The 135344-nt window shown below is 48.7% G+C and overlaps 2 protein-coding genes across 3 annotated transcripts in view; one reads left to right on the top strand and one right to left on the bottom strand.

Moving 5' to 3' along the window:
* LOC119113599 (guanylate cyclase soluble subunit beta-2-like) overlaps window positions 1-2614 on the top strand; it is a 3358-nt gene extending 744 nt beyond the window's left edge. Inside the window, exons 2-3 of the mRNA XM_037237889.1 lie at window positions 733-887; window positions 2581-2614. Coding sequence (XP_037093784.1) covers window positions 733-887; window positions 2581-2614 — 189 coding nt within the window. The remainder of the gene's footprint in view (window positions 1-732; window positions 888-2580) is intronic.
* Window positions 2615-15399: 12785 nt separating this feature from the next.
* LOC119114333 (soluble guanylate cyclase gcy-35) lies at window positions 15400-129381 on the bottom strand. 2 transcript variants are annotated; one of them, XM_037238529.1, is made up of 15 exons: window positions 128877-129381; window positions 93904-93976; window positions 80295-80368; window positions 79897-79997; window positions 79573-79711; window positions 78701-78831; window positions 55423-55537; window positions 46694-46867; window positions 43695-43897; window positions 42488-42659; window positions 40154-40317; window positions 34087-34214; window positions 20013-20159; window positions 18450-18604; window positions 15400-17856 (listed from the first exon to the last, which is right to left on the bottom strand). In XM_037238529.1, the coding sequence occupies exons 2-15, from the start codon at window positions 93904-93906 to the stop codon at window positions 17649-17651; spliced, it is 1914 nt and encodes a 637-aa protein (XP_037094424.1). In that variant the 5' UTR covers window positions 93907-93976; window positions 128877-129381; the 3' UTR covers window positions 15400-17648. The 2 variants fall into 2 exon arrangements, with proteins under 2 accessions (XP_037094424.1, XP_037094425.1); XM_037238530.1 differs by having other exon boundaries at window positions 17792-17852.
* Window positions 129382-135344: the final 5963 nt, after the last annotated feature.

Genomic DNA, 135344 nt, shown 5'->3' with positions numbered 1-135344 from the left:
TTCGCAGGACATTTTTGGGCTATTTGCTTGGACGAACGAACAGCCTTGCTAGCGGGCCGCTCGACTTATTTCCCTGGGCTCTCATCTCAGATGAGACGCCCCGAGAGCGTTGGGAGTCTGTGAGAGTCCTGACCTGTCATCACCACCTTTTTAAATTGCCGATGCGCGGTCTTGTCTCTCGACACCGATTTTCCACCCGTGATTTATCCGACTTTTCAACAGGACTGTCTGTGCCATGCTTTCGGTTCGCACCGCTGCATATTTTTCATGTGAGGCCTTCAATCACATTTTTGTCAGTACTGTGCGTTCAATATTCGTGCTGTTACGTGGATATTATTCCCAAGCAGCATGGTAGCCCATTCTGAAGCTATGTTTTTGTTCTAGGCTCTGTGAGCAATATGTGCGGATGCATGCGATCTAAGAAGGGCGGTCACTTTTCCGCGACAGATCCTGATATAAATCACAATTATGTTTCAACCTGAGTAATATCTGCATTCCTTGCAGAGCTTGAGGCCTAATACAAATTGGTACTGCCGGACTGCGTCTCACGTGATTGATCACGGCTTTTTCACCTGTGCCACGCGACTGATTCTCTTAGAACAGCTGCCACCGTTCGACGCTCCTGGAATCCGGCCTGCAATATGGGCGTCGCCGGGCGCCCCGCCGGCCGGCTGTGTTCGGCGGCGACCGGCGGCGCCTGCCGTGACCTGGCCGTCCGCTGCCCGCCGGCAGATCCGGGTGGGCGTGCACACGGGCCCGGCCGTGGCCGGCGTGGTGGGCCAGAAGATGCCCCGCTACTGCCTGTTCGGTGACACGGTGAACGTGGCCAGCCGGATGGAGTCGCACGGCGTGCCCGGTCGCATCCACATCAGCGCCAACTGTAAACGGTGCGTGGCCCCCGCTCGACTTGCGAGGCCCCCGCCGGCTGCACACAGCTGTTGCTGTGGGTGGTCCGCACGTGTCTTAGTTGTGCCGCAGACGTGGGTGATGGCGGTGCACCCGCCGTTTGCTGTTTTTGTCTCTGTTTTGAACTTTCATTAGTTGACGATATATGCATTGAATTAGACACCGCTTGGCTATGCGTATATTCCCCTCACCAGATGTGCTTTACTCTAGTCATACAAACGATTGTAACCGGAATAGAAACGAGAAACCAAATACAGTAAAAAAGTATATATGGACATAACACACACTGATGAAATTAGCACGACAAATTCATCTCGATCGCAAGTATTTGACCAGGCCGCGCTTAGAGGCCAAGATGTGAACATTGGCAGAATTTATTTTTGTATTTCTGTAGCTCTGCCTGGAGGACAAATACAAGGTTGTGAATAGATAACCCCAGTCTTAACTATAAAAGACACGAATTACTTTTGAAAGATATTCGGGACCATCATTCCACGACAGTCGCTCTCACGTGGGGCGTGTGGTGTTACTTGCAGTGGCCAGCTTTTTCGATTTTTCTCGGAAACTGCAAACCAGACTATTCCTATCCTTGCTACCGATATATCGGGTGCGCGGACTCAAACCTTCTGATCTGATTTGTTGCACTGATGGATTGGCCTTGTTCGTTTTTTAGCTTTTTTCGACCCACTTTATTCACCACTCATGAGATTTCTTATATCTCTCCGGGCAAGGGGATCCCCTGAGTAGGACACTTGGTAATACAATATTGTTACCGATCAGGAGCTGAAGGACCATTCCGTTCCACCGCGAGGTTTCTTCCAGCTGCCACTCTGGCGACACGGAGTGGCATCCCCTGGTCGATCCGCAAGCCCTTAGAGGGATGCATCATATCGTATTGGTCCCTTCCTGACGCGGGTAGCCTTCTGAACCGTGTAGTTTATCCTGGATTTCCACAGGGACCTTTATTGACGCGACAACATCCCTGGTCGCCGCGAGCGGTCAAATAATTGGCACTTAGACTCCAGTTCAGCTGAACAGGCCCATGCTGGAGTTGGGTGAGGGTCCGACGCTCGATACTGGGGACCCTGAGTGGAACAGGACCTTTCCATTGTCTCTATATGAGCCGCTATGATGAATTATAATGTTTCCTTTCACTGTCAGAGGGCCCCGACCAACGCAAGAGGTCCTCTGCCATTCGGGGTACCGGCACTGTCCATGTTGATCGAACGTTCCCCTGACCGATTCGCGGCCCCTTGTTGACAGGGAGCATCCTGTTGTGCAATGGGCCCGCGACCAACGCAGAAGTTCCGAATTGTTGCAGAGGTCTTGACCGATACAAACTGCGAGCCTGGCCTTGTTCCTGCTTGGCAATAGGCCCTAAGAGTTCAGAGCGGCACGGAGCCGGTGGTTCTGTGTTGGTGACCTCAGGGGTCCCGAATTGGTGCGAGCCCTCTTACCGACACTCGAGACCAGGCCCTGCGGGTGGGGGCACTAAATGTGACCGACAGCCAGCCTTTCGGGCCCTTCAGCCTTCCAATCGGGCCCTTGATCTTTGTCCCCAATGGGCTCTTCGTCCCCTCTTGATACTTCCTGAAGCGAGGCCTGCGACCGACTCGAGACCACAAGCCGACACATGACCCATTTTTAGGCACTGTGTGCCCCTGAACGACGCAGGGGCATCAACCATCGCTTCAGGGATCCTGACTAATGCAAGTCGTGGCCCCAGTTTTGGTCCTGCCTTTAAAATGGCCCCCAGAGTCCAGACTGACGGGGGGAAACAACTGCTCCGTTTTCGTGGTCTCTGGCCGACCGAGACGCCCGCATTGTCTGGGGTCCCTAAACGGTTGTAAGAGGATCTCCGGCGCACATTTATGTCACGACTCTAAGGGCCGCGGTTCTTTATGTAACCTGCAGCCGGTCCTTCGGGCCTTTATGCCCTCGAATCGAGCCCTTTATCGTTGGTTCCACTGGACCGCCCGGGCCCCTCCCCGGGCCTCGTCCAAACATTGCCTATGGTCGTTTTGGGGGCCCCTTGCGAACACAGGATCTTCTGTTCGTTACTGTGGGCCCCTGACAGATATGGGGGCCCCGACCGGTGTCAACTGCTGACCACGGCTTTAAAGCTCATTGGGAAGTGGGTCCTCAAGTCCAAACCGACGCGGAACTAACTGATCAGTGCTGGTGGCGCCTGAGCGACATATAGGCCGACATCGACTCAGGCAATCGGCGCAAATGGTCTTCTGACTGTCATTTGAGGGCCCGTCCCTGCAGGCTGGAGCCCCCAAGGAAGACTCGACCAGCATTTCGTGCCCTCAAGCCCTCCAGCCGGGCCGTCGGTTCCGGGTCGTCGGTTCCAGTGGACTCTCCAGGTTTTTCCTGTCTCTTCGAATGCTACCTTTGGCCGACTCGGGCCCCGTGCCAATACAGGGTCCCCTCCAGGGGGGATAGAAATGCATTCAGTGTTGCCGACCAAATTTATGCGGCCAACATTGTCGCCAACAGCTTAACACGATACTATATGAGTACACTATGACAATGGCGTCCATGCACACGTCCATGCCCAGCAGTGTTATCAGAAATCGGCGATCACCGAAAGCCTCTTTTGTCACCGCAACTTGCAATAGCGTGCACGCAGCCGAAGTGTTCATTTATACCATATCATTCAACTGATGCCAGGATATCTGTTGCAGCGACGAATGCGGGCACACCGGCATCTGCACCATAGGATAGTTCAATCACAAAAGCAGTCGTTCTTTACCCTCGGGGCTTACCCGTGTCTTCACATCGAAGTCCCATCCACGGCTGAATTCGCTACCCTCGATCGCGAAAAAAACGACGAAGGACTTCGACAGCCAGGGCGGCTGAGTACATGACATAATTCTAGCCGGCCGCAAGTAGCACTGAGGGATGACGTAAAACATGTATGCCTCTTCGAAGCCATGTCTTCTTATGGAAACCACGTGTGCGCTTCGAGTCCGACCCCATTATTATGCTCTCCATCACGCCCTAGGCATGCCCCAAGCCTAGCACGGCATGTGTTGCCTGGTGAGTGCCTTTCGGTGCGCCACAGCAATTGGTTGTGCGGGCTTAAAATCGCTTTCCAGGCTGCCTGGAAGGGAAGGAGCAATATATTGGGTTCCCGGTTGGGCTCAGATTGAGGTGCAGGTGACTTCGCAAGTGCTGGGCAGGACGTAGTGGGGGCGTGCTAAAAGGATGCATCGGAGTCGCGGAAAAGGGGACCCCAGATCTGTTTGAGGAATACAAATATCGGCTGTTTCAGATTCTTGTCATACTGAGCAAAACACCAAAAAATTCTGATTCCCCGGCGCGCATTTTAAACACCACACCAAAACGGTCAAACAGGGCCTGCGTCATTCCGAGGTTATCCTATGTGCTGGAGGGACCTTGGCGTGGCGGAAAGAGCCTAACTAGCTGCTCCAGTGCAAACAACGCCAGCTGAGGCTCACTTGTCTGTAACAGGCGCCTGTCGGCGGCCAAATGATTCCTTGTGTGTAGGCAGAGGGTGGGCTGTTCTCATTCAGCACGGGCATTTTTCTTCACGCTGCACGCAGCAAAAGCAGCCCTGCGTGCACCTCCACAAAACCCCAGATTTGCCTCTGACGGCGTCAATGACAATGGACGCAATACCCTCACTCCTAACCCACACCCCACAGGATCGCTAGCCATGATCTCAGTCGTTGCAAGGTAGTTCTGACGGCTATTTCAGTGGGGACCCTAGGCAGAAAGAAAGAAATGTCAGTGACTGGAAAATTGTATGGGGGCTAAATTGGTCCCTGAATGGCTAAACAGACCCCTTGCGTCCAAGGTCCCCGAACGGCAAGAGGGACAATAAGCTGGCTGGCAGCCTTGGGCACTTTTTGAACTTCTGAGTGTCAAGAGTGCCCCTGACCAGTCATAGAGTCCATCGAGCAGCGAGAAGGGCTCTTGGATGCTGAAAGGAGCCTCCCAGCGGCCAAAGGGCCCTGAGCAGTTAAGAAGACCCCAAGTGCCCAGAGGGCTTTGAAACTGACCAAATCACTCCGGCGACGGGGCCCTCAATAGACAGAGGAGTGCTTAGGTGACTTAAAGGACCCAGTGCAATCAGCTCAGGTCAGGCCGGGTTACTCCAGTCAGCCGTCATTAACACAGGTATTTATGTTGCTAATCCAAAAAATTGTCGCGCAATAGCCGCCACAAAGAGGGAAATCGGCTTGAAATTTGTCGATAGCTTTACTTTAGCCCACTAGTTCTTTCTGAACGCTCAAGTCACTAGTTCTTTCTGAATGAACGCCCCGAATGTAAACGCTCGGCCTCATGTTAGGATCCGATGCGACCCCTCAAGGTTTCTGAAGATATAAGTCCAGCATGTCGTGCAGTCGCGCCCAATTTATTGTGGCTACTGGAGCATTCATTGCACGTGTTTCGGCAACAAAAACGTGTTCCTAGCATTTCTGGCTCCTGATAAGCGACGGATTTTAGGAGCACTGCACGACGATCTACGGCCGGCGCGGGCAACCAAAGACTCCGCGGGCAGCGCGCGCAGACCTGGCACTGTTATATTGACAGAGTCCAACATTTTAAACGTACACTTAAGCAGATAAAACTACATACTTCTGCACCGCATTTAAACACAGAGTACAGTCTTTTAAGTTTCATATCGCTACGCGGTATGGTTGTGTGCGTACGGACATACAAAGTTGAACTGGTCTGGTTTTTAGGAACATTTTACCATTGACTTGATCTAGTGGGGTGAAGTAGCAACATAAAACTTGCGACAATCCGCAAGATCTTGTTGAGAACAATGCATTCTTGCTTTGTTTTACGTGACGCTCTACCTTCTTTGGTTTGGGAATGGCAGGGGCATCACCCCTCCTCTCACTCCACACTATGAAAAACGGAAAATCAAAAACGGGGTTAACACTTTTGGCTATCATTATTTTTATTCATTTTACACATGTTGGTGTAAAAACATGCGCATTTCAGATCATGGAAACAAATAAGGTGGTAAATCAGAATGGCACTTTTCATTACCAGCATGCGTGCAATGACACTAATTGAATTAGCATGCAAAAATACTTGTTTGCACAATAGGTACCAAACAAATCTAAGCAAACTTGTGGTACTTGTGCAACGTGCAAGAGTGTAAATTCAAATTATTTTTGTCCCCCATGATGCAGGGGTGTAAATGTAAGTTATTTGGGGGGCCATGCTCCACCCCAAAATTGATTTTGACCGTTCAATGCTGCTTTTCCTCCTAATGCTTCTATCTGATATTACGAAAAAATCAGGGGAAAAGCAACTAAAACGTAAATCCTGTCTTCTTAGGATTTATTCCGTTTATGACCACAATGCTGCTTAAATAAGAGTTTGCTTACTTTGGTTTACTAAGACAAAACACAAAATGAATATAAATTATCTGCAATCAAAATAGAGCAGACTCATTCTGTTGACCAACGCATTTAGGGAAGGGGAGGTTGTGAGGCCCGTGGCTTGGTACCCCCTCTCCTTACTATGCATGAAAACTGTCACCTATGACATGTGACCACAACCAGACAAAATATGTCGTTTTCTACCAGTGTGGGCTGCATATAAGTTATGATTTCCTCCCTCACAACCTGCACTTAATGCAAATAGTAATCATGTTCAGAGTTCCACCAGAAAAAGTCTCACTTCCTTGTTAGCAAACGCAATAGCGACATATATTACATTTGCATCCATGCACATGGTATGTGTGGGACCGAAGCCCTTCTCTCCTCCTAATACAAAGGAAGCGCACGCCAGGACCAGTCCGTAAAAGGCCGAGCCTCGGGCTGCGGCCCAGTCACCCCGAGGCGAACGCTCCTCGTCCAATCGACGAGTCGGAGAGAAGGTCAGCTAAGCCTATTACGCAGTCCGATGTCGTTCCAGCACAGCGACAAAGAGCGGCAGCCGCGCGGTCACGCGTTGACTGATGCGAGACGTGTGACCGCGGCTATAAGGCAACATAAAGGTCTCCAAGCGCCAATCCACGTGCATCTCTAACAACTAGGAGGCAGTTCTCCCGCCTATGTTTTCCAGGGACACGTGAGCAGAATGCACGCAGCAGTGATCCGAAAGTGGGCGCGCGTGGACCTGCACGAATTGCGAGCCTGTCTAAGGCAATGCAACCAGTGTCTTGTCATCAGCCTTTGGCGTCACATCTCCGAGATCCCCAACTATACGTGTGCACTGGTGTAAAGGTTGCAAAGATCGTATGGGATTGAATAACTGCAGAATGACTCACTTTCAGCTTTTTCTGGTACAATGGGGTGCTATCATTATCAGATACCCAAAAATGTTCGCAGAGACAATAAAATGTCAAGTTTGTACTGCAGTTATATAACAACAGGATCGGATCATCTTGTATTTGAAGAAAATTGTTGTTAAAGGGGAGATGGCGATGCAAATGTAACCCCTCCCTGCGACATCGTGTCCAAGCCTTATTTATCAGTAATTGGTCTCGGACGCCATGTACTATGCTCAACCTCTTCATCTACATTTCAGATCCCGCGTCATGCGGCAATAGACAGGCGTTGTGCGCCACCGAACGTCAACTATATAAAAGGGAAGCCGTCACTAAAATATAGGAACGCTACCGTACATGGTAGTACATCGCACTCCCCCCCCCCCCCCTTTCCTCATTGTCCCCGAGAACAAGGACAATAATGGTCAGGGTTGCTACTTCCCTAAAACCGAAAAGTTTTAGCTACTGCAAGTGCCACCAAATGGCGAGCGCCATGATAATCTGTCTTCTGGATAGATAAATAGCTGCAAAAACACGAAAAATAGAGAATTTACCTTCACTCTTCCAGTTCAACCACCAGATTCCAGCCCCACTTTGTGGTGCTTTAAGGCCAATCCGTATTTTCATCAGTCTAAAAATTGCACACGTGAATATGCGCTCAGACTTCTAAATGTAAGATATGATGTCATGAAGTGGTCAAGGATAATTTTTTTCAGAAGCATCGTCAATTTCGTCCAACCTGTTGGCCACAACTTAATGTTAGCTGCTAGGCCCACGCTGCGCGGCTACGGAAACTGCAACGCCTAGTATTGAGGATTGTGTTTCTAAGATTTTCGAGTCCGCATGCTCAAAATTAGGTCACATAACTGTATTTCTAGTCGATTTAAGTGTTTAATGACAATCATTTCAGAAGCATCATCATTTTCGTCCACCGGTGAACCACGGCACCGCGCTGACGCTCCGCGGACTTTGGAGACCGTGACGCCTGGTGTCGAGGTTTTTGTTGCTAAGATTTGCGATCGCGCACGTTAAAAAACACGTTATATACAATGTATCACTAATCGATTCTGACTGGATGGTGAACATTTTCAGACAAGCATGGCTTGGCCATGTTTATATACATTAGTGACCACTCGATCTGCAATCACATTTTCATCTTCAAATTTGGATCAAACATATCGATCTACAATCTACCTTCGCTATGTCCTCAATGTACGTAGTACCCAGATAAAACTTTTGACAAAGTATCTGAATTATATTGGCTTAGAAAGAGTCGACTAATCATTGTAAATTAAGAGCACCGGTGATTTCTTCCATGCAGTCGTTCAACGCTTGATTTCTGCAGGTTATTGACCTCAAAATGCAGAGTTGAGCATACGGCAGCTCTTGGTTTTGTTATGGTTACAAGGTAAGCTTAACAATGAAACGAAGAAAAGCCATGCTGCTTGTTAACAAGTAAGCCATATCCGGGGATCTTGGGGATGGCGGGGGGGGGGGGATCACAATAAGATGGGCTTTTGTCAACCTTGTGTTCCCCTTGGCAACGCTCTGGCTATGCCCCAGCCTACACACCAAAGCAGATCAAGTCGTATACGCTGCATGATGGGCTATGAAGTGTCCGTTGGGCCAACTCATATCTAAGGCAAACAGCTTCCCGGAGGCTATTTTTCTGCGATGGTGTGGCGCGAGGGAAGATAACTCTGAACAAGATAATGTTGCGGGTGTCCAACACCTTTTCATACACCATGTAGTGGTAGGATGATCCAAAAGTATGCCACAAAACAGCCATACGATCAGTTCGCAACCAGTCATGCGGGAGACACCCGGGCCCGGGCAGGGGCCACAGACGACGGACAGGAGCAGGGCCCAGATAAGAAACATATGGCAGATGGGCCTTATTATGTGGCTTGATTCTTAAAAGAGGACCCCAGTTTTATGGCTTTTGTCACATTGTTTCTAGCAGTTTCAAATACCCAATTCGTTTCCGCCTAAAATGCTGCGACAAGTCTTATCTCTTGCAAAGCATCCAGCGAAATGAGGGTGCATGAAAAAGTTGTCGCACTGTGAGCCATCGATCCATTTTCAATATTCTCACCAGCCTATATCCAGGCCGTATTTTGGCATCTACACTGTGGAGGCTGATGATTTCCCAGTGACCCAAAACGCCTACCCGCTCGTGAAATTTCGCCTCCCCAGGAAAGACAATGTTAAAATGGAAGAATCATCTAAGGAAACTGGATAGCCTTATTTGACAAATGACAGATGAGTCAAATAGGCAAGATTATACACGAGTGAAAAACAGTTCTAGATGCATATCTAGCACAGCAGCCATGGCATTTGAAAAAAGAGCGATAACAGCCTCCATCCCTGGTCCCCCCTCCCCCGGTCATCGGGCTCGCTTTCCAGAAAAAGTTCCTGAACTACACCCTGAGCCTGGCCCCCCACCTTTTCAAACGTTCCTACGCCTCAGCAGAAATGAGTCCCGGATAAGTTAACATAGTACTGCAACGTGAATGTCGCTTGCATAACCTCAGTACATCGGAAGTGACCGCCAACTTCACATATCTCGGTGGCATCGCAGCGATTGAAACATACTCTTGATGATTCGCCACATATTTATTTTTCCAGGGTTTTCTGCTGACTAGTTTGGCACACTGAGAGTCGGCTGTTAAATACGGCGAGTCGGCAGACCGGCCGGGCCATTGGAAATGCGCTGATTTGTCGCCGACCTGTCACCAAAGCGAGCGGCCAATTAAAAATCATAGGATATTTTTGTGGCCGGCCTGGAATGGAGCCTAAGAAAGATACTATGTGGCCATAGGGTACGGTAAAGAGTATTTACAAAAAGGCTTGTTGATGTTGTGGGGTAAAATATGTTATCACTCAAACCCATGGTAATACCTGTGGCCTCATAACCTGTAAGGTTATGGGACCATGGGTGTTACCTATAATCTGTAAGGTTATGGGATGTGCGCTGTAATGTTTTGTCGTGGTCGTGGCCAGAACTGTTGGTCAAACGCAGATCTTTTTGTCACCGACCTCATGCAGCAAGTCGGCGAGTTTTACCGCCCCTAGCCTCCTGATAGGCCCTATGCCCCCCCCCCCCCCCCCCACAGGCGCTGGGGTCCCGAACAACGTAAATGGCTGGCTCCTGTTTTGTCCCTGCTCCGGAATAGGCCATCAGGCCCATGCCGACACAGAGCCGACTGTGCGTAATTGATGGTGTCTGGCCGATATAAAGGCCCTTATCGGCTCAGGGGACACCCTGAGGGAGTTGGGGGCTGAGGGGGGGGGGGGCGAACACGTAACCCCCATGCCCCCCCCCCCCTCCCACCTCGCCTGCCTGCGCTTCTGATCCCATTGGATTTGCATTGGCTTAGAGGGCAGGCCATAGGCAGAGTGAAGGAAGCGATTGAGCAAATTTGACGGTGTGTTTGAAATGGATCGCTCAAACCGTTTGCAAACCTAACCAACCAGCACAGCGAAACGTTTTGGGGCTTGCCATACCATGAGCTTGCCGTGGGGTGTCAGTGTCGTATTGTGGTGCTCAGTGTGTCGCTTGAGCCTCACCGAGAGAAAAACAAGTTTGAAATCCGTCAGCATGTGAGAAGGAGGATGGTTGCTCTGTCCCGGCAGCATGCACAATGTGGCTATGAACGCTGAACGGTGTGGCTATGAACGGTTTTAAGGTGAATTTTGGAACTACAAACGGAATTAAATATCTGTACATGTGATCGAGCCGTGGTCTTACCTGAATGCTGCTTTTGGAATTGGCCACAGACGACGCACTTGGGTGCGATCAACTGTTGGCGTGTCATGAATTACTGATTATTTTGGACGCACTGAAATTATTCTAGAGGGCGGCGCTTTACGGCGTGAGCTGTTGCTGAGCAGCCTAGTTGGGCACTTCGTGTTGCATGGTTTATTAATGCAAGCCAACAGCTATTTGACTACAATACCTCGCGCACTCTCCTCTGGTTGTCGTGTTGCTGCGAATAAGGTAGATTTACACAAAATTAAGAGCATTCCATTGTTTAATTCAGCCTTTACAGTATGTCTGCTGCATTTACAGCCAACGACACGCATCAATCGTCAGACGTCATGGAAGCTTGGACTTTCGAACGGAAAGTACCATGGATGTTTTGTGTTATTGTCAAGCTCTGGCTGTGCAGGATAACATTGCATGGCTGCATTTCAACCGAGGATGACGCACATTTGGATCTGCTTGGATCTGTTTTAGATAGTATTCGAATATTTCATATTGGGATCTCATCAGGTGGTGTTGTCCCATGCCAACTGATCGGACTCATACTGACATGAGATTCAGTATGTCAAGGGGTTTTTGTCTTTTCGGTTTTTCAAAAGAAAAAATATCCGTAAACCTTTCAAACAAGGCATTGATATTGGCAGCAATGGCAAGGGCATTTGAGGCTTGTAACGATGTTAATTCAATGAAATAATTTGTATTATCCCTGACACCATACAGGTGCAGACACAGCTCTTTTAGGGGAGAAATGGCACCAACCATCGGGACGGAGCTGACGTACTGCAGTACGTACTGCAATTAATTGTGCATTCGAGACAAACCAAAACTTTATAAAAAATCATACTTCGATTGTCCGTAAGTCGTAGGTTTTTCGTTTTGTGACAAATTTCTTTCCTTTACCGGCGACAAGTAACATCACAGCGACGGAAAAATAAGGACACGTATTCCCTTTAGTATAGAAATGACGCGAGTGTGTGGACTTGCCCTCGTTATGAACCAGAAAGGTCTCGAGCTCCGTTGTCAAACACTCGAAGAACGCTGGGGGTACATCAGTATAGAAATCTTGCAAGAATACGGTCTAACCTCACCGCTTTCTGAGCAAGTAATAAGAAGCATTATCTCATTTGATTCGGCTTGGACAATACAATGCGAATTGTGTCACCTCATTTAGTAGCAATGGCATTAAATGCAGCTGCAATTGGGGCATTGCAAGATGAACCTTTGTGAGGGCTAGAAATGTACCAGTGAGGGGTTTATCATATTGAAGCAATGAAGGAGTATAAAACTTTGTTTATTATTGTGACTTGCAGGAAGTACCAAAAAATTTGCTGACTTGTGTCTGTTTTTTTGTCTGTTATCTTCGCTGGTGAAGAGCTCAGGCTGTACAGTTGAGACAATAAAATGCTTTAAAAGTCATACCTCAAGTGTCAAGCTTCAAAACATCGTAAGATCACGTTGTTGCGTCATCATTAAATGAGTACATATACCTCTTCTTTAAGGTTGACTGTGCAAGTAAAGCTGTTTTAAATTCGAACCATCTGTACTTGGCTTTAGCCCACTTCATGAAATTTTACTAAATCAAACATCGACCATCGGCAGTAGATAATGATCAATGCACGTAGCACATGCTTCCAGTATGGGAGGTGTTTCCTACAAGCTGTTTTGATTTTTTATGTTGGTTTTCTTGTTTCCTTTAAACCATGTTCACTGTCTTGAAATCGACACCTCTTTGGTTGTTTTTTTTTCATTGGGTAACCTTCATCATGTTGCAAATGTTGCGGATCGCTGTCAGGAGACCTCAGTGTGATACCACAATTTGCATTAACCTAAATTGTGTTTTAGTCAGTAACGTTGCAATATGCCTTGGAATCGAATCAAATGTACATGCATTTTTATAACAGTCCCCCTTTGCCTTAGGGTCTACTCAGTTTATGAGGTTCCCAAATTATGTAGTAATGGCTAAGACTGGCAGTAAGTGATAACCAGTTAGATTAAGTTGCTGTTACCTTGCAAGCCGGCTAAGGGCTTGGTCGCATGTGTTTAGCTTTTGTAAATTGTATTGTATTTTGTAAATAAAAATCAAGAAGGTGTTACTTGGTCCTGGAAACATGTTACACAACAGATTAAATACGTTACATTCATGTCAGATTTCAAATATGACTATGCTGCGAGCTTGCCATCATTCAGTCTAGCAAATCAGATGCTATTTGACAAAAACAGCGCATTAAGTTAATCTGATGACCATTCCTTGTTGTAGTCCCAATAGCCCTGACACCTTACACCTTAACCGGACATTGGCTACAGCTAGCATCAAACAGTTATCAACGAAATCGTATCCATAAGACTAAGGTCAGCAGTATAGAACTGATGCAGTGATTTCTGATGCGTCAATGCATTGATACTTATGATGTAGTTGTCCTCCATTTCTGCCATTTTTTCTTGCCCCTGCAGGCGAAGAATTCCGAATGCACGGCCCATGATAAAATGCAGCATACGTTATGCTAAAGAGGCTTAAAACATTAACATATGATCATTGTATTTCTGCCCAAATAGGTAAAAGCATCAATTAGATTGTAGGAAAATATCAGATGGGGTGTTACCGTTACCTTATTTGGATTTGTGCACAAACATTTCACGATAGTTCACATGACGCGCGAGTTTTCAGAAAACAAGTAGCTCTAGCTAAAAATTTGGTAATATGACGTGCATGACGACGCCTTATGAACATTTACACCGATTTTTTTTGCAAATGAACCCAATACAAATTCCCGAAGCCTTTGGCTATACGTGAGTGGCCACCAGCATTACCAGAAACGTTAAGTGCACATACATTCACCGATTTTCATACATATCTGAGACGCTTCCTTAGGCAACACAAATATGAAATGAGCAAATTTCGTTGACCTAAGGTCAGGTATGAAGGCCAGACCAAGTTAAAAATCAGGCTGTTGTATTACTTCGGGGCTAGCTGTAAGGGATAGTTTCCGGTGCTCATTTCGAATTCATTGGTAGCAGGAACCGCATTGTGTATCTTCCATGGACTTGTTGGAGGTCAGAAGAGGTCATTGACCTAAAATGACCAACGTCGAAGTTTTGTTTTAAGAAGCATACTGCTTAGCGTAATCTTTGTCGTGTATTCAAATGCGAAACTCAGAGCGGTCTTGTAAGATTTCGGCCACCATGAAGTTCAAGAGGTCAAACAAGGTAAATGGCCTTAAATGAGCATGTGCCCTTCGCTTAGAAACAGTTATCTAGATTCTGGGAGCACTTTGGAAACCAGCCTGGAATTTGACCTTGTTTGAATTTATTTGATCTAAAAGTCATGGCCTAGGAACCTCAAACTTCGATCCAAGTAACCTCACGTACAGGTCAACACACCCTGTAAATTTGGCATTTCTAGCTTTCTTAGTTCCTGAGATTGACCCTCCACCCGGGCGAAGGATATCCAGCCGGCCACCCGGGCGCGATTCTATGGTCTTTGTACATGTTTGGGGGGGGGGGGGGGGCGTTCTTCTGCGGCGGAGTGCGTGCGCTGCGCTGCTGCCGGGCAGACGCTGGATGTTTTGCGCCGCCGGCTGCTGTTGTCACGCCTCCGCACAAGAACGAATTTTTACTGAGGAGCTCATATGTCAACATACGAGCCAGATGATGTTAGCGCACGACTCGGCACGTTATGACCCCGGTATACTCGGCATCAGCATACACTCATGCGAACCACAGAGCTAGGATGAAGCAAGCGACCAGGACATTGGTGGGATGGTTCGTCCAATCAGGGACCATGAGCGGCTATTTCCCGCACCTGGTTGTGCGTCCTTAACCACGGTATCCCAACTCCGCCTTTTTAGCCGATGATAATGATAGATGATGATGATATTTAAACGGGACAAAAACGGAGCCAAATGTATTGATGATACCCCAAATTAGCAGACATCCCACTTAACCCGCGAATTACGTCGACAAGGGCCCACTGGACGTGCGAACGGAAGCCCCCGCCAGGTGCACTTCGGCACGCTCATGGCTGGCACGTGTAAGCTGCCCCGGACAAACGTGATGTTGCAAGGAGGGAGGACAGCCAGAACGTGGATAGAAAGGCGGATGACAGTGTGAAGACTGCCGGTGTACGCTGACACACGAGTCATTATCACTCCGGACGGGCAGATTTCTAGATTTCTGGCGCACAGACTATTGGAGGATTATCCGCAAGCCTGCGGACTACCAAAGCTCAGTGGGGCAACGGCCACACGCTTGCTGCTAACGAGTTTGAAAAGGCAACTTTCGAGGCCAGGTCTGCGTAGTTGAGCCTCCACGCAATAGATGGCAGCACTATTGACACAGTTACTGGCCGAGCGCTTGGAAGCTATTTCATCACAGCAAGCATGGTTGTCGTGCCGTACCGACTGCGGCCAGCACACCATCTTCAAAAGCACACATCTCGGCGTCAGTCAAACACAAGCCTCCCGCCAGTGTTGGTGTATTAGAGTGTACCACCCGGGGACTGCAGGAGCCGGGATTGCCAGCACGTGGAGGCGGCCGCAGCGTCGGGCAGAGCAGGCAAACAGCGGTGACGAGGTGGGGCCACGAGCTAACACCGGCACCGCAGCCTCCAGCCGCACGGCCGCGCGCTCACCTGGCGGGCCACGGGCCAGGGCCCGACTAAGCTGGAACAGCTGGGCGAACTGGAGCCCGCAAAACGTGGCCAGGGATGACTGCACATGTCACAATGCATTCCGTGTCAGATCCTGCACATTTAAGACTATAGATACAGATAACACGGACACGGGTGGCGCGGTGAGACGAACAGATGCCCAGGAAATGAAACGATGCGTGTCATTGATATTATATATGTCCCTAGCAGATGACACCTGGCATGTCAAGATGACTCGATGCGACCGCAATGCCGGCAATGGCTCCGCAAATCAGAGCTTTGCACCCACGGGAGGTATTGTGTGCTACGTGTGAGCGATTCGTTTTGATTATCAATCACCATGAAAGCGAATGACACCAGGAGTCACGGAACATCCGTCGAAACAATTAGCAAACAGAGGCGGTACTCAAACGACCGCTCGGGACCGCCTGAGACATCGAGATCACTGCATTTATCGCATCAAAGACGCGGCAGGAGGCTTCCCGTTCCGGGGAAGTGAAGTACTTCCATAGAGCACCTCACCTTTGAATTGTCGCACACGATTGTCCCAATTGTCCCTCCACGAACACATGTTCTTTTAAAAACAGCGGGCTGGTTTCTCAACCCCGGGGTCCAACTTGAGTTTTAGCAAATGCGTCGCCTTTTTTATTCCTGGCTTCGCCCACAGCGCGTGAGAACGTTTGTGTGCACACTCGCGATATCACTCTAGCGCAGCGAGGGCAGGACGGGCCAGCGCACTAAATATCGATGGTCGAGTGAGGCGTGTTTAAGTTCTCTGAACACGTAATTGCAAACTGAATAGTAACTATTGGAACCGGCTCAACTAAAAACAAACACCGTACAGCATGTGATGTTATGAGAAACTGCGGTAGCAAGAGCGTCCGTAACAAGACATTCCTCCTCAACATGATATTGGTATCATAAACGAAATCAAATCAGGAGCAGGAAAATGAATACCCTTGGGAGTACGGTCGCAAATAATGCAATAAGAGGAGCTCTTCGTTCAGCAGGCCAAAGAATGATGCCAGCCGCTGGGGAGCGAGACCGTTTCTAGCCGCAATACGCAGCCGGCCGGCCGAGAGCGGAGATGACCGGCCGCTATTTCCGAGACGAGCTGACGTCTGCAGTGCAGTTCATACCCAACGACGCCGTGCTGGTGCGAAAAACACGAAGTGCCGTGTCGCTCACCAACGGAGGCCACATTGACCGTGGGCCTTGTTGCCTGGCAGCGACCCTCTAGGAGTCCAGAGCCAGGCGGTAACATTGACATGCCCCAAAACACTCGTGATGAAATGCGAACAACAAATCGGTGATTCTCCGCATCACAGTCGCACATTACTCAAAGTCTGCGACCCCCTCGCAACCAGATCGTTAATTACATGAAATCAACTATGCACACAGTACCAGGTACGCATTTTCACGAATCCGACATCAATGCATGTCAAGATGTTATGACGCATCTAAAAATTTACGCCTTATGCAGATGCACTGTTTAAGTCTCTGAAGAGGGTGGCACAAGAAGAAAACAAAATACTAAATAAGGCAAAATGTCGCTGGCCACTACGCGTATGAGATTTCAGGGAGCTAAATACGTTTCCATGGAGTCGTCCTGCTAGTTGCCTTTGAAGGTTCTTCTATATTTCAAACAGTTCGTCTATATTTGTTTAACAGTTTGCCATTTTTAACCACTAAGAAAAAATCAAACCATTGAACATCGTCTTGTTTGGGTTAAAATGTCTGAATGTGGGCATAACAGGTTTAACTCCTTGTTATGGAGCTGCAGCGACCGCTGGGCCATGGTGGCGATAAGGGACCACGGCGTTACATCAATGTGAACCCGAGCTCAAACGGAGGAGCCAAAAATGATAACTACTCGGCTGCTGCGCCCGGCGAAGCACGCGATTTTGAAAATGCTCATCGAATTCTTTTTGGACATTCTATGGTGCCTCATTAAGCAAGCCATGTCAACACACTCAGTGACAAAAGAAAAAAGATATTGCTACCACCCGCTATGGACCACTGCACGCGGTGCCGTGCCGGGCTCTGTCATGTTCTCAGTGCCGCGACCTTCACTGCATGTGACACACCCCGCTCTCCCGCCGCCGCAGCGTTCCATTCTTCCGTTTGGAACCGCCGACCTGGATCTTCTGGTTCGGCGGCGGGCACGGGTCGAACGGCGTGCACACGAAGAACGTCTCCATCAGGCCCTTCCCCTTGATCTCCGTCGGGCCGCGTGGCTCCAGGATGAACTCGTTGCTCTTCTCCGCTTCTAGCTTCCTGAAGGAGCGAATGGTCAGGACGCGCTATTGGTTCCAGTAAACCTTCTCAGCGGACGTGAGCCGCATTTGGTGGGCGTTTGTACGGCATGAGCGCATACGGTCAGAACTATTAATGGCTTATCGCCGCCACGTCCAACTTTAATGAAGTCCAACTGACAGCAGCTAGCTTTACGGCTGTCTGGCCTGCCCGGCATGGCAAGGTGCCCTCCTGCCGCATGTCACCGGCCATACCAGGCTTCGAGGTGAGATGCAGCCTATCACGAATGGCCTCACAAACGTAATTTGACGCAGCGGCGAGGGACATGTATTTTGCTGCTCCGACATGCAGGGGTCTCGTTACTATTCCGGCTGCCATCGTCTGTATTACTAGAGCAAAGTACATCTGGTGAGGCGAATGTGCACACAACCAAGCGGTGTCTAGGTCGATACGCAAATTGTCAGCCAATGAAAATTCAAAACAAAGACAAAAAACAGCAAACGGCAGGTGCACCGCGATCACCCACGTCTACGGCAATAACTAAGACACGTGCGAACCACCCAAAGAAACAGCTGTGTGCAGCCAGCGGGAACAGTCGAACGGGGGCCACGCACCGTTTACAGTTGGCGCTGATGTGGATGCGACCGGGCACGCCGTGCGACTCCATCCGGCTGGCCACGTTCACCGTGTCACCGAACAGGCAGTAGCGGGGCATCTTCTGGCCCACCACGCCGGCCACGGCCGGGCCCGTGTGCACGCCCACCCGGATCTGCCGGCGGGCAGCGGACGGCCAGGTCACGGCAGGCGCCGCCGGTCGCCGCCGAACACAGCCGGCCGGCGGGGTGCCCGGCGACGCCCATATTGCAGGCCGGATTCCAGAAGCGTCGAGCGGTGGCAGCTGTTCTAAGAGAATCAGTCGCGTGGCACAGGTGAAAAGGCCGTGATCAATCACGTGAGACGCAGTCCGGCAGTCCCAATTTGTATTAGGCCTCAAACTCTGCAAGGAATGCAGATGTTACTCACGTTGAAATATATTTGTGCTTTATATCAGGATCTGTTGCGGTAAAGTGACTGCCATCCTTAAATTGCAGGCATTAGCACTTATTGCTCACAGAGCCTAGAACAAAAAACTAAGTTCAGAATGGGCTACCATGCTGCCTGGGAGCAATATCCACGTAACGGCACGAACATTGCACGCACAGCATTGACAAAAATGTGATTGAAGGCCTCAAATGAAAAATACGCAGCGGTACCAACCGAAAGCATGGCACAAACAGTCCTGTTGAAAAGTCGGATAAATCACGGGTGAATAATCGGTGTCGAGAGACAAGACCGCGCATCGGCAATTTAAAAAGGTGGTGATGACAAGTCAGGACTCTCACAGACTCCTAACGCTCCTGGGGTATCTCATCTGAGATGAGAGCCCAGGGAAATAAGTCGAGCGGCCCGCTAGCAAGGCTGTTTGTTCGTCCGAGCAAATAGCCAAAAAATGTTCTGTGAAGAGCGCCAAACATATTAAAAAGACTTTAACCGGCTTTGCTGCAGTGATGTGGTAGTCACCAAAGGCGCATCTCGAACGTTGTTTGGGTAGAAATGGAGGTGAGAGCGTCAACTTAAGGGGCCCATGTCCAAAAAGTATCTTTATTAAAGAAAATCCGGACCTTCTTTCCTTTTATTTCAAGGAGTGTTCAAATACATACTGCTGCTAGAACAAGCCGCTTATATTTTTTCAAGGTCCAGAAACGTGTTATGCTTCGCTTGACTGACCGTCTTGAGGAGGGCATGACCCACTTTCACGCTAGATCAGTCCCTGGTCATCACTAACCTGGGTCGACCCTCCTGCAGTATATCACTGACCTGGACCGGCTCTCCTGCAGTGTACCGCTGACCTGGACCGGCTCTCCAGTCAAGGGGTGAGCCACCTCGCGTGCCAGTCGGACCATGTCGATTGCCTGGCCTACCACGCGCGTGGCGTGGTCCGGCGCCCGTGTGGGGATCGGCGCAGTGTACCGCTGACCTGGACCGGCTCTCCTGCAGTGTACCGCTGAACTGGGCCAGCTCTCCTGCAGTGTACCGCTGACCTGGACCGGCTCTCCTGCAGTGTACTGCTGACCTGGACCGGCTCTCCTGCAGTGTACCGTTGACCTGGATCGGCTCTCCCGCAGTTTACCACTGACCTGGACCGGTTCTCCAGTCAAGGGGTGAGCCACCTCGCGTGCCAGTCGGACCATGTCGATTGCCTGGCCTACCACGCGCGTGGCGTGGTCCGGCGCCCGTGTGGGGATCCCGCCCACCACCATGTACGCGTCGCCGATCGTCTCCACCTGCGGACGCAGCGTCGCCGACTCAGGCGTGTAGCGGACTGATGTCCGGTACGGAAGGTCACGAGTTCAAACCCCGCCAGCGACTGATGCAGCGAGGTTTTTCCAAAGAAAACCTGTGAAAAGCCGTCCATCAGCCTTAGACCTTGCTGGGTTCAACTGCTGGTTTCGCACATCACTAGGTGGTAGTTAATTTAATACCTGCTGACATCTGCATGCTTCTAAGAACACAAGCGATCACAGTCTGACGATCCAGATGTGGAATTTATTGGTTTCGAAGAATGCTGAATATTGCTTATCTGCACTTACAACCAGGAACAGTGCCACCCCACCAGCCTTCAAGCGTCCTATGTGTCACGAGGAGGAAACAAATGACTGAGACAAAAGTGCAACATTACACGCTTATTTACTGTCCAGTGCAAACAAGTGAAGCTGGGAGCACTTCTTGTAGATTCCATTCAAGCGTCGGAAACAAATCCAGCTTTCGCAAGCCAGTGTTCACAATTCGTTTCCAAATTATATGTTAGGATCATGCTGTGACGATACTTGGGATTTGTGGCTGGGGACCAATTAAAAGTCTTCGCGTGTCAAGTCAAGTCAGAGCCTCAGAGCCAAGATCTTCCGGCCTGACGAACGCTTGCTCCGACGAACTTTTGTCCTTATGAACTTGTTTCCTGACAATCTTTTGGATGCGAACATTTTCCCTACTGAACTGTGTCAATGCAAACATTTCCATGCGCACCTTATACCACACGCACATTTTTTACGAACAATTACGCACATGTTTTAAGCATACCTATTTTTCCATACACAATTACGCCATAAAACCAGGTCGAGATGCTGCAGGGTTCAAACATACGTGAGCACTTAAACTAAAAAAATGACAAAACTGTCGTGAAAGATATTTGCACATATATTGCTGGTCAAAGCAGAGTTAACAACGTTTGGTAGCCATCAAAACAGACCGATCTGTGTCGGGGTGCGGCGGGCGTGAGGTATGACGAACAGAGTTCGGGTACGAACCAATCGAGGCTACGCACGCGAGGCAAAACAACTGACAAGATCTGAGGATAGTCACTCTTGGAAGATGCTTCTCAGAAAGAGGCTATCTATTGAGAAATAGAGAGAGAGAGAGAGAGTAGAGAGAGAAGAGAGAGAGAGAGAGGAGAGAGAGAGAGAGAGAGAGAGAGAGAGAGATAGAGAGAGAGAGAGAGAGAGAGAGAGAGAGAAGGAGAGAGAGAGAGAGAGAGAGAGAGAGAGAGAGAGAGAGAGAGAGAAAGAAAGAGAGAGAGAGAGAGAAGGGGAGGGAGAGAGAGAGAGAGAGAGAGAGAGAGAGAGGGAGAGAGAGAGAGAGAGAGAGAGAGAGAGAGAGAGAGAGAGAGAGAGAGAGAGAGAGAGAGAGAGAGAGAGAGAGAGATAGCCTCTGAGAAAGAGGCTATCTATCTACTCGCATATTGAAAGATATGCGAGTAACTAAGCAGATAAGAAACCCATGATGCACTTGATTGACCTACACTGTGTGGGGAGCGGTCAATATTGAAATCTACCCCGTTTGCATAAAAACGCAGCTATAACAACCCTTCCGTCAAATTTTGATACGTTGGTATCACTTTCGAAAGACCGATTGAGGAAGCCAAAAGCTCCATTTCACATATTTTGCTGGAGACATATGGAGCGAAGGTTAGCAGGCAAGGTTAGTAGGCATACCCTCCTAATTTCACAGATCATCCAGTTCTGTTGCATCGGTGAAATCGCGTGAGCTGCTAAGTGCATTTGCGAGGAACATTACTGACGTAAATAAGGCGCTAGTAATGACCTTATTCCTCAGAGGAAAACCAGAAGAATAAAGATATAGATGCGTTGATATTTCGGCAACATGTCTTTAATCGAGACGAAAAGCAAAAGTTCTTAAGTCCTTTCTGCTAATGGTTTTGATATATGCTTACTGCCAAAATATCCACGCAGCTATGTCTCCATTGTCCTGGTTTTTCTCCGAACAATACGGGCATTACTACTGTCTTATATATTGATGAAATATTTGATTAGGGCGATAGTATATCTTAGAAGCATCATGAACGTTTTATATTTTGTCGAACTTGTCGAATTTTCACGTAATCGGTGTACAGCGGGAAGCTGGATTCAATTTTGAGCAAAATACTGTTAATGCACGGTGAAAGGAGAGCCAACAGTTGTCCTACCGCGTCGACGACACCGCTCTGACGCATAGCGGATAGATACGAGACAAGCCATTGTAATGTAAGTTTTCTCAAATGGTTGGAATAGTTCAGCGCATGGACGAACAGTGCAAGGTTGATACTTTTGACAAAAACAGTTGTTTTTCAAAACAGCTGCGACAGTTGATTGGTCGGTTGCAATAGCATCTGTCTGGTGTTCGTCTGGTATAGCCTCCCATGCAGACTTAAACTTACATTCAGTAAGATGATGCTGCACTAACATCTGCTTGTGGAATGCAAACGGTTGTGGAATGAATATTGACATGGATGAGCGTACAGCACAGGATAGACGTGACGACACAGCCCATGATAGAGCGCACAACACAGAAAAGATGGGGCTACACAGCTCATGACGCAGCTCGCTTCAGTATAGTCCCTTAGGAGGGAAGCAGGGGAGTTAGCCATGCAATTTGTCGCTTTTCTCGGAAAGTGTTGTAATGTCTGTTCGTTCCCGTCTCCTTGGGAAGACACCGCGCCAGAACTCGTAGGGAGATTACACAGCTTGGTGAGGGGAACGGCTGACACGTCAGAGCACTTTGTCGACCGCACGGACAATGACACTGTCAGCTCTGAGCCGGTGTTGTTAAGGCCGACTTTTCTAAAGCGGCTCGCACGACTACCTTGGTGACGCGGTTTGCTCAGCATGTCGACTGGGAGAGCGGCGCATCTTGGAGGTTTCGCACGCAAGGATTCAACAAATTCGTAGCGATTGTATAACTGCACGCAGTAGCGAAAGCCACGTGCTCTTCACTTAGACGAACGTCTCGTGCCGTTACTCGACACGAGAGTCCGCTCGGAATAAAAGAAAAAACGATCGCGATGTGCCTACAGTACATCCTACAGTATGTTTTCCAACTGGAAGTGAGGTATTTCCAGGAGCCTGGAGGGACTCATAAAGATACTGATATTACCGGTTTACTGCCACGAAGTTTGCCATGCTCAAGCAGCCCACAAATACTGCCATAGATACAGCCGCGAGGTACCATGTTAATGCAAGCAGATTATGACCTAGTTCTCGTTCCTCGACCGCCAGAGTTCATGGGAACTCGTCGGCCGACGCCCGTCAACTCTCTTCCGAGTCTAGCGGTCTGGCGGGGGGGGGGGGGGGGGGCGACAGTACACGGACGTATGCAGGGGCAAACTGGAACATACCTTGCCGGAAAGGCAACGTGACAATGAACAGGATATTCGCCTTTTTAGCTTTGACTTCCGGGAGAATCGTGCCGGCTTTGTACTCTGGTTCTCTTCAGAATGTAAAGGTTCTGAGTTCCGTTTGATGGGCCCGCAGTTTTACGTGAATGGGTGGCACACCGGCAGATCCGCGTGAAGCTGCCTAGATAACAGCTAGACGAAATCCATGCTCATCAGTTTTAATAGGTCACCAACAACAAGAATATAATACAGCAACTTTTACAGCTTTTTTTGTTTTAACGTGCCCGAGGTAATTCCACTAACCCAGGTCAGGCCCGAGGTCTAAAACTATCAGCTCGAGGGCCTGCTGTGTGAGGTGGTGTATGGTGCTCATTTGGAGTTGATTTATAACAGGGGCCGCAGCAAACATTTTCCATGAACTTCTTAAGGCCAGAACAGGTCACTGACATAAGACAACGCAGGTCGACCTTTTTTGGGGGGTGGGGAACATACCAACCAGGAAATTTTCTTTTTAAGCCAAACCTTTTGAATGGATAAATTTCTGGCTCACGCTAAGCAGTACTTGGTTGCGTGAGCCCTGACCCCTTCTATCCGATTGCGAAATGACAGGTCAACCGCAAAATTAATTGTCGACGCATTCATGCCTGGCGTTGGTGGCCACGATTTCCAAATATAACGGCCGTCAACTGGCTCTTAATCAATGATACGCTGAGTACGATGACGCAATGAAATAATGGCGTGTTGATAAACATTTCGTTATACAAAGCCGGAATGCAGGTCACTTGCGCCGGCCGCAGGAAAACTGCCATACTGAGCCAGACATGGGCGCCACGCGTAATTGTTCCGGAAAAAAATACGCCGCTGTTGGCAAAAATGTACTGCAAAGCTACCAACTTGCAGCAGCTTTCTTGCTGTGCAATCAGGCAAGCACTGATGTAAACACAAAATCGGAAGGCCTGATAAATACGCCTTAAGCACAGAAGTTCCATGCCTGCAGAAACAGGTGCTGTCGGCATACCAGTAAGAAGACAGCACAAACGCGAGTCAGGGAGCTGCAGAATAACAAAGCTAGCAGTTATTGATTGGCATAACCTCGGCCTTTGACCTCTGTGTTTCAGATAATGTACGGTGGAAGGATCTTTGAGGTTCTTGGGCACAGGCGTAATCACAACTCTGAGAATCGCAGGGATGTTTATCCCTTTAGAGGTGAGACCGGAATCTAGGCGAGACAGCCTAAACCGAAAACTCTATTTGAAATAACAAGCTTTTTAAAAAAGCATTCTACAGGCATTATTGAGGGAAAGCACACAATCACTACGCATGGCACGGCAAGCAGAAGACGGGTGGTGGAGGATAGGTGCCAACAGAACAGAAAAAGACAGATTAGCGCTCGAGGCAGGATGAGAGGGGACAAGGTAGAACAGCGTAGAGGAGAAGATACCACGACGGGCATGATATGACAGAGCAGAATAGCAGTCGTCATTGAGACTTCATGACGCCCTCAGCTACTGAGGTTATATGGCGTCACCAGCCTCTCACCCTGTCGGGAAGGGCGGGCGTCGCAGGGAGTCAAACATCGCACCGCGCCTGGTTTCCCAGACGTGCGGTGGTTTACACAGACGCGCTGACCACTACACGATCGGTGCCCTGGGGTAGAAAAGCAAGTCAGGACAGGAATAGAAATTATATGATAGGAAAGGACAGAAAAGAAAAGGTCGCACAGTACAGCGGAGCACATGATGAGGATGCGTAGCAGATGTCTGACTGCCTGCGTGATAGTTAATAATAGTGGAGATCTCGCTCGTGCCAGTTTTCCTCACGGATGCCAAATAGGGTCAAAATAGGGTCAAAATCTTGTCAAACACAGCTTCAATTTTCTGCTCACTTACATGCACGAACACGCACACCACAACGTTCACGCTCACAACCAACAGCGGTCTTATGTCTTCGGGGCCGGAGATAGTGAGAACCTACACGGTCACCAATGGCACGGTTTATATGCCGTGCGCGTCGGAAATAATTCATGGTCCTAGAGTTCAGAAACGACGTGATAGTTAACCAATGAGAAACAAGTACGACGTCGTCCGATGGTCGCCTAAACCAATCAAAAAGTAGGTTATCGCCATGTGATCCCAGAACTATCTGATGCAGCTAGCAGATGTTAAAACGGTGAAGACGACTGTTTAAAGGAAGTATCGAATGCCATTTCGGAAGGCAAGCATGGTTCAGGCTCCGATGGAACAGATGGCATGTGGCGAGAAAGCTCTTTCCCAGGAGATTTAGATGCCTTTTAGTGCCTTTCCCGTCCTAGATGATTCTAGAAAATCAATGTTTCTAGACATCTAAAGGTTTATATAATTCTGGAGATACTGCCGAGAAATATTACTTTGTTGCAGGATAGACAAAAGGAAAGTCATTGAAATAAACCGAGAAAAGATGTTTCTTACTCCGACTGCAATAAGAAACTCGGACCTTTTAATCCCCCTTCCTCTTCTTTCCACCCAGCACCGGCCAGTGTTGTCATCATCGCTTCACATGTGACATCGCTTCACATTTCACTTCACTTTGTCCGTTCCGGTGGCTTAGATGGTTAAAGCGCCTGCCTTCCGACGCAGCCACCCGTGGCAGGGTGAGCTTGAGTCAATTTAGGGCGCTCGCTATTTGCTCTTGACAAGTATGGCCTGCGGCCGGTGGCAGCGGTCGTGCTCAAGGTCAGTTGACGTCAGAGGGCAGGACGGACCGTGCCGAACATTGCGGCACGTTAAGCTTTCGCCACTGAATTCTGCCGTTTCCTGGAATTGCGCGATCGGATGGTGGGGGTCAGGGCTCACACAGCAAGCACTGCTTAGCGTGAGCGCTGATCCCAGAAATCCATCCATTCAAAGGGTTCGGATCAAATTTATAAAAAAACTTCACATCGCTTCGCATGCACCTCTGTGTTTCCCTGCATGTGAAACACTTGACGGCGATCTACGACCAGTGGTGGATCCAAAGGGGGGGGGGGGACCATAAGGCATTGCCCCTCATCCTTGGGCCTCCTACGACCTTGTGGTGTAGGGACACCGAAACCCTCTTTTTCAGTCCGCATAGTCTTCATTTTCAAGGCACACCAAACTTCAGGGGCACCTCAAACGGTCCAAAATCTTGAAGTTTTAACATTCTAGTAGCAGACCAATAGCTTCTAGAATAGAGCCCAGAATTCAGCCCAGAACGCGGGTTATTCACCACTTCCGTGCTGTCTTTCAAGTTACCGGCCATACGCGCAGTGCGTAGGCACGTAATAAACCAACAACCTCAAGCTGCACTGGGTAATTTCCTATCCAGTAATATTCCCTTCCCCGTATTTACACCCCAGCCTCCCCAACCTTGCGAAGAAAGCGGGCAAATCTATCGAAAATCACGTTTGATGGCGTACTTTTGAGGTGGGTCCCGTCCCTCTAGCTGTTCAGTCCCCCGCCAACTCATCTGGCCAAACACGCCCTTGTGACGTTATCTGCATCGAGTGATGTCACGAATGCTGTGACGTCTTATGGTGCGTACTATACGCACTCAAGCATCAACGCAAATGCCTCACACATGAGGTTTCTCCCCCTCCCTCACTGGACTATGATTAAAGAACGGATCATATCTGTGGAGAAACCTATTTGCTGGTAATTGCGGTTATTTTGTACCGTTCGGTTTACCTTCACCGACTACATTTGTGAAACTACAGCCATATAGTCTATGCAGATTTGTTTTCGATGATTCACTTAGTAATAACTGTGTGCTATTTTGTCTCTACTCTCTTCGTTGTTCCTCACCATAATTAATTGTGAAAGGCAAGAACGCATTTCATGTTAAGCTCCAAGCAGTTAGTTTGAGGGAATCCGGTGGTAGTAATTTTACCAGAGTCGCACACTCGAAAGCGTTTAAAGTTTGACGTTTGCCATTCGCTCACCTCGCTCAGCATGGTTGCCTTCTGAACTCCGAGTTGGCTCCAAGAACTCTAACGACTACGTTGCCACCGCGCTGTCACGTTGTTATTATATGGCCTTGGCTATTACCCGATGTGCATCCGTAGTGGCGTATGGTGCGTAAGCTTGGTGTTTATCGGACCAGGCAGTCCAGCGAGAAAATTTTTATCATTATGTATCCTGGCAGCGATTTTTTTCCGCCAGTAGCTTCTTCACATACATCGGGATTAAAACGAGATGAACAGCGCGTGCGGCCGACCTGAGCGGAAGGCTCAGACCGGCGGCTGCGTTCCTGCGGCGGCCAGATGATCGCTACTTGACAGCCTGCCAGTGTGTGTGTAGGGGAGGGGGGGGGGGGGGGGGGGCAGAGCAGAGGGGTCGTATAAGGCGTCGCAAAGAGCGCCCGCCCCGCTATCCCACTGAAAGACATATAAACCTTATGGAAAAGTGCCAAGCAATTCAGCTAAACGTTGAGCTTTATATAGTGACGCCAACATCTCCCGCGTGAGGCCTGCCCGCCTCTGAAGCGAACATGGCTCGGGGCGCGGCCGTTTTTTTCACGGAGTCCCGTGGCGGTCTAAGGTACGAGCCACCGTAGCCCCGCAGCCGGCCGGCTGTCACGCTTCGGTTATGCAGTGCACAAAATGTTGGTATCGTTTCCTCAGGGAGGTTTAATCAGCATGCTATGTTTTCGCTGATGTTTCCCTCCTGTGACGCACCAGGCTTTACTGTGATGCCATGCGACCGGAGGGCTAAAAATCAGGGCATTCGCGACCTGCTTTCGCACTCTCAGCGATAGTCCGGGAAGTTGTGACGACAAGGCGTGGATGGCTCGCTAATCGTGGGTCTCATGCTTGTCAGCGGTCTTCTATTTGTAAGACATGTAACCGCTGCACGCTTCTCAGCTATGTATCATGCTTGTACTTCAGTTAACGATACCCAGGCCGTCCACACGAGGAGCTCTGATGGGGGCATACGGGTCAGATACGACAAGCTTGACAGGTCAGTATTTTCCATCGATCTAGATCAAACGAGGCTCCGGAAAGCCATGACCCCTACATGCCAGCAGGACCTCAGTCAGCGGACGTCTACAGCCCGCCGACCCGCGTGCGATGGCCGCTAGCAACACTCTCTGACCGAGCCGGCCCAGTTCAATAGGAGCGCATCAATGGCCGGCTCGGCAACGTCCTTGGCGACAGAGGAACATATTAACTGGATCACAGCGAAAGTTAGACACGTGGTGAGGTCAAGAGGTACGGCGCTCGCAATGAATAGGGCTGTGATTACAGCCAACTCTTGCGAATCAACTCCTTCGACTTCGAAGAATGTGCCGGGGAGCCGAGTTTACGAACAGCACTGTGTAAACACGGGAAGGAACCAGACTTTGACAAGGAGCTAGAATCGCTTTTGAACTAGGGTGGGAGTGAAACATTTCATCGCAAAAAGACTGTGCGGGGGTGAAAAAATCAGTTCACAAAACATGGAGTTTATGAGCTCGTGCCTGATGCTTCAGCAAACAAAGACATCTATTTCAGGTTGGCATGGACGTAATATCAGAAACCTGACAAAACTGTTTTGCTTTTTTAACATCTTAGGCCATTCAAGTGAAACAGAATACATTAAAGCTTAGTAATTTCATGGCAGCGTATTGAGCATACAAAGCTATTAATACCGATGATTTCATGATGCACTTTGCACTTCCCTTCCACAGCACTTATAACACAAAACAGAGCAAAGGAATTCAATAACAAAATAACAACAGAAAATTAAACAAGCATAAAACAGTCAAACAATAAGACCTTGGACTCATCCACAGCTCACCACCAAGTCATACACAATATACATACCTCTGGCATCTGTTAAGATGGGGTCAGGGAAAAAAATTGGCATTGTTTCTTACAAAATACCAACGTCTTTTTCCATGAAAGTAGCCTAACAATGCCTAGCCTAAAGTGGCCTTACTTTATATGATCTTGTCTACCCTATCTGTATCACAGCAGCAGTTGTGAGTTACTGATTCTTGCACAATTCCTGTTGCCACTTGCCATGCACTTGCCCAACTTAACCTAACTTAGACTAGCCCATATGTTGGACATCATCTCAACTCACCTTTCTGTTGACAGCAGCACTTGTGATAAAAACATGATAACGCTGATTTTTGACTGCTTTCAACTTGCGTTTTTATTGTTAATTTGTGAATGCTTGTTGACATCAGACAAAGTTGACAACACACAAATTAAAACACTTTAAATCACTTTGAACAACTTATTTTGATTGTCATGGTTAACCTATGTCAGGGGCAATAATGGATATGCTTCACAAAACAATCTGTCTTTTCCAAAAGTAGCATAGCTTTTAGATGACCGTGCGAGTATTGCTGCTTGCCTTTTCAGCAGCAGCAAGGGCGTCTATTTAGGCTTGTTTATTCATATTCAATGACAAAGTTTGAGATGTTGGCTTCACATTTTAAATGCGATGGTCTGACTACTTGTTACATACTAATATTCAACTCAGATTATAATCACTATGCAGCTTAGAGTATCCCTGTGTTAAAAATATAGTGCGTATTTACAGAACAAGGATTTGCCAGTCATCAAACCATGACAACTATAAAAAATATGGTTGAAGCAGACGTGAGGGACCACTTCAAGAAATTTGGGGCAAATAGTCAAAAATAAATAAGCTCATTGCATGCCTTGTGGCATCATAATTTGTCTTCTGACAAAACTCGATTGATTGAAACAGAAAATGGCTAGCTCTGGTCATCAATCATGTGTTGAAAGCAGGTGAGGTAAGCATTTACTTGGTCCACAGGAGATTTACTGACTTCTTCCTGCTCCCCCAAGACAAAAAGTCAGTACCTTTTGCATGGTCTGTTGGCAGACAGAGTCATCCCACTCCCCCTCCCCCCTCCCCCCAATATAAGTATAAATCATGCCCACCAACCTGCGAGTTTAAAAGGTGCAGCAAGTAAAAGGTTTGCGTGGCAAATGTCTCCAGAGGGCAGAACTTCGCCGTCAAACACTTTTGTATGAGCTGCGTCAGGTCTGTCCCCAAAGCTCTATACGGCAACATCAGGATAGCCTCCTCAGGTAGCCTGGTGAGTTAGACACTCGAAAGGCTTAGATTTATCATTATTGAGCGCCGCCATGAACCAAGAATACGGTTAACCAAGCGTTTAACTGGGCAAAAATGGCGGTAAAAATAAGTTCCGTGTTTCATGTTGTCTGCTTCATTACCAGTGATTTGTTCACTCTTGGGTGCATTTCAAACATGTTTGGGCAGCTGGCGCATTAATCCAAGTTATGTATCAAATACGCACAAGTTCGCAATTGGCGTATGTTGCAGAGAAATTGGTCAACATTTCAAGCAACAGATAGTAACCCTCTAAAGGCAATCGAAAGGGAAGGAAGATAAAGTGGTATCACACTCGTATGATACCAGGAAAAACAAAAGTCGTTAAATAAATATAAAAACCAATACTTTTCTGGCAAAATGTTGTAATCAGCTGATTTGACTTAAAATCTGTTAACATGAGTGCTCAATGGTGATATTCATCTTGCAAATTAAATTTAGAACACGTTTCTTGAATTTTTCACTCCTGCATTTCGGGAGTGATGCAATATAGTGGTCAAGATTCCTCGGGAAAAAAGAAATACGTGGAATAAAATTATCTATTTAGCCTTGCTGGTGTTTGCACTAGGCTCTGCTTTCGTGGCGTGGTGGAGAGACCAAAAAATAGGGAATGCGTGAAAATCTTGCATGTGGCACACAGCTGCCGATTGTGATGCATTTTGTAAACAAACCAAACTTAATGCGTGCAAGCAGCTGGAGTCGTTTGGGTTCTTGGGCTTGGAGGTACCTGGCGCCTTCACTCTGTGCATACATAGACATGATTCAGACGTAGGTGAGGCAGGACATAGCCATAGGTGTCCAGGTTCTGTGGAACCTCGTTTATGCTTGGTGGTTTCAAGCGAGCTCGGTTTTGGATGACATCTGGAAACCTCAGAAAGGGAAATAGGCGGGTTGGCATGTGCGATTAGACAATGTCAGGCAGGAGTGAAAAATTCACATACAATATGGGGAAAAGGAGTGAAATATTCCTCCTCATAGGGTGTTGCCTTACACCCAAAGTTGGCCATTCTGGGACACTGGACTTTGATGCTATTTAAAGGTCGCGTCTGGGAAACCAGAGGTACCGGGTTCGATTCCCCGCAGTACCCGCCATTCCTGCTGGAGTGAGAGGCAGGCGACCCCATAACGCCTCGCAGCCGAGTGTGTTGTTAATCCCCAGTGGCAATGGCAAGACATGACATTTGAAACCAGTTTACTTGGAAAATGAGTCACAATCTGTGCTCAACATTTTGAATACTAATTCCAGAACGCTTCATTTCAAAGCGTATCGCTAATGCGAAGAATGCTGAAAAACAAAGCACGTGGATTTGCGTTTAGAATGGAAGAATAAAAATGCCTTACACCAATACAAATAGCATGTTCACTTTTGTGTTAGTATTCATCTTCGTGTTATTCCACCCTGGTAGACGTGCAGATGATGTGCGAACAATCTATATCAGCGTTGTGCAGCATTTGTTCAAGAGAACCAGACCTGCTTAGGAGTCCACAGACTCAGTGGGTAACGCAGTGGGACAGCCGTGGAGGTGGCTACATGCACTTCCTTTTATAAGATTTGTCTTGAAGCTTTGTGCCTTACAATGCTGCTTACAAACGTTCTGACACGCCAAATTTTGTCAACATCCTCAAATTTTGGCCTCAGCGCCTATTTTCGAGATCTGGTATTGCTGCAAATAACACTGCTCACCGCGTATCCCACAGTGACACACTGCACGCCCTCCCATCCCCCCTCCCCCACCCCAGCCTTCTTTGCACACTCATTTGTTCTCGGTAGCCGCATAAATCTCGCTCGTCCGTTAAGCCCAGTCACTTAAGTAACGCGGCCGGACCTGAGCAAATATGCGATAGAATGTTCAGTGAATGCGGTAGTGCTTTGGCTTATCCAATCATGCAAATACTTATTAGTCATTGAGTTTTGACAAGTATCCGAGGGCTGGCGCAACGCCAATGCGGTACTGATATTGAAGAAAGGATTAAAAAGTGTCAGCAACTACAGGCTTGTCAGTCTTTTCTCACCGGGATGTAAAATCTCAGGTATCCATAAAGGCCAGCGTTGAGTGACACTTAGAAAGGCATCAATTAATGCATAGTTGTCAGCGTCATTTTCTTTCTGTTAGGTCCTGTTTGGCAAATTTCTTGGAGTTCTTAGAGCATGCTACTAGTCAGGTAGATAAAGGCGATAGCTTAGGTGCTATTTATCTAGATTTTAGTATGGTGTTTCATAAGATGCTACACCAGTGTGTCTTATATCACTTAAAATCGTATGGCATTGATAGAAAAATGATTGGCTGGGTAGGGGTTTGGCTGCAAGACAGGAAGCAAAGAGTGGTGCTCAAAGGTGCTAAATCTCAGTGGGAGCTAGTAGAGAGTGGGATGCCACAGGGACTGGTGTTGGGCCCTTTGCTCTTTATTATTTGTGTCAATAATATTGAGATAGGATTAGAAAAAGGCGTTTCAATTTACTGACGATGTTGAATTGAAGGGGTTTTGAAAAATATTGGCGATGTGAAACTTGACTTAGGCAAATCGGTGAGCTGGGCTTCCCTGTGGGGGATGCCATTTAACTATGTTAAGTGTGGGGTGGTGCATTTGGGTAATTCCGGTATTGAGGGACAGCTATAAAATGGGAGGCTAGCAGCTCGTCCAGACAGAGAAAGCAAATTATTTAGGGTTTATAATTTCTAAGGATTTAAAGGCTGAAAAGCAATGTGTGGCTGCTAGGAGCGGGGCGCTTCGGATGCTGAGACTTATTAACAGGAACGTTCATTACAAGAGAAGGAATTATTTCAAAATGTTGAATTTAGCTCATGTCCGATCAAACCCAAAGTATTAAGCACAGGTTTGGTCCTCATGCTGCTAAAGGATGCAGATAGGCTGGAGCGAGCACAGCGAAAAGCAGTCAGCATGAAAAATGACGTTGGCAACTTAGAATGCAACGATAGGCTCAGGACTTAGATTTGTGTTCACTGAAATAACGTAGACTTAGAAAGGATCTAATAGAGGTACTCAAGATTGAAGACAAGGTAAATTTACAAGGAGCGCTGGAAATTAGGCCGAGACTTTGAGGAAATTAGTTTCACTTAGCAGAAGGAAGGAGAAGAATCATGAAGGGGCAGATTTCATTTAGTCAAAGAGTTCTGAATCATTGGATTGGACTGCCTACCGAAGCTGTAGAAAGTCCCTCTCTAGCAATGTCTGAAATCTTTTGGACAAGTTCTATCGATCTGAATGCCTCATTCTAACTTCAGGTGGGTCAGATGGTAAGATTAGTGTCAAGGATGGGTGCGGCACCTGGGGTAGGCCAGCCTCGATGGGCCCGAGTGGCTCTTTTTTAGCCTGATGTACTTATGCCTTAGATCCTTTGAATACTGCCGCTGGCCGTGTCTCTTACAATGCCACACTGGACGCGAACCCTGCCTCCCCCCCCCCCCCTCCCCCCTTTTCCGTCCCTCAGCCCACCTTGTACACGCAGTTGCTCTCGGTGGCCGCATCGAACCGCGTGTACATTTCGTTGAGCAGCATCACAATCTGATGGGGCTCGCACTTGGAGGCTATCACCGTGAATGTCACGATGTCGCTGAACAAAACTGTAACGACACAGAACCACAGGTCAGCAGATCCCCGCAGGCAGCAGCAGGTCATCGAAACAGCTGCTCCGAACACGCACTGGGACCACTTCGGCGCAGGCACTCAGCAGGGCGCTCTGATCGGACCTCCATGTAATGGGCCGACATGCAGGCCTATCCTCACATCGCCTTCAGATGGTGGGGAGGGATGAGAGTCTCCTGGAGAAGAATCTGAGTAGCCCACCAAATGGGCTTTTACCACGTGCCATAGACTCGTGATAGAGGACTTGGTTACAGTGAAAGGCGTAGTCGGTAATTCATCGCAGTGATAGGGGGACATTAAGGAGACCTGTTGATTGCAAAAGTGAACAGGGCATATTTCAGAACACTTACCCAACGGAAGTAAGCGCGTTGACCAAAGGAAGGAGAGGTGAATGAAAGCCCATAGGTTTCATTCGTTATATATGAGACACTTTGGACAGATGTGAACGATATTATTGCGTGTAAACCACGCGGTTTTTTCTCCTGGTGAATACAAATTGATCAACTCGACTAATCCATACCATTCGGGAGACCACTTCGAACATTCCCAGCTTCCTGAAGTTACACATGCGGATTGGCAACGCCCTAAAGGAGGGCGATAAACCTGCGACTGGAGAGAGACTTTGAGCGGCTTGGGAGGCATTACCTTCCCCAGATGGCATATTAAGATATAGCCTGCATTAAAACGAAAACGAGAGAAGCTGTGCAAAAGTGCACTGGCTGCTAACCGGTTGCACTGATGACCGCATCACACGTCTCGCCTCTCGTCTGGTCTACCATTTGGGCGGCGCTGTTCGCTTGTATCTAAGAAGACCGTGAGGCATGTAATGATGTGAAAAATAAAGCTACCAGGCAATTATGGTCGTAGATTGCGTCATTCTGGAACTAAACACAGCCCTTTTGACCAGTTTGGGTCAAGCCAAATGCTGAAATGGAACGGATTGCTTAACACGGGATCGGGTGGGGAGTCAAATTGCCCCCCCCCCCGCCCCAAAGGTTTTTCCAGAATGGTTTCTGAACGGCGCAGCACAGCCGCGCTAAATTTTGCCTATCTGTAGAAAATTGAATAGCAGATCGCTTAACATCAAAAATTGAGATGTACCTTGCATGGTCGCTGAAATATGGCAGGTCAAAGTCGGACCATGGTTTCAGCGAAGGCAATTTCTAGGGAATCTTCCAATCTGACACAGTAACGGAGTGTTTGACGAAGCCATACATCTCTGAGATACTTTCTTAGGCACTGCAAACATTGAATGAGCAAATTACCTTGACCTATGGTCAGGTATGAAGGTCAGGCCAAGGTCACAACCAGCCTGATTTATTACTATAGGGCTTGCTGTATGGGACAGTTTGTGGTGCTCATTTCGAATTAATTGACGGCAGGAGCCGCATTACACATATTTCATTGACTTCTTAGAGGTCATAAAAGGTCATTGACCTGAGATGACCCTGGTCGACATTTTGTTTTATGAACATACTGCCTAGCGTAATCTTTGTCGCTTATTCAAATGCAAAACTCAGAGCAGTCTCGTATTATTTTGGTTACCATCATCTTCAAAACGTCAAACAAGGTCACTGATCTCAAATGGGCTTTTGACATTTTGCTTGGAAACAGTTTCCTAGGTTCTGGGCGCACTTTGGTGACCAACCTAGAATTTTACCTTGTTTGACCTTATTTGACCTAAAGGTCATGACCTAGGAAGCTCAAACGTTGACTTAAATGAGTTCACGTACAAGTCAAGAAACCCTGCAAATTTGGTGTCTCTGGCTTTCTTAGTTCCCGAGATCTCAGAGGGGTCAAACTGACCGCCCACCCGAGCGAAGGGTATCTAGCCGGCCACCCGGGCGCGTGTTAATGTTATCATTGCCTGGGCATATATTTTAATTGGCTCACATACCAAAAGGGAAGCCATGCAGGTGGTCAATGTGGAACCGTTTGGAGGCATTGATTAATCTTATACCGCTGGAGAGCAATGACATGTTTGCGTATGATTACTTTCAAACTTTCAAACGCGCCGATGTCCGCGCGTCAGTGCGAATGCTGATAATTGCAAAACCCGGAAAGTCACGGAGAATCTGGGAATTCACGGACGTTCTGCCAACGGCAACAGCGCTTCCGCCCATTCGTAGCACGAGGACTGCAGGCATAGAGACTTAACATCGCACGCGGCTGTACCGATGAAGCTGGGCGTCGTATGGCTGCGACGTGTCGGCAGCCGTCGTGGTCTGAGTCGACGCAAAAATTCGCCACATAGGTCCCATCTCAAATTACACATTCCAGCAGCCTATAAGCCTGAGGGGATGTGCTCAAACGCAGCGCGGAGCCGTGGAAGAAGCCGACCAACCGCTCGCGCGCCGGCTCTGGTGGGCTTCCGCGGCGGCTCCTGCTGCTGACGCGCTGGAGTGTCGGGCTGCAGAGTCCGCAGCATACAACACGTCACGGACTGGATCAATCCACGGATTGTGGATCAATCCACGGGCCGCGGCATACAACACGTCACGGACTGGATCAATCCACGGATTGTGGATCCATCCGCAGACCGGATTGGACCGCATCAGATATTTCCATCAACACGTGGATTAGGGCCGTCCTTGTACAAAATACATTAGTTTTGGTCTAACCTGACAGCGGACCGAAACCAAATAAAGTGCACCAATGTAGTGAATGAACTCATATGCCCTACGGAGACTGCCGGCTCCGCGACACAACTTACATTGGAATGGTCACAACATCCCTATTACGACGCATGAATTTGTACCTGCAGGTGGGAGCGCCGGACCAACAATGTGCGAAATCCAAACCAAAAACTGCTACGCTCTGACCTGACAGAAAACACGCTGATTCTCAAATCATGTCCAAACAAACACCGTCAACAAGTTCTTGAAGACATCCTCAGCAGAGAAAAAATGCCTGACTTAAAAAACAGCTTAGGTCGTGTCATCACTTTGGACCTTTTAAGTCACCCAATGGCATTAGGGTGATTCGATGTTTTTACCTTTCCGTGGTGTCAAACTGGCTGGAAAAATTGATGTGTGTCTGTCTGTATGCGTTTGTATGCGTTTCTTGTGTGTTTGCAGGGGTTTCTCTCTCCCTCTCTCTGTCTCTCGCTCTCTTTCTCTCCCTCACCCTTTCTCGTTCTCTCTTCTCTTGCTCCTCTTCTCTCATCTCTTCTCTCTCTCTCTATCTCTCTCTACAATGCTCTTATCTTCTCTCTTCTCTCTTCCTCTCTCGTATCTCGGATCTCTCTCAGATTCTCTCTCTCTCTGCTCTCTCGCTCTCTCTCTCTCACTCTCTCTCTTCTCTCTCTCTCTCTTCTCTCTCTCTCTTCTTTCAATCTTGACTGAGAGCCACCGAGCAGAAGTCTGCTGCGGAGCATGTGCTCTGGCCTGCGAACTTCTGGCCTAAACCTGTGTACCAACTCCCGCATAGACGTTCGGACTTTTGGATCAGTAATGTTGGAATCATCTGCACAAAATCCATCTGGAGAGAGACGTCGATCTTTGACAGTTCTAAGAACCTGTCGGAGAGCAAGCTGCGGAGCCGGATCAGGCGCGTCAGCTGTCAGACCTCTGTGACTGCGGCAGTCACTGCACGCCTCCCGAAGCCAGCAGCGCCACTCAGCCAGCGGCATGACAGTGTGATTGGAAGCAGGGCATATTTTAACATGTTAACTTGCAGCAAAAATCCTCGCCACCAACCGCCAAATCCCCCTCATAAACCACGACATCCTGCCCAGTGAAAACTTTGTTCGGCCAGCAGCTCACATCCGACTGGGTCTTCAATACGCTTCAGGCAGAGATTGCGGGGAACCTACAACTGTGGTGAGGCGTCTGTGCATAGCTAGAAACATAAGCAAAATAGAAAACGGAAAATGAGCACACAGGTGCTCTTAAACGTCGAAAGGATATCACATTGTACCCTCTCAACTATGAGTGGCGTAAACAAGAGCAACTGAGATGGGGGGGATTGTTTTGATCTATAGGCGTTCGTCATATTTGTGAAGATTCTTGGGATTTCATTCTGAGCAGCTCAACTTCAAAGACCGTTGCGATCGCAAGTAAAATAAATGAAACCGTACAAAAGACGGTGAATTCGGTTCACGTGCCCACCTAAAAGAAAGCATTTTCCTAAAATGCTTGCACACTCAGATCCCTTATCTATCTGTAAATTGTTCTCTGTCTCTGCCCTCTGTCTGTGATTGGAGATAAAAACAACTCTCAACACGGTGAAATTTGGCGGAGACAAGGAGTTTTTTGCCGGAAAAAAGCCATTTGCCGGGGGCAAAAGGAAGAACACGTAGATTATAAACATCGTGACGGGCCAATAAGCTTATTTTTTTTAATTTTGGTTGCTGGCTCACCAATCCAGAACGTAGCCTTTGGGATAAGGTTAATGCTGCCAAGCGAGCCAAGTCCTAAAAATTGTTTGAACTTTTGTTCGGAAGTCATCAGATAGGACTTATCACACCAGGCCAAAAAAACAAACGAATTAGGGGCCTGCAAAGATGCTCATCGTGTAATAAACCGTCCCAATGTCTGGGTGTCGAATAAGATATAGACCGCCTGTCCCGTGTTCATCACAAGCATAATGCCAAAACTTTAAAGGCGATTATCGAGGCTGTGTAGTGATGGCATAAATGCAGCTTATAATTTTTGTCCCCAGCATTCTTGCTGTGCTTTTCGGCAACTGGATCATCTGTCCCTTTACTCGCTCCCGCTCTCCTTAACTGACTTATCCTTCCATCTCCGGCACGCCGCCTGCGTTCTTCGACATCTTGTGCCTGTTTTTCGGTCCCGCGGCAGCACACTGCTGTTAATTAGGCTAAATCATGGCTGACGCAAGAGTTCATCCGCAGAAAATGACGACAATGCCAGCAAAAAACGCGCCGCAAGGAAAACACTTTTATCTTGATTCACTTTTCCACGGAAAATGCATGTTAAGTGCATCAAGTTGCTAATAAAGTCTTCTAGCGGACTGGTCCTTCAAGCTTCGGTGCCTTATGAATACGCATTCACATCAAATGGACTGTTGAGCTTTATTTGAGGGAAAAGGGTTTTATTAATAATGCAAATTACAGTCTCTCATTACTGCCACCAACGGTCACAAAGTTGTTACCAAAGGTCACTTTTACGGAACAAAGAACGCGGTGGGTGATTGGTAAGCTACTACAACGTGGAAGGGAAATCACTCTCCGAATCTGCATTGCCATGGATATCGACTGGGACCCAAATACAGCCAGAAAACAGAAGGTTTGTCTTATAAAAAAGTTTGCAAACGTTTTTGATGGCGCTTCTTGCACTTTTGTGCACGCCACTCGCAGAGTAGAGGACGATAACATAAAAGTACGGTGTTCTAGACGCTAAAGAACCTAACTCCTAGCATAATATCTCATCCGTTATACTCTAATGCTAGCACGCACGCACGCAAACACGCACAGACACACACACACGCACACACGCACACGCACGTATGTATATATATATATATATATATATATATTTATTTATATATATATATATGCTAAAACTTAATGACAGGATGGGGTAGACAAATTTCAATGCTTTTATGCAGCTCTCCACGTCTTTATGCAGCATTAGCAGAAAAGACTGACTATTCCTTCCCGTTGTCATCTGCTCAGTCATCCTACGAACATGTCCGACACTCGCGGAGCTGCCCAACGCCCACAAACAAAACTTCCACCCTTGAGGTCAGCATAACCATCACGAAAAGCGCAGTATTGCTGTTGAGGTAGGCATGTGAACAGAGCCCTGCCAAATGCCGGGTTCCGTGTGCGCCACAGCTGTGGGACGGCCGGATGGTCCCCAGGACGGTCCACTGGAGACTGGCAGCTGCCAGTGAGCCGTCTGAAAGCGAGCCTGGTGTCAGACAGGCGGCGCCGGCGCCGCTCTCGGCTCACTTGTGGCGCTCTCGAACGCCTCCTGCACGTGACTGCCGCCCTTCAGCTTGTGCGCCACCTCGGGCGGCAGCATGCTGTGCAGCAGCCGGTCCGTCTTCTCCTTCTCCCGCTCCAGCGCGGCGGCCGTCCGCTTCAGCTCGGCCGTTGTCGCCTCCAGCCGCTGCCTTCAGTTGGAATCAGAGCCAGAGTCAGCCACGGCCGAATGTGACGTAGAGCCTCCATCAGCGACAAAGTCACGAGTGTTGTCGGCTGCAGAGCGAAAGTTAGTGACCGATTTGTGGTGATATTCGTCGAAAGATTCAGAGGCAGAGTCGGCGAAGACTGCATTGAAGATACGGAGAGCCCGAGTCATGGTCTTGAGCGGCGGTAGTGAAAATGTTTGACAGGGTTCAGTAGCGGCTGGCCACTTACGACTGAGCATATGTTCGTCACCGACAACAGAACAGGCCTGGTGCGGGTTCAGTCGTCCAGGACAGAACAGGCTCCACAGAAAGTCAGTCAGGAACAGAATCCCAAAGGAATTTGACGGACCACGAATGCAGCAACAGAATGCGCCGACCTGTGCCGAATGTGAGAGCAGTGTAAACAGATAACGTGGCGCAGCTCGGATATCACTCAGACCAGAAGAAACGCCACCGCCACGACGTGAATAAATGATTTGAGGCTTCTGGAAATGGTTTGGACGCTTATGGAATATGCACATAAGCTGTGTATCGAGCTGCGTTGAATGCCAGGCGCTTACAGAACATGCACTTAAGCTAGGTGTCGAGCAGTGTTGAACGCCAGACGCTTATAGAACATGCACTTAAGCTAGGTATCAAACAGCGTTGAATGCCAGACACTTATAGAACATGCGCTTAAGCCAGGTATCAAACAGTATTGAATGCTGAAGATTGCCTAAACGGCGGTTCTGAACCAAAAGCTCATAAAAACAGGACCTGAACTCCAATTCAATGGTGAGGGTGAATACTACGCCAATTGCCCACTAAATACTACGCCAATTGCGTACTAGATCTGAGGCTAATTAGAACAGCGCTGGAAGCTGAAGCCAATTGAAACTGTGATTAAAACGGAAGTGTGAGCGTCATGCTCCTTTAAACGATGAAGACTCAGATTAAATCTGGCAGATCCTAGCCAGAGGTGAGTGAGGTGTCTCCACCCAGAGGCAAATCAATACGGCGCCTGAGCTGATATAATTTCCACATACAGCTGGACTCAAATTCGGTGTTTGCGGCGTCGATTACGTCTTTTTCATGCTCGTATATAGTGGTCCCTGCTGTGCAGATAGCAAATCAAGAATGGTATTGGATGTGATCATTTTGGTTGATATTATCCGTGCTTGGCACAACAACATAGCACGGTTCTATAAGTGAAGACACTACAGAAGGCAAACATTTCGTATGCGGTCCGTCTAATGTTGTAAATGCCCAAGCAGTTTGATTAGCGTTTCTATAGAACCTTGGATATTGGACATATATTTCTATGGAAAAGCCTACTAATTTAAGTCCATTGTCATGGTTTGGTATGGCCTAAGTTTTTGGCAAAACATGTGGAAATCGCCCTGTTCCCATGTTGAGCATGACATGCAACTACTAGCGGATAATCATCACATCGCTGCGAGATAAACCAGACATCCTTATTTCAGCCTCTTTTACTTCAGGGTCATTTCGAAGAAGCATTGGACGTTTGCCAAATCAGCACCTGCTGAGAGCGATGACGCAAGTAAGGCATAGAACCGGCTGGGCCGCCTGCCGGACGAAGAATAAGCAAAGAGACCGATAATTAATGACCCGATCTTCAAGCTCCAACGAGGTACGAGTTTCCCGAAACACTCGCCTCCCAAGCTTAGAAAATGAACTGCTTCAATCATCGGGGTCGCTTGATGGGCTGATCATGTCATATCGAAAAACACATAGATTGCTTCGTGCAAACTGTACACACTTTACGTTGGGGGCAATCTACATCGAACCCAAGCATGCGAAACACACACCAGCTGTATCGACAACAGTAAACGAATGTCGTGTGTCCCTCTTGCGAGGACACATATCGTTCAGTGCCCCCAGGCAAAGGCCTGTCCTGTTGATGGGCAGAGTCAAGGTCAACCCCGCGCGGTCCTGTCCTGCTGGGTGGACAGAGTCAACGTCAACCCCTGCACGGTCCTGTCCTGCTGGGTGGGCAGGGTCAAGGTCAACCCCGCGCGGTCCTGTCCTGCTGGGTGGACAGAGTCAACGTCAACCCCTGCACGGTCCTGTCCTGCTGGGTGGGCAGAGTCAACGTCAACCCCTGCACGGTCCTGTCCCGCTGGGAAGGCAGAGTTACAGTCAGCTCGCTTACATGAGGTCAAACTCTGTACTCCGCTGATGCTTCAGCAGGATCAGTTCTCGAGTTGAGTCGGAGCGCGGGATGTCGGAGATCTTCAGTGAACGGTCGGCCAGCTCCTTTAGACTGTTAACCATCGGGTTCCCCAAGAAGAGCACCAGATCATTCACCAGGAATACCAGCTCGCCTGGGGACAGACTATAGTTCTATGGAACTGCACATTCTCATACTTTTGCTCTAAATACTTTATGTTAGTCGGAGTCAGCCAAACATGCCGCAATAAACCGCTATGATCGAAGGGCATGACTACGTTTGACACATAAAAGCATTACGTTTTAAAACCATTGGGTACGGATGAAGATAGCTGTCAATTTCCTTGCGTGTATCACAGACACCCAGTCTATGTGCCGAATTTCAGTAACGTTGACATGTGCGAGGCAGCTTAAAGTTATGGAAGCTCTACTTACCTGCTGGAAGCTCTGGGTACATTCATCGCCCTGGACGTCCATAGCGCATCGGAACGAAGCTAGAGCTAGCTACCGCCAGCGTCTAGCCTTAGCTGATTCAGAGGAGTCATATTTTTGTGAAGGCTTCCCCCCCCCGCCCCAGCTGATCGCCAGGAGTTGAAACCTTAAGTACCAGGCCACCCTAAAGTTATCGCGTGGTGTTGAACCCTCTAACGCGGGCTGCTCTCAGATGATCGTGAGGAATTGGAAATTTTAGCGCCGAGCTATCCTCAGGTGATCCTCAAAACGATATTCTACCACAAATGTTGCCGTCAATGAGCCATTTAGGAAAGCACATGAACGGTGCAGTAATGATCAGTTCAAGCCGGTTAACACGATATATGGGCTTCGTTGAAGATTATAGCAATATTTAATAAAGCAAGCTTCATGTCTAAGGACGTTTTCTAAGCTGGAAAACTTGCACAATAAAACACAGGGTCGCATACTCGAAATGCGGAGGCATCTTTCTCGTGATTTATGCCTGTTTCCCTCAACGCCTACCGTTCTCTCACTGTAAAACAATTACATTCACTCAAACTATAGTCTTACAATGCATATCCGTGACGTCACAACTGTATGTTCGTCACCATCTCATATCTGGCCATACACCACACCACATCATCGTATTGATCTGCTGTCCCGCTCCCCTTCCAGCCATCTTCTCCCCTCCATACACCGTCTACCCTTCCCACCCACCCCACTCCCACAACTCTGACCTCGCAGAACGGTGCCCTCAGTCTTTTTGGTGCCGTTGGTGACGGCGAACTGGAACACCAGGTTCTTGAAGCGTTCGACGTTCTCGTAGCTGAGCGTGGTGTACGGCCAGACGAGGTCCATCAAGTCGTTCACAGCCGGGAACGATCGGACGCTCGGGCACAACACGCCGATGCCGAACCCGTACTGTTTCACGCTCAGGTTCCTGTCAGCAGCGGCACCCGCGCTGTTTCAAGCTCAGATTCCTGCCAGAAGCGGCACCCGTGCTGCTTCAGGCTCAGGTGCCTGCCAGCAGCGGCGACGAGGGCGCAATCGACATCTGACAACAGCGAACGGGGTTTGGTCGAGCCGCTGATCGCAGCCGAAGACAGTAGACCAGGGCACTCGAGAACTGCGAAAGAGGATCAGATAAGGCACTCCAACGCAGAGGGAGAGCGAGAGAGAGAGAGAGAGAGAGAGAGAGAGAGATCCATGTTACCGAAAACAGCGAGTCTGGAACTCCGTGAAAACTAATGACGCTGATAGTCTTACTTTAAATCAGGAACCATCGATGCTGTCAAAACAAAATAGACCACTTTTTACATACCGGTTACCTAGAACCCCTTACTAGCTTCGCCTATGCCCATCCATATGAGAAATTTTGCGTGCACACAGACCGAACTTCAACGTAGCCTTCAGGTCGCATGAAAAGGTCCGAAAGCATGTTCGTGGGTGTACCACTCACTGAAATGAACCAGGAGTTCCATCCACGCTAAAATTGTATTGTCATGCCTTGTTTTCAAATTTATGGCAGCACTTCCATAGCACTTTTCCACCGGCCCGCCGTCTTTCCAATGGACCAGACTCCGCTCGGTAGGCGGCCGGGGTTCTGCGCGCCTGGCGCCGTCGCTGCTCCCCATGCGAGGCGTCGTTCACGCGCCAAGCGGCGCTGGCCGCTGTCCGACGCCGGCAGCTGACGCCGGCAGCTGACGGCAGCAGCCATTTCATAACGGCGGCGTCCGTGGTGCCGCGAGGCGCCATCCTTTGCCGCCCGGTCGGAGGGTCGGCCGCCGCCGGCGACCTTTATCGAATTGTCGTCGGCCGGATTGCGTCGACGCGCTGCCCGATCGAGTACGGCGACTCGGACCTGGAGGTGACGACCCGCTGGCCCGCCGCGGGCACGAAAGCTGCAGGGCGGGGCAGCGGACAAAGGACGGGCTTGAACTCCGTGTGCCTTGAGGCGTTTTTGTGCTGGGCTTTCATCCGCTCCCATCGGGCTGCAGTGACCTAGTTTCTCACCTTAGTGCAGCATGCAAAATGACCGGAGTTTGGCGTGAGCACATCATACGGAATTGCTCGTGAGTGTATTAGCCCCGAACCAGGTAGGCTGAGGAGGTGCATGACTCACCCACTTTCCCGAGCAAGCTAGAATGTTTTCCTTTCTATCGTGCTGGTTTCCATGTGCTCGTGCCAGTAGAAAATTCACTCGGAGCCCTTCGGCTTGATGGCAACGTATTAAATACACACAATGTCGAATGCCATCAGCTGTCTTATGGCAAAAAAGAAAAACTCGAATTGGCAGCATCGTTTAACTGCGACCACACCTGGCAGCATTAGTCGTGTTCCATTGCCCGTCCTTCCTAGAGCTTATGGAGTGCTGAAGCTTGAACCCCGTGGAAACGACAATATAAGCAAGCATAACAAGTAGGTGAAGTGGGTGCGCGAGACATGTCTCATAAAGCGTTCATTGCGAAGAAGGCGGCGTTTTTAACGTGACACGTTCATTGTGAGTTGAATTTGCTGCAGCTAAAGTCACATGGAAAAACAGCTTTCGTTTCCGCAGGTGCACTTCAACCAACCAGGTAAATGAACACAATATACAGCTGTCGGAATTCAACATTGGTACAAAAATGCAATGACATTCTCGACACATACAATTTTGTGCAATCTTACTATTTGTGGAAATGATCCATTCTGCTGGAACGTATGACGCATCTCGACGGAGACGAAGTGGTAAAGGTGTATGGACGGTGACATCTTTCACTCACTGAATATGAATTAGTACGGGTGAATGCAGGTAGACTCAATCCAACGCTTAATCAACACAAGATGAGATCTACGCAAGACGTTGCTGCTCGTCAGCTAGGCAGCCAAGAAGTAGTTGGCGTCAACAAGCCCGTGAAACAGTCTACATAGATTCGTTGGACCTTCTCATTTTCCCTTGCTCTCGGCGAGATTAGTTGACGAATGTGGGCTTCCATAGAATATATTGAACTACTTCATTACAGCTCTGTCAAAGGACTTATTTAGGTAACATTTTTATGATGAAAGATGTTACTACAAATCGAATCCACAACGTTAATGTCAACCTGTAGACATTTTTAGTCCGCAGGTTGTGCATAAAGGGTCCTGAGGGTGCGGATGACCCTGGTTAATTTCTAAACCTCGAACACTTTCTAGTTCTTAAAAACGGGTGGCGCGTCAATAGCTCATTTTTTAAAGAAATGCTGCTTATTAGTTAACACGCGTAAGCTGAGCTATTTTTTGTTGCATTCCATGACCACATAACCCCTTAACGCATGACCTACAGCTGCCCGATTCGATGTCATACCATAATGACGTCATTTTCGACTTTCGCGTCTACAATTTCAACTCCTGGGACTTGGCCTATCTATCTTGGCGAACAGCCTAACAAGGGTGACGGCAGGCGTCGCGTAGTTGTCAAAAATGGACTTCGGTACTGGACTGAATAGATACTGAATGGCTTGGGAATATGGGTAACTTGTGGAATATGACGTCAGAGGAAATGGCGGTTGATGCGGTTGTCTATTTGTCGAAATGAAATTGGCAGAAGTGAATGGCTTTGAGCGTCGCTTACTTGCCGAAAATAAAGTGATATGACTGGAAGACTGATGATGCTGCTAACTTGTTTAAGATGACGTGGTGGAGGTGGATGGCTGAGAGTGTTACTTACTTGTCGAAAATGAAACGGTAGGAATGGATTGCTGGGGGTGTCGCTTACTTATCGAAGATGAAGTGGTAGGGGTGGATGGCGGAGAACTCGGCCGTGCTGATGAAGTTGACGTTGGGCGGTGCCAGCGAGGAGGGCGCCACTTCGACCGAGGCCGGGCTGGTGACGCGCTCCGTTTCGGCCAGGGCCAGTGACGGTGAATCGAGCCGACCCAGCTGGGTCACCCTGCCGGCGGGGAGCAAAATTACAACTCATCCATAATTACATATATGACAATAAATAAGACAATTCGTACGAGAACAGCAACAATGGCACTGAAAAATATTGTCAAAAGCGCGTCGTCGATACTGACCATCACTGTTACCATCAATCAGTTACGAAATGCCATCAGTGATAGTATTGACGACGCGTCACAATGAAAATTAGGAAACAACAAAACTGCATTCAAAGTAATGCGGCTCATCATTGTCACATTTACAATACAGGGTTTTAATTGTAATACTTCACGGATTGAATTTTGAGGAGCCTGTACAGTCTAGTCCAGCTCCAAATCCGGCTCCGAATCAGGATCCGGATTTGGACCCGGATTTAAATCTAGTCCGCATCCTAATCCGTTTTTCCTGGATTGTTCAATCCAATCCAGTCCGATGCGGTGCGACCTACCAGAAAATGTATCAAATGAGCCCATGCCAAGGCCTTCCACATATACTTTTTACAATTTGAACAGCAACTTTGGTTCACCTGAGGACCTTAAATTTCGGTTATTTCTTAGTTTTCATCGGAAAACTGCGCTCCAGTTGTCTGAAACCGGCGGATGCTATAGTACCTAACACAGATTGGTGCCTGGCGATGAAAATGCCCGGCCTTTTAAACAATTTTAGAAATGTCTTTATAAGGGAAAGAAGGAAGTGATCATTATTCATGTTTCCGGTGATTGTGACGGGAGTGACACAAGACACACATATTTGGGAGCATACTGGCTAAAGTAAACTGGGCTACCTTCATCCATCAACCCGCACAATTTTCCCTATTCGAGATGTTTAGGTTTGGGGCACCGTGGCCAGCATTCGACGGTGGGATTTCACAATGATGACCGCTTCTCGGTCGACGACATTCGTGTCCAGCATTGTTTGTCCATTACAATGGCGTCCAGCGTGTCGACCAGTATTTGGCTGATAGGGTAACTTCAACATGATGCAACAGTTTTGCCTACGTTGTTCAGTCGATGTAGAGTTTACATCCACTGCGGTTGCCCAAATTTGACCCCTTTGAAAAGCTAGCAGCTGGAACGCCTATGGTATATATGGTCTCTCTCTCTCTCTCCTCTCTCTCCTCTCTCTCTCTCTCTCTCTCTCTTCTCTCTCTCTCTCTCTCTCTCTCTCTCTCTCCTCTCTCTCTCTCTCTCTCTCTCTCTCTCTCTCTCTGCTCTCTCTCTCTCTCTCTCTCTCTCTCTCTCTCTCTCTCTCTCTCTCTCTCTCTCTCTTCTCTCTCTCTCCTCTCTCTCTCTCTCTCTCTCTCTCTCTCTCTCTCTCTCTCTCTCTCTCTCTCTCTCTCTCTCTCTCTCTCTCTCTCTCTCTCTCTCTCTCTCTCTCTCTCTCTCTCTCTCTCTCTCTCTCTCTCTCTCTCTCTCTCTCTCTCTCTCTCTCTCTCTCTCTCTCTCTCTCTCTCTCTCTCTCTCTCTCTCTCTCTCTCTCTCTCTCTCTCTCTCTCTCTCTCTCTCTCTCTCTCTCTCTCTCTCTCTCTCTCTCTCTCTCTCTCTCTCTCTCTCTCTCTCTCTCTCTCTCTCTCTCTCTCTCTCTCTCTCTCTCTCTCTCTCTCTCTCTCTCTCTCTCTCTCTCTCTCTCTCTCTCTCTCTATATCTGGTCCATTCTGGGCATGCTTGGCCTGCTGCATGCTGTGATGCACGTATGGGTGAGTGGCGTCGTTCTTTCTCGGATGGAATACTTGTTCGGACCTTCGTCCTCGTCTTCGTGTGTGCTAGTATGTACACAACGTTTCGGCTAGTTAACTCTCCGACCGTCGTCGTTATGCAGTCCTTAGAAGAGCTGAACGATGTCGGGTTTTCGGCCATTCACGCGTCAAAATCAAAATGATCTCCTCTTATCTCTGGAATTCGAGCTAGGGACTACTGATTGCGAGTCCACTGCTCCACTAACTGATATAACCTGGAACGACTGAGCTAACGGAGAGATATCTGGCCGAAACGTTGTGTGCACACCAGCACACCAGATGAGGATGATAGTCCGAACAGCACCCCAGCACACCAGACGAGGATGATAGTCCGAACAGCACACCAGCACACCAGACGAGGATGATAGTCCGGACAGCACACCAGCACACCAGACGAGGATGATAGTCCGAACAGCACACCAGCACGCCAGACGAGGATGATAGTCCGAACAATTATTCCCGCGTGATAGTAATGCCGCAAATAAATCATTCCATAAACTACCGCCTGTTCAGTTCCTTTCAGTCTTGTTAATCTGGCCTTTTCAGACAATCTTGTTGACCCCACATCGGGGAGGAGGGAGACCATGCGACGCTCACTCTCGCTAAGGTTTTACGAGGATACCAGTATTGCATATTGTGTAGTCACGCTTAAATCTTTGGTAGCCTCTGGGGCATCCATTGCACGTGTGTTGACACCAAAAACTTCTCCCGAGCCATTCTGGTTTCCGAGTAGCGACGGGTTTTTACGAGCACTGCAGAACGAACCAAGACTGGCGGGGGCGGCGGGCGGCAAGTGACGATTTTACGAACTGCGAACAGAGGGCTGACAATTTTACATTAACAAAGCTCTGCATTGCACACAAAGGCTCAAAAAACGTAAAACAGCATACCATTTTGCCGATAACTTGCAGTTAAAATATATAATAATCAAACAAGGAATGCGTCTAGTTATGTTTAAGATCTCTACGCTGTATGGTTCCGTATATATGAACACGCAAGACTAAAATAACCAAATTTTCTGGGGTCAGTTAACAACATGAGGATTCATTGCGTCGCGATATCTCGCTTAAGATAATTAACTGTTAGATTTGTCTGCGAGTATCCACCTTTCTCAGCGTCAAACGGTATGTGATCGCCCCCTATTACTCCGCGGTATGAAAACGGGCGAGTGGGGGTAAAGGCTTAAAATTGTTGGTTGTCATCCTTTATTCATTTGGTGTATGCTGGTGTAAAAATCTGCATCCCAGATAATGAAAAATCAACTGCTACAGCAGAATGACACATCATTACCAACATCCAAACATTGGTAGAAATTGGATCAGCATGCCGAAATTGTCCTTTGCATGCCTGCTTAGCATGGAAATATAACTTAAACTGCCAGAATTGTCATGCATAATGCAAGAGTGTTAATTTAAATACATTACTGGGGTCTTGCCCAACTCTCGTGTTGGATTGGGCCCCGCTCAACGCTGGTTCCCCCCCCCCCCCCCCCCATACACAACACATCTAACTGGAAGATTACCAAAAGGATATGAGAAGAAAGCCAACTTTGTCACAAAACGGATCTTCTCTGAGCTTTAGTTATAGATCATGACCCATGGGTTTCTACCTTTCCCCTCTCCTCTAATCATGTAAAGTAATAGACTCTCCCGTCATTGTGCCACCACCAGACAGACTGCAACTACATTGATTTCCACTATAGATTCGTCTATGAGGACAGCGTTTGCAAATAGCGAAAGCTGTCCTAAAAAATAACTATATGTCAATCTTTCACTAAACTCATAAGACAGTTGGACCCCAATAACTCAAAAAGCCTGCTTTTTGAAGTACAACTCCTGGTGAAGGGAAGATAGCAGTGGAGCCTGTACCCCCATCCCTCCGTGTTCACTGCCTGCATTTGCTACACCTCATTCCACACTTCCCACTGCCCTCGCAGTGGTCACATCACTGGACATCATATTGACTTCAGCAACCAAGTCTGATAATGGCAAAAGGTTGAATTGTGAATAATTGTTTAAATGATAAAAAAACACCGATGAAATAGTTGCAATTCAAGCAGGGTCATGTCCTTTGAAGATGGCCTGGGGAGATGTGAACCATTATGCCGTCTACCAGAAACCTATGGATGTCTCCCAGATCGGCACACTTCTCCACAAATTATGGGGGAGGGTTGGAGCTCTGAACTGAACAGAAAACTAGGCATACCCCTGGTTTATAAAACTTCTCTGTGCCTTGAAAAGGCAGTTTGGATAATCACAGGCCAGTTTCTACCTCGTTCGAATTATCTTGCCGACTTGCCCTGAACTGTCAATGCCTCTCGTTGCCGAGGGCAGAATACCGAATCGCGGCAAAGGAAACCGAATCGGAAGTAAACAAGGCCCAAAACTCAAACCCTAGGGGGATACTTCTGACACTGCAATGCGGATGCTGCTTGCAAAGTCGCCTTGCATTGAAAGTCACCGCCCACTTCATATCAGTCGCATCGCAATGATCGAAACATGGCCTTGCGGCCAAATGAATGGGCATATTTAGATCTTGTTCAGTATTTTACCTTGTCAAGTTTGGGACCCTGACAGTCGGCTGGTAATAACAGTGAATCGGCCGACCGGTCTGGCCATAGGAAGCATCTCCATTTATCGCAGATCTGTCGCCGAGTCGAGCAAGCAACTAAAAATCATACGATATTCTTGCCATCGGGTTGCGATGAAACCTAAAAAAGACATCATGGCGCCCCAATGTACAGTAAAGAGTCTTAACAGAAAGCTTAACGTGTGTTGTGTGACGGAATGTATTACCATGGAGGCATATATGTATGTATGGAGACCCCATGTCAGCTTTTGCTGAGTACGCTGTATTATTTTGTCGTGACTGTCACCAAAATTGTATTTCAAAAGCCTCTTTGGCACCAAGCCTCGTAGAAGATGCATATTTTTGTCGATGATCTTATCCACCAAGTAGGCATGTTTTACCACCCCTGCGCAATACTTTCTTTATGCTGTAACATCGCAAAGGTAGCAATACCAACGTCAATATTTTGATTATTTTCCTTGAACCGTTAATGTGCTTCTTGACCTGACCCACTGGCCTTGCCCGGTACAAGGGTGTCCTCGGCCATGCGCCGTTGACCAGATTGCCAGTCTTTGTCAATAACGGGGCTGGTATTCGGCCCACCACTTCAAGTATGAAGCGAAGTGGACAGGATAAGGAAATCAGAAGACCGCCTTACGCGAAACCTCACATGGAGGGCTGTCTGAGCAGCACACCAGACGGTTCACCGGTCTCTCCGGACCAGTCGTGGACGGCCATAGTGCGGTTGTGGAAGCGCAAGAGCCCGCTCGACTGCACCGAACGCCCAGCGCAGCTCAGGACGAGTTGAACGAAGAAGAACGTCCGAGACAGCAGCCTACCAGGCGGTGAAGAGCGTCACATGGGCCCGCCGGCCGACCGGCGCCACCTGCGCTCGCCGCCAGTCAGGGAGGTCTTATGATTCATTCTGAGGAAATGGTAAGCCTGATAACGGAGCGTAGGGATAGGGACTTGACCCACAGGCAAATGGTTATGTTAGCGACGAAGCGAAACGTAACGAAAGAGCTTTATCCAATTATTCGAGACTTCGAGACAATTCTGGAAGCAAACAAAAACCTGCTGGAGGCGAAAACAAATATTAAAACAAATGCAGCGGAGGGCAAAATATCTCCGTGGAGAAACTCATCAAACTCGAACATTTGACGATGTCAAAAAGCTTGGAATCGGAGGAGATCTAAGACGATGCAAAACAGCGGAAAACGCAGGGCTGTCTGGGCCCTGCTTGAGACCATCGTGTCTCGGCGCCCAGCCTCGAGCCACGTCAATAAACTGCTAAATCTGGCGCCGGCTAACGACGGAATTGGCCGCAACCAATTAACCTTGTCCATTGTATGATGCAACACGCTGTGTGACGTCACGGCCAGCGGTGATTAGCACGCTCGCCTGCTGAAACTAAGTGGACTGAAACATACTGTCCATTCGTCAGTCGGTCGACCGTGACGTCACTGTATCACGAGAGCCCCGCAGCAAACAGTACAGTACATCGCTAGCAAAGGAAAATTTGCGCTGTAGCCTCCTGCTTGCTGTGCCACGACTGTCACGGAAATGAACGTCAATGCCAGAACACTGGCTGAGGCACGCCACCTTGTTGTGCTACGACTGCCGAGGTAATGAACGTCAACGCCAGAACACTGTCGGAGGCACGCCACCTTGTTGTGCTACGACTGCCGAGGTAATGAACGTCAAGGCCAGATCACTGTCGGAGGCACGCCGGCTGGTGTGTTTCAGCCAGTCACTTATCCCCCGTGCACCCGTTGTCAAAGGTCTGGCTGCGCTCCTGTAATGTACGTAAATCAGAGCACTTATCTGGAATGACACGCCATTTGCCAATTGCCCCACAGCTTCGAGGAGAGAGGCGGCCCAAATCCGGAGAGGAACGTGCTTGTTGGTGTTTCTGGGCTAGACTGAGTCATTTTTCGCTAATAAGCCCCTCCTCTCAATGAATTTTGCGAAACTACTGCCCCGAGCCAAGTCCTTTTCCATTTTGAGAGCCAGCGATAATTTTATGGACTTATTTCACCGATGTGACCTGCGGATGACTTCGTTGCTGCGCGCAGTCCGTAATCCACCCGTACTGGGGTAAGCGGTAGCTTTATATGGGATGCACCACGCCTGTGGTGTGTTTTCCGGTGGTCATGCGTACTTAACCCAATGTTTCAATATACGCACGGTGGCAATTTTGCAGGCTGCGTTCGCAGCACCGCAACGTCATAAAAGCATCCCATGGTGCAATTACACCATAATGTACTGGGAAGCATACATGCTTAAGATGAATAGTTTGGTGTCTAGAGCAATATTTCTTCTCTAAAGATATACCAATAGCTATAACGGAGCCTTGTAATCATGCTTGTACCAATACCCTCAAATTTGGACCACTCAGTCGTTTCTTCGGCGGGCGGGAGCATATGTCCCGCCCGGTCATCATGTGTTGACCTGCAGCCAGTGGGGTGCCTTGGGCGCCGGCGGCGACGCCCCGGGGGTACTGGCCACTGCCAGGTGGCGTCATCTGGCCGGCGCTGACGCCCGAGGGGTACTGGCCACTGCCAGGTGACGTCATTTGGTGCCTTGGGTGCCGGCGCTGACTCCCAAGGGGTACTGGCCACCGCCAGGTGACGTCATTTGGTGCCTTGGGCGCCGGCGCTGACGCTCCGGGGGTTCTGGCCACTGCCAGGCGACGTCATTTGGTGCCTTGGGAGCCGGCGCTGACGCTCGAGGGGTACTGGCCACCGCCAGGTGACGTCATCTGGTGCTTTGGGCGCCGGCGCTGACGTCCGAGGGGTACTGGCCACCGCCAGGTGACGTCATCTGGCCGGCGCTGACGCCCGAGGGGTACTGGCCACCGCCAGGTGACGTCATCTGGCCGGCGCTGACGCCCGAGGGGTACTGGCCACCGCCAGGTGATGTCATCTGGCCGGCGTTCCCACGGGCGAGCACGGATGAACGTGATCTGGACCACGTTCGTCGCATCGTGGCCCGCATACTTTTGCGCACGTTTGTCCGCATGAGTCCGGAGTCTCTGCGGTTCTCCGTGCACAAAAACGGAACGCTATTTGGTCCACATGTGTATTGGGTTTTGAACTGAGATAACCATTTTCAAGGAAGTTGCATGCAGTTTAAGTCTATGCTATCTTAAAGGCATCAAATTCTCTCGTTTCTGAGCTAGGTGCGCGAACTCCGGCAGCCTATTTCACACTGTCTTGTTGGAGGTCACCGAGACATGTGAGACGTTATAGACACGTTACAAAACATCAAGCAGTTTGGTTATGTCGACACAAAGGCCACATATGCAACGTCAATACCTCCTCTTTCGTTTTCTTGCTAGACTTGAAAGGACTACGTCATATGCTGGCGTCACCAGCCAGTGAGCAGTGAGCTCTAATACTCTTTTGTGACCCAGGTCATGGGTAGATTCATTCAGGCTTGGCCCTAACTCGATGCCGACCGTTTCTACGCCGACAGAGCATACACAGGGCCCGGCGACCAAACACAGAGCGGGTCCATGGATCGGGCTCCTCGCCACTGAGCGGGCCCACGGGTCCCCTCGCCGCTGTGCGGGCCCACGGGTCCCCTCGCCGCTGAGCGGGCCCACGGGTCCCCTCGCCGCTGAGCCGGCGGCCGACCGTCCAGCGAGCCCTCAGAGTTGGGCGCAGGTGTTGTCCGGGCTGCCGGCGGCTCACATGCCTCGACAGGTACAGGACTGGTAGTGACAGGGGGCTGGCGGTGGGCATGAGCCGCGGTCCCGAGGGAGATCGCGGGATTGGATTCCCCCGATCTGGATCTGGATTCTTCTTGGCGCTGGATCATTTTCGAAATTTTCCAAAAATATTTTATGAGCTTCGAACTTTTAGGGATTATGCCCAAATGTCTTATCAAATATTTCATCCCTAAAAATATCCTAGAGCCCTCATGCAATATGGTCACATCTTTGTATATGAACAGAAGCTGATTGGTTTGGTCAAGATGTTGGCAGTGACTGAGACATGGGAGTGCGTTTGATACGACTTCATGTATTTTGATAATTATGGCTTGTGTGCCATCAGCAAAGTAACAAGGGAACGAGAAAGGAACGGAAGGGGGGACAAAAGCAACAGAAGGAAAGAAAGAGTGGATATTAAGATATTAGAGGGATAACAAAGATTTTCCATATACAATAATTTTAAGTCAAGTGTGTGATTGAATCACCACGTATAGATAACCGACAACAAAGGGTTTGATTAGCACATGGAAAGAAGCGAACAGCTTACTTGAATCTGACGTGATGGACGGTGTCTGTTTCATTTATTTTTTCCTCCGTCGTAAAGATGACTTCAAACCGAACGGCCAAATTGTAAAAATTTTTCGCGCATCCCCGTAACGCACCTGGAACAGAGGAAGCTCGTCACTACACGCAGACATCAAAGGCATCGTGATGTTTGGACGACAAAGATGCTGTCCTTTATCCGAAACCGACATCAATACCGGCTTTTCAATCGCAGCGCTCGGCTTCATATCGTCGACGTCTCACTGCCGGGCGCTAGTTAGCGAGCCGCTCTTCGTCTCAAGAATGCTCTAGATAGAGCGGCGGGCTTTGCATGTGAGGAGTTTTAATGACGGCGCCCCTCACCAGCGGCTCGGAGGGTTCCCTAGGCACGCGCGCGGAGCAGCTCTTCGGGCGAGTTCGTATGAGACGGGCCAGCGCTCCAGCAGGTGAAGCGGTCATCCGAAGCGCTAACACTGAGGCGAGGGGGGACCGAGCACCTTGGCTGATACACCGCAGGTCAGGTGGTGCCCCACCATCGTCAACCACAGGCAGGGGTACTCGTCATCATAGCACAGGGCGGAGTTTGGAAAAGGCTGAAGGACGCAGCTCTCGCCCTCATTCGTTCGCCGGGTTTCATTACGCGGACTGATTGATGATATTGTTTTTCTCGCGATTGATGATAAGTTGTTTGCTGTTAGGTAAATAGTTAATTCACTATGCCAGGTCAGATATCAAATGCTTCCAAAATAAAACTTTTTCAGCTTGGCATTGTCATATTTACGATATTCTGTCTTTAACCAACACGAAATCTAGCGTCTAGATTTCGAAGCAGCGACTCTGCTGTCAGCTCGAAGTTGAAAGCAAGGAAGTGCGCTTCGGTTTTAAATCTGCTCACGTAGTGTTGCCATTCAGGCGTGATTAACGTGCTGCCGCCCTCACCGAACGGATCGCGTCAGCCGAAAAGCGCTCGATAGTCATGCATAGTACGAGCATTTCTTGGTTCGGGTGTGATGTACTTTCCTTTTGCCAGCCGTTAACTTTTCCACTGCAATATTTTGGTAAGTTTTTACTTTAAAATGGGCTATGAGAAATGAAGATCGCCTTCCAGTGGTTCTCAGTATCACAATCTCATTTCACTTTAGACCACAGGGCAACAGAGCCAGCTAAAATAGTGCAGAAACGACAAATCGTCATTAAGTCGTATTAATTTGCTGGGATTACAAGCTAATGTTGGAAGACAGTTGTTGGCCCGTCGTGAAAAATAAAAGCAAGGTGTGTATTATCTTGCGCATGATGGGTAATGGGGTCATCCATGAATTACATAACGGATTTTGAACCAACTTTAGATTTTCCCTCCTCCTCCGGTTACGCACTGGTTACACGGGGTGACGCCCCCCCCCCCCTGACTACGCTGTGTTAGGCGTAACATGTAGGCAACATGCACATATAACGTGTACATATTGCATGTTTAAAGCATGAGCTCCCGACCGATATCCTGTCATTGATTTGGGTCGGGAAACTTAACAATTCATAGGGCTGAGATCACAAAACAAAGTTTCTTGCTGTGTTGAACAGGTGAAAAGCTGCTCCCCACCCTTCCTGATGCGTTTGATGTCTGGAGACGCTCTAACGATCCTGCAAAGTTCTGGTCTAAACACTGGCCCAGTCGGAGACAACCGCCACCTGTTGGAAGTTAGTAGGTTCTCCTCTTCAGAGGTTAGGTTTTCGTTCGGGTTCGTTCAATCGTTGAGGTTCGACTCATTTTCTCAGTCAGGTTTCTTTATTCTAAGAAAACCAAATAACAGCACTCTTGTTTACGCCAATCCACCAAGTTACTCACCAAACGCGCTGCGCAATAATACACGATCCCAAGCCCCGACAGACCATTTAGAAATGTTAATTGACAACGATATTTTCATCTTAATCAAAGAACAGATTCGAAGTAACTTATATGATACGATAGTCTTCTGATAACGGGTCTTGACGAGTTATATACTAAGCGGTCGTTAGTACTCTGCTCGCTTGGCACCATGTGACTATTCTGATAATTATTTCAGGCGTACATCGCGGACATCGCGTACATCGCGGACGCTTCCCGAGCGTCATACATCAGAATATGAATACCTCCGCGCAGTTGCATGCTGTTCCGTGAGATTTCTGACAGCAGAAGGAGCGGTGAACATGATGTTAACAATTAAAGCACGTACAATCAATAGCATAAAATCTCCTTTGCGAAGAAAATATAAAACAAAGGGCACCTATAATCAAAGGCTTAGAGCGCTCTTAGCAGAGGAACTGGTGTTTATCGGACACAGCACATCATTCATTTTCGTCAATCAATTACTCTGTAAACAAGAACAAGGACTAAGCTTTGGACATGTTTCCAGGGACCTTATAGTCACTTGTGTGTCGCTCGTTGTCTTTTTTATCCGGCCGCCATTGCGCTCTGATCCTGTTCCTAAAATGGACCCGTCATCCCGTAATCTGTCACCGCTTGTCTCCACTTTCAGACGATTGGTCGGCATTCAACCTCGACATGCTTGCCAACCTCCTCATCATTTCCGGCGGTCGTTCGTGATTCCCCTGCCCCCTCCGTCTGGAGGGAGGGGTTCCGCTCACGTTCGCGGCGTAAGCTGGCCGGGGTGGTGACTAGGCACTTTTGGACCACCGCCGGAGGCGGGGGAGGGGGGAGGGGAAGCGGCGGCCGTATCGATGCCGACGCTCGTCAGGTCTCGGCCCGCCGGCTCGCCCCCAAAAAACAGCAAAGGAACAGGCACGAAGCCAAGGAAGCGAGGAGAGGCACAGGGGTGTTCCACCCCCTGAACTAAGAGGTTTAACACAATACGCTGTCAGTACCGCAGGAATGCGGCCCAAATTTACGGTTGTCTGACATTTGACATTCACCCAGCCTCACCGGGGGCCAATCACCGCTGCGTGACCGGGCGGTAGGCTGTTGGCTTTTAACAATATCTGTGCGCTGCGGGTTTTAGCTCGGCAGAAACCACTGACGAAACCGATTTATTGAAGGCAAATACAAAAAAGGACGCCAACTAGCGCAAGGCTATGGGAACGGCCAAGAGCGGTGCCAACAGGGGCAGGGCACGTTCCCAATCATCTTGAAACTCATTGAATATTGGAGCCGTAGCGTTGTTCGCAAATATATCCGACGTGTTTCGCGAGTAAGCCTTTTGCAACCCTGCGCTAAAGAGATATCACGGGTGACGATGTTTTCAACTGACAAGAGGGTCAGAGCTGCCAAAGTCGCCAGAAGAAGGGTCAATGCGAGATCATTACATTTTTCCCACTCTCTCTCAAGCCACTCACGATGCCGCACATTTTCCATCTTATCCACGTTTTCTGTATTTCAAACCTGCCCCTGCACCTCACCACGTGAAAACAGGCAAAGTGTCGGCGGCTTTTGAGATAAAAGGTCATTTTTCAATACAATTCGCTGCACGCGCATGGACCCGTTTTGCGTTTCAGTGTTGCACGGCGGCTATTGGTAGCAAGCTTCGCTGTTACCAACAACACGATCAATTGATCAAAGACGATCTGTTCGATCACCACGTAAGAAGTATGACAGAGAGGGAGCTTGCCACCGGAAGTCAAATAGAGGACGGTGTGATTTTGTTCAGTTAAATTCAATTGAATTCAGTTCAATTCTCACACACTGCGTGCTTTGTGATGCATGGGTGTGGTACTATGGATAACGCATGCCATGAAAAATACGCAAATTCGGTCCGTCGTTGACTCCCTGACGAACGAAAACATAACACAGGAAAGGGAAAAAACAAAAAATAGAAAATAGAAACAAAAGACAAGAAATAGATAAGACACAACAGAGAAAGGACATCCTGGTTCATATAAAACATTATTTCAAATGATCAGTATTTGAAAACCATGTGAGGAGTCTGTGCTAGGTCAAACGAGGTCACAGAGTCTGTAATGTATCAAAATAATAATCAAAATGTAGATGTTACGTAATGGAGAACAAGAGTACACAAGAGCAAGCAGTCTGTACCATCCACGTGCTATACCTACTATTACATATTTGGGCAGGGCAGTTCAGCTGAAGCATGTAGACAAGGATGACTCAAGGTCACGATGTGGCGAGGCCTTTAAAAGATCAGCGTCCGCTGCATGTAAGCACCGATCAACAAAGTGAGCTGAAAATGAGCATCGCTATCCACCTGCTCCACTTTTCACTGGCCTGATGTGACTTTCACCCTATAACTTAAATACCACAGATCGCACAATGTGCGTCCACATTACTTAAACAATGTTTGCTTTCGCTAAGATGTAATCCAAACACTTTGAATGCATGAATTTCCGGGAGCAGGGCTCGCGTTAAGCACTGTTAACTGTGTGTGTCTTGACGTCTTCCATTCTATCGCGCAGATCCGGATCGACAGCGTAGTTGGTGGGAAAAGCTTATCGCGCCGCAATCCTCGGCACGGTTCGCCCTGAACTCACTTGACCTTAAGCACGGCCGCTGTCATGGGCAAATAGCGAGCGCCTAAAGCGAACCGAGCCCATTGCGCCACGGGTGGGTGGACCGGGAGGCAGAAGCTCTAACATGCGTCATGTGTGTCCTGCAGTAAATTGAATCTCCATACACATCCGCACTGCACCTTTGCTCCACATAAAGATACCGCACTGCATCTCACCTCCCCACGGAAGCCCTGTACTGCACCTCTTCTCCATACAGGGGCCCAGCACTACATCTCACCTCGCCACGGAAGCCCTGCACTGCACCTCTTCTCCATACAGGGGCCCAGCACTACATCTCACCTCGCCACGGAAGCCCTGCACTGCACCTCTTCTCCATACAGGGGCCCAGCACTGCATCTCACCTCGCCACGGAAGCCCTGCACTGCACCTCTTCTCCATACAGGGGCCCAGCACTACACCTCATCTCCCCACGACAGCTCTGCACTGCACCTCTTCTCCATACGGTGACCCAGCACTACACCTCACCTCCCCACAACAGCTCTGCACTGCATCTCTTCTCCATGCAGGGGCCCGGCACTACACCTCATCTCCCCACGACAGCCCTGCACTGCACCTCTTCTCCATACAGGGGCCCAGCACTACACCTCATCTCCCCACGACAGCCCTGCACTGCATCTCTTCTCCATGCAGAGACCCAGCACTACACCTAATTTCCCCACGACAGCCCTGCACTGCACCTCTTCTCTATACAGGGGTCCAGCACTGCACCTCATCTCCCCACGACAGCCCTACACTGCATCTCTTCTCCATACAGGGGCCCAACAATACACCTAATTTCCCCACGACAGCCCTGCACTGCACCTCTTCTCTATACAGGGGCCCAGCACTACACCTCATCTCCCCACGACGGCCCTGCACTACACCTCTTCTCTATACAGGGGCCCAACACTACACTTCATCTCCCCACGACAGCCCTGCACTGCATCTCTTCTCCGTACAGAAGCCCCGCACTATATCTCACCTTCCCACCCAGCTCCATGCGTCGCTGGTTCGGCCATTTCCGGCGAGCAATCAGTATAATTCCGCTGACAATCAGCCGAATCATGCCTTTGTTAAGGTCGTCCGCACTGGGCATGCGCAACTCCACGCGGACGCCCATATTGATTTGCGGAGAAGTATTTGATTTCTCTTCTCCTTGCAGCGTACGGTCGAGCCTAAAGAAGTGGGTACGGCTAATGGCGAACACAATACGGCATCAAAGGAAGACGCAGGCTCCTAAACCGTGAATTTTGGTGTTTCGGCATTTCTGAACATGAATATGCTACCGAAGTTTGAGACAATGGGTTTTGAATATTTAGCCATTATCACATGCAGTTTGGAACTAAAGACACTGCCTTTCCGCGAATTTGACGCTTTGTTTTACACCTTAACGCCAGCAAACCAATAAGATAAATCATGTCAAACCTGTGGCTTATTTTCCACACTTGTTTTCATTTCGAATCAGACGTACCTGGTTTCTTTGCATGAAAGCTTATCTAGTTGTTGTCTCTATTGTGTGATATTTTGCTTTACCTTAAACCTCTGAAATGCATATAATTCCCAATTTAGTTCCCCAATTGTCCGTTGCCTTCGACTGTGCACGTCCCCAGCAGCACGTCTGACACGGCCGGGGTCTCCAGGTCGCGTCCGACTCGGTCCTCTTACTGGTCTGCACCTCTTACACTTATTACTGGTCTTATTGGTCTCGATCTCTGCCTATATACCAAGAGGTCACGCGGGAACAGACAGGCTCGGGGTCTGAAACTCATGGCATTCAACGACTTTGACCGTTGTGCCTATAAGCACCTCGAGCCTCAGCTCAGTGTACTGCAGGCAGGCTATTAAGCCTCAGCTCAGTGTACTGCGGGCAGGCTATCAAGCCTCAGCTCAGCCTACTGCAGCCCAGCTACCAAGCCTCAGCTCGGTGTAATGCAGCCCGGTACTCAAGCCTCAGCTCAGTGTACTAAAGCCCGGCACTCAAGCCTCAGCTCAGTGTAATGCAGCCCAGCTACCAAGCCTCAGCTCAGTGTACTACAACCCGGCTATCATGCCTCAGCCCACTGTACCGCTCAACCATGGAGGATTCTGAGTCGCAACGGCTAAAATTCAATACAGTTGGCGGTGGGGGGTGGGAGGGGGGAGGGAAAACTTATTGAAAAGGTAAGAATCGAAGCACGCAGCCAGTCACGCGCGCTCGAAACGGCCGCCACTATTGCTCCGCCGTTTCGAGATGTTTCCAAGGACTGACGGCAGACACCGGCAACCAGAAGACATAAAGACGTAAATTCAGCTGCCCTGCGGGGAGAGTATACCGTTCGCACATCACTCATGGGCCTAAGTATTGGCCGAGCCACGACTGTGCCAGCAGCAGACCGGAGACCTGCCATCGTCGGCTCTTCGGAAACCACGGCACGCGAACAACGCAGGCGGCCGTTTACCTTCATTTGCCTTCAGTCCACTTCTATCAATGCTCGATACCAATATCCGCGTTTTCGTAATCATTTGGCAGCGGTGAACTCGACGTAAATTGTAAACTCATACGTTTCGTGCTTTGAAATGTTTTTAACGAAATTTCCCACCTCTCATCAGGCCCACAGCCAGTCAGCGTTCAAAGAGCGTGCTTTGTAAAAAGCGCAAGAACGCTATCTATCAGTAAATATCAGTCTGACAAACTGCCACGAAAGACCACCCTTCCAGTGCATTTATCGAAACCTTTTTGTAAATGCTTCCTAATGTGTCTGGTTCTAGGACCTTATTGTTTGGTATCCTCTTCATAATAGCGATTGACAACTCTCGCGTTTGTTTCTCCTCTCTATCCCAGCTGCCCAAGACGTCCTGTGTTCAAACTTCTGCAAATCGAATTGTGACCATGCGGTACGGCTTCATTTGTCTTAAAGAGAATGTCCAACCTTTGGGCATGTTGAAAAATCATACTCGAGTGAAATCTCAGGACCAGTTACGTCTAATCACAATCACTGAGTAGTGCCACTGCAGCATCGTCAATATATAATAATGATATACATTATCATTATTTTCGAAACCAATTACGCTGTGGTTGCTTTGTAACAATACTACGCCGTTTCCTGCACTCGCAACCACTGTTGTCATGACAATGACCGTGCGCTTTTCTACTAGTGCGAATAGTAGAACGTTTGTGATTGGCCCAGGGGCATCGACCTGTTATCGAGCAGCACATTGGCAAAGTTTGAGCCCGTGTGTCGCATGAATCATGTTATACTCCCATTCACAAAGCCAAAGTAAAGTGTATCTCAAAAGAGCCACTGGGATAAACGCCCTAGAGGAGAAAGCCGACATAGTATAGCGTTTTGTGGAATCAGCGGGATAAAAGCTTCATATTTACAAATCCTTTTGTCCGATCAAAGTGTTTCAAGGTTTCGTAGCATTTATTGTACACATCTTTTGACAGATTTGTATGTTGCAAACATTACAGAACACACACGTTGGGGAAAGTCGAGGCAAATAAAATGTATTACTTTCATGATGGTGAGCAGGGTGTCAAATGAAATTCTCCCGCAGGGTCGGCTACTTTAAATCGAAACCTGAGCTTTTCAGATGGATTTTGGGGAAAAGGTATCACTGGTCAAATTGTACGCGGCTGATGTAACAATACGTGAAAAGTAGACAAAACGACACGATATTCCGTGATTTCCTGAGCGTCAGCGATCATATCTTAATTGATTCGGCTGCCAACTTCCGGCTAAACAAGCCTTAGTTCCGGGATATGTCGACAAGACCTGCGCGCTACGCTGTTTTGGTGCAGCGATATCTTGATAGGCGCTACGGTATCCGCGCATAAAATGGGAAAAACAATATCGTAGCCCAGCTCTAAACCCGCTAATTTCAGCACGCTGCGACAATTACCGGACTTCATTTGTAATGGGTTAATGTTGTTTTGGTTTAAACTAGCTGAGCCGCCTTCCAGTGGCCTCTGTAATTGGATTACGTTCGAACGGGGAGGGGTTTAAGCCCAGCATTGCCTGTCTTTGTCGGCGGTCACTCTCTGCCGGCGCGGGGCGAGGTCGTCTTGACTTCAGCCGCCCCAAGACGAAATCACCCGACCACAATGTCAGATTTCCCCTCCGCTTCCTGAGCATCTCGAGTCCCTCCCGCCGCGCCAGAACGCATGGCTCCAACAAAGCCTTCGAGGACCCGAAGTGGTCACCAGAGTCAGGTCTGGGACTGGGGAAGTCCGTTCTAACGCGACGGACGCAGCAGTAAGGCTTCACTGACGGCTAGCTGACTGCAGGCAGCTGGCAGGAGGCGGCCACGACTGCCTAGCTGACGACAGAGAAGCCGCCTTACTAGCGGTTACCGCGGACACAAGGGTAGCCAAACGCCCGGAGACGCCGTTACCCCCTCAGGCTGGCAAGCTCCCGAGGCGCCGTTACCCGCTCAGGCTGGGAGCTCCGGAGGCACCGTTACCCGCTCAGGCTGGGAGGTCCGGAGGCGCCGTTACCCCCTCAGGCTGGCAGCTCCCGAGGCGCCGTTAGGTGCTCAGGCTGGGAGGCCGGCGGCAGCGGAGCGGACCAGCAGCTGACCGACCGCGATGCTGGATATGATATCCGTCAGAGCTCTCTGGCTCGAAAACAGATTTTACGAGCGGGACTGAGCTGGAACTCGTAGGACCTAGCTTTCGACACGATTGTTAAATTTTCCTAAGGGTAAAGGACAACCGACCATGTTTGTGGGAACTACTGCAAATTTGGACCAAATTTCTGCAAAATCACTTATTATCCAGTGTCGTTCGTGCCGGCAGCTTAGCCCCTTCCCGTGCTAAATGCCGAGTGTAGTACAGCAACGTTAAGAGGTTAGATTTGTCAAAAAGGCGTAGCGGTAGCCGGATGGATCTTGATTACGCGCGCCCCAACTCTCCATAAATATATATCTCGTTTAGTCAAAATGTCTGCCCCCACTCAAGGTGCCTGTGAATTCAAGGCCGTCCGACCCTGGCACGCCGACTCCACAGACTCTCGGTCGGCCGGGCTACGCAGTGTTATGCGCCGGTCGGTCCCCTAAGGCGCACGACCGTCCCGGACGCACCGAAACCGAACGAAACCCTCCGCCGCAGCTCTCGGGGTTGGGCACGACCCCACGTGCGTCACACTAGTCACAAACAGGCGTAGCCAATCAGCTCAAGACACACATCGATAGGACCCAATCAGAACCTGAGAAACATAAAACGCTGTCGAAAATACATCGGAATGCCACGGTGGGTGAGGACTTCAAAGGCAGTAATTTTGATTCGTTAGGGGCATCCCTACCACGGGCGAAATTACTGCTTCCGGCGTCCTAGGCGAGCAGACGCGGCCCCCACCGAGCACTGGCCGGCATCACGGAGAGGGTCCCATCGCTCCGACGCGGGGCACTCCGACCGAGCGCTGGCTGACGTCACCGCAGAGGGTCCCATCGCTCTGGCGCGGGGCCGCCGGCGGCTCCGACCGAGCGCTGGGTGACGTCACCGCAGAGGGTCCCATAGCTCTGGCGCGGGGCCGCCGGCGGCTCCGACCGAGCGCTGGCCGACGTCACCGCAGAGGGTCCCATCGCTCTGGCGCGGGGCCCTCCGACCGAGCGCTGGCTGACGTCACCGCAGAGGGTCCCATCGCCCTGGCAAGGGGCCGCCGGCGGCTCCGACCGAGCGCTGGCTGACGTCACCGCAGAGGGTCCCATCGCCCTGGCGAGGGGCCGCCGGCGCGTCCACTCCGTCAGGCTACCATAAAATGTCCATGGAAGCTCCAAACCGCATAGGAGATATCGTTTCTACGCAAATACCACTTTTTAGGACTATCGTCATCGATGGTCGTGATAATGGTGATCGTGATTTTTTCGGGCGTATGGGTTATCTATCGTCTTCGGCTGACGTGTTAGGATGTACACAACATTTCGGTCAGTGAAGCTTCCTGTCATTGTCAGTTTTGTGAAATCAGGAGAAGAACTGGACGGTGCTTGGCGTTTAGCCATGTACACGTCACAACATGCGTTCTCTCCTTGGAATCGCTGGGATTCGAAAGAGAGTCTTTTGATCACGAGTGCAGTGCTTAACCAGCTGTGCTTACGGCAAAAGGCGACCTTTCGGCGTTAGAACTTGGTGACATTTATCGCCTGGATACTTGGAATCCTCTGCGTTATTGGGTGTCATAACGGCTGGTGTCTGTACTCCATTTACTGGCGGGGTTGCAAGCCATTCTCATGTGGACTGTCTTTTTTATCTTCCTCACTTTCCAGCGATGCTATCTGTCGACGATGGTTGCCTCATCTGGCAGGTGACCGCGGTCTGACCATTCACGCTTAGCCGTACCAGACTGCAGAGTCTCATCCCCGATGGTTGCCTTTCCGTGCTCTTTTAGCCTGACGACGGAGAGCGACTCGTCTCTGTCTTGTAGGACCAGCCGCACACGCATGGTATCTTGTACATGCAGGTCTTCATGTGCCCCTTGTGTGTCGGTGATCTGATTTTGGTAGGTTCTCTCCGGAGCGTTGAGTTGCTCCTGAAGATTGCCCCGATGGTGTGTCGTCCGCAGATTCCTCTGATCTTTTGTAACAAGCCCTTAATGCATGGCAGCTGTGCCGTTGCTGACTTTTCTGCTCGCAGCCTTGCTTGTCGCGCATGCTCTTTAGGCTTCCAGTCTATAAGGCCTTTTGGGTACCCGTTCTCACGAAACTTAGGTGTGGCTCATTTCGTCCACATGGTCCAGACGACAGGGACAAGCATCGTCGATCACATCGTTCGGACGACAGAGACAATGTTCCACAATTTCCGGTGGGTTTTACCCTGTGATCGTTCGGTTACGGATCGATCCTGCCAGTGTAACACGCGTTTTCCTCAAAGTACTTCCCCGACCTGAGCCTGAGCTGCAGAGCATGTCTCCGCCACTCGGGCAAGTGGCTACGACCGTCGAGCTTCGGCCGGGTTTCGTCGCCGTGGTTTGTCACGTCCTGCTCGCTCCGTCGACGGACCGGTCACGGCCTGCTCGCTCCGTCGACGGACCGGTCACGGCCTGCTTGTATTTCGTCTGCGTCCGGCGGCGCCGCGCGCCGGCCATGTGCGCTCGTCCCGTGGCCCCGGGTGTATCCCAGTGGACTGCAGACCCCACCACCAGTGCTGACGAGGCCTAGATTACTGTCACAGCCTAATTGGATAAAACGCTCGCCCCGATATTGGATCGACTAAATGCGGCCGCGGTCCGGGCGTCGAGCTCGCTCGCCAATGGGTCTAGACGCTCACGGATGCGCTGCATCTACGGCCTCAAATGGGAGCGAGGGAAACGAAGGGAGCTGAGGGCAGAGGGGGCGGGAGAAGGAGAAATGGAGGCAGAGGGGAAAGGGAAGGCAGGAAGGGACGAAGGGATGGAAATGTACGGAGGGATATATTTGGGCTAGGGGAGAAAGACGTGACAAGACAGGACAAGATAAGACAGGACAAGACAGGGCAAGACAAGACAAGGCAAGGTAAGGCAAAAGAGAAGAGAACAGAAGAAAATGAAAGAGAAGAGAAGAGAATGGAAGAGGGAGAGAGAGAAGGGGAGAGTGAGTGGTGGGAATGAGAGAGAGATGGAGAAAGACGTTGATGATGATATGACTTAATTTACCCATTTTTCACTAACAGGTTTCTGTTGAATGCTGCCTCACTATGTCATGTATGAACATCACCTGTCCTCAACAGCCTCTCATTGTTCGTTCCAATAGTGCTCTTGCATCCTTCGTATGACTCATTGCCCTATTAATACCACAATATGACACCACGTTTCAGGGTATTCAGTGTCAATATGGCAATCGGTTGAACTCCAGGCCCCGCAATACGGGTGGCCTGATAAAGCTGATGGATTCGCTACAGCAAAAAGCTCTCAGGCCAATTAACGCACGGTTAGCACCGATCACTGCCACAGGAAGTAACCTCCTTTGGCACTGTTTGCTGAGCACCGCACCTTCGATGACGTTGCTACCTAAGTGAAAGGCGCAGTGGATATGATGAACCCAACTACTACGCAGCCTCTAATAAAATACCCAATATAGGATGCAAGTCCGATCGATTTTGTTCCGTTTCCTAGCAACGGAGAGACGGAGAGAGAGAGAGAGAGAGAGAGAGAGAGAGAGAGAGGAGAGAGAGAGAGAGGAGAGAGAGAGAGAGAGAGAGAGAGAGAGAGAGAGAGAGAGAGAGAGAGAGAGAGAGAGACATGCCGTGTACCTGACCAGAAATAAATTAATCCGCCCTTTAAGCCTGAGAGAAATGGGGGCGATGCTGTGTTCAATAAAATGATGCGACGCGCATCCTCGTGCCAGGTTGGCCAGTTCAAGTAAGCTGCAAGAAGACTGTGGAACACCCTACACACCAAGCAAGCACGGAAGTCGCCTCCCCCTCTCCTCCCAAATGCGCATTAGCTACAGCCATCCTCCTGGTGCCCATTGGGCTGAGCAATGTGCACTTTCTAAGACTTTTGCCCAGAGAGACAGTGACTGCGTGTTAAGCATCCTTGTCCAGATCGCATTGTCGGCTTCGTGGCCAGCCATGATCTTGTGTACTAGAACTGAAGGGAGCGGCATTTGCCAAGGAGCCGAGAAGTCTATAAATGAATATCGTGATTTCTAAATCAGCCCTCCGTTTAAGACGTAACAAGTGGTGGCAGATCCTGTGAGGTATCGGAATGCGTGCAGGTGGTATCCTAACCCTCGCCCTGGTCGGCCGTTTTCCATTTTTTCCGCGGGCTGAAAGGGGCGTGGTATAGCTGCGGTCCCCCAGCCCCGTGTCGTTTCCAAACTGAGAACTATGGAGCTTAGCGGAAAAAAATCAGTGGATTTCACTCAACTAGTGGTAATGCATTTAATGGTGCTAGGTTAATGATCGACCGCATATCCGCTTATGACCGTTGACCGCATGACCGCTTATCGCATTAACACTAGCCAATAACCATCCCAAATCCGCCTCATAACAGCTCAGGCACTTAAACTCCCGTTTTTAGCATTAATATCAGATTAATGTCACCACAAGAACGTGACGCAACACAATCTTTTGAATGATGTCGAGCTCGGTGGGGCCGTACCGAGTTTCATCTCGTCGGCATGAATGCGAGTGATGAACGACCGAGACCATGTATCTTTATGTTTTCCTCGCAGGGCGTAATTCATTTAGGCCCGAGTTAGCCCAAAGAGCGGCGTGGCGCGTCCGGGGCTCGTGGGACGCCTGGCTGGCACAGTCCGAACCCCACAACCCCGGGAGGTCTGGACGGCAGGCGCGCTGTCACCCCGGCGCATTATGTGCCACACGTGCCGCCCGTCGCTGCCATCGTCCGTTCACATGAGCCTAATGAGCGTGGCACACCGTATCCCGACACCTTCAGACTGTACGTCACTTCTTCTGGAGCAGCGCCAATTTCCAGTTTGAGTGAGCGTTGCGCACCATGTCTCGCTACCGTTCTCCTCCAGGAGCCGGCTGTCCCTAGGACCTGCTGCCCCTCTCAGCATCGCTTTGCGACAAATTGAGGCACTCCGGTTTGGTTCGTCCCAGGCGTGCTCGCATTAGCTCATCACTAAGGCACAACATCAGGGCGCGTCTCGGGACCCAAAAATAGCCGACACCCCCACCTCGCCCCGTCCCGTCACGCCGACAGATCGGGAGGGCTGAGGTCACCGGGGAGACCCAATGAGCGACTGAGATGAGCGCAACAACAGGCGAGCAGAATGTAGGCACCTGATGCCAGAGTCGGCACGAGGGGTCTCTCTCTCTCTCTCTCTCTCTCTCTCTCTCTCTCTCTCTCTCTCTCTCTCTCTCTCTCTCTCTCTCTCTCTCTCTCCTCTCTCTCTCTCTCTCTCTCTCTCTCTCTCTCTCTCTCTCTCTCTCTCTCTCTCTCGCTCTATCCCCATTGTATCTTGCCAGATTAATGGCCGAGTTGAAACTGTAATTTACGCATGTGACTGTTGTCCATTGTGGCAGGTAAAGATTTTCATGAATTATTATCATGGTGTTAGATTATTCCGTGCTTATAAATGTATGCTTTGTGTTTTTTCAAGATTTCACGCATTACGCTGATGGAAAAAGCCTTGCGACGGCATGTCGACTCAGAATATTTGATACAAAACACTTTTGGTTTGATAAAGACTAATGCATTTAATTATGACGCTATGACATGAAGTAAAGGTATGATGGTGCACCGGAAAATGCATCAGAATAGTGTCATGAAAGAGGGCAAGATTTGCTTCTTCTTTGAAGCTCAAGACTCGTTTGAATTATTTCCATATATCGTGGCATGAATGAAAATCATGAATCGACCCATCGGCAATGACGATGCCGACCTGCTTCGCATATGCTATCAGCCGACTCACCGTGAAACTTGTCAAAGGCCAAGCCACAGCGGAATTGGATTGAAATCCGATCAGGGGTTTGCTCTGGCGCAGTGGAGTGGTTCGGGCCCAAGAGGCTGGCGTCCGGCACATTTCGCCCTCGGACGGCAGCTGAAGACCGGTCGCCGATCCACTGGGCATATTTCCCCTCTCGCGGCATATGATTGGAATACGGAAATCGCTCAGACTTTCCAGCGTCAGGAAATGAAAGGTCGGCCATTGAATTCCTCTCGGCGCGAGAGCGCTCAATGCCGCCCGGGAGCTGTCGACGCGTGGAGCACCGCACTCGACTCAGGGGTGAACTGGGGCTACCTCGGGGCCTGAAGGTCTGCATGGGGCTCCTGAGGCCCTGCTGATGGAACGCAGTCTGGCATGAAACATGGGAAGGCCAGGCTATCGCCAAGTTATCAGTGAACTCGCGGCATTGACCAGACCTTGATCCACACAGCTCCAGGGCTGGAGTGTTATGAGCAAACGTGGTCCTACGAAGGTGAGTGATGAGCCTTTCTAGGTAGCATGCGAAAATGAAGGTCAACTTTGACGGGGCTTTGAAGACACATGCAGCACTACCTTCCTGCAGAGGTGTGAGCCAGCCAGGCGGCCAGTGCTGCCCGTCTGGCACTCAGCGTACTCCATCTGGCGCTCAGTAAACCCGGTCCGGCGGTCAGTGCACCCCATCCGGCGCTCAGTGTGCCCCGTCCGGGGCTCAGTGCTGCTCCACTCTGCCCGCAGCAGTGTACGCCAGCCTGGCGGCCAGTGTTGCCCGTCCGGCGCTCAGTGTACCCCGTCCGGCGCTCAGTGTACGCCGTCCGGCGCTCAGTGTACCCCGTCCGGCGCTCAGTGTGCTCCATCTGCCCTGCAGCAGTGCACGCCAGGCCTGGCGCCCAGTGTACGCCGTCCGGCGCTCAGTGTAGCCCGCCTGCCTGCGGCGGTGTAAGCCGGCCGGGCGGCCGGGCTCGATGTTGACACAGGGGTGTCTCTGGAGACCGGTGTAGCGCAGCGCCGCCCCCACTTCCCCGATGAAAGATAGATCCTCACCGCATTGACAAATGCCACACAGAATGTCATCACTTTATGATTGCTCTCGGCAGAACACAAACAATGATTGTTTGACATGGCGCAGCCGCGTCGCGTTATGAATCCTCGTCATATGTCATATGTGCGTTCATGCTGCGGACGACGTTCCATTCAGCATTGCATAGGCTGCCTGCGATGTTCACGAACTGGCCGGTGAAGTTGGATACATTTCACGACTTCGAACCCGCCTGACATGCTCACTAATTATGCGAAGCAATGACACACTTGTCTTTAGTTTGAGTGTTGATAAATCACACTAATTTATCGGTTACTGATCAAGATCGGTCCCCAGGTTGAAACACTGATGTTTCAAAGCAGCGCATAATACGTCAGTCGCTGCACCACGAATCGCCGATAGCTTCAATTACAACGACTAGCTAGTCGCCAGTGGCCATGGAAGGAGCCACCACCAACGACACCGTGTACGTCCCTTTCAGAAGCACGGCTAGGTGACAAAACACTGCTTTTCCACCTGGAAACCATTTCCTGCGCCGATCATGCAGATGACCGCCAGGCCACTCTCGCCGGGGATGTGTAGTGGGTCGGTCACCTCGCTGGTTTGCGGCTGGTCAAGCTGACCAATCAGGGTAAAAAACACGCTATCTGCAGGATTGAAGGGACTGCTCCAAATTCGTGTGGGGTTTTGAACGGCAGCCATTTCCTACGGTTCAAAATTACGTCCTTTCCAAGATCTCAGCTTCTCTCGTTCCTGAGCTAGACGCACGCGACGTTTGCAGACTGTTTTGCGTTGCCTATTTTGAAATTACACCGCAAGATATGACACGAATGTCGCCTCCCCAGTGGCTATGCTGTGTAAATGGTCAAGAAACATACGACCCCTGACTAAGATTTGTATGCAGTGCGTCGGCATGAATCGCCACTTCAACGAACGGCAGTTGGCTTTCAATCGGCTTAACGCGTCAAAAGCAGGTCGTAACCACGAACCGCGTTTTGCGATACGTAATTTAGGTCGCTGGGCTGCCATTTTTTTACTAGGGTTTTGCATTGTCTCACATTCGATACACGTATACCTACACGGTAGGTGACAGATCTGTATGCATATTGCACGGGCATCTGCATCCTTACAATCATGCAGTGTTTAATCAAAAGAGCAACGACAATGGGCAGCCGCATATCATCTCGTTATTATGCGTAATCCAGACGACACAGAATGACGTTATAATGACTTTACAAACGCCAGTTTGCCCTGAAATACTCTCCCGAAATACTCCACCCATTTTCGCGAGCATGCAGCTCAGAAATCAGAGGGGTTTTTAGAGCGGTCTCAATTATTAAATTTATTTATTTTATTCACATTTATTAATTATTAAATGTGAGGGGTCTCAAGAACGGCAGCTCTGTGAAGTGCACCAAAAGATCTTTAAGACGCTAGCTCAGTTCAACACACCATATAAATGTGGAGCACTCCCTTTCAGAACAGCAAATACCATATAAGAGGCTGGCTCTGGATCTGAAATGCGGATTATGAAATTGTGACAGTTGTAACGCAGTCGAAAGACGTCAACAGCATCCAGACGTGCAGCTTAACCACTACACTATAGGTACGGGATATTTGAGGGCACGTCGGCTGCACCTCGACTCGACATTTTACGCCCATAGCTGTGCTAAGCGATTCTGACATGAGTATCGCCGCGCAGGTACTGCACACAAGGGCACCGTCTTATCACGGACGGATCTCAAATGGCGGGTTTTCCAGTGTAGTTATCGAGAGCTATCAAACTGATGAGATTATGCCTCCAAAACCAATTTTCTTCATGAACTCTGTTACACGGTCCCGTCAACGAGCCGGTCCTCGCCAAGACGAAGCGCAGGTCCAGACTGCGCTGGGTGTAGAAGTGACGCTGGCACTCAGGTACGAGCTGGCGACACTGAACAAGTGCGCGGATAACTGACAACGGGTGATGGCATCGAGGTCTCGATGGCCTCTGGCCTCCAGAAGGAACAAAACCATGCGTTTCGTAGGTATGAATGACATAGAGGCGACAATGGCTGATTTCCTCTCTTCTTTTGACCCGGTGAGGGAAAGCCCTGTCGTCCACCCTGTCTTTAACTGCGCGGAGTTTCTGTCTGGAGTTGCCCTGTGCGTCCACGCTAACCTGGTCCACAAAGGTCTTGTCAGTTGCCCTTCAGACAAGAGGACAGCAACAGCTTAAAGTCAGAGAACGGCACTCGAGCGGAAAAAGGATGTGAGCCGGCTGTACCCCAATTGACCGCAACATCAGTCCTCTCACTTCTAGCCAGCCCGATGTGACTGGGCACCTAGGCAGACATCGTACCCTGTTCATCTCGCTCAAGAGCCGCCACCTGCGGTAAGATTCGGTCCACTATGGCATGACCTGGTTTCAGATGCTGGATAACTCAGCAATGCTCAGGAAATCAGACAATATTAAGAATTGCTCCTCTAGTCGTCCCTCTGCATAAGCCAGCGTCTGACTGACTGCACATAGTTCGGCTGTGAGATCGGGCAGTCATCTATGTATATGTGCACACATGACTGGCACTTGGTGCGCAATCTAAATAGAGTTTCATAACGGAACTCCTCAGCAGTTTTGCGTCTTTTTATCAATGCGAAAGGGGGCGGATCACAGATAGGTGCCAGCAATCCCACGGCGGACAATTCCCTCACTGGGAAGACGTCCCATACACTAATCCCACATCTAGCAGGCTTCTATTGATTCGTGCACAGATGCGCTCAGCAGAAGCCGTTCTGCCTGTCGTAAATAACTCAATCAGGTGTTCCGGATAGAGGCCCCTGCGATGGCTGTATGTGGATGCATCTTCGCTTCGACAAGTTATTTATTGATGTATCATACAGTTCCCCAGGCAGTGGTATTGCGCCGTTGCGAACGGGAGACCCGTGTCGCTTCTGCTTGTAGAAACGTACCTCGCTTGCCAGGCTTGCTGCCGCCCCCATGAAGTGAGGCGTGTTTGCCGCAGCCGGTGCTGGAGTTGGACTTGCCGGTAACCGGCGGCTGTGGTGGGCTTGTCGGTGGCCGGCAGTGGTGGGTTGGTCGGTGGTCGGCGGTGGTGGGTTGGTCGGCGGCCGGCGGTGGTGGGTTGATCGGTGGCCGGCGGTGGTGGGTTGGTCGGCGGCCGGCGGTTGTGGGCTGGTCGGCAGCCGGCGGTGGTGGGTTTGTCGGTGGCCGGCGGTGGTGGGTCGGTCGGCGGCCGGCGGTGGTGGGTTTGTCGGTGGCCGGCAGTGGTGGGCTGGTCGGCGGCCGGCGGCGGTGATGGGTTTGTTGGTGGCCGGGGGTGGTGGTGGGTTTGTCGGTAACCGGCGGCGGTGGTTGGTTTGTGGGCGGCCGGCGGCGGCGGGGGGTTTGTCGGCGTCGGCGGTGGTGGGTTTGTCGGAGGCAGGCGGTAGTGGGTTTGTCAGCGGCTGGCGGCGGCGGCGGTGGGTTTGTTGGTGGTCGGCGGCAGTGGTGGCGTGGGTACCGGTGGCAGGCGACAGGTACTGTGGCATGGGGTGGCGGCGATGGCGGCCACCAGCTGTATGTGAGTGTAATGGGGCGCGTAACACAGCACTGCAAATTGTGGTCGGCACCGGAGAATGTAACGGGCGAGATTTCCTCGCACGACGTCATTCGTCGGCTGCTGTCGAGGAACACGCAGATAAGGGACGAGCAGGTCAATGATTCGCAACAGCGGGTTGTCTTGTCCACTGGTGTGGTATCATGCTCATAATGCGAGCGAATAATGGTCCATCGTGGTCATTGGCTAGATTTTGCTAGCCCGCATCGTTGATTGCTAGCTGTAGAGTAGTGAGACAGTTCCAATGTGCAGCTACACGTAAATGCTGATGTTATGCCCATGTCCTTGAAAGTTGCGGTGCTATGTCAGCGGAATTTCAGTGTCTTCTCGGACGATTTTGTGTGCTTCGGGTGTCCGTCTGTATGCTTGACTCAGAAATCGACATGGTTGTCCGTGTACCTCTGCTGGACGGCGTTTGTTGTGGTACGTGGCTGCGACGCCATGCAAGGAATAAAAGCAGCACATTATCACAAAAGCATCCTGTCTTAAGTGACCCCGACTTGACGGATGATTGGGCTGCCCATCATCATCATCATGCCCATCATCGCCCCTTTTCCTGGGGCCGTACTTTCGCCCATCCCGGAAACTAATGGTCGCCATGTTTTTAAGCTGTCGGCCCATCATTTGGGCATCAGTTAACCCCTTCCCAATGGGGCGTCATCGATTGGCCTGCGGGCGCCAAGTTGTAGTGGCACCTCTGGCTCCTGGCCCCAATTCATGCTCTGCTACCCAGATCTTTCGGCTGGCGCGCCTTCGTCGTCATTTGCTCAGCGAACAAAACGTGTGAAACGGGAACAAGCTGGCGACTTCTGAAGAGAGCGCCTATAACCGGAAGCACTCGATCAATGTTCCACACAACCAACACGAAAACAACATAGCCTGAGAGCTGAGAGACAGAGTCGCGGGCGAAGAGCTCTATGTGGGGCATAAACGAAATTTGCCGCCAACAGAACGTTTCATGTTTTTGTTTCATGTTCTTTTCAGCAAGTTGTTGGTGATTATTGACCTGCATTGGGAAAGGCAAGTGCGTCAACCCGAAAAACGACTCCAAAGATGTATCGGAGGGTCAGGACAATTGCATTAATTTACGAATGTCCTGCATTATGTGCACTGCAAGCACTGTGTATTTGGGGGTAAAAACCCCCAAGCAGGACACCAACAGCTGAGGTCGGGACAGGAATTCAGTTTCTTCTCACGACCCCACGTGGTTCCCCGGAGTGTCGACCACCTCATCTTAAAGGTCTGACCTAGGGGCGGTCCAGACGGGGGCAGCCGACCCAAGTTTGTTACAGAGGCATCCCCAGTTTGCGGTCGCACATCTTAAGCCCTGGTGATAAAGCCACGCCATTCCCGCACCCACAGCAGAGAAGCACTCACGCTTGCTGATGACGTTCCCCCTCAGAATCGCGGTCAAAGTCACATCCGCTGGTCAGAGAGGAGCAGCGCTCTGTATCAGGGGTGAGGAAAGTGGCGATTGTGTGGCGAAAATGGCGAAACTACCCCAAAATTCGAGGTCCGAAAAGCTGTCCCTATCCAGTCACGCTGAGCAGGCATTAGCGACTCATTTGACTTAATTTACATGAATAAAATATAACATTCAGCCAATCCCTCTTTATCACATTTTATCATCCATGATACTCGGGCTATGCGCGTGAAGAGACAACATATATTTTTACCGCGTAAATTTGGTATCAAAGCCTGTATGCCGCTAACCACATGCTGCACATTATTGCTTGAATACTATTTTCAATGAAAAACAGACAGATGACGAGGTAATACTGTCTATTTAAAACTAGCGCTTGGAGAACGCTTACATCATCACGTTGCAATGCCGCATATCATGTTCATATTAAGAGTTTCGCTATCTAATTATAAAATAAGTAGCATTTAGTCACCTCAGCGGAAGGTCGACTCAAAGTGCTCGTTTTGAACAGAGCTGATAGCGTGGCGAGCTTGACATTCCGGACCGGATCTGGACGACACCAGCGCGATGCCGTGGCAGTAAGGCCTCGTCCCACCACCCCGGACGCTCCGGTCCTGTCAAGGAGGTCCCACCACTCCAGACACTCCGGTCCCTGCCAAGGAGGTCCCACCACTCCAGACACTCCGGTCCTGCCAAGGATGTCCCACCACTCCAGACAGTCCGGTCCTGCCAATAAGGTCAAGTTGGCGGCGCCGCGTGGCGCGCTGTGGCCTTGTCGGCGCGTGCTGGACAGTTCAGTGCCGGGAGGGGCCGTTCGGCTGACCATTCCCACCGTTATGACCCACCGGGGGACCGTAGACAACGGAGGCCAGGTAACCAGCCGAAGCCCGCAAAATCCAATCTGCTCGGATGCTCGAATTAACCGCCGCACAAGCAGAAGCCGAGGGCACCCGGCGGCGACGAATGCCCGCTCCACGTGCTACTGCGGCTGGAAGTGCGCAGGACCCATGTGGACGGCGAGGGCTACCTGATGACATCCCGCTGCTTATGTCCTCGTGGCTTTCAAATGAGCCTGGCCCAGACGAAAATATTGATCGGAAACAGCACGGATGCTCGTTTCTGTCATGCTTACCGGACCTAGCGCGACTCGCGCGGCATCAAGCGCAAGCTCATGAATAAAACGCCTTTTGTTGGCTGGCTAAATGCACCCAGTTTAGCTCGCGATAATGTTTTGAATCCATAGTTGGGTAATTGAGGGTGTCGGAGCCTTTTTCCTTCGGCTTACGGCAATTGCATGCCAGTGGTATTGGTCTATAATTACAGGATTTCTTGGAGTTTCCCATTTTGTAATAAATCAGACTAACGCTTTTTTCAGTCATCCGGCACGTTTACCTTCTTTAGCGACTGTTAAAAATGTGTTTTAGAAGCGTTGCTGTGACTGTACATTTTCTCACATAGCGCCAGATATGCCATCAGGTACAGATGTTTTTTTTCGGGATCTGATAATTTTAAATGACCCAGCCAACAATGCTATTACAGCTTCAAGGTAAAGTACGTGTTCCTGACCTGCGAGGGTATTTAAGGTGGGAACGTCATTTTGATGTTTTTAGTAAATGTTTGTTGATAGCACTGATTAAAATTAGCTGTGATTTCTATCCATCCATGCGTAGAACATGAATATCGCTCCGACATTATTTGTGTCCAAGCATTCAGCGCTTATAAAAATATGCAGCGAGATCAAACATTCCAGCCTTCCGTTCTTTTCATCCTTTCCCAGCTTCGAATACGATGAATGATAAGATGGCGTCCGAGTGAAGAACGCCACAGCACCACGGAAGATCGTGTAAGCAATTCGTCCCGATCTCCTTGGCTGGGCCGCAAACGAGCACTGGGACACCTGAGGGGCGACCTCACACCGACCTTCCGACAGGGCTCAGGTTAATGTTCATCCGCCAGTCGTTGTCGTACATCCGGAGCCAAGCCCTCAAGTCGGCAATCGGAATCGGGATGTCTATTACCGGGGATTTCGATGTCCTAGTATCAGACATGGCGAGACTGAATAGCCAGAAGTACTGAGCCGGGTGTTAGCCTCGGCACTAGATACCCTCCCCACACGCGGATGCGGTCAATGCTAGGGCGGAGTAGGACTGGCTCGGGCGCGTGGCCTGCACGGTCGTATCTGACGTACCTATGGCTAGCGGCTGGAGTCCCTCTCTCCGGGAGTAGTAGTCCACGTACAGCACGTTTGAATCATTCGGTTGTACACGTTCGGTTGCATCTGACGTACCTATGGCTAGCGCCTGGAGTCCCTCTCTCCGGGAGTCGTAGTCCACGCAGAGTACGTTTGGATCATTCGGTTGTACACGTTCGGTTGTATCTGACGTACCTATGGCTAGCGCCTGGAGCCCCTCTCTCCGGGAGTAGTAGTCCACGTACAGCACGTTTGGATCATTCTGGTCCTCAGTGCAGGCGAAGGACGGCATCACGATCCCGGGGAAGGCGGTAGTCATCAGGTAGCTGCAGGCGGTGATGGAGACAAGTCTTCATATGGAGCTATATTGAACGATGGTAGATTGGGTGAACATGAAGAAAGCAGTCTTGTGCCGACAAAATCGTATAAAGTAAAAAGAAATCGACGTCTGGACACAAATTTGATGGTAAATGAAAGAAATGGTATATGATGACAGGCTGATGATACCATACTTGTGCACGAATCGACGTTGGTTCTTGAGTTCGGCCTGGAGGCTTTATTGGTCATATATCAAAGCTCGATTACAAGCAGTGTTTTGGAGATTATGAGCTCAAGATTCTCACGCAGAGTTTATGACCTTCAATTACCAAAAGGTCCTGCTTAAATGACGTAGCGCTAAACGATTTTTTTGAACACCGCCAGTAAAATCGTCGTTTACCGCTATGCCGTTATTGAACCAGCACCTAGTATGCTGGCGGTGTTCAATGTAATCGATGTTTAACACTTAAACGTCGTTAAACAGCATCCATTGGTATACTGAACGTCGTTACTCAGCATATAAGCTTTGAACTCATATTGCCGAAAGACCAGAGACTGAGGGCGTTCCTTTCTTACATCAGGTGCGTGTTTGTGGACAGTGTCTATATTTTCTTTGGCCATATTGTCTAGGACAAAATAGCATGGGTTAAAGTAGATTTATGCTGGCAAGTTACGCTTCTCTCGCGAGGATAAATGTCGTTACCATGCACGTGGGCTGTCACCAACATCAACGCAAGCTGTTCACTCACCAGTGCAAGTAGTCGAGGTTATCCAAAAATGCGTGGAAGTTTCTGCCGAGTGTATGGAGCATTTCACCATACCCTTTTTCGATGGTAAAGTCGACAAAGTGCACGCCAACGCCCTCCAGGAAGTATTCTAAGCTGATGCCTGCGGAGGAAGCAGCAGTCACCGCACGCTGTAAGGGCACGCGGCGCGCACTGCGTGGTGAGACCCTGAACTTGCGCACGAGTACGCGGTGATACCCGGATCTTGCGGCAGAAGAGATCCGGCCGCGCTTGTGAGACATACACGTCATACATCACGCATACATCAAGATCTTACACAAGACTTACCTAGGTGAGCAACGACGATGACTATGAAGTCGAGCGTGGCTTTGTCTGGGTAGCACTGGAAGTTGAGAAAGGTCTGCTCGTCGTCGGCGCCCGATATTTCTCTGGAAGGAACCTCGTTTAGAGATATATGTTGAGATCGTGACCGACGCTGAGGGCGACCAGCCAGCGTGCGGGTACGAGTCAACATTAACTAAAACCCTACCACACGTGGACGATGACACATAAATCTCAAGAGGATGCAAGGGCAAAAGTTGGCGTACAACATCAAAATTCATATGTTGTGAGAGCCCGTCTACGATACCAAATGACCTTATCATCTACCAACCTTCTGGGGCATAGAACGGGTCCAAACAAGATCGTATGTTGATCTTAAAACATCCCCATATCAAGCCACTCACAGTATTTCCTTCCACTTGTTCTTGCCGTAGTTGTTCAGTACCCACTCCTTGACGCAGCTGTGGATGAGACCGTACTGAAAAGAAGAAGCATCGGTGAGTTTGGAAGTGGGCATGACGCAAGCCAGAACCTCTCGGACTGACAGTGCCCTCAGTCACCTAGAACTACTGATGGGAGCAGGCATGTACAGATGTGCTGGTTCCCTGGTGTCCGGTACATAACAGAGATAAGGAGACAACTGAAACCTTGAAGTTTTAAGATAGTTGTCGTCATTCTACGTTGTGAGTTCAGAGTTAGTACGGTTCATCATTAATTTTCAGCGCATGGCCAAGCGACATGATAGTGGTTATATGTTGGCCGTGCCCGACATGTCGAGCTAAGCTTATGACCACGAATGTGGGAAGGATGCTACATACATATACCCAGCAGGAAACATCCAGTTGTCAATATGCACAATGTGTGCGCTATAAGTCACAACAGTCAGTGTCTTCTCATATAATGAAGGTAGATAAGTTGCAAATGTTGCTGAAGGTGAGTGTAGAATAACTAAGCATAAGAGCCCTGAATTCATAATGCTGGGAAGCCTGGCGCTGAAGCCTTGCCTTCTTTATCTTGTTCCGTTCTTGACAGCTTTTATATAAATCACTTTTTACCTAGTTCATTGCTTAAGCTGAGGCACGGTCAAGGTCACCTAGTGTTCGACTTCCAGATGATTTAAAATCAACCCAAATTGCCTGCCTGTGATATTAGTCAGCAACTGAACGACTTTGTGAACCACAGACAGTGTTAAAACATATTCACGTATTGCTAGTGTTTGACTCAAGTCAACCACGCGCTAAGATGGCTATATCTCGAGGTCATCGTCAGTCGGTGATCTTCGATGATCTATCCTGGCAAAAGTCACAGTCAGATAAGGGTACAATAGTACCAAGCCTCAAGACGAAGGAAAGTATGCAAGTTATGCTGGTAACACGTAGATTATAACGATCATGAGGTGCAGGTCAACACGTGATAGTGACATAAAACAGCTTTTCGGGGTACCTGTCATGTGCAAAAGCTAAAAACCTCGGAAAGTTAGACCATCTTCGATAAGAAAACGCTGACGACACCAGGGTGCAGTCTTAAAATGAGGTTCAAGGTGTCAACGTTCCGTAGAAAGGTTGCCTGAGAATGTCTCAACCACCTTACAACACATTGCTAATAAATGCCCCATTCAACAATGTCTGGCCAGGTACATCCTTGCCACAACCTGTCTAGATCACTGACCCGACATGGACCTGGACCCAAAAATTGTGCATGACATTCGGCATCGATGTGAGATAAGGTTTGGCAAGCACCAGAAGGATAACCCAACCGCTCTGGATCTATCCCAAAAACTTCACGAGGGGAGCGATTCTTCCCTCAGCCAAAGCGATGGCCTGCAGCACGACTGGTTTATTTTCTTGTTGCATACTGCACCAATGCACGGAAAGTCGCATTACTCTCATGAGCAGATGCTACTTGCTTCATTCCGTGGCCAAAAAGTAAACACGCACTGTTATGCACGAGCGTAACAGAGCTTCTCACTGTAATCGCATTTGTGCGCACGCTTTGCTTTGGTGCGTTACCAATGCATCCTTCCTCCCTTCGTGACCCTAAAGAATGTTTAACATACGCTCGGGAGACCGTTTGAATATGACGCAGTCGGATGGGGTGGGTGGGTGCGCCAGTTTTACAGTAATACCTTATTTACGTAACATCTGAAAACTACGGGGGCTAGAGACACAAAACTCGCAGGGAAGACAGGCCTTGTGAAATCACTTGCGTAAATTCAGAAGTCCCTCCGTATTTTTTGTGTCTAATAAGGTAAAATCAGGTAAAACTTCTCATCGCCTGACTTCAGGCCTCCACAAGAAACCGTATTTTGTGACTGGATACCTGTTCTGAGAAAACAAATCACGGGCAGCTATTTCAGGTCGACGGCGTTATTCGACCATAAGGACACAGTGACCAAAAACCTACGAGATTGCTTCGATTTTGGAATCTAAATTGCTGTCGGCGATTACGCTGGGGGGTACGTTTAAAAAAAACACCAAGTTTATCGGGGTAATTTGACGTCAGTGACTCCCACTGACCTTCATGTAATTTAAAGAGGATGTCCGTTAGCGTTCTTGTGACCAAAATTTGCAAATAAACATGAAAACTACCACATTTCTCCATTAAAAAAACCTGTTTCGTGTTGACCTAGTCCCTGATCTTCATAGCTGACCCAAGGTTAATGGAATTAGTTGCAATCCTAGCGTCATTCGTCTAATCGTCGAAGCAACAACCTCAAAGGCGTGATGACCTATGACCTATGTCCTGACGTTGACATATGAAGGGTCAGGGAGATTAAAAAATGCATCTCAGTTATTTATACGCGAGTATCATTATCTAATTTCCTATAACTATGTAACGTTTGGCGACGCCACATCATGACGTTCTGAAGTTCGGAGAAAGTACTTTCAGCTTTACGCCGTTCATAAGCATGATAACTGGTATTCAATCAATCCAAAAGTATGATGATCGCTAGTGATTTCATTTGAGCGATCCACCGAGTTCGCCATAATGGCGGCGGGGTTCTGGGGCTGCTGGCAGCCGGCCGCCGCCCGCCCGAGCTCCGCGCTTCAGAGCTCACGCTGCTGCTACGTGTCGAAGCCTGCGGGGCGGCCCGACATCGAGGCCTCATCTGAAGGAGCCGCAGCTGCAGTGGGCTGCTTTTTATGCCATATCATAGTAAGATACTACAGCCTCGGACACAATATTCAACAACTTACTTTTACCGCGAAATCTGTTGAACAATGCCCTGGACGACTAGTCGGCCAGAGTTGGGTAAAGCCTAACAAAATCCAGTCAAAAACATCGATAATGATGAGTAAGTAGTACGATAAAGATATTCCCCGATTACTAAAACCGAGGCGACCACCACTACTCCTATAATGGAGACGACCACTTGTGCTTTTATATCGACCCGAGGCCGATATCAAGATCCGGTAGCACTGGATATCACGGTGTTCTACCCTGCTCACATTGAACCTGTACTTAGGTCGGAAATTGCTCCGTTATGATAGCTCAGCTGGTTCCTTCTGGTGCTTTCCTGGTTTACTGGTTACTGGTGCTGATGCCTTCATTTTTGTTCATTCACCCGCGGTGAGGCAGGTTCGAGTCGCTTCAGGCTCTCGCTATTTATCACTGACTGGAAAGGCCTGCGGTCGGCGGCAGCGGTCCAGTCCGTCCGCCTTAAGGTTTGGTAACGTCAGAGGGCTAGACAGATCCTGCCCAGTATTGCGGTTTAAGCTTTCACCGCAAAATCTGCCGTTGACCTGACATTTTACGGGCAGATGATGGGGTTACCGTTCCGGCAACACGCAAGTATAGCGTAACCACTGAACCCAAACATCCGCTCAATCAAAATGGGAATCAACCTTTCACGCAAAGGTTGTACAAAGGTATTCAATTGTGAGGTGAAATGTGCCAGCAAAAAGAAAGATAGCAAATGCCCCAGAGGGATATGCGGCCACTTGCTTCAAATCGAGATAAACCATATTGGAGTTAGCCCACGTCCTTAAAACGTGAGGTTTGGGGAATCTAAATCTGTCCCGTGAGAACGAAGACTACTCATCCAACCGCGAATGCACGTGCTATAAGTGCCTGTCCTCCAGACATAAAGAAAACCTCTGAGTGTTGCTGAGCTCTTTTGTTTGAATGCCCAGGCTTTTGAAAGGATTTTGCCATCAAGAGCTCTAGTTCAGTAAAAGCGCTGTTAAAATTTAACGCCATTGCACGAGCATTAGAAGAGGCATTAGTACGCGGGGACAGACACCCATTAAAAGACCGGCCTCGTGGAACGCAAATTGATGAGTTTGCGCCGGCTACCCAACTGTCGTTCGCTAACTTACCCCATTTACAAGGCCGCCCATTTTCCAAGGCAATAGATGGAAGTGGCAGGCAGAGAGCAATCAGTTGAGGCCAAAGTCTTGCTTCTGATTAACTCTTTGATCAGTTCGGCTGGACACGAAGGCTATTATAATTCCACAAACTAGGCCGCAGAACCGCTGACGTACCTTCAACTCTCCCCTGGCGAGCTTTAACACGTGGCTTGGTAGTGGGCTGCATACGATGCGCTAGGGTGGAGGGTGGATCAATTTGACACCCCTGAGATATCAAAAACTAGGAGGGCCAGAGACACTCAACTCACAGGATGGTAGACCCCTATGTAAACTCTTTTGGTATTTAATTTCAAATCTCTAGATTGCGACCTTTAGGCAAGACAAGGTCAAAATGGAGACTGGAGTACGAATTTCCCCAGGCCTTCCAAAGCAGCCAGTTACGTCTTAAATGCTTGTTCTGATCAAAACGTCACTTGGGGTCATATCAGGTTGGTGACCTCGCCAGTAAGAAGGTCAACAACAAGCGATAAAAAGACATTCAGTGACCTTCATAAATTAAAATCACGAAGTCATTTGACGACCATGACACAAAAGAAGTCATAATAGGCGTGAAAAACTACCTCACCGAGTAGCTCCTCCAGTAAAACTGTTTGGTTTGCCCTTGGTCTGACCTCCATGCCTGACCCGAGGTCAACAAGATTCAAAGTAATCCCAATTTCAAGCATCGTAGTCTCTGCGACGTAGTCACCATACCAAATTTTTTTTATGAAATCGTCTGGAACACCTCAAAATATTTACTAAGAAGTGTCTTCAGTGACAACCATGGCTGGAGTTTGGCCGGCGACGGGTTAGCCGCCTGAAATTGTACACCTAATTTTCAGTTAAAAAAACTAGTTTGTAAATTTTCTTTAGCTACACAAAGTGTGCCGTGGTTACGCCGCACAGCTAAAATATATATGCATATATATATTTCATATCCTCACAACTACCCACCCACAGGACCAACGGGACCCAGCCACCTATGAGAGCGTGTAGTATACCGCCCTGATGCATCTGCTCGTGACACGCGAGTAACGGCCGTCGAGGCTGCTGCGATTGCAGCATGTCACAACTGAGTTCGGACGCCGGCTGTGCGTGCTGACGTGCGAACCTGTGCAGTCGGAAACCACACAGCCTTTAAGGCCATCTTAGCCTATTTGTAACGGAGATGAGCAAGTCTTGTGTAGTGTGCCACCTTTATCTGCATCGCTTGTTTTATCAACTGTGATTATTGCATGTACAGGAATGCGAAAGCTTGAAAACCCACGTTGTGTGAGTTCCTTAATACACATATGCAGGGCGTGTCACTCCAGATGCCCACGTTTAAAGCGCAAGTCATGATACTAATAACAGGCCAAGAACGCACTATTTGGCAAGCAGCGTTGAAAACTCCCGGACATTTAGATTGGTGCCTTTCACACAATCGTTGCGATCTGGTAACTAGGGATGCAGGCCTCCGTCCCCACACTCAGCGGCTGAGCCAGCCGTTTACAAGACACTAACACCCGTAGCAGGCTTGGATCATTCTGCGGTTTGAGAAGTGCGCTCGTGTTCTGGGGGCTGTCGTGGAGACTTTTTGCTAGTCGAATGAGCACTGGCTATAAAAGCAAAGATATCCAAGTTCTTAAACATCTGTTATATTCAGAAATACGCTAGTGATGCTACAGCAGCATACATACAGCCTGTTTTAAACTTGACATTTCAAATGAACACACTGTATCACACTGTAAACACATTGTAAAATAACACCCTGTATCTAGCTATCCACGTGATCCTGTAGTTACTAGTACGGGCACGGGTGAATAGATCAACTTTCCGTTCCAAGAACACCGGCCTTCGTCCGCAGAGATCTCCTGATAGCATGAGTGGGCTTTTCACGCAGCAACCACATTTGCACGTGTCGGCTGGCGAGCTGTTGGCACGTGGAAGACATTCCCGGGAGGTTGGTGGCATTGTCGAGCGAATTCTAGCATCGCTTGCTGAAACCTAATGTCGAGTCGCGAAGGAAACACAAAAGGAGTGATGTCATACCAATGAGCATTCAGCACAAGGGCCACGAATGTCGACACCGGCTTATAATATGAGGGAAGATATAGAATATGGTTTAGGTCTATTCCTTCCATGAACTGTAAAATCTTGAAGTGATTTGGCAAGTCATCTTCAAATCATCTGTGCCCATTTCCCCACACTGCCCTGGTGGCACCACCCTGACTGTGGCGCCCCCGAAATACGACTTGACAGGCGGCGTGATATACCATATTCGTCGGTTTTCAGTACAGAATATTACAAGCGTTGTATATATTATATATATATATATATATATATATATATATATACATATACGTGTGTGTGTGTGTGTGTGTGTGTGTGTGTGTGTGTGTGTGTGTGTGTGTGGTGTGTGGTGTGTGTGTGTGTGTGTGTGTGTTGTGTGTGTGTGTGTGTGTGTGTGTGTGTGTGTGTGTGTGTGTGTGTGTGTGTGTGTGTGTGTGTGCGTGCCGGCGGGCGGGCGGGCGGACGTGCGTGCGTGGGTGCGTGTGCATTACCCCAGGTTTTTCTAAGTAGTACGAAATGCAGCAATACAAACCTTAAGGTAAATACGAAATATTATTGCCTACTATGCAGTTCAATTTCACACTACTCTTTCTCCAAAAGTCGGTTGATAGGTCACTTTGATTTCATTACAGCAGTGCTCAATGTTGGGTTTGTCTTTCTTTGTTCACGTAAAGGCTTTGCTTTCAGAACTTATTTTACCGCAGATTGGGCCTTGGTATGGTGAGCCAAAGAGCGATAAAAGGATTTGTGGTCGGAGAGAACGTTGTGTGAGAGACGCACTGAAAGGCATCCCTTTAATACAGAAGACTTCCTGTCTGATGGTCACGAGCATTGCGCAGAACGTCGTCGGGTACAAGTTGTGCGTACGTTCTGACGGTCTTGAAACAAATGGGTTGCCGTTGATGGTGAACCGCGCATGGCTTCAGTCGCTTTACAATAAAAGCCAAGACCGAATGTTTGGTGTAAATAATCAGTTTTTCCAGCTGGCTCTGTTATGCATTAGGATGTAAGCACTGCAGTTGGTAGAGCCCGTGGTCGTTCTGTCCTGTTGCTCAGTTGGTAGAATACCGCACATCTGATCAAGTTAGGCAGGCAAGTGAGGTCGCGTCTCAAAAACCAAGTTTGGAAATGCATGAATGACAGTCAATTTGGCAACATGTCGAACTGTCATCGAAGTCATGCTGATGCGACGCAACCGCGCTGTGACATTACATGGACCGTTCAAATCATTCTGCATCAAATTATCAGTTGAAATGAAATCTGGCTAACGAGGTTAGTGATGAGGTCAAGGCCATTGCAGCAATGCATGCTCCGAAAAGGGATGATCCTTAAGCATCCCCGCAAAACACCCGGCTTACACTTTTTATAACAAGCCTGTTAAAAAACTCAAGGAACCAATATCATTGACTTATCTACAGGAGCGGTAACAACTATTGGCTATGAAGCGGATTTGTTGTCATACACAGTGTTACTGTAAAGTGACCCCAGTGGGCTTTACTTTCAGTTAGTCTAACTGGACTAGTGATGTAACTTTTCAACCAGCCAACCCGCCAATTTCTGACCCGCCAGAGCCCATGGTAGATATGACACGCCAGCAAACCAAGCTACACAAATGGAGCATCTCACTGAAAAGTTCAAGAATGGCAACCCAAATTGCCCAAACTATGGCCTGATTTTAATGAGTAGCAGCCAGGCTGGTCCTTGATATGAACTTGATATGAATACAGCTACACGTCGCACTTAGATAAGGCGGCAGCAGATGAGAAAGGGGTGCCACCGACCCCCTTTCTTCTGCCTCACATTCTGGTGGCATCTGAGGTGCGGGTGTCGGCTGATTTACTTGCAATTATTTATTACATTTCAAAATATATTTTTTCAAGAAGGGTCAAAATTTAGTGTAACAATGGTTGCGGTCGCCTAACCAACGAGTTAAGAATTACGAAATTTCCAGTAAGAGTATCCTGTATGTGTTATATTGTGTAAAAATTGCACCTATGGCTTTAGATCATGTACTTCTGACCCGGAGCGGATGAAATTCCTCAACATTTCCCGCTGCTCTTTTTCAGTTTTGCCCATGTGTTCTTCCCAGGGTTGAAAATAGAAAAGTTTAGGTGATATCGGAGCTCGCACTGTACTATTTGACGACGTAAATCCTGAGAGTTTAAGTACACCGGAGTTGTTATGCCTTCGTAGCATACCGATTTCTAACAAGTGTTCCGCGGTTAATCAACAAACCTTCATTTCATCCTGTACGCGCCAAACACTCTTCACCTATTTATCTTTTATTTTTCAATTCATCGCACCATGAATAAGCCCCGTGCTGTGCACTTTATGTGCCCAATTTTCACAGATATAATGTCACTGTATCAAAATATAATTGCAACAGAAAATTTACCGAAAGTTCTTCCCATTGTGACTCTAGCACGGCAATGGGTGCAAAATATATGGTGGAATAACGCTTTCGTGCAAGGCACTTACCTGCAAAATGTTTCAAGGCGCCCTAATGAATAGAAAAGGTACGTAGCATTGCAGGAGCGTATAGATTTTCGTTTTAAGGCCGATGTAAAAGCCCGACGGTGGAAGTGGCGATGATACGTGATAGCATTGATGAGAGCGTGCGGAAATAGCAGTCGCAACTGGGGAATTCAGAATCGCATCGCAGCACATATACCATAATTCAATGTCAGTCATCACATTTCCCTTCAAAGACGTCACATACTCAAAGGCTGCAAGCACGTGATATTAAATGTGCTCGGCGAATATGGGAGAAACCCCTGAACGGTCTTTTGAAGTCCTAGTAGAATCGTAATTGCATTTTACCGGTGCAGTTGTACCGATGTGGGGGAACTTCATCACGATAAAAGTGGAAACAGGACCTCTTGGTGACAATATGTGCAGAGAATTGATTTTCTTAAGCAAAAAAGGATTGCTAGGATAGGGTGCGCGTACCTCAGCTAACCCCCCCCCCCCCCTCGTGGCGCCGCCCATGGCTACAACACAACTAATAAGTAATTCGGGATTGAACATATACTTTATGTCTAATAATTGGCATTCATGTTGCCATCTACCTGATCACTCGCATCGTTTGAAGTCCATGGACAACACCACCTAGGGCTGCACCGCCCACGGTGGGGTAGCCTCGCCAAAATGGGTGGTGTTAGCCCCCAAAGGCCTACCAAAGGCCGAAAGCGTAGATGGCGTTATTACCGATTCGCCAAGTACAATTCATGCCATCCAAACTTGGCGCAAATATCTACGACCCTCAGAGAAATTGTTTGGTAGGGCTCAACACTGCTCTGCCCACTACCACGAGCAAAAAGTGTTCCACTTTCAGCATCACTTTATGCAAAGGTAAAGAGCGCTGTATTTCAGCTCCCACATCCGATTAAACCTTAGCGCCCCGGTGCCCTTTCTTCCTCCTCGGCGTCACAGACGAAATAGGCCGGCAGCTGTTGACGTGTGATATCAAATATTCCTGACATCGGGGTGGGAGGTGCTTCTCAAAGGGCGGTGCTACCCCTCCCTTCCCTAATAGCCTCATTCCTCGGAGAAAAACCGGGAGAATGGAGATAAAGATAACGCGATAACGCATATATGTATCCATTCTCCCGTTGTTGTTTTTTTTTCTCTCCGAGTAATGAGGCTATTACTACTGTCTTATATACGTAAAGAATGTTCCTCGCACACGCACTTAACAACTAACACACTGCACTTGCCGCCCTTGTGAGGGTGTGGTACAACCATCCTTTCTTGGCTTATAAAAAATCATAGCTCAAAAATCACAATCAATATCCATGATCCATGAAATGTATGGGGAAGCTGTGAGCCTTTCATTGCTCTAGCTTTACTCACCTGTCAATGCAGTCAGCAGTTGCTGTATCAAACGTGCGACATTACGCAAACGCAGAAATGCGTTTGAGTATCAAATGCGCAAAAGTTGTATTTATTGAAAAAGTGGTTGCATTGAGTTGTTTATCTAACGTCTGAACAAAATGCAATTTGCGATCACAACCACTGAGCAAATACACAATACAGCAATTGATACTATTTTTCAGCATTTTTCATTTTGATGAAGCGATAATTGAAAATGACGTAAATTCAGTGCTTGATAGCCAGCAGATGATATTCTAGTGAAAATGAATCTTCGAAACGAAAACGTTTGATGGTTATGCCGCATTGTATTTCATTTGCCTTTGTTCTTTGTGCTGTATCGCATGTAGAGTTACATTGCAACGGCTCCTGAAAGATTTAGCTCCAGGTGACGATTTGGACGGTCCCAAATTTCATCGGTGACAGATAAGGCTCTCTTCTCACGTCTGCAAGCAAGCCTTAAACCTAAGTTATTCGTTTTCGAACAGGAATTGTACACAACTTTACTCCGAGGCTTGTTTTTTCAACAAAACGCCCCTGGCAGATTCTACGACTTTAACGGCGGCTTGATCTAAACGGAAAGGGCGGTTTTTTTAGCGCTGGACACCTAATTTGACCATCAAACAGTACATGGCACTTGTTTGGCCTATAGCGAAGAAGGGCGAATTTCCCTTACGGTTGCAATAACGGCACTCTCCCCTTGATGCACTTGTGTTTGATGCAACGCCCATTATCACACTTGGGATAGCATTTTCATGACAGCTTAAACAGTTATACAAATAGGTTACCGTGCAATTGGAAACGATAACACAGAAAATCCTGTATTTCAAATGAACTTCAGCCGAAAACCTCAGCTCACTCCATCTTTTGAAAATGTATGGTATATTAGGGCCACTAGCAGCATGTTGGCATATATCAGTGGAATTGATGTACTTATTGCTGACCATTAGTGTGGTGTTTGAAGCTTGTGTCTTGATTATAGAAAATTATGGTGTACTTTAAAGGGAACGTTCCACATTTGAAAAGACTGAAGCAGCATTTGATATCATGAGATGTGCTCACTTATAACTATTGGCATACTTTAAATTCGAAAAGGCTGGTCCAAACAACGCAATTCCTTTGTTTAGCACGCATACTCGTCATTATGTCGTGGTTTGATTACGTCACTGTGCCTCGCATAACATCGATGAAAAGCCAGCTGACCGCCGTTATATCTGGAAATCGTCCGCACGAACACAACGTATGAAAGGCTTGACACTATGTTTTCCCTTGATCGCCGTATGGCTAATGGAATAAAGGGACTGGAATGGTATTATTATGAGTCAAGGATGCCTGGATAACCGCGAAATAGTCTCCTCGAAATAGTCTGCGCATCTTTGCGGAAGTGTAGCTCAGAAACTAGAGGGGTTTAAGTCTCAACAAGAACAGGGCTGTGAACTGCGCAGAATGGTCTAGAATGGTCTTCAAGATGCCTTTTTCATTCCAATCCGCGAGCAAATGTGGAACGCTCCTTTACGGAGAACGTGAGATGAGTTTTGATTTAAGCATGAGCTTGACACTTTTCGAAAATTATTGGTGTGGGTTGTTGCTCCATGACAAAAAGTTGGTTTGCTGGTATTGTGTTTGTGGCTGGTTTATATTTATGTGGTGCTTGTCAAAAAACCTTGGTGTTCATTCTCAGTACATTATGCAGTTTTAAGGTAAAAATATATTTCATGATGTGTGCAGGTGTGTTCGTGACAGTGGAAATACCTGGGAAGAATTAATTGAAGACCAGAATGGTCATATCCATCACCAATATGCATGCTCTGATCACCAGCTAAATCAGTAAGGCGGAAAGCTAATTGTTCACCAAAAATGTTCATGTGTCACCAATGGCGCCAGTTCAAGTATTGCATGCAAGGTCGGTCAAGTGAGGGTCAAGGTCGCCATGCCTGTCATACGCTGGGGCTCAGTCAGGTCCAAGTCGCCATACATACCTTGCGCTGGGGCTCAGTCAGGTCCAAGTCGCCATGCATGTGATACGCTGGGGCTCAGTCAGGATAGTCGATATAGGAAGGGACGCAGCTCAGTTAGAACTTATCACATTTTTATATTTCTGTCCGGAGTCATCTTCGGTGCTAAGTTAAAAACGTTGGCCTAGGTGTTGGGGAGGGCATCACCCCTTGCCGTCTTTATGTGTCCTTGCCAGTGGCCTCTGACCAGAGGTGTCGCCAATTGAGGCATAAGGGCCATTTCAGCCAAGCTACTCCCCATTGTCGCTATACAAGCCCTGTTTGTGCAAGACATATTTTAAGACTTTATGTCCCGTTTTGATGCCTCGACGGCTCATTGTTACTGTTTCAGAAGCATTATGGGCGTTCCAGGCTGTCACAAAGCACTGAGTCCTTCGGTCCCAGAGGGCTCCGACTACCTCCAAGGGACACGGGGGCTTTAAAGGCATGGCTTGGGCTTAAATGGTTTTTAAGAGCAAGGCAAGGGCATGGCTTTAAATCCCCCGCGGCTATGCCACTGTCCCTGACTGGGATGACTTTGACCCAAAGCAGCGGCCGCTCAAGTTCTGGGAGGAAAGAAAGTGAGACAGAGCGTGCCGAACATTATGGTGCATTAAACTTTCTCCACGGAATTTGGTCTTTTAACGTTCCTGCCAGAGCTGCTAGAGTCGTAAGCGTTAACCAGCCTCTGGATTATTATTGTCACCCACGCGCGTAACAGAAAGACTTAGCGCACTGCGTACCTGTTGCAGGCGGGAAAAGATGCACAGAAGAACGACTGAAATCTTATTACCGACAGGATTGCTTCTGACTTCGAAATATTCCGTGGTTTCTAAACAGAATCAAGATTGCTCCAACCCAAACTGTTGGAGATGCTATATACGTATGTATGTGTGTGTGTGTGTGTGTGTGTGTGTGTGTGTGTGTGTGTGTGTGTGTGTGTGTGTGTGTGTGTGTGTCTGATTAAAAATAATTGCTGACTCAGCATTGACCAGCTTTTTGACGCATCGTTCTTGTTTCCGGGCCTTTGGCTTGGCATCATCGCTGAGATTAAATATGGTTCGCACAAAATTACTCATATCTTCATCGTTCCTTACATTCTAACGTTTCTAAATCCTACATTGTTAGAATGTCAGGAGCGATATACCGCTACATACATCGCGATGTATGTAGATGATGCATTATGCCTAGTTAGAATGTAAAGAGCGATGAATATATGAGTAATTTTGTGCAAACCATCTTTAATCTAAGCGATGATGCCAAGTCAAAAGCCCGGAAACTAGAACGATGCGTCAAAAAGGTCGTCAATGGTGAGTCAGCAATTATTTTTAATCAGAAATGTATAAAAGAAAGGATTCTGATAAATATGTATATATATATATATATATATATATATATATATGTATGTCATTACACGGAAGTCAAGTACATTCATCGATGCATTTTGGGAGCCTTACGTAACTGCATTTTATTAAAAAACCAAAATAGTCATCCAAATATATCAGATGACAGGACCTTTTATTTCTGATTGCGTATTGCCATTGCGCATTTTCTCTCAAAGTAATAAGTGTTGGTCTGCAGGCCGTGCATTCCTTACAATACAATGCTGGACTCTTTGATTTCCTTCATGATGTCAAAATGCTCTCATAGTTAACTTTCCCATAGTTATAAGTACCGCATGTAGCCGTCTCTGTCATGCAACGTCGTGATAACTGATGGCCATGCTATGTTCCATTGATGATACTCACCATATCAGCTGACCACCTGTCCACAGCCTGGCAGACAGCCGGGCTTGCGCAGTGGGCAGCAAACTGTCGTCACCTGTAAGGAACGGAGGTCAAAGGTGAGATCTCAGGTAAATTGAGCTGTTGTAGGCCTCCGTGGGGAATGTTCACCGCGTATGACATGGATCGAGGCTGTTTGTATGTCTCTGTGTGACCCCATCGTATGACCCTGTTAAACCCCATAGTAATTCATTCCCTGTTCTGTTCTAGTGACCAGTCATATTCTCCGATATTCTTTAACTCGTTGCTAGTTTTTACACTACACAAGGTTATGACTAAGATGATAAACACGACGTTGTACGGGCATGGGACCCGCGGGCATGCACATTCTTCATGTACAAGTTCCATTGAACACAATGCACGTTGATTCGGAACTCATATAAATATATTGAAACTGAACTGAAAATATTCGCGCTATGCAGTTGTAAGAAAGACATAGGTCAAAATATCATAAAATATGCATCCGGGTCATCAAACCCGGTTTGACCAAGGACGTAGCCAGATGGTCTCGTTTGTGCTAACAAGTGGTTTGACCTCGGTTTGGTTTTGGTCTGGCATAGCAAGCGGTTTGGTACAATGTGGACATCAAAAGTGTTCAACAATATCATATTCATTGTGTATCCGCGTATTGTGTCAGTGTGTATTCGATTGTTTATCATGCGCCCGGGTGGTCCGTTGAATACCCTTTTCTCGGGTGTGAGAGGGTCATTTGACCCACTGATATCCCAAACAAGACGAGAGGTAGAGACACCAACTTCACAGGGTGAATTACTCTTTATAATAACTCTCCTATGTAAAAATTTCAGATTCATAGGTCTTGAAGTTTGGTCAAGGCCAAACTACTAAATAAAGTAAAACAAGGTCAAACTGAAGATTGGTGACCAAAGTGTCCCCAGAACTCTTCATGCAACCTCATTGAGCCCAGATACCTGTTCTAAGCCGAAGATTGCTCATGTTTTTAGGACAATGGTCTTGCTTGACCCCTAGAAGGTCATTGTGACAAAAACCCTAAGAGATGGTTTTGATTTTTGAATTTTACAAGCGCTGAGGATTACGATGTGCGATAAGTTTCAAAAATAAAGAGGTTGATGGGGGTCATTTCAGGTCAGTAGCCTACTCGGGCCCTTAAGAAATCGATGAAAGATGTCAGGTGCTGTCCCTGTCATCCATTTATTCGAAATGAGCTTCACAAAATACCACGTAAAGTGAACTCTCCAGCAAGAAAGGTTGGCTTTGGCCTCAGTCTGACTTTCAAACACGTTCCTAGGTTAATGGAATTTGTTGATCTCCTAAGTCAAATTTTTGAATTGACGAAGAAATTGCCTAAAAGAAGTATGGTTTCGTCTAACACTCCGTTGTCGCATCATATTAACGACGAAAGAGGCGGATTCATGCGACCTCCCTCCCCCCCCCCCCCCAGATTGTTTGAGGATGCCGTGCAATCGCGTCCTGCACGCCGTGCAATCGCACCCAAATTTTCAGAGCCTATCACAACATACCACTGCTTACGTATTGACACCAAAAACGTATTCCTAGCATTTGTCGTTTGGGAACAGCGGCGGCGTTTTGTTTTAGGAAAACTGCGCGGCGATTTACGACCCGCGCGGGTGGCGGGTGGCAACCGACGGTGCCTCGAAATGCGCGCGGCGGGCCAAGGAGGTGGCGGAGGGGGGGGGGGGCGGCTTCCTTAATACCTACATTTGTCGGGGAGCGGCTTCCTTAACACATACATTTTCCCCGTCTTCATACATTGTTCTTCATACATGGCCTTTGAAAAAGTTGAAAATCGACGTAATGTGCTGTTACCAACTCGTGCGCCCTCCTCCACTCTCCTCATCTTAACACGCGCTCGGGTGGGGGTCAAATTGACCCCCCCCCCCCGAAGGCTTTTCCAGAATGGTTTCCGAACGGCGAGGCGTAGGTTCATCAAATTTTGCATAGCTGTAGACAGTTGAATAGCAAATAGTTGGACATCACAAATTTAGATGTACCTTGTAAGGTCGCTGACCTACAGCAGGTCAAAGTCAGGTCATGGTTTCAGCGAAGGTAATTTCTAGGGAATCGTCCAATCTGATACAATAACGGAATGTCTGACGAGACCATGCATCTCTGAGATGCTTTTTTAGGCACTAAAAATACTGAATGAGCAAATTACGTTGACCTTAAGTCAGCTATGAAAGCCGGGCCGAGATCACAACCAACCTATTTATTACTCTGGGGCTTGCTGTATGGGATAGTTTGTAGTGCTCATTTCTATTTTATTGACAGCAGGAACGGTATTATACATGTTTCATTGACTTCTTAAGGTCATAAAAGGTTATTGACCTAAGACGAACCGGGTCGGCATTTTGTTTTATGAACGTACTACCTAGCGTAATCTTTTTCACTTATTCAAATGCAATCAATCAAACGCAGATAACCTCAAATGGGCTATTGGCCTTTTGCTTAGAAGCAGTTTCCTAGGTTCGGAGGGCACTTTGGTGACCAACCTAGAATTTGACCTTGTTTGACCTTATTTGACCTGAAGTTCATGTTTTAGGAAGCTCAAAAATTGACCTAAGTGAGATCACGTACAGGTCAGGACACCCTGTGAATTTGGTGTCTCTAGCTGTTTTAGTTCTGGAGATCTCAGGGGGTCAAACTGACCCTCCCCCACCCGAGCGAAGGGTATCTAGCCGGCCACCCGGGCGCGTGTTAAGAAAATGCTGGCAGTGCCCCTGTTTGTGAGTACTTTATGGCTACGGCGATTATGTTGCCAGCGATGTCTCCAGTTAGGAAACTAGTTTGGCTGGTCCGGCAAACCTTTTTACTCCATATTCTGTCATAACGATATTTAGCTTACTAGGGGGCCTTACTTTGCCTAACTGTTCATCTGATATTCCAGTTGGTCCAGGTGCACTTTATTGTGTCATGTATCATACTTACTATTCATCAGATTCGCGCTTTAAATACCTTAAATAAAAAACAAAAAATTAGTTGGGTCGATGTGCAATCAATTTCTGATGCACGTTAGAGTACAAGTTGAGTCAGACGCATTGGCTGGGATCAGTATGAGCCAGCTTAAGAATTAATGGCATTAACGACCCCTATTATTGTTCTGACAGTCCCATGGGGGAGCAGCGAATTATGCACAATATGTTTTATGCCCTTGCTAAGCAAACGTATTTGCATAATACACAGACCTTGATCCTGACCACGCAGTGAATCAGTTAAACTCCCTAGGTATCAGAATCTACCCCATCGGAATCGAATCCTGCATTTATTCAAAAACTTTTGAGACAAAATCGGAGTGGATTCAGAAGCATGTTGTTCAGCGCGAAATCAGAATCGAAATCAACTATAGACATGCGCCACGAGTGACAGTCGGAATCTGCTCCTAGGAACATATTCAAACAAGTCTGCCAACTGCACATGTGCGTTTAATTTTATTGTTTTTTCATACACCGCAAAGGTCCCGTTGTGATAATCTCTCACGCATGGCTTTGTCTACTTTTTGGACTGTAATTTGACTTGCCTTTGTACCTTAACGGCATCAGTGTATCGGACACTGCTAGGGAGTCGATGCGCCTCATAGCGCTATATTCCATCTTCCTAATACCACTTATTCAGACCATAGCCCCTGGTTTCCATTCGTCGTTTTAGCAACGAAATTTTCACCATATTTCTCGTGTTTTTTTACCGTTTTTCTACATCACTGAACCAACTTTTGTAAGTTTCGTGAGTTCTATATGATGACGTACTGTTGTGAACCTGAGACATGCCCTAAATCCTGAATCAGGAAGGTGTTTCTCTCCGTCTGCGTGAGCACCAAAAATCGCAGAGTAAGCCCACGACTCAGCAGCTGGCGGCTTAGTGCACAGAGGATGTCATTGGTAGCCTATCGAGAGAGCTTCTGGAGCAATTAAGAACATCGCAGGTTTCTACCTACGCATGTTCCAAGCCATCAATCCGCAAGCAGCAATGCACATTGCTCGGCGCGGTGCTGTCCATCACGGAAACCGAGCGGTCGCGAATGATGAGCTTTTGCAATCTTTCCAGCCAACTGCCTAGGGCCTGATGAGTTCAATCAAACTGGTATTCTCTTTCTTGGAAGCCGCAGATGCATGGCATCGAAGACAATTGCTCAACGCCGCTGAAGGGTAAGAGATGGGCGGGAAACTTGCAATCAGCTCTCCCCGATATCCGCCGCGGCTTCCAGGCCTGTCAGTCCCTGACGTCAGAGCCGCCAGTGCCCCTCGCTGGAATAGCAGAGCAGAGCCGCCAGTGCCCACCGCTGGAGTCGCTGAAAGAGCCGCCAGTGTTCCCCGCTGGAGTAGCAGAGCAGAGCCGCAAGTGCCCCCCGCCGGAGTAGCAGAGCAGCCGCCAGTACCGCCAGTGGAGTCGCCGGCAAGCCGCTGCCCCCCCCCCCCTGAGTCGCTAAGAGCAGAGTGTTCCGCCTGGAGTAGCCAGAGCCGCCATCCCCTGGAGCGCCGCAGACCACCAGCCATCCCGCAGAGAGCCGCAGTGCCCCCCCCTGGAGTAGCAAGCAGCGCCAGCTGAGCGGCAGAGCCGCCAGTGCCCCCCGCTGGAGTTAGCAGAGCAGTAGCTGCGCGCAGTACCCCCCCTCGATCGCTGAGCAGAGCCGCCATGCTCCCCCGCAGAGCAGAGCCAAGTCCTGCCATGCTCCCGCGGAGTCGCAGAGTGGAGCCGCCATGCCCCGCTGGAGTCGCAGAGGACGCCAGCAGTAGCCCCCGCAGTCCACCCAGTGCCCCCCGCTGGAGTCGCTGAGCAAGAGCCGCCAGTGCCCCCCGCTGGAGTAGCAGAGCAGAGCCGCCAGTGCCCCCCGCTGGAGTAGCAGAGCAGAGCCGCCAGTACCCCTCGCTGGAGTCGCTGAGCAGAGCCGCCAGTGCTCCCCGCTGGAGTCGCAGAGTGGAGCTGGAGTCGCTGAGCAGAGCCGCCAGTGCCCCCTCGCTGGAGTGGCTGAACGCAGAACGACGGTCGACTGCGCTCACCGAACGGCCGAGGTGTCCCGCTGGGGTCATCGAATAACCGAGGCATCCCGCTGGGGTCGCCGAATAACCAAGGCGTCTCACTGGGGTCACCGAACAACCCAGGCGTCCCGCTGGGGTCACCGAACAACCCAGGCGTCTCATTGGGGTCACCGAACAACCCAGGCGTCCCACTGGGGTCGCTTAACAACCCAGGCGTCCCGCTGGGGTCGCCGAACAACCGAGGCGTCTCGTTGGGGTCGCCGAACAACCCAGGCGTCCCACTGGGGTCACCGAACAACCGAGGCGTCTCGCTGGGGTCACCGAACAACTGAGGCGTCTCGTTGGGGTCACCGAACAACCCAGGCGTCCCACTGGGGTCACCGAACAGCCAGCACGCTCCACTGGAGTTATAAAAAGGCTGAGGCGTCACCTGCTTCACCAAACGGCCGAGGCGTCACCTGCGTCATCAAACGGCTGAGGCGTCACCTGCTTCACCAAACGGCCGAGGCGTCACCTGCGTCATCAAACGGCTGAGGCGTCTCCCGCGGCTACCGACCGACCGAGGCGTCTTCTGTACAGAGGGTGTGGGCGGATGACCACGCCCATAGAGAAGTCGAGGCTTCCAGGCGCACAGCGATGGTCAGTCTGAGTGCCCCACCAGCCGCACAGCGATGGTCTGTCGAAGCACCCCACCAGCCGCACAGCGATGGTCTGTCGAAGTAGCCCGCCACCCACACAGCGATGGTCTGTCGAAGCACCCCATTAGCCGCACAGCGATGGCCTGTCGAAGCACCCCACCAGCCACACAGCGATGGTCTGTCGAAGTACCCCACCAGCCGCACAGCGATGGTCTGCCGAAGCACCCCGCCAGCCACACAGCGATGGTCTGTCGAAGCACCCCACCAGCCACACAGTGATGGTCTGTCGAAGTACCCCACCAGCCGCACAGCGATGGCCTGCCGAAGCACCCCGCCAGCCTACAGTTGTCTGGTTAGAGCACTGACGTGAGCCAGCCATGAATCAACACCCGCCCTGAAAACTCAGAGGTCGAGGCAAATACCTCGATCGGCAACGCTCTGGGCTTCGTAACTCAAGACCTGGGCTCGAAGCTGGTGCTTCGGGGGCTTAGAACGATGTGCAACATGCCCCCTCCCCTGTCACGGCATCCGTCTTTAGGGCCCCGCACCCGTCACGACGTCCGTCGTCAGAGCCCCACCCCTAGCATGACATCTGTCTTTAGAGCGCCGCACCCGTCACGACGTCCGTCGTCAGAGCCCCACCCCTGTCACGACATCCGTCTTCGGAGCCCCGCACCCGTCACGACATCCGCCGTCAGAGCTCTGGTCGCAGGACCGTGGCAGTCCAGGCATTGTCGGCAGCCGGGCCGAGCCGGCGGCTGGTCGCAGATGCCGGCGCCGACGCCGTCCCCTCGGCGGCGCTGCGCGTGCGGACGGTGTCATCCCGGCACCCGATCGACGGCAATCGATGCTGATCAGCGTCGGTCAGCGCCGGTCAGCGGTGCACCGAAGACCGCAGGTCGGAACCGGGACGCGTCGCTCGCCGCCCGCCCGCTCCCGCCGGGCGCGGCGACAGCGTGACACACGCGCAAAAGCGACGGCTGCCGCTGTGGAGGGCGGCCACAAGTATAGGCAATAATTGGTGTGTGTGTGTGTGTGTGTGTGTGTGTGTGTGTGTGTGTGTGTGTGTGTGTGTGTGTGTGTGTGTGTGTGTGTGTGTGTGTGTGTGTGTGTGTGTGTGTGTGTGTGTGTGTGTGTATTAGAGCACTTCGTGGATTGGGTCAATCCTCATATCGTACATGACATGCAGATATATCGTCAGTGCAATATTATGTAAATTTTCGTATTATAAATGTCTGCTTAAGAGACGTTACTTGGCGTGTCAGAGTTTCACCTTTTACACTAAACAGTTGCGCTGTGTTAAACTGGGGAAAATTTTTGTCAGAATATTTGTATGTCTTCGGCATGTGACTATCTTGTGAATCGTGAAACATTTACGCAAGTCACATCCAGTTTATACAACTGTGAGTCATTTGCCTTCTGCATTTGCCTTGCGTATTTCTATCTTCCAAGATTAAATGAAATTCCGGTTGAAAAGTGCAAATCCAGTTGACATTTCCCTGCTATTTGGCAGAGCAAGATGTTAAGTGCTCGCGGAAATTGATTTTCTTTTCTTGCTTCTTGTACAACACCGTATGGTTGATACCGAAGTTTCCAGACTGGGACTGTTACCACCTTCCGTATATATAATCTGCTTGTTCTGCTGCTGCAATATACATGAGGTTTACAGTAGCCACTGCCAGAAATGTCCTTGAATGCAACAATATCATGAACAAGAAAACTTTCATGATTCTACGCATGCTTTTCAGACTTGAGCTTCAGCTGTCGATACAACCCGGCCGAATCAAATCTTTATTCACACCATATTTTGGCCACTTCATCATTTGATGTTGAGAGGATTGTTTACTTTTTGCAGCGTGTTTACATTATATTCGTGTACATCAAGACACATGTGTCAAACGGCAAAAGCTGCAGCTGACTAAGGTCATCATAAATTCCATATCTAGAATATCTGTGGAGCTTCCATATACCTCCGGTCCCCAGCCAGCAGTGATTACCTTTATGGTTAAAAAACAGAAGTACGAACATGTGGTATCATGAACAAGTTGACAAAAGCCTAGTACCAGGTGGCCGTGATTCTGATTTTATTATCTTTATTCTGGGATTTGATAAACTTGATTACATGATCATGAGCCAAACCCCTTGAATATTTTGTTTTCATATTGTGAATTTGTTGTGATATATTATATTTTGTGATATATGAATATCGTGAAAGTTTCACTGTGAATAATAACTAGCTGTTGTGCACCTCTTCGTCCAATCACATAAGTCGTGGAAGACAAGTGTTAAGTTTCAGCGCCTAGGATCACACCTATTTAACTGTAATACACACATGCGTGAGAGTCTGGTCTGTTAGAGTCGATCCCACCACCGGCACACCAGTGCTGACGCTGCTGGCGGCTATGCCCCTTTCACCACACATGGGTTGGAAGCCAATCTGACTTGGGTTCGCACCCGGTTTCATGACCTGGAATCAGGTTATGTCCCAGAAGAAAATAACGGGCTGTGACTCAGGCACAGACTCACCAATTACCAAAAGTAGCATTGGACTCGTACTCACACCGGAGTCGGATCCGTACTCACGACCCCGTGGTGCAAAGCCGATGGGTCTTGTAGTTACCCAAGCGTGCCCTCATCTGCAGAAAATTTAATGAACGATTGTCAAAGAGTTTTACTCACAAAATATCGAAGCATTAAACGTTAAATACCAGTCCAAGCATTGAGAGAAAATCCTGAAGTTCACAGCCCTTCCTCCCACCCACAGATCCGACAGCATGGTCGCGTTATTTCGCTCTGCCAGTTTTATCAATACACGCTGTCTTATTTTTTCTTGGAATTCATAATGAATAATTCCCTCGCATACAACATCAATGCCTTTGTCCGCAGACAGACACCAAGTCTTCATGGACAGCATCATCATTGCCCGCTGCGACAGCCTCGATAGCTCCTTTGTGGTCTACCTCTCACATCTTAAGCACAGCACGTGCGACGCATGTTGACAGACGGACGTCCCGGCAGTGGGCGGTTCCAGGAACACGCGGCCGCCGCTGGGGGACGCCTCGTCGCCGGCAGACGCGCCCGCGCCGCTGCCCGTGCAGTAATCGGTGCCCAAGGGGCGCGCGAGCGTGGGCGGCGGCGGTGGGTGGGAGTGTCCGAACGCGGCCCGGCGCGTCTGAGGCGTCACCGGCGCGACTAAGCCCCTACAGGCGCGAGCAGGAGACAAGGCTGCGTGAGCATTCTGTACATTCGTGGTAACAAGAACAGTCCGTGCTCAGCCCACAGGTCGTGTTCATGCGGCATCGCTTTGCTCGTCTCCCATGCTTACGCGAGTGCTTTGACGGCCGTTCGTGATTAAAACAAAGTAGTTATTCCCCACCGGTCGTGATTACTGAGGCCGGATTACTTTGTTTGTTGGCGTGACTACACAGCATTGGCTTGGCATACCCCCCCCCCCCCCTCCCTCCCCACCATCGCGATCGTGACTGCATCTCAGTGCCCCGTCAGCATCCAAGTTTGCGCCCTGATTTGCTTACTACGGGCCTTAGGGGCGCCAGGTGCCATGTAAAATGCCCGTATAGTATTTTGATGGTCACTCTATATTGGCCCGGGTGTCACTGTGTCACGCTGTGAGTCCGGAATGTTCCTGAACTTGAATTTACCTAAACGTTCAACTAGTCAGGACATATCAATTGAATTGTTATGAAGTGAAGGCTGGATGACTCCTCTAGGTGGTGGTGCCACCTACATATATATATATATATATATATATATATATATATATATATATATATATATATATATACGGTAGGTACTCACACATTAATAACAAAACTTTCCACATGTTGCGCAAAGTGGATATATATATATATATATATATATATATATATATATATAATATCTGTACTGTTCATGAATCGGGTAGATGCCAACGCCCATTCCGACACAGAATGTCATCCGTACAAATACTTGTTTTGGTCTGCCGTTCCCATGCTTTGTCGGCATCGGACATGCGCCGTACAGCATTCGTAAGACAAGGCATTTACAGCGTCTTTCCTCACGTATGTTTGTCCCGACTTTGAGTCCTCTGTCCCCCTCCCCCCTCACCCAGGCGGCCCGACGACCCCAAGGTGTTAACTTGCTCGCTCGAGGTGCAAGCAGGTTAACCTGGTTGCAGCCAGAAAAAAAAATGGAGCATGCTTATACAAAGTGTCTACGCTTTGTGTAAGACGCTTCTTTAAACGTTTCTTTAAACAGTTCGTCTTCCTTTCTGTTGGTTCACTGGTGTACCCCTCTGATGTATAGTCTGCATACAGGCCCGTGCCTCTGTTGGTTCACTGGTGTACCCCTCGGATGTATAGTCTGCATACAGGCCCGTGCCTCTGTCGGTTCACTGGTGCACTCCTCGGATGTACAGTCTAGATACCGGCCCGCGCCTCTGGTTTTCCAGACTTGCACCATAACTGCTACCCTCCCGGTACCCAGCACTCATTTGCGGTTACTTTGCTGCGCTCAGTTGCGCATGTTGGTCGGTTTGGTTTTACCCGATCTGCCAGACGATGTGCAGTTTGGGCATTAGGAAAGGTTTTGTTCCATATGTTAGATCACATTTAGATCAAACGGGTCGACACGATCGAACTGGCCTGGAGTGAGCTTCAGTGCCGGTTTGGGACAGGCATGCAGATGCGGTCAGCGGCAGTCACTCTGCAATTGCAGTGATTGCGTTCAGCAACAACGAATCGACCGATGTACCGGGCATGTTCAACCATAATTGGGTGAACTATTTTGACGACTGTATTTTAATCGCCAAGCTGACAGTGGTCTGTTTTATGTCGATCGTTGTCACTGCGAACACCGATCAGTTGAGGTACTTCATTTTGTAATCCTTTTCTACGGCAAAGGAACATGGGCCAGGGAAGTAGTTGACACAACTCCACACTTGATAACTTTGCCAGTGTTTGCAAAAATCAGCATTGCTCTCAGAGTGTATGCTCCATGTTTGCTTTGCTTTTCACGTGTGACGTCACTCGGGCGTGAGCTCGGTGACGTCACACCGGTTTGGTCTTCGTGACGTGACACAGGCCTGGGCTCTGTGACGTCATACCGGTCTGGGTTCCGTGACGTCACACCTGGTCTGAGCTCCGGAACATCCCACAGGTCTGGGCTCCGTGACGTCACACGGGCCTGGACTTTGTGACGTCACACGACCCTGGGTTTTGTGACGTACATTGGTTCGTGAGTACTTGCTGAACTTTGTGTGAGCCCAGCGGTAAGGGTGAGAGCTAGCTGGATCAGCGATTATCGGCCAGCAAACGGGCAAGCGGGTTGATGTAATAATGCACGTGGCTTTCGGATTCTTCCAGCTCCTGAGTTCACGTGCGGGAATGTGCTTCCATGTGGCGAGAGTCTCACGTGCCAACGTATTGGGATTCAAACGCCCCAAAATTCCGTAAGTTTGTCAAGGAATTTAGAGTCACCATTCCGAGCTGGCCTGGTGTCAAAATCAAAGAATCTAGTATCAATATTCAATCCGTTGTTCGGCGGGTGCTTGACGCAACAAACAGAAGCGGACCATAAACTGAAAAAACATGTCCCATTCTATGTTCTCCAGCTCGGTTGTTGAGCTGAACAACGCGCTCTAGTGATTACGCCGAGAGGGCTGAATGCCTGGCCACGTATCTCAAGGTAAACACTCAAAATCCCTGAGGTCGTTACCAGCAAAGGAGCATCGTGATCCTAACCGGGTTGTACAAAATAGGATATTCTGCAATCTCATCTTTGAATCAAATTTGGAAAGAGAAGCGTCATGTTGAAAAGCGTCTTACGAATCCTTTTCTCCATAACTCAAAGCTCAGAGGAAACCGATAATCGCCGTTCTGTCCACGAATCACAGTTGAATCCGTAACATGACAATGGTAACAGCTTCACGGCACCATATCACGGTCTTCCAGTTGGGGGACGGGCACAGACAACTGCCTAGCATGCCATCGGCGCGACTGGGGCGTCATCGGCGCGGCTGAGGCGTCACTGGCGCGACTGAGGCGTTACTTGTGGGGCTGAGACGTCACCGGCGCAGCTGGGGCGTCACCGGCCCGGCTGAGGCGTCACTGGCGCGGCTGAGGCGTCACTGGCGCGACTGAGACGTCACCGGCGCGACTGAGGCGTCACTGGCGCGACTGAGGCGTCACCGGCGCGACTGAGGCGTCACTGGCGCGACTGAGACTTCACCGGCGCGACTGAGACGTCACCGGCCCGGCTGAGGCGTCACTGGCGCGACTGAGGCGTCACCGGCGCGACTGAGGCGTCACCGACGAGACTGAGGTGTCACCGGCGCGACTGAAGCGTCACCGGCGCGACTGAGGCGTCACTGGCGCGACTGAGACGTCACCGGCGCGACTGAGGCGTCACCGGCGCGACTGAGGCGTCACTGGCGCGACTGAGACGTCACCGGCGCGACTGAGGCGTCACTGGCGCGACTGAGACGTCACCGGCGCGACTGAGGCGTCACTGGCGCGACTAAGACGTCACCGGCGCGACTGAGGCGTCACTGGCGCGACTGAGACGTCACCAGGCGCGACTGACTTCACTGTGGCGGACTTAGCCACCTTGCTCAACTGCAGCGTCACTGACGCGACTGAGGTACTACGGGCGCTGGCGGGAGATACTGCTGCGTGAGCATTCTGTTCACTCGTGATAAATAAGGACGGTGCTCTGCCGCCTGGTCAAGCTCACGCAGCATTACTCCACTTGTCGGTCATAATTACACGAGTGCTTTGGCAGCCTTTCGTGATTAAAACAGATAAGTATTTTCCCGCCCGTTGCAATTACCGAGACTGCATTTGTCTTTGTCTACTGACGTTTTACATGGTAGTGTTACCCCCCCCCCCCTCCCCATAGCGGTCGTGGTTGCATCCCAGTTCCCAGTCAGCATCCCAATTTGCGTTCTGATTAGTACTCTACTGACCCCAGGGACACCAGGTGCCAAGGTCATCGCTCGTATATGCATTCAGGTGGCCACGTGTTATACCGAGTAACCCTGTGTCACGTTGCGCTATTGCGAAAGATGCCTGCCGGAGTCAACGTCGCTCTGATTTTAAAGACGGCGTTGCTTTATTCGTCAGTCGTGTCCGCGTCGGTTATGACTACATCATAGTTGTGAACTCCGCGGTAGTGCCTTGTCCTTCGCCCAAAGTAAAAGGATATAAAAAGTGTTTTGCGTTCTTGTGATTTCAAAGTGAGAGAAATAAATTATACCCCTGAAAATACACTCGCTTTTAAGTGCATATTTCAAATAATTTGCTGCAATCCTACAAATGTTGCGATCGCATATATCTCCGGCAATTGTATGGCATTCTTTCGCGGGTGTATGGTCCCCGTGAAGCTCTGCAGAAGCACTTAAGACGATGTGGGGTCATCGGATTAGGACCGCCAATGATATATGAAACCGATGTGGTTCTTTAACATCTCATAGAGAGGTTTCAACTAAGTTCTCAGGGATCCAGGATGGTTTTCCGGACATTCTTCGGGGGAGTTTCAGCGAGGTTCTCAAGGACTGTAAGGGTGCTCTGGGTGAGGGTTTTCTGAGACCATTTTGAAGTTCTCCGGGACCATTTTGAAATTTGGTGGTCTCGTGAGAATGTATACAGAATGTATACCCTTCTTTGAAACCAGGCAAAGTTATTACTGCTTCCAAGTTTACCTAGCGCACATCACTCATATGTCACGTATGGTTTAGTGGGCGGGTGGAGGTATGATACATGGTCAGTAGCGGTAGTTCTAGCTCTCAGTTTTATCCCTCGCACTGACTCTTTCTGGACTGAGATGAAGCCAGACTTATGCGTGTCATGCCACTGAGTTTCATTCCCTGCACATTGATGGCTGATTTCCGTCATACTCTATCAACGGATGTGGATAGACAGGACAGGCAAGCCAGGTTCATGTTTGTGAGGATCATTCAACTTGCGACAAATAGCATTCGGACAAGTGAAGCAAGATTATCTGTTTTTGTAGCATATAAAAAGATGACAGCAAATATTTTTCACTCAACAGTTCAACAGAAAGTTGTACCAAAGTTGCCACCAATATCACCCTTGCGCTCTCAATAATGTCTGATTGGCGGATATCAATCAAGAATGTTACGAAAGAGTGACACTGCCCTTGTCTGTTCCGTGCTGCTCTTGCAGAGCAATGTCACTAGTACAGTCCTATGTAACCTTCGCCATTTTGTCCGGGTGATTGGTTGCTTTAGCCCTATAGCCCTATGAAATAATTTTAGCTGCTCTGAAGAACATGCGTGTTCACAAGCATGCGGTATAGGACAAATCCTGCATGCGACAAATTTTATATCCTTTTAGCAACAGCCAGTCTGGTATGTGTTGGCGCCTGATAGGTGTTGGTACTGGTCCTCACCCTGTTGGGGGGGGGGGGGGGGCTACAAGATGTCTTGTGATAATTTGTTGTCCTTGGATAGTCTTAACTTTGTTATTGAATTACTCGCTACACACACTGCTCAAACATGCCTGCATCCAGAGCTTTGTAATTGTTCCGCAGGCACGTTGCGCTAGTAATCCATGCGGCGCCACTGAGCCAGGTGTTGTCACGAACCCAGCGTGCTCTCGCGAAATGGGCTCCGACCACGGTCAGTGACCTTGGTCAGCGCAGCTCGCCTGCAAAAGGCCAGCGCAGCTCGCAACACGCAAAAGGCGCTGCAACGCCTTACGGAGCCGTGCTCGGCCGTGCTGTGCCAGTGCATTGGCGGTAAGATCACGTCAGTGGTAAACTTTCAGCCAAGTATTCGAAGAGTGATTTTCCGAAGGCAACGTAAAGTACCTTTCTTTCGATGTCGCAGCTCTAGATAGAAGGTTCCAGAACGTCAAAACAGAAAATACCGCAAAATGGGCCAATAGCAAGCTGGGACGCTCACAACCTGGGTGGGAAAAGAAAAGGTGGCGTTCTCTTCCTACTGAGTATATTTAAGTACATTTTTTCATATTTCTCATCATATTTTTATTTATTTTTATTTTTCTGGGATATTTGTATGTTACATTACGTTAAAATAGAGGATGTTTTTAGAGGATACTTATATATATATATATATATATATATATTTAGGTGTTTTAGGCTTTTGCGCTCTTTTTTATTCTACAGCCTGTCGTCGCTAATTAATGCTGCAGTGCCGACGGAGGTTGTTTTTCTCGTTTGCCCAAGTGAGCGGCCAAAGCTGTCATGACGCATCTGCGCGCGGTCCCGACCGACGTCGATGCCTTCCATTGGCAGGGTGGCTGACCGGTCGGCGAGAGCACGGCAGAGAGCAGGCACGTCGCCTGACCCCGCCGGGCAGAGCACACGGGTCCTCGCCAGCTGACACGGCGCGCGCCACTGCCGCGCATGCCGTGACGGACGCGGTCGAAGTGGACGTGTGCATCTCACCCTACCACGGTGAAAATTCATGGTCGTATGAAACAGGGTACACTATTTCCCAGCCAGGTAACACCGGGCTGCAAATCGGGACGTGTTTGGGTCTGGTTCGGTCCGGTGAACCGTGCCGACGTTCCCGGCGGCGGACGCTGGCCGTCGGACTAGTCGCTTACTCACCGGATTGGGAGCCCGGCGCGAGGCTCCCAATTCGGAGAGGCCCGGGGAGGCCCTGGGGAACCGCGCTCGTCCGACATAGCTACCGCTAGAGGCTGGGGAGGCCCGGGGAGTCGCGCCCGTCCCATATAGCCGCCGCTAGAGGCCGGGGGGCCAGGGGAGGCCCCGGGGAGCCGCGCTCGTCCGACATAGCTACCGCTAGAGGCTGGGGAGGCCCGGGGAGCTGCGCCCGTCCATATAGCCGCCGCTAGAGGCCGGGGGCCAGGGGAGGCCCCGGGGAGCCGCGCTCGTCCGACATGGCTGCCACTAGAGGCTGGGGAGGCCCTAGGGAGCCGCGCTCGTCCGACATAGCCGCCGCTAGAGGCCGTGGAGGCCCAGGGGAGGCCGGGGAGCCGGGTTCGCCCGATGTAGCTGCCGCTAGAGGCCTTGCCTGCGGCCTGTCGCTGGCGAGGACGCATCCCTGGGGCAGTGGGACGCTCGCCATCACTGGCATCGCCCATGCTTGTGTGGCACGTCGACAACGACCATTTACGAGTGAGTTACACGGTGAATGCTGAATCAGGACGTACGGAGCGTCGATTTTAGGACGGGCACGCTCCGAGCGCCGCGCCCTTGGTAACATCCAAGCCTGAAAGGACGGAAGTTGTTTTTTCACAGCTTCGCACGCTTCAGATGTCCGTGACGCGCGCCCAGCTGACGGCATGAGGTCGGAGGGCATCGACTTGCAAACGTCACACTGGTGAGCAGGAGAAGATCAATGTAGACCAAGTTCAATGATTGGGTACGCTTTGTACGCTTTACATGACTGATCCTAGACAATGATTGTCATGCAAGTTCCAATTAACTCGGTTGTGCTGCATCCATAGCGGATTTCTGCCGGGCTTGTATGTAAAATATGCTGAAGAAATGTGTTTTTCTCCGCCATTTACGTGCTTGCTAAGGACACTCGTACACTATGTTCGGCGCACCACGATACCTTGGACACCAAGCTCCGAATATTCCGCGAAAAAAACGAAAGCCACGCTGAAAGGACTTGAGTCTACAGAAAACATTTTTGAGTTACGCATGGAATGTTGAGGCAGACTTTCATCATAATTTGCTATTTTCTTGTTTCCAAGAGTTTCTTCACGCAGTTCTGGCCTAAGCATAAGGAATTGCTATTTTGTTATTACCTCCATAAGCGTTGTTGGAGGTGATAACGCCGCAATGGCAATCTCACTGGGGCAGAAAAGCGCCACTACATATGACACCAGCGCATAGCGATATGACTTAAAGCAATGCGGAGAGCTTGTCGTTTTTATCTTTTTTGTCTTCAACCTGTTTTTAATCATTGCAATATTCTGTTCGTACGACGAAAAAGCAAAGCTGAAACTTTTTGGATAGTTCAAATATGTTTATCCTGTGAATGCTGCTTACCTTTCTAGCTTATCAATCTCCATTCTAGCTTATGGGTTCTTGAGCTGGTCTCTTGCACAATCCCGCATTGTGCACAACTCTACCAATTCCCACCACCGGCGGAAAATACTCGCTTTTCATTGGTCAAAAGAACGAGGACATGGCAAAATTCTGGGATGCTTCTTACCTTGCATCCCCCATTTTAATGCCGTTCGGCAATAAAGTTTTCCTCGAGCGTCATTGATCATGCTTGAAAGTATGTAAAACATCTTAAGATAGCCACAGGAATAAAATTAACCCAACCGTGGTAAGTGCTGAGCAGCGTATGCAAGGATTCCCAATGGAGGTAGAGGGGGGGGGGGGGCACTACTCAAATATTTTTTACTTAAGGCCAGGTTTAGCGCGACGCAGGTGCGTGCGCTTCCTTGCGTGTCGTAAATAACACTGCATGCTCTCCGTCTTGTTATGCTTACGTACATGGAAGTTTTGATTGCATACTCTTAAAAGAAGCATCCCGTATGTATCTCATAGCCCATGTCGCTAGGTGGAAAATAAAGGAGACACCCATCCCCGCATCCAATAACGCACCCAGGAGAGCTCCTGATGATAGTGCTCATATACCAAGCAATTTTACACAAGGGGATGAGATAAGCGTGCAGTTCTGCGTGGAGTAGCGGCAATGAAAGCAGAAATGTATGACAGTTCCCTTCCCCCATCACTCAAAAGGTTCACCGAGATCCATCACGCCCGTCAAAAGGTCGTCCCTCGGCCAACTTTGGCCACGGCGCAGCGTGCCCAATGTCCGGGTACCAGTTGAAGACGGCGCAAACCCTTTTCGGTTCGAAAAATGCTCCGTTCGGAAGTACCTTCGTTTCACTTCGCTTTGAATCCCCGCCCCACGCCCCACGGTGCCTCCCCTCTGCCCCGTGCGGTACTACCGGTGACCTGCCCGGTAACGAGGCCTGCCGTGACTGGTTCGCGGGGCAGATGTCCGCCACCTGCGGTACGAGTATAAGGAGAGGGATCAGGGGATACAGAGACGGATCATGGGATACGGAGAGAGATCACGGCGCTCGCGTCGGAGCACTGCCAGTGCATGCTGAGAGGTGTCCGGACCCCGGCATCGTAGGTGTCAAAGACAGTGACCGAGGGATGCCGCGCAGCAACCGTCGGCTGGGCATATGACTTGTGGTAGCCAGGACTGACGGACTTCCTCATTTCCGTGTCTGTCGACTTGTCAGCGGACGTGTGGGAAAGTTAACTCGCGAATGCCAGGCTCTACGTCAGCAGTCATTGCTAGAGAAGCCTCGGAGTGGCACCAGCGGGCGTTGTCCTGGATCGCGACCGGCACGCCGTCCCGCAGACGGTGCGGAAGCTGGCGCGGGTGTGCTAGACAGCGGCGGATGTTGCCAGGCGCACTGGTACCGTATCTGTACTGCCAGATGACGAAACACCTCAGTGCACGGTACCGTGCGGCGAGGGTCACCAGGTCACAAAGTGTCTGGTTGGGCGACACTTCGGAGTTGTCGATGCGAGACACGCTCGCGGCCTGGCTCGATCACCTTCCTTCGCGAAGCAGCGTCGCGTGAATTAGCAACCATGTCAGTAATGAAGTTCTAGGACGTGTCAAATGGCTGAGATCATGCTCCGCCCGAAACGGTACGTTTTCGTTTTTAACCGGGAGAATGCACGGCTATGAATTGTTGTAGATTGCCGTTATATATTACCGGCCAGAAATGAATCATAAAAAGAAAATAAAGAATCAGAAACAACATTTATGCGTGCCGTAAAGTTCATTCAAACGTTTGTTTCTGTTTTTCTTTCCGAGCATTGATTCTCCTTTTGGTGTGGCGGTCCACAACAACTCAACAAAGCCAGTTTTAACTTCTGGCTGGAAGGCCTGAGTTAACTTCAAGAGCTAAGCTTATCAGCACTTTTAATCTTCTGGCAGGACGGCAGAACCGGTTCAAACCCGACTCTGGGATGTGCCCACACGTCTTTGTCCAGCAACTGTGCGAATCCCCATGGCCTCAAAAGCCACCACAGGTTGTGTTTCGACAGAACCTGCTGTCGCCTTGCAAAAGGGCCTATGAGAGAACGCGCATGGCTGAGGGCGCCGTCGTCGCGGCACTTCGACACTCCGCGGAGATGGAGTAGATTTGCGTACAGCTGACTCAAACCAACAGACAGTTGTGTGGACGGATCATATGTCAACACGAACAGTTTCAAGGTCCCTCCATGCATTTCCGTCTTGGTTGATGCACCATCACTATGGTTACAATGTCTGCACTGCATTGTATTCAAATAAAAGAAAATCAGCTAATTGACTGGTCAATCGCTTCACCTCTGTTGAGCGGGGTACGTAACGATTCCCACCCTGGCTCTGCCAACACCGCTACATGTTTTTTTCTTCTTCTTGGCCCTAGTATTGGTTGCGCGTAGAAGGTCGCGTGTTTGCCTCTATTGGAGCATGACACGCGCGGTGCGGCATCGAGTATCATGTGTGCGCGGTCAGTGGCGTCTGTTGGGGCGCAGCGAGCCAAGCTCGCCATGCTCCCTCAGGATCGACCTCAAACCTTCTGTTATCTCCCGAAACACGCCCGAGCTCTAATCTGCGAGCCATTGCAAGCGGCCGCAGTCGCGCGATCGGCCACCACACAGCGGTCTGGGCTGCCAGTGCGGCTATGTTGGTTGGCAGCGACGTGTCGCTCTCAGGGCCGGACACTGACGAGGATGCGATCAAAGTCGTGTTTAGCTGGTCGAATGGCAAGCCGGCGCCTGTTTCCAGTGATTCTGATGCAAGCGCTGAACGAGGGACGTCGCGGGTGGTTGGAGTGGGGCAGCCGGTAGACTCCCAGCCTTTTTACCGTGCTTTTCAGATTTTCTAGTTACGGTTAGATTTACTTGGGCAATCACCATTTTTACAGGAATACCGATCTTTACAGACACTCCCCATCCCCTCCCCCCAGGAAAGAGATTTCTTGAGACGTAACTGCCGCTCTTAGGACACTGGCACTTCTTCAAAACCTTGCGCATGCGACTTTCAATGTCAACTAGCTCAGTCAGCAACATGTTGTTTTCTGAAATCGCTGCAAACCTTTGGTGTGCTCGGTGCGATGCGAACCTTCTATCATACTTAGTTTTTGTACCTGAGGTCACCTAAGGAATCTGATCTCAGGGAAGGCACCCCGGTGGCCAACGTATTTACACGCCCCCGGGTGGCCGATTGAATATGCTTCGCTCGGGTTAGGGGTCAATGTCACCCCTGAGACATGAAAAAGCTGAGAGAGCTAGGGACTGTAAGACACTGGGTGGGTTAGTCTGTATTTTACCTTAGTTGTGTCACAATTTTAGGTTCACAGGTCACACAATTTGGGTCGAATAATGTCAAACAAGGTCAACATCAAAATACGTGTTCAAAGTGCCCGCCGACTTCCTCATGCAAACGCCTTGAACCCAGGTGCCTGTTCTACGCAAATGTTTCCTTTCATTTTAGGTTGGTGACCTTGTATGAAGTCGAATGTATGACGATTGCGTGAAATTGATGATGGTATGAAGTTGGTGACCTTGTGCGTCATTAGGAAGCCATGGGGACCAAAAACCAACGAAATTGTTTTGATTTAATTTTGTATTTGAAGAAGCATTAAGGATTCCGTTAGGCGGTACGTTCATCAAATAAAAGTTGATCTCAGCCATTTTATGTAAGTGGCCTGCTCTGAACTGTAAGACCTTCATGGAACAGGTCTGTTGCGGTCCCTGTTGTCAAGAAATTCGAAATAAGCATCATAAGTTACCCCCTTCAGTAGGCTCTCCAGCAAAAAAAAAACAGATTGGTTTTGACCTTGGGCTGACCTTTATACATGACACATTGCCAATGTATTTTTTTGTAATCCCTCATGCATTGTTTTCTCTAAGAACCTTTCTCAGAGGTATATGGCTTCGTCGAACACTCTGTTACAGCATCAGATGGAACGATTTCCTATAAATTGTCTTCGTTGACAGCCACGGCCCGATTTCGAGCTGACCTAGGTCAGCGATCTTACAAGGCACATTGAATTTGCTGTACCAAAATATGTTCTGTTCATTCGCTTACAGCTATGCAAAGCTCGGAGGAGCCGCAACGCACCGTTCGGAAACTATGCTGTAAAAAACTGTCGGGAGAGGGTCAAATTGATTCCTACCCAAGAGCGTCTTAAACCTGGTTATACTCCGGTTATCCCAAAAGGTCGCTAATGTCCTTCCTTAAAGGGAATGGTCCACATTTGTACGGCGTTTTGAACTGAAATAGCCATCTTGATTACTTTTTGCTGCAGTTCACGGTCATGCTCTTTTTAAGACCCATAACGCTCTGATTTTTGAGCAACACGCCCGCAAAAGTGCGAAAAGGTTTCTTGGGAGCCTATTTCAAAGTTGCCTAAGCATTGATGACGTCATAGAAACGCATGCGATCGCGGTCATCCTACAGACTGTTTTCTGTTATGGTCAAGACAGCGGAGTCGCTGGTACATTCGCAAAAGCGATGATGCGGCACGTATGACACAATGCGCGGAAGATAATTGGCTGTTATCAAGATCTCACTGCTGAATGCGTGTTGCGAAGGTAAGCGTGAGCACTTTCGGGTTGTGCGGCACTCGTGAACGGATCATTTTTCCTTCATTTTAGGCCACAGGTCAATGTTATTAAAAAGAACGCAAATGTCTGCAAAAAAGTACGGCACCCGAAAAACTGGCACTGTCCCGAGAGTTATAAAAAAGAAGACGCGACGGCAAATCTGTTTTTCCGCTGCTGGCGGTCTTTTTCTTTTTCTTCTAATGTGTTTCTTACACACAGCTCGGTTGGCGCCTTGTGTACCGGCGCACAGAATCTTGCACCGGTTAGCAAGACATTATGAAATTAGGGAAATATTGCAGTAGTTTTATATATACATACATATATATATATATATATATATATATATATATATATATTTCATTAAACATTTCACACTTATATTTGATGTTGAAGGGATGTCACGGTGAAATGCGCGTTTTGACTGAAAATCTGTGCGGGAATTGCGACAAAACCTGCAATTTGGTCGTCCCGCAAGCTGTGCAACTGTGAGATTACACTTATTTAACAAAAGAGGCTGAATCAGGGGCTTTAAATGTGTGTCATCACTGGTGGTGTGCACCAATGGCCTGTATTGATCTCGTTGTGGTGGGGAGTGTGCGTGCGAGGTTTGTACTTCTGAGAGAGAACATTGTTTTGGTATTATTTAAGTCTACCGGCTCCCAAAAAAAATCTGAGTTGACAAAGGAATGTCAGCAAACTAAGGGAAACAATAACGGTTATGTTGCAGCAGTGTACAAAGGCAAGCTGGTACTTCATTATCATCTTGCTAACATTTTGAACCTATTGAGGTATTACAGCATGTAATTATTCTATTGCATAGCACTATATCAGCGATTCATTTTGGCGGTAGGCGCTGGTGCGTGCAGGTCATTAATGGTTATGTTCTGTTATGATTACATCATATGGCTTTGCAAAACTGCCTTCCCCTAAAGAATTCCGAAAATATAGAGATGTATTATTACTGACGCATATTGTACAGTCTTCACAAATTTGGTATGCAGACGAGCATTGCTCATGCGTCATCAATGTCATTTTCACTGCAACATGCGTGAGATACTGGGTGCTGAGAAAGGTGGAAAAGTATTGCTGTTGGTATCTTGGATAGCATTTAATAATATTCTTATCATGAGCCTTGTGTGCACTGGCAGCTTCATCACTAATCTGCATGTTGCCCATCCAACTATAACTACACGCACTTGTCATGTCTCCAGCCTTGTGCAAGGTCAGCATGTTTGCAGTGTCATTTCACCACCTGTAAAATTTTCCTGTGTATTTTTAAGTAAAGCAGCATGATGGTTGCAGCATGTTGCATGATTATGGAAGTGGAGGATGTGTTTGCATCTTTCTCACCTACGTTTTGTGAACTCCCAAAGCAGGCTGAGCGAGCGATGCCACCTATTGGTTGTCTGCTTTGCTGAAAGTGATTTGTATATTGTATCATGTGTTTTTGATCAGTCACATGTCAGATGGGGAGTCAATATTAGAGAGCACGCTTGACCCACCTTTTCATGATGGAATTTATTATGAAAGCAGCATGGGTTGCAGTACAAAAACTATGTCGTTGTTCATTATGTCGTGACACAGTACAGCACTGAGGTAGTGCCCCAATGAAATTGTTGATCCGTACCATTACATAATGACCACATTGGTTGACTTCGCTATGTCAAGCCAATGAGACAGCAGCTTATAATTTATGAACGACTGGTAACGACTGATTTACCAATGCCAAAGGACTATCGACACCAAGAATATCATTGCACCGCAATGGTTATGTCAGGGTTAACTATTAGTTGCATAAATAATCCTAAGCAAACAAAATTATTGGTAGCCCAACCTTACCATTTTTACCATAGCAATAGCTTTGGCAATCCATTCATAGCAACATTACAAATTTATTAATTTTTGCATGACACCACCTTTCCAAGTACAAACAATAAAGAAGGTAACTACTGTGCTAGCTAACAAAAATAACCTTTGACAAAATCATCATCAACAGCATAACAGCAACACCAGCAGCACAGCATATCGTGCTTTAATATTAGTAAAATCTGGCGGGAGAGGCCATAAAAGCTGGCGATCATTACGTTGCGCGTGTCAAACAGTCCATCAAAGCTTTCTTACGGCCAGCACCGGACAAAAAATCCACACACAAACCACCCAATAATTTGCCAGCCGACAGAGCCACGCGACGAGAATGGCCGGTTGGCGTCAGCTTTCCTGTGTTTCGAGGTATTTTCTAGGTCTAGCTGCCAGATGCTGCCAGGTATTGCTGTCGTCACAAAACCATTCCATGACGCCATCAAGCGATAACGTGATGGAGCGCATTTTTACAAACTTTGAAATTTTGCTACTTAGCGTCGATTTTGAACCTTGAAAGATTACCAATGGTTACAAGATAGCCCTTACCATCATACCTGATGCCTACTTCAATATTTTCAAATGTGGAACATTCCTTTTAATGATGCTCAGGTCGGCTTGTATTCCCTGGCTTTAAATGAATCAACTTTTTTAAATCACGACATCTTGACTGTTGTCGTTCTCTCAGGCAGACATCTTGGCTATCCAAAAATATCCTGTTAAGACCGTTTTCCTGTTTCCATCACACAAAGTTCAGGGGCCAGAGTTGCACCATTTATTTACACCTCACCTGACACCCCACATTCCATGACGACGCTAGCACCAGGCGCTAAAGCGGATGGCACTTGATGCCACTCTCCTCAATCCCGCACACTGGTAAGCCGTCAGTGAGGGCGGCATACAATACCCCCCCCCCCCCCCCCCCATTTCCTTCCTCCATCTCACATACTGATAACAATGGCAAACTGCCGACAATTTCAGTTACAATTGCCTGCTATGCCGGCGTCTCACAACGTACGCCCAGCAGTAACGACTTCATATTTTGGCTGAGACCTGGCCTGCCACAATTGGTCCAGCAGACTGCAATATATCGACAGGCAAATGCTCCCCCTCTCCCTAGAATTGCAAGTCAAATTCACATCATTACATTAGGGCGTTGCATTACACTTCTATCTATTAGATGTGCATTGCACGCGTTTCAAATCCGTGTTTAGCTTCTGTCGTTAGCTCCTGACGTTTTATTCAGCGGCGACGATATATTATGTCAATTTTGCAGCAATTAACTCCCCTTCTGAATTCTGGTTACGTTCTTTTTTCCTTCTTTTACTTCCCATTTTCTTTCATTCACCGGTCTTTGATTTGTGCGCGTTCCCCCGGCCCAGAAAACTCTTACGTCAGCTCAAGGCAAAGCTGTCCCCACCCCGTCCTCGCAGCACAGTGCATGATCACCCGTGCGGCCTTCTTCAGGTCATATCAGTATGATTGTAACAAAGTTATATCTTACGACAGTAAAGGTTTCCATATTTCCAAAAAGCTCCAAATTACGGAAGACATAAAGCCCTAGAATCCTAAAAAGTCTCTAGGACAAAGAGCACTTGAAGGTATCTAACACTCCTGGGAGGGAGCTCACTCACCACATGCTATGAACTATGCATGGCATACGTAATGTGATTTGATACTGCTTTTAAAAGGTCGCCCTCAGCGCCTCACCAGCCATTTTGCAAAAGATGCTTCTGGGATTGGAAGGCGATCCCACGCTCTGTGATCGGCGAAGTCAATCATCGTACAATTTGTACCCGTTTCTCATTGGTTAATTACCAGAGTATTTCCGTAATGCGTGACCATGGCTCGTTTTCGATGAAAACGGTACATAACGCGCACCGTTTGTGCCCACGTAGACTCATACGTTCTCTGGGTTGGAAGAAGCGAAGCTGCTGTGGATTTTGAACGTGGACGTTGTGTTGTGGTATTGATGACCAAAAGCTACTGGAAAATAGAAGCCTGTCAGAAGGCTGATGGAAGACTGACAATATTTATATTTCTCGGACTCATAAGAAAGACTGGCTCGCGCAAGGTCTATGCTGGTCTGCCACGCCAGCAGAAGGAAATCTGCTATAATGATGACTTGGAGGAAATACCATCTAAGCCAGGAATGAAAAGCCCACATGCTTGATAAACGATGTTATACGAATACCAGAAAATGATGGGCGTGATGCAGGCCTCATAACAGCGAAAGCTGTCTTCGCATGGTCACGAGGTGGCGTGTTTTACGCCTTACCAGAGATGGCATAATGCAAAAACACGACAAGACTGACATTTATTGTAGTGGTGTTCTGTGAGAACCTAAACACGACCAAATGTCTTTTTGTACCATTAGCCAAGCAAATTTCGTATTTCTAGCTATTTAACTGTTGCCCTGGGATGTGAGCAGGGCTTTTTTTTGTCCTCCTTCGTCCTCAGCGTGGATGGGTCCCATTGTAAGTGTCGGGGCGTGGCGCACCCCACTGAACTCCGCCTAGAACGAAATGTGAATGCACATAATGCAATTTAGGGAACCACATTTACCGCTGGTTAAGGACGCCGAAAAATAGAGCAAGTTTTTTGAAATCATGACTTTATTCCATGACGTCGCTTCAGTCGCTCTGCAATTATCCGGTTGTGACGGTCCAGACGTAGTTGGCGGTTTTTTCATATAACGGGCAATTTAGGAAATATCGCATGTTGATGCAGTTCCTTGTGCACATTTTAGGATTAAATAAGAGAGAGACATTCAGCTGATGGCTTATGAATGCCGTCTTGTAATCGTGTTCTCACTTAACATGATTACTGAGTAGTCAAGGCTGGGTAATTACCGTCAATTTCACCGAATAAAATTACAAGACGCACTCGTAAATTATCAGCATGAGTGGTTCCATTCACTTATTGTGTCCTTAAAGTTGCACCTTGTCCTTAAAGTTGCAAAGTATGCAACGGTTTCGTCGAATAACCTTATTTTCTAAATTGTCTATTACATCAAATATGCATCCCGTACATCTGGATGGCCACAGCTTGTTCAATGCAGGGAGGCAAGAGTCAAGTCATGAAAAGAGTCATAAAGAAGCCATGACATATCAAAATTTGTGGTGTCATTCGAACTTCCTGGTCTTGAGACAAACGTTGTTCCCCAGCCTCCACATGTGTATGCATATTTCACCGCCAGCAGCGCTCAGAGGAGCGCATCATTCCTTGCCACACGCAATGGGAGTGCCTCTGGCGCCAGGCAGGGAGGCGGGAAGAGAGCCGGGAGTGTTGAAGCCCCAAACCGACACTGGTTGGAAATAACAAATTTGTGCGATGTGTGGAATCGCGAGTAAATTTGCTAGCTTTTTGGCCAACCTAGGCCCAGTCTGCTCCTGTGTCAAACAATACCTCGCATGCCTGCCTTGCTGTTCTCACACCGTTTGGTTTCCCGCCGACAGTTTATAGGCAAATCACTTTCGCACTTCTAAATGTTTTACATTTTATTGATTATATATATATATATATATATATATATATATATATATATATATATATGTACATTGAATCGCTGCAGGTCCCAAGCTGGAAGGGACTGTCAAGCAATGTTGTGCGCTGTTTTCTTTTTTTCTTCATTATGAAAAACTTTGCAATACCGTGACAGAGTGGGCTTCCTTTCCCTCCTTTTGTGATATGTTGCAGGGGTAATATCTGCGGAAAATGTATACATCTCTTCGCATTGCAACCGTTTTTTAAAAGCTGCAACATTTTATGTTGCAGGATTTTGCAAAGCTCTGGCTTTGGCATAAACTCCTTGGCAAGAAGGTCGAAAGGTGATCGATCGACAACCTGGAGGCCAGCGCCACTGCAGCACTGTCTTAGGTCCCGGCGACGGCTTGCGGATCACTCGATGTTTCTACATGATTTAGATAATAAACTCATTAAATTCCTTTTTATTCGGCTTGCCGAATTGTTAAGCTGAAAACAATAGAATTGTCAACTAAATAGCCGATTTTCATGTGATTCGATGTTTGCTGGATATTGTTGCTTGACCAGTGTGTCCATGTGTGCCGAAGGTAGGATCTTTTCAGCATGAGAATTGATGGCTTGATCATTATGGTCGTTTGACCAATTACGCTATGGCATTTTGAAGCCGTGAGCATAAGCAATTATCTCGAAAATGATCATGTTTCCGTTGTGTTTGCGTTTGTGCTAGCTCAGGAGCAGTACTTGATAATTCCAATTTATCCGTGTTCTTGAGAAAAAAACAAGGTCTAGTAATTTTGGTTGGTAGTATATGACCTCTTTAAGGTAAACCAAAAGTTAAAGTTAAACATATAATCGCGGCCTTTCATGGCCTGTCACCATAACACAACGGTTGTTGATTTTCAGGCTCGCTCCTTTGCTTGCCAACGACAAACCGATACTCCATGAGAGTGCTACCAACTGTCGTCAGGCTCTGTTTAGGGCTCTGTCATGCTGTCAGGCTGTCAGGCTGTCAGGCTGCCAGGCTGTCAGGTCGGCTTCATCACGGCTCCATCAGGTATGGCACGGATTGCGGTCGGGTGCATTCCCGCATGACACCAGTGATATTTTGGGAATTACCCGCGTTGGGCCGCACCAGACACTCATTAGTTTAGTCCAGTGGGATGGGCGACAATTGCAACGCTGTTAACGAGCACTGCGGGCTAATCTGCCAGTGACCTCCTTAGGCAGGGCCGGCCTGGGGCAAACATGTGATCCCAAGCTTCATTCCGTTCTTTTTAGTGCAGTTTACAAAGCCAAGGGATGTGGTTTTATGAAGACCTTTCAGTGTGTGTGTGGGGGGGGGGGGGGGGGCGGGGTTGAGCGTTAGTGAATGTCTCGGTTTTACCAAGGTTTGACCCAGAAATTGAATCTGGCAAGGATTCTTTCTTCATCTTAAAAGTTGGAAGCCGGTGACAACTTTGTCTACAAGTAGACATTCTGAGTACCTGGGCAGTTAGTTGGGCATCAAAACAGTCCTTTAGATGTAGCCCCCAACTGTACTTTTGTACTGCAACCCAACTTTTGCCATCTACATAGTAAACGGCGTGATTATTTGCCACCACTTGTAGTTTACCATCAATATTTTAACATACTAAGATCCTGATCCCCAGTAAATCCGACAGCTGTACAATGTTTCTCACTGCGATGAAATGGCACGACTATAATGGATGCCATTATCTGGATCGTTTCCTCACAGGCACAGCTTCGCTTATTCCAAAGCTGTCTGGGCCTCTGGCGCTGATCCGCCTTGCCAAAAGTTAACAAGCAATATCGCCAGCTGTGGTGTTGATAATAGCAGCAGTATAGCACCGGACCAATAGCAGCATCACTGGCTGTGGTGCGCTAGACCAATAGCAGCATCACTGGCTGTGATGTGCCGGACCAGTAGCAGCACCACCAGCCGTGGTGTGCCGGACCAACAGCGGCACTACCAGCCGCGGTGTGCCGGACCAATAACAGCATCACTGGCCGCGGTGTGCCGGACCAACAGCGGTATCACCGGCCACGGTGTGGCGGACCAACAGCAACATCACTGGCCGCGGTATGCTGGACCAACAGCAGCATCACCGGCCGCGGTGTGCCGGACCAATGGCGATTGTGCTCAGGAAATACTAAGGCGGGCGCGATGGATTCTTCTGTATTATCACAAGGGCTTGGTCCTACCAGACAACACGCTGTTAGCTATCAGGTTAATGAACATGACTAAGGATGGGCGCAATCAAGCTGCACGAAGACGCAAAGAAATGTTAGCAAAAAGATTAATCTGAAATATTAATGGGTTTGTTCTGGCATTTCTATATATTAGTAATAAATATCTTAAGAAAGCGAAAGTGTTCGATGAACGTTAGTGCACTGTATAACACTACAGAGACAGGAAAAATACAGGTCAGGGCTTCACTTAAGTTCACGGAGAATAATACTAAGCAGTTCATGGCCCTGGATTTTATGGTCTTTTTCTAATTTATGTGATAACTTGATAATCGCATAAATTTGTTTGTTGTTTGCGTGCGCAGGTTAAAACTAAGAGGAGCCACAAGCCATCATTCGGAGAGTCACAATCAGTTTTGTACAGGCATAAAACTGCTTGTGACTCCCCAAGTGACTAAGCTCGGCCGAATGCAGAACCGAGCAGCACATATGCGCTGTGAGAAGTCACCATTCGCTCCCACTGCCGCATCACCTGTTTCAGGTCAGGTACGCCGCGCCCCTTCAGTTATCTTCTGTTTTTTGTATGACGCCGTTGAAAAAGTTAAGCCATTTCGATTTGTCGTCATTAAGTTTTGCACATTTCTGAGTCGGTTCGTGGTTAATCATGCACGGAACGCAATGACTTGGACCTATGCAAGTAAAAAACTGAATGTGAAAGGTGCGCCACAAAATTCAGGCACTTTTCAGGCCTATTTAGTTTTCTTAAGTCATTCATATGAGATCATCAAGCTCATGCGTTTCGTTTGGGATTCACTTCAGTGTGTTTTAAACTTTTATGCCTATGTGTCCTCATCCTTTTTGTCTTCCATCTCGATATGTTAAGATCGTTGAATATGTAGCCTGACTGTTATAGTCACCTGGCTGAACAGTCTAGGGTCTCCACGGGTTAGCCTTGGCCGCCCTTGCTTGGTGTTGGCCCGCCTTAGCAACACTGGCCGACCTTGGTCTTCCCAAGAGGAACGGGCGAATAAGAGGAGGCGGGGGCCTGCAGCGCGACGGGACGGCGGCTGGGATGCATCTGATTGGGAAGACGATCAAACCTTGCGAACTGCTTTCGTCCACCGTTTCCCAAGACACGTTGCGACAACGATGGAAAGGGTAAAAGGTTTATACCAAGCAAACCAGTATATCACCCCGATCCCGTATGTCAACAGCGTGATCAAAATAATACAGTGGTAACAGAGACTTGCAATGCAAATGATTCATTATGTCCATTTCCTACTAAAAAGCATTACAAATAATCCGAATTGTAAGGCAAATTTTCAAACAAAATTGTTGCGGTTTTTTTCATTTCGGAGCGATTTGAGCGAAATGTAGGAACTTGCTCAGTCAAGTCATATTCATATATTCAACAAATTCAACGGTAAGGGAAAACAGCACCAAGGTAATTTACATTTGCACTCCCACGCATCTAGGTTTCCACTGAACACAGATTAGCGACATCTTTGATGTATCCATGTAGTGCTGAGAAAAGTGCAATGAGGTGGGTCGGAAATTCTGCCATGATATTGGGTTGCCGGGTGGTAAAAACATACCTTGAGTACAGGTGTTCCAAGTATCCATAACGCAAGGACATGCCCTGCTCGCATGCCGGTATGGAACATTTGCATATCAAATGGGTCGAACCAGCAGTTCAGCCCGCGGACGGTTCTCAGAAGTTAGTCACGGCGTTCATGGCATCACGACCTCACTTGAAAGTGCACCCAACCATGACTGAGCCAAACCAGCAGCGCAAGCAAGCTTTCTCGGTGGTCGTGAGTACCCGGTGAACCCTTTCCTTATAAGTATCGGGCCCATTCGGTGGCATCTTGCCTTAGTGCTACACGATTTGCTCTTGTTGGTACCTTTTATTGCTGCTACATTACAGTTACACTTGTTGAATGTCAGTGAATATCACTGAGCCAGCCTCGCCGCGGTACTGTCGCCAGCAATCTACATAATTTGTTGTCGCTCTCAATGTGTGAAATGACGCAGCCTTGAAACACTTAACATAAGCCGAAAGCCAAAAGTCTCATAAAGAAAACAGTCATGTCGTTTCTAAAGCAACGGCACAAGTGTCCCATCATATGGGCATGTGTACATGAATATGTTAAAGTGGATATAACAAATCGACATGCTACACATTTTTTCGTTTCCAAACTTGATGTAAAATGAAAAAACTAAAAAAGAACAGTCGGCTTGCGGCAATGTGTAATGCAAGGTGCGATAGCAGGCTTCGGGCCAGGATGCGTTGCATTGTTCAAGTGTTGCAATATGCCGTATGCATCGCCACTGAAGCGATTCCGAAGCGTGAAAAACTGTGCGCATGCTTAATGTGTATGCACGGTGTCAGTTGTCATGTGACAAAGCAACATTCAGGACAAGTGCATTCTATTAGTATCGAAGTTGTGAGTGTATTGCACGTGTTCTTTGTCAACGGTTTGCATTATGTATTTACTGCTGACATGAAAAACCGGTCATTTATTCTACTTTGGTTGCTTCAAAGGGATAAGTATGTTAATATGCATGTGATGTCTAAGGTTTTTTCAATGCGTGCTTGAGCCTACTGTCATGAATATTATGGTCCGACCAAGGCTGAACAAGAAGTAGAGATTTTCCCGAAAGGTACCGTTGAATATAACCAAGCTGGTTGAAATGCAGTCTTTTTTACATTTACGATGTCTCATCTCAGTAATATTTTGAAATGTATTAAGCAAGTGTTTGTTAGTTGCGGTGGTGGTATCAGGGGATGCTAATTGTTTTATTTGCTTGTGGTGTGTGACTTTTATGTGGTACGAGAGCAGAAAAATGTGGGTTATATTTGTTTCCTTTGTGATAGTTTCAACCGTCAGATTTTCAATTCTAAGTTGGCTAGGCAAATGATTTATAACTGGAAGTTTAACTTTGTTGTTGCATTGACAGTATTCAGGCACACATATACAGTGAAAGCAAGCATCTGTGGGCTGTCCTGGGTGACTTGCGTGACCTTGTGGCTGAGATCCATGAGTCAGGGTCTTGTACTTTTAAACAATCAGTGGCAACAAGCATTCTAGGTTCAGTTTTTTCCGTGGTCCAGAAATTGGCTTTTAGGAAGGAACCAGTTGGAACTATGATCTTAGGCTTTGTTTTATCGAAACGACCAGTGAGATCCAAGATCCAGTATCTTGGTCTGCCGAAAAATCAAGCAGGAACCAGAATCTAAGGTTTTGTTTTGTCGACAGACCCAGTGGAAACAAGGATCCAGGGTTTCGTTTTGTCGAAGGAGCCAGTGGGAACCAGGAACCAGAGCTGGGAACCAGGCGCATGCCTGGCCATGTCTGAGACGTGCGTGGATACTTCTGATTACTGCCCACAGCAGTGATGGAGTGCGGTTACATGCCTGGCCATGTCTGAGACGTGCGTGGATACTTCTGATTACTGCCCACAGCAGTGATGGAGTGCGGTTACATGCCTGGCCATGTCTGAGACGTGCGTGGATACTTCTGATTACTGCCCACAGCAGCGATGGAGTGCGGTTACATGCCTGGCCATGTCTGAGACGTGCGTGGATACTTCTGATTACTGCCCACAGCAGCGATGGAGTGCGGTTACATGCCTGGCCATGTCTGAGACGTGCGTGGATACTTCTGATTACTGCCCACAGCAGTGATGGAGTGCGGTTCAAGCATGGCATCTCACTGCGGGATGGTGAAGTGGATTCGCAAATTACGCTCTCAAATTCCTCACACCATTCCCACTCGATGATGCCGTAGGGGCCTCTTGCAGAATAGAGCCTTGCATTCACGTGCCCTAATGTTCATCTTGAAAATGAAATGAAAATTGGATGCCATCGCAGCGAATACCTCTAAGTTAACGGTTTGTCTACGTGGCCCTAATTTTGCCGGTTAATCCTGTGCACTTACAACCAGAAATAATTGTCTGATTCTACTTCACAACGCTTTTCTATCCATACATAGCGTCCACGCACGAAGACGCCAAGAGAGACAGCCAAAATAATACCTTACTGAGAGCTTAGTTCAATAAATCAGTGTAGTGTACGCGAATGCACCAGCGGTGACTTCGTAACACCGACCTTTCCGTAGTATTAGTTCACCACTATGGTGCACCAGCGTCCTCAGCACTATGACAAGTGCAGTCTTCCGGTGAACCTTCGTCTGCACTGTTTTGGACACCCCTGTCACGAGTGAACTGTGTGTGACGAACACTTCAATCAAGGTGTCCTTTCTGCCCCTGTTTTCTCTGCGCGCCTATGGCCAAGATAGAAAGCTATGAAACCATCTCATTGAGTGGGGAAATCAGCAAGGCCAGGGGGCGCCAAGTGGTTGAAAACACTTTCTGAGCAGACTGGAGAAATCACTGGTGTATCTTGATCGCACCACTGCCCGCGCTTGATGAGACATCATTATCGTGAAACCATGACGCTTAGTGTTGAATGGTGTAATGTCATTAGTCACCAATCGCAACGTCAAAACATCGATTACCGCTCACCTACCTCGAGTGTGGCAGGCATCGGCTTACGGACAGCAGAGTTTCCCGCCATGCCCATCAACATCTGTGCAGTTTGAGGGCATATCGAGTCGGCATTGTGCTTTAATATCAAGTCGCTGAGTGATCCCGGATGCACGGGAGAAAAACTATTTCTCCTTACATTACTCGATATCTTCAACTACCCAGCGGGGATCTGGTGCATTGACCGATGCAATAATGCCGCAGGTTGTGAGAGCCTAAGTGGTCAGGCTGTATTACCTCCGGTCTGGAATTATCCGTTCGGTGCTATAGAGACGCGATCCGTCTGGAGTTGCGGAGCAAGGTCTTATGCGAAGGGCAAAGTGCGGTGGTTTGAAGGCAGTCAGTGTGACGTTCGTTTCAAAATATTTGCAGATGGGCTGAATCAGGTGCTTGCGAGACAAGACTGACTCTCCTTTGTGTAAAATATTGCAAGCTCGATTAGGAAATAACACACTAACAAATATGATGGGAACATGTATGGACGGAAAAGAAATTACTGGTTTGCGTCAACTGCAATTTTTATAGGAACATTTTAGGCAATGAGCGGCACTTTACACTACCCCCATTTGAGAAAAAAATTCAAAAGGAAATGTCCTGGTATGTTAGGTGCGGTCGCAGGATTTGCAAAGCAGTCTCCATAAACAGTGTGTACTCAATGGGAATAAAAGGATCGCTGATTTACTTCGGTCTGGTGGTATTTTCTCTAGGGCAAATGAGCTTCGAAGAAAACGTCCAATTGCAAGAGTAAACTTTCTAAGATACAAAGTCATCATAAGAGCAATGCCATGAATGCAGAAATATGTTGCACTTTTTGATCCAGGCGACCAGTTGAGCACGACTCGGAGGGAAGCGCCATTAGCCTATTTTTTCCGAATAAGACGCGAAAAATCACTGAAGTTCGCAACTCTTCGCTGTACCTGGCTGAACTGGGAAGAATCGGTCCAAACGCTTTATCGAGGAGGGAGGATGAACAACGTTATAAGGAAGTTTTGGGGGAAATGCTTCAATTTCCTTTTTTTGCACCAATTCCACAAAAAACTTCCGCGCCTGTAATGCTGGAATCGCACCGACTTCCGCTTATTAGCCGGCTTCTGTGCAGGAGAAAAGTTGTAGGCAGTCCAGTGTACCCGCATTGTAATGCAACAGATACAGTATCTCGCTTCTAGTTATAGGCGCATGTATTTAAAACATGGAGTAGCAGAGTAAGTAATCGCATGACAGTTGCCTCACTCGGGATTGTCAAGGGCCGCCATGCACTCAGCCTAATGATTATCTTTATTGAACTATGCATCGTAACGTGCAAGCTGTTCAACAATGGCGTGAAGCGCAGCTATTCCGATTTTCAGGGGACTATGGACCGTTACTGAGAAAGTGAGTGTTCATTGCCCACAAGCATAACGAAATGGACGAATTTAGCGCAACGGTCAGAAACTAGAGGGGCCTAACTTTTAAGAAAGGCGTGACTGTGATCAGCACCGACAGGCCTTCAATGTAGCCATTTCATTCAACACCCCATGTAAATGTGTAACGCCCTCTTTAACACCGTGCAACCACTTGGAAGATTATTGCCTTTATCCACAAGCACGCGTGCGCACGTACAAACGCTTCGTTGGCAACAACGAAGGGGAGGGGGACACACACACACAGTCTGAATTACCTGCGTTACGCCAGTCACCGTTCGTAGATTTGTCGAGGCAGTCACGTGGTGTTCAACTTCGGCAGGGGCCGCTTTGTGCCGACTTGGCCCAGGCACCACGGTCCAATAGACGTCACACCGTCCGTGCCCTCACCTGTCCTCGAACAGGCAGTCCCTCTTCCATGCCCCTCGAGTTCTTCCCTGAGTCTCACTCCCAAGTACAATTTGGTTTTGAGTGGCTGGGTTGATTGACTGATCAGCTGGTTGATGGGTTGGCAGGTCGGTTGTTCGGCTGGTTCGTTCGTTCGTTATATGCGTGGTCTGGATCGCTCGACTGGATAGGATTAGATCGGCGATGAGTTGGTTGGTTAGTTGGGTAGCAGGTCGCCTCTTCGGTCGGTCGTCCGTTATCTGGTTGTGTGGACCCGAGTAGCTCCAGTCCGGCCGTGCTGACTCTGGTGGCCCCGTGTCGCGTGCCGCCGCCGCTGCCGGGTCGGCTCCGGCTCCGCCGACACTGCGCCCGCGTCGGTACCGACGGCACACTGCGATGGCTTCAGCGTCTGCCGACGGCCCAGACTGACGAGAGGCCGCAGGGGGGGGGGGGGGGAGGGGAGGGACTCAGCGCGGGGAGCGCGCCGAGAAAGCTCAAGAGGCCGAGTCGGCATGTCCGCGGCGGCGACATCGACCAGAGTGCGGGGCAGATGACAGGGGCGCAGGGCAGACAGCAGGGGCGCGGGGCAGACGGCGGGGGCGCCGGGCAGACGGCAGGGGTGCGGGACAGACGCCAGGGACGCCGGGCAGACGGCAGGGGCGCGGGGCAGACGGCAGGGGCGCCGGGCAGACGGCAGGGGTGCGGGGCAGATGACAGGGGCGTAGGGCAGGCGGCAGGGGTGCGGGACAGACGGCAGAGACGCGGGGCAGACGGCAGGCCCTAGGGGCTCGTCTGTCGAATATGCCGGGATCGGCGGCCGCGAACTAACCACGCCACGTCACATAACATCACGTCACGTCATGTCACGTGACGTCACGGGGCGATGGCCATGTCTCTCAGGAGCATGCATCGTGTCAGGTCTGTGGTGTTCTCAAATACGCGCGGTGTCGAGTCCGCGGTGTCGAGTCCGCGGTGTCGAGTCCGCGGTACTGTGCGTCTAGCCTCATACGTCAAACATCACACGACCGAATCTACCTGGGGCTGAGACATGCCACATGAGCTTCCCGCGGCAATACATCTACACATCCCACAGATAGATTAAGTGCTCATCTATGCCTCCTGTCACCTTTGCGGTAACCACGCTCGCATCCTAGAAAATGGTGGAATAACAACGGCAGGGATGCTGACGGTTGACCTAGTTTGGTCATATTTTCCATGGTGAATTGTTACAGCAATGCACTAATCCATATCTGACCCCTCACTTACTGCTACTTAAATGACTGTAATTATACCATCGCTGACGCTATATCAAATAAGCAGCAAAGGTCGGAGGTGCGTCTCGTCGCATACGCGGATGGCCTGTCGCGGAATCTGACACCCGGGGATTCCATCCATAACTATTTCCACGCAACACTCAACTGGCGAGGAAGAATTCGACCTACAAATTTAGCAGTCTTGGAATGCAAGGAAAGTGTCGCACAGCAGCCTAATTTCTACGCAGCGCGGGAATCTGTTTGAATCCTAACTCATCATAGGGCAGCCTGATGAGATGACTTTAAGGTACGCTGGTGGAAACGACGGTGGGCGCCCACGTTAGCCTATCTTTAGTTCAGCTGCTCGGAGCTCAGTTCAGTTCAGCTCAGCTCCTTGCTGGATGGAAGACGTGGGTCGAGTGAAAATGATTTTTGCTGGGCTTGCGTATGAGAAATGAAATCGTAATTCATAATAATTCACTTAAGTTCAAGTACATAGTTAAGCTTATAATATGTTTCTTATTTATTTTAGCTAATCCCTATTGCAAGACCTTCAACCCAATGTTGATTCGTTTACATGCCATCGATTTTGCAAGTTGCGTGGGTCATGAGTCAAATGATTAAATACAGGCAATGAGTATAAGCTAAGTCAATAAAAATGGAGCGTCAATGAGTCATAAACTTGATTGGATCCGAAAGTCCGTAAGCCAGTCCTGAGCCGAATAAAAAAATTTAGTCGAATGCAACCCTGTTGAGATGCTCAAGAATATGTCTTGCAGCTACACAAAACCTAAATAGGCGTGTTCCTTTTCAGTTTAGAGTACAGCAGCTTATATTTATGTTACTTTGAGCAAACATCTATGATACAGATTCCGTTAATGTACCAACGTCATCGCGGCACGGTCGGTTGCCGACCGCCGCACACGCCGGCCGTGGAACTCCGTGCGGTGTTCCTCAAAACCGCCGCTGCTCCGAAACCAGAAAAGCCAGGGACACGTTTTTGCTGTCAAAACACGTGCAATTATGATCTCATAGGCTACTGAACATTTAGGAGTGCTTATACAGTAAACCGAAGCGGTACCCTTAAACCATTTTAGGGAGGGGGAGGGGGTCGCATCGACCTCCGCTATCAGGGCGTGGGTTACCATGCACTAGGGTTGGCCACGGAACCCTAGTGCGTGAAACATATTAAGGTTTTTCCCGAATGTCTTTCGAAGGTAGCAGCGCAGCCACGCCAAACTCGGTTAGCTGTAGGCAATTGAGTTGCTGTCTTCAGTATAGCAAATTAAATGTACCTAATAAGGTTGCTGACTTGTACCGCATCAAAAACAGGCCATGGCTGTCACTGAAGGCGGTTCCAATGGAGTCTATCAAGCTGACGTGACAATGAGTGTGAGACGAAGCCATACTGAAATACAAAAGTCCTTGGGCTCTGTCCCTGACTATTTTCACGCAACACCCAACTTGCAAGTGAGGCTCTGGTCCGCAAATTTGGTAGCTTTGGAATGTGAGTAAAGTGGCGCACAGCACTCTTAATTTCTGCGCGGCGCGGAAATCTGCTTGACTCATAGCAGTTAAGCCTTGCAAAATAAATGTGTTACTACTGTCTTATCTATGTGCATAACTTTTCTCGCAAATGCACATAACAACATACGAAGTAATGTTGCTTCCAGGTGACTTCGTAGACAATTACTCCGTTGGCATTGAGAACACAACTAATATCACTGACTTTACGTAAGTCAGATATCTGGTGCGGTTATTAATCTGGCGCTTTGTCTTAGGCGATTTCGAGCAGCCCAGGAGGATCAGTCTCCCACGACATTTTCAAACAGTCTTAGTCTCCCGCCACAAAAATCAGCCGCCCTGATTTTGTATGTGTTTCACATGGAATCACTGAATATACTATGTAGATAATTAAATATACTATATAGATCACTGAACATGCTGTAAAGATCATTGAATATACTATATAGATAATCGAACGTACTATAGAGATAATTAAATATGCAATATAGATCACTTGATACATTATAATAGAGGTGAACTATATTTGTGTTATGATGGATAATCCATTTCGCTCCAGCCTTCAGTGAATCCTAAGATAAGGTATTCACCGATTCGGCGTGATGGCAGTCAGTAGTGATCCTTCGGTTACTGCAGTTGGTGGGGAACAAATGTAGCATTGAGTCGCTTTAGGCGCTCGATATCTGTTCTTGACAGATATGGCCTGCGGCCAGTGGCAGCGGCCGCGCTTGATATCCGCTGACGACAGAGGGCAGCACGGGTCGCGCCAAGCAAAGCGCGTCGTGTTGAACTTTCGCTTTAGCGCGTTGGACTTTCGCCACCAAAGTCTGCCGATGACCTGGAATTTCGCAATCATATGGAATGATTCAGGGTTCACACAACGTGCACTGCATAGTGTAAACTCTGATCGCAGACATCCATCCATTTATAAGTTCGGGTATTTGTTTTTAAAGCCACAACATGGTTTGAATATTAAAAGAGCCTGCAAGTTGTCCTTTGTTGAGGTTGCCGTTGACTTAGAACCTTCGTTTCAAGAGTTGATACCAATGCAGTTTTTCACGTTCTGTCTGCTGTTTTCAAAAATTTTAAGTTTGGTCATGATCGCATTCATAGAGCGACATATCAGTCTCTTTTGCCAAATGCCGAAACGATTTCATTAGCTTCGTTAAAATGGAGCATCCAACTTTTTTGCACTTTCACTTATGTTCCACCAGACGCCTACAATCTAATCAGCAACACCATTTTTCTCGACACCTTTCTAAACAGCCCTGTCGTTTTGAAGTAGCCGCCCCGACATAAAGAACATCATTCGACTCCCTACTCACTACCATGAAAGCCATGCATCTTATTTGCTTGCTTTTTCCAACGTGTGTATTCTGTGATGTTTACAACAGACTAAGGTGTTAATGTGTTTGCGCAACAAATGTTACGAAACCTTGAAACACTTTGTTAAGACAAAATGGCATGCGAACATTGAACTTTTATCCGACGAACTCAACGAAACGTTATGCTATGGTTTTGTTTTCTCCCATTCGGCGTTTACCACAGTGGTTCTTTTCTAGGCGCACTTTGGCTTTGGGAACGACAGTATCATATGATTCATTTGACGCACTGGCTCAAACTTCAACCACCGTGTTGCTCGGTAACAGGACGATGATTGTGTCCGCAGGGAAGAAGCGTAGTCCTGTTAAAAAGCGTTGATAGCGTAATTTGGGCTCGAAAATAATTCAAATTGATACCCTTATTTTGTGCTGACGGTGCTGCAGTGGTACTACACACTGTTATTATTAGACATATATCATGAGGCTTTACTTAAGCGTGCTTTTAAAGTATGCCCCGAAAGTGGGATATTCCCTTTAAAGAAAGCGCTCTAAATTTGTGTGAGGCTTTGAACTGAAATAGCCATCTTGAAGATGATTCGGAGCGGTTCGTAGCCTTGCCCTTCTTAAGACCCCCCTAGCTTCTGAGCTTCACGCCCGCAAAGATGAGCAGATTATTTCGTGGAAACTGTTCCAATGTCCCTCAGGCATCCACAACGCCATAATAACGTCATTCCAATCATACCATTCCATTACCCATGCGGTGGTCGAGGCCTTCGTAAGCATAATTGGCGAGCTGTTCATGTCTCCGTGAGCATGATTTCCAGATATAACGGCCGTCAGTTGCCTCCCTGCCAAGGCCGGGCAAGGTACGATGATGAACTGAATCAATCACGTATTTAGGAGCATATTTTCTTTATAAAAGGCAATCGTGTTGTCTAGAGTAATATTTTATTGCTTGAGTAAATTGTTTGAGTTAAATTGTAATTTTATTGCTTTGAGTATTGCTTGCTTGTTGCTAAGAGTAATATTTTATAGTTAATAGTACATCGATGGTCAGAAGTGAACTTATTTCATACATCTGGCGCCTGCTCCAATCTGCTGCTATGAATATATAGCCCCAGATATATCTGGTGCTACAAATGTGGAACATTAACTTTAAGTACTAATAAATGCTTCAAACTTTTCAGTTGTAAAAAGTAATGTGGATATACCGTAGTGTCATAAATACATGCGTATCTGTCGGTATATAAGACGTATATGCTGACAAAGATAGCTGACATAGATGAATTGATCAGCATATTTGAGATTAAAAGTGGCGCAGCTGTTCCAGTAACCAAAACGTTGAAATTGTATGCTTCTAGCAGCGGCACGTTTCTAGCCCTGTTGTGCTTGCCTCGTGGACCGCGAGGGCCATGTGGCATGCGGAATCTACGACTTGGAATTCAGGCATTCAGCTAACGGAAGTGAGTGCTTTATTCTGCTGGTGTGACCAACACAGAGAAAACATTATGGACATAAATAAGATGAGATAAATTTACGCCCTCGGTTTTAAAGGGAGCTGCGACATGCACAGCACTTTTCAGATATCTACCTTAATTTCTAGGGAAAGCAGGGAATGGAAAGGGTACAGACGCCTCCATTTCCTATTTTGGGAATGCATTGCAGAGCCTCAATGACACTGCATCAGCATTAAGCAAAGCATGATATGCAAATTACATGTGGATTCATGCTCTCGTGAATTGCCGGCTGCATGAATTTGGGGAATATGTAAGGAATAATCTAAAGGCTTGCACATGTATTTCTTATCAGAGGTCCTAAGAATATAACAAGATTTGAAACAGTCACTGCTTATTTCAAATTTTCAGTCGTAGCTCACTTGGAAATCCTTATATGTTGAGTATTGCTAGCTATTGAATGACCTTCTATTGAATTCAAACATGATTTGGCTTTTAACTGAGGCTATGCTCCGTGCTTGGAAGTTTAGTGACATAACGATGAATACATTATTAAGAATGTCATGTTCGTATTTCAGATATATGCGTACATATACTTTCATGCAAGCCTGGTTGCTGATGAGGCTCATAAATAGAGAGCAACTCAGTCCTATAGTCAGTCAGAATGTTTTGATTTAGCCTTTGGACTGCGTTTTGTAAGCAGTTGGAATACTTATATGTAATTTGTTGCTGGGAAAATATTTCGACATGCCGAGATTTTCTATGTTTTCGTTTATGAAAACAAA

Source organism: Pollicipes pollicipes, unplaced genomic scaffold (assembly GCF_011947565.3).
Source record: "Pollicipes pollicipes isolate AB1234 unplaced genomic scaffold, Ppol_2.1 Scaffold_7262;HRSCAF=8765_pilon_pilon_pilon, whole genome shotgun sequence".
NCBI classification, from domain to species: domain Eukaryota; kingdom Metazoa; phylum Arthropoda; class Thecostraca; order Pollicipedomorpha; family Pollicipedidae; genus Pollicipes; species Pollicipes pollicipes.
The sequence above is the reverse complement of the archived record's forward strand: the minus strand, read 5'-3'. Positions and strand labels throughout refer to the sequence as shown.

Bases quoted from the DNA above. Each gene is read 5' to 3' on its own strand.
- LOC119114333 (XM_037238529.1), bottom strand. The intron at 55,538-78,700 runs GTACGTCAGATA...CCTCTGTTCCAG, and splicing joins GCTCCAGGCGCTAGCCATAG to GTGCGTTACGGGGATGCGCG. The intron at 42,660-43,694 runs GTCAGAGTTGTG...GTCTGTCCCCAG, and splicing joins TGAGGGCACCGTTCTGCGAG to GCGAGCTGGTATTCCTGGTG.